This window comes from Python bivittatus, unplaced genomic scaffold (genome assembly GCF_059951505.1).
Source record: "Python bivittatus isolate LINGU-HERP-01145 unplaced genomic scaffold, Pbiv_v1 ctg000440_np1212, whole genome shotgun sequence".
In the NCBI taxonomy this organism is placed as follows: Eukaryota; Metazoa; Chordata; class Lepidosauria; order Squamata; family Pythonidae; genus Python; species Python bivittatus.
In genome coordinates, this window is record NW_028277063.1 from 8,943,042 (window position 1) to 9,087,220 (window position 144,179).

The following is a 144,179-nucleotide window of genomic DNA, read 5'->3' on the forward strand; positions in this document are numbered from 1 at the left end:
CCGTTTGGGAAACGACAATCCAAACCTTACCTTTTGGCTTTATAGAAACTATTTCCATTTCAGGTAAACGCAACAACCATCTTAAATTTAAAAGATAATTATCATTGATTATGACAGCATTGGCTTTGCTGTTAATAAAAAGATGAAAGGTTTCAACAAGCCATTTCAAATTATCAAAAAAATTGGTGATATAAACTGGTCTGAATTGTTCCAAGAAGGCAATGCAGATACCATGGAGAGAAAACTTGGAAAAGATTAGGTGCTCAAATTTTCCGCCAAACCCTTTCACGAGTACCCCAACCCAAGTCCACCTGAAGTGCATAAGTAGTTGAATAATCCCCCTGTAATGAAGTTCTTCACCTGGAACCATGTGGTAGTAGAAAGGGCTTTTATTTGAAGAAGAACCAGTTGGGAACTATGGAAATAAAAATTAGATAGGTAAATATGAAGACCAATCAGAAAACCATGATTGACTAAAAAAGTATGTCCTCTCTAAATTAAGAGTTCTGAAATATCTCAGCATATGGCTTCACCTAATTTCTGTGCACAAGATATTTATGAGACTCTGGTTGGACTGGATGATCTTTTTGTTCCCTTCCAAATCTACAATTCTATGATTACCTGAATTCCTGTCCCTCGAATTGCCTTCCATAAAGTCCCTGACTTCTGAATCCCTCTTGTGGCTTATTATTTATTCATGTATTTATTTACTTACTTAGAGTATTTTTACCTTGCTCCAGGTACAAAGGACTCTGGGCAGCATACTAGTTGGAAAAATGAAATAAAACATAAGAACAATGAAATAATAAATAAATAATACAATCTCAACAAAGAAGAAGCAATTACAAAGTTTCATGAGAAGTTTGTATACATATAGTGAAGTATTTATTAAGAAACTACCCTCTCCTAATTCCTTTACTCTAAGTTTTAAATATGTTATCCATCTGCTTACCTAAAAAGAGAACCAGTTTAATCTAGTGGTCAAGCCCCAGGCTAGAAAGCAGGAGACTGTGAGTTCCTGTCCCGCCTTAGGCATGAAAGCTGGCTTAGTGAATTTGGGCCAGTCACTCTTTCAGCCCAACTCACATCACAGGGTTGTTGTTGTGGGAAAATAAGAGGAGGAAATTGTGTTAGCTATGTTTTTTCACTTTGACTTATTTAGAAACATAATAAAGGCAGGATAAAAAAAAATAAAAAGATTCAAATTTACTTTTTGATTTACACTATTTCAGACATTTATGAACTGCTACTGCTTATGTACTTCTTGGTTTAAAATGTTAAATTGGGCAGCTGTTATACTACATCTCCAAGGATAGTCCTGTCAATTCCACTTCAAGTATCTGTTCTTCTCAAGTTATGATGAGATACTGGGGGAAAGGGACAAACCATCCAGGAGGACTTATTAGGGACAGGAAGGATTTTTCTGCCGCACTGTAAATGGTAACTGGAAGCATCTGATTCTGCTTTCATTGCATCTGCTTTAATGATTCAGTATGTTTCTAAATTCAGGGATATCCTTTCCTTTTACAGAAATCTATTCTTCACTAAGATTTAGTGTTTGAATACCTTTCCAGTATGGATTCTTTCCTTGTTCATATCTCAAAACAATCTTTTCCATGATTCACAGGCATAATTTTATTAAATTCCATCATTTTATTTTATGATATGTTAAATACGTTTTCTTAAATATGCTCCAGAGAGAAGCGTACTTGAAAGTTAATTATTTATTAAGGTCTTACAATCCCCTATATCTGCAAAGAGAAAGCCAACCCATCTTACCTGTGGAATTTTGTAAGCATCTAAAACATCTGCCATACCAAAAGTCATTCCAGGATCAATTGTCCCAACAACCGATATGAGTTTGTTCAGGATGCCACACTTGAAATTGGGAACAAATCTGTTCTGACCGGAGAAAAGTTCCATTGCAGCATGATATGCACTTGCATAGCTGTCATAGATTCTGAAGCCCAAGGTGATGTTAGGTAAGAGCTGGAGGTCTTCATTGATCTTCTTCACAGCAAATAACATGGTCAAGATATGCTGATAATACTTTGTCAGGACTCTGCAAAGGGAATCACATGCTGTATCAAATGAAATTCTGCACCTAAAACAGGCAGTGAAACTAAACTCTATGAAAAAAAAGTCACAAAAACCAATAATCATGCTTTCATGTTAGTTGATTAATAGATAGGCTCCATCAAAATAATGACTTAGACAGTAATAGTCACTGTTTCATGTTAATTGATTTATATATTATCATTCAGTATAAATATTGTGGAATTATTTTTGAGGGGAATAATCACAGGGTTTTTTGCTTTTTTTTAAACACTTTGCTATTTTTAAGCAATTCCAAATACGTGAAGCTGAAAAGTATCTTTACCAAGCATGTAACATGAACATTAGCATTGTACAGCTGGGAAATAAAATTGGATTGTTAAATTTTTCTTACACTAGAGATGGTTTCATTTAATTTAAGTGACTGCAAAATGGCAAAAATGGCATGCATTTAGAATTTAGTGTGGCTCCAACACATTTGGTCTAGTGGTTAATGCTCCAGACTAGAAACCAGGAGAGTTTGAGTTCTAGTCCTGACTCAGGCATGAAAATCAGCTGGGTGACTTTGGACCAGAGACTCTCTCTTAGCCCCCAACGTCATGCTTGGATGACAAGCCAGTGGATCAATTCCTATTGTAGCCAATCGATCAACATTTGGTTGATTTGAAAAAAAGCAGACCCTGCACCTGCAGGAAAAATGCTATGACAGAAAAAACAATTTTATGCAGACTGATGTAGACTATAGAAAGAGAATAATGTCTTACAGTGATTCACCAAAAAGAGAATGATGGGGATCTTCCTTAAAGCTTTCTACATCTCTAGTTATGAAGATGAAAGAAGTAATGCCGCCAATGATCAGGTCACCTGGTTGGAAATATTTGTGAACAATTGGGATAGGATCTCGGATGCTGCATTTTATTGCTTGAGTCCTGCAAGCTGTATATGGCAATAGCAGTAGGAGAAGAATCAATAACACCATAATAAATATCAATCCCATTTTGACAAGGTTTGTCTCATTTCTATATAATGTGTAAGAATCCCAAAATTGGACTAGCCTGAACAGAATCTCAATCTGTTCTTTATATGACCTCCATTCTGTTCTGAGTCTCAGAATAGAAATTGTTCTGAAAGATCATTCTGATAATGATCTTACCTGCCCCTAAACTCTAAAGTATTTAAAATGTCCATCAGCACTTTGTCCTCATTCTTCCAAGTATACTAATTTGTCAATCAGGGATTTGAGGTACAGCAAAGTTAATAATAGTCTTTTTCACAATTATAAGGGGAGGAGGAAATTGCAACCTTTAAATTTCAGTGTCCAGCCTTTTAATGAAATAGTAAGGGTGGAATGAGTCAAAAAGGCATCATATAATGAAGGAAAAGTTATTGAGATGAGGGGAAGTTAGAAGTGGCAAAAATGGAGAAATTCATTCTACATTCTAAATTCTAATTGTTTTAGCCAAAAACAAAAAAAGTTCCAGGAAATCTGAGGGCATAACCATAGCCCATTACAAAGAATGAAAATGCAAATATTGTCACCAGTTGCTCATAGATAGAGCAGTAACCTGAGATTCAAGGTCTAGGCAGACCAATCTGAGCACAGCTCGGATTGACTACAGGAAAGCCTATGACTCAGTGCCACACTTATGGATCTGTGAATGCCTGGTGCTATACAAAGTCAACAGGACACTAAGGATCCTCCTCAAGAACTAGATGGGACTATGGAAGACCACACTGGAAGTGAACTCAAGACAGTTTGCACAAATAGCAATCAAGTGCGGCACACACCAAGGTGGTTCATTCACTGCTGTTCTGCCTATGCTTGAAGCCCCTCAGCCAGATAATCACAAGGACTGGATGCAGATACAAGTTCAAGAGTGAAACTACAATCAACCAACTCCTCTAAATGGATGACATCAACCTGTATGCTCAGAGTGAAGGAGACATTTATTTGCAGATCAAACTGACATGGATTTAGGTGAGGACACTGAGATCACATTCAGACTGGAGAAGTGTAGCCAGATGGTAGTAAAGAGAGGGCAGGTAGTTTAGACTGAAGGGAGGAACTACCAGCAGGCCACACAGCAGACATATAAATCAGCTACAAATATCTTCGTATTCCACAGACACATGGGAACCACAATGAGGAGGCAAGGAAGACAGCAACATCGAGGTACCACCAAAGGATAAGACAGGTCCTGAAGAGCCAGCTCAATGGGAAGAACAAGATCCATGCCATCAACATGTACACCCCGCCAGTCATCAGATACTCCCTCACAATATATGGAGGTTTCCACCTGAAATCCAAAACCCAGAAATCATACACCCTCTGGAAAGAAGGTGGGTGGAGTCTGGTGAACGTCAAAGCCACTGTCCTGAATGAAACCCAGAGCACCCAGGAATACATCAGTAAGATGGCACCCAAAGATGAGCTGCTGAGAGAATGCCTGAGGCAGCAGCAGACATGGGAGGAACCTCAAGCAGTGGAAGTGCCATGGCAAGACAAGACCCTGCATGGGATGTACCATCAACAGATACCTGAGGTGTCTGACAATGGGAAATCCTACCAGAGACTGGAAAGGGTTGGACTAAAAGACAGCACTGAGGCACTGATCATAGCAGCACAAGAACAGGCACGAAGCACCAGATCCATAATTGCAGGGTCAACCACACTAGATGGGACCCGGTGCAGACTTTGCAGTGAAGCCTCAGAGACAGTCCAACGCATAGTGACACGGTGCAAGATGCAGGCAGGAACAGTATAATCTGAATGGCACAACCAAGTAGCTGGCATTGTGTACAGGAACATCTGTACAGTGTATAGGCTAGACCCTCCCAGGTCCAGATGGGAGATTCCACAGAAAGCCATGAAGTATAACAGGGCTAAGATCCTATGGGACTTCCAGATCCAGACAGACAGGCAGTTACTGACCAATCAACCAGACATTGTGATAGTAAATAAGGACCAGAAAGCAGTGGTGGTGATAGATGTAGCATTGCCAAGTGACAGCAACATCAGGAAGGAGGAGTATGAGAAGTTGAAGAAGTACCAGAGCCTGAAGGAGGAGCTAAAGAGGATCTGGAAAGAAAAGGCCAACGTGGTCCCAGTGGGGGTAGGAGCATTCAGGGCTGTGACTCCTAAGCTGGGAAAGTGGCTCCAACAGATCCCAGGAACAACATCAGAGCTCTCTGTCCAGAAGAGTGCAGTGCTAGGAACAGCTAAGCCTGCATAGAACCCTTAAACTACAATGCTTCTGGTAGAGGACCTGAGATTGAGGAGGACACATACCACCCATGGGGGTGAGAGGAGATTTTTTTTTATACATATATATCACTGTAGTATATCTGCTTACACATTATAATGCAGTGTGGTAGAAACTTTCCTTTTCTTAAAATTGCTCCTCAGTCCTTACACATGTTCACCATATCATGAATTTTGCTTGTCTCCACTTTTATTTTTTCAATTTTAACATTTTAAATAGTGAAATTATATAATGTATTTAACTTTAAATATCAGGATAGTATATTGATCTACATTAAATCAATTTCTACTACTATTTCTCTGTAATTCCCTAATATATACATAAACATCTAGCCCAATCTAGTCAACTTCCATTTTCAGGAGCTTGGCTAACATGAATTTAAAGATCTTTTCAAACCTGTTTCTTGACATTCTCGATGGATGTGATGAACTTGCAATTTACAAATCATTTTGGGGGAAATATTCAATATTATTAGTAACATATGATAATGTATGAATCTATTCTATGATCACATGAGGTTGTAGAAGCAGATGTATTATGTTGATAGATTATTCTTAACAATTGTTACAGAAAGACAGCTTTAAGTAGAACATATATTCAGCTCTGGTGGACCATATATCCATCAATATATCTGTTGTAGTTATTTGTCATGGCCACCTTCTAGGATTTATTTTTATTTAATTTCCCCAGGACCCCTCCATTAGGAGTGTCATGTACATGACCCAAGAAATTACCTTTCTATCTTACAGCTCCACTTCTTTGGAACAGCTTACTATCTGTGATCAAACTAGCTCCACCATGTTTAGGACAGCCATTAAAACCGCCTGTTTTCAGAAAGCCCTAGGGGGGCATCTACTGAAGTTGAAACCTCCACCCTGGACTATGGTTAGTTCTTCTGTTCTTGGTGCCCTTAGTTTCTTCTTCAGTATGAGGCTTGAATGAAAAGAAATACCTCCACAACTTTAGTTTAAATGGGGATATATTAATAAATGAAACAAAACAGTAATCCTTGAAATGAGCTCTTTTCTTACCTGTATTTACTTCTCCACATGGTCACTGCCATTCCTTAAATAATTCTGCCAACAATGGACAAATTTATAAAAAACCATCACAAAATAATAGCACCCTTTGTCTCTTCTTCATCCAGGTTGTGACAGTCCCTTCCACCTCTTATTTTAAGCCAAACAGATGCCCATTAAAGCATTTCTTCAGTTTTGGAAAAAAAAGTAAAAGTCACGTGATACCAAGTCTGCACTGTATGAGAGCTGGGTAAGGTGGTGCGATATAACTTTGCAATTCTCTCTTGGATGGCACCAGAAGTATGAAACCTAACATTGTAATGTTGCAGCAAAATTTCCTTCTTTCTGAACCTGCTTAATTGTTCTTTCCAAGTTTTGAGTGTTGCAATGTAATAGCCAGGTAAATGTTGCTATATTGTCAAGCTCATAACATATTTTTTTATAAATTTTATTGCTTTTTAATCAATAACAAAAAGGGGAAAAATAATATTATTTGAAAACAGGATCCATGTCCAGGCATCTTCATATCTCCCCAGTATAGACTAGGAACATACTTTTCTTTTTTTCTGAGATTGAATTTTGGTGCTTTAAGCAACTTGAATGCATTCAATCCTTCCTTACAATCTGAGCTGCATCTTTCAATAGACTCATGCCCTCTTCACTTCTCAGATTTTTAATTTTAATTGAACAAGGGCTGATTTGAGTAGGCTTTGCTCATATACCAAAAAACATTCCTAAGAATTTCTGCCCCCTCCCCCCCAAAAAAGTGATATAAAGTGTGGAGACTTAAAAGAAGAGATACTGAAAGAGAGAAATAACAAAAAAGAGGAACTTGATTTGTATATTATTAACTCTTTCTCTTTATTAATTGTTCCCTGTTGTTTAGCTCTGGCCTAACAATAATTATGTAACATTTGGGGAAATATATGCAACTTAGCAACCCAGCGCTAGAGGCCAAAATGGAGAAAACCTCCACAGCCACCATGTATTTCCCTTTCGTGCTCAGGTAAGATGGAACAAAGGAGAGCCACACACTGCAAAAGATCAGCATGCTGAAGGTGAGACATTTGGCCTCGTTGAAACTGCTGGGGAGCTTCCTGGAGAAAAAAGCTACTGTGAAACTGGCAGCTGCCAGAAGGCCCATGTAGCCCAGCACACAGTAGAACATAGTAGCTGATCCTTCATTGCACTGCAGGATGATTTCCTCAGTTTCTGAATGGGTGTCAGTGTTGGGGAATGGTGGAAATGTGAAGAGCCATACTGTGCAGATGCCTGCTTGAATCAGGGAACAAGGAAAAACAATGGAGGTGGCCAATCCTCTTCCCACCCATTTCCTTATCCTGGATCCTGGCTTGGTGGCCATGAAGGCCAGAACCACAGTGATGGTTTTTGCCAGCACAGAAGACACAGCCACTGAGAAGATGATGCCAAAAGTAATTTGTTGGAGGAGGCATATTATATTGCCAGGTGCAACGAGGAACTGCAGTGAGCAAAGGAAGCAGAGGAGGAGAGAGATGAGTAGAGCATAGGTGAGATTTCTGTTATTTGCCTTGACGATGGGAGTATGGTGATTGTTCAGAAATGTTGCCAGCACCCCAAGTGTGCAGAGGGAAAAGAAAACTACCAGAGTAACTAAACTAATTCCCATTGGTTCTTCATAGGACAAGAAAGAGATTTTCTTGGGAATGCATGAATCTTGGTCCTTATTTGGATATTGATCTTCTGGGCATTTCAAACAGTCATCCATGTCTGGAATTTAAAGATAGATATTTATATAGATTTGTTCTATAGTCATAGTATTATTAGTATCATTATATAGGGTTTTTTTCCCCCCCTAGAAGTAAGACTGGCCCTGACATTATCTATCTGACTTTCTCCTGGTGTATTGTGAAACACAGGAGAACATGGGAATTCTATGCTAGGGAAGAGAATGCTATTAACTCTTAATTTCATTTCATGTTGCGTATTTATTTCTTGTGTTTCAAATTGTGTCTCTCTCTGTATGTATTTAGCTATATTGCTATATCAGTTTTCAACAAGGCCTTCTGGAGAGCATTTTTGAAAATAATATAAATAAAAAATAAATATAATAGGAATGTCTTCTTATCAGATAATTAATGTTGAATAGTCTTCAAATTTTATGTTTCTGTATGATAAATTAAAATTAATGCTCACATCCATAAATGTAAGGTTTTGGTTTTGGTTTTTGTTTTGCTGGAGGTAAAGGAGGAAAAGTGTTCCCTATTCTCCTTATATGAAAAATTTCTGAAGCTTTCTGAATGAAGTGGAACAGATTTTGTGAAAATTAGAGTGATATATTGTTGAAGAAAGGGGACCATGGTCCCAATGTAAGAGAAACGGAATACTTTTCAGGAAGTCCTCATTTAGTGACTGCTGCAGACAGTGGCTTTCACAGTTACAAGGGTATAAGTAACTTTGTGACCAATACCTACATTTGCACTTTAGCATTCTCTCCCTCCCTCTCTCTCTCTCTCTCTCTCTTAATCATGTGTTTGCCGTTACAGTCAGGCAGTACATATTGTCCTGTGGCTGGCCCAATTTTTCTTCCTTCCTCCAAAGTGCAGAGAGATTGCCTAAAAAAGTAATCACTTCCTGATCTGCTTTTTTCCAGAGCACAGCAATTCCCTAAAAAGTTCTAACCCCAAGTTAACAACTTCAGCTCTGTGACCTTAATTAGTTGATTAGAACCCTCCAGCTGACTCAGCTGCTGATACTGACAAGACCCTAATCAATTTAACACTAAAGGCTTTTGTTTGCCTCCTAAGTGGTTCACAGCTGGCAGCCACCAATGTGCCAGGGAAACAGCCGGCACTAGTATCTTCTTTCAATATGTATTCCCATTGTGTGCCTGCTTACTCTCTTGTAATCCCTTCATCTACAATGAATGTCAATACAAACATCAATTCTCTTCTTGCTAATTAACCCAGCACCAGGATGAGCATTCCAAAAGGCAGGGGAGTGGGAAAAAGGGCTACAGGTAGTCTTCATTTACTGACTGCCTTGTTTAGCAACCATTCACAATTATGACAGGAGTGAAAAAATATTTGTGACCAATCCTCACATTTAAGACCTTTGCAATTCTGTACAGAAAAGAAAAGCTAAAGTAGTATCATAAGCAGAGTTGCAGGTTCACTTAGCAACTGCTTCACTTAATAACCAAGTGGGTGGTCCCAGTTGTGGCCACTGAATGATAGCAACTTTTTTTTTTTTAATCAATTCTGATACAGTAACTGCTTGGGGTTTTGTGAGCCACATCAATATTTTTTTAATGGGAAATAGTATACAAAAGTTTTAGATAAATCCAGAAATAAGTAAATGTGTCCTTTTAAATGCTTAACTCTGCCTGAAGTCTTCCTTTGTAAGGTCTGGGGAATCCCTCTTTATGTAAAGGGAAAATCTGCTTATAGACAAAGAAAATGATTTAGCTCCTATACTGTCAGCCTCACCAGGTAGATAAGACATGAAACATGACCAGATATACTAATTCTACTTTATTGTAAAGCTAGGTTAACAGCATCTTTCAAGTCTGAAAGTACAGTTCTCCTGCCTTCACCTTTAAAGCCAAAGAACTTAGGAAGGGTCCCTTCTGAGCCACTTGCTCTACCCACTAAGCAGCTGTGGGCTATGCTGTCTCTTATCTTCCTGTTCCCTAGGCAGCATCTCTTCCCTCCATCTCCCAAGGTCTTTCCCACATAGCATTACACATACTTATATGTTTATGGTTCTGCCTGGGCAGACCTGCAGAACCATAAGGCAACTTGGTTCACAATGCCTCTTACCCTTCTGGCTTGACATTTTCTCTTTGGGACATGGAAGGCAATCATAGCAGCAAAATGGCTTCCCCTCCTGCTTTCTTTTGAAATAACCAGGGAGACAGCTCTCTGTACACACTGAAACAGGTAGAGTCTGCCCAATCAGTGAAATAAGAAGGAAAATGTTAGCATTCAATCCCATACTTGGGGGGAAAAACCCTGGAAAATCATGGTTGACCAATATTATGCAAATAATGCTAATTGTAAGGATTTGGGTTTTTTTCATCAATGTCATCATCAAAACTACTCAAGAGATCATTCTTTTCTCAGTTCTACCTATTATATAGGTAATCTTGTTTCTTCTAAACTGAGAAATATGTTAGGTTCAGACCATTCCCCAGTGCTGAAATTATTTCAGTGGGACTCATCAACACTGAAGTCTTTTTTCAAATATCCATTCTTACTGATGGATAGTACAGAAAATTTAAATAACATTAAAGAGAAGTAAACGTTTTCCAGAGTTATTTAAATAACACGGAATCTAACGCAGAATACAAGCATTTGAAAGAGGTCCTTTAGAAGGTGATGATTCTAGAGCTAAAAGAAGGCATACTTAAGAGACATCACAAATGTTGAATGAAACTTCAGATATGGAGAGTGACAACAGTCAATATCACCCCAATCATTTAAACAAAATCAGCTACATTCAGAACCTACTTGGCTGAAAGTGCCGGGCCAGGTGATGGCTTGCTCATGAATGGTGAATATTTTGGCTTCACCAGCCCAGGGATCCAGCTTCCCAACTTTCACTCGATGGAAGGATTGGTTTGGGAATGTGACCCAGTTCTCAATATCCAGTCCTGTAACCAATTCTCCATTCTCGTCAAAGGAAATTTCATCCCCAACACTATTGTTAAATGAGACTCTTTTTAAAAAGAAATGCAGCTGAATATGGGGAAAAAAAGCAAAATAATGCATGCTTAATGTATAGAACTATGTGATTCCATATACATCTTTTAATCTTAAAAAAAAATTACATATCTAGAAGACTTTTCCTACTCTAATGTGCTAGTGTTCCTCTCAAGGATGTTTATCTGTGGTCCTTAAGCAAAAATCACTCCCTTACAGTCCACTAAATTTCAATAATTAAAAATAATCCAGCCCAAGAAACCCATGCATAGTTCACTATGCAAAAATATAACTCACTGGGAAAATTTGTTATTTATTTAACAATAAATATAATCAATTCCCTTATTTTTCCAAGAACTTTAAGAAGCTTCTCCCCTTGCTACTATTAGAGACAAACTGATCAGGGAAGATCACATCACTTTAATATCTAAAGTAACTTTTAAAATTAATCAGCTACAGAAATGAATGGCAAGGGTTGGACTTGCTTTTCAAAAGGTCAACATTATTTTTTTCTAATACTAAAAAGTCTGCTATCGATACATTTTGACTCAGCAAATAATGAAATATATAAAAATGAATGTGTCCATTTTTATTGCTTCAATAAGAAGCCATGATGGGAAAGGGAGGATAAAGGACCGTGTTGCTGATAGATTTCCTCTCCAGTGAGAATGATCCTTACAATCAGGTTATTAAATCATACAGGGATGTGTAGGATGATTAGGAGGGGAGGTGGAGGGAGGCAAAAATAAATTGCAAGCAGTTTAAATCAGATTGAGAGCATACAGGAGAACATAGATCATGGAAAATTCTGCAGATGTGGTCTGAGCAACTGATTGCTCTGATCTTCAAACCAAGAGACTGGAAATAGTGAGATTGCCAATTGCCAATCTATTTTGTTTTTTCCCCTTCCTCTTTCTCAATGAATGTCTCCCTCCTTTTGCCTTTCAACACCAAGAGCCATTTGGTTGAGCTGCACATAGTTGCCTTCTGAGTCTTTTTGCTAAATTGCTTTATTTCTGAATAGCCTCTAGATCTTATGCACAATCTGTCTGTGTCACACACTTAAAAATTTCTGGTTAATGCATACTTTGTGCTTCTCTGGCCTTATTCTCTGCAATGTCCAATTCAAACAGTCCATTATCTTTAGTCTGCTGTTCACTACATATTATTGGTTTTCATTCTATTTTCTGACTGTCATTTCTTGTATGCAGAGGAGAAATACAGTTTGGATCCAGGCTGGTTAGTTTCTCTACCAAAGTCTTCTGAGGAGAATGAGCAAGATCTGTTCCATCTCTCATTTCCACTGCATGAAATAAAGCCTCAGGACTTTCTGGTAGTCACTTTAGAAGCAGAAGAATTAATATTTCTGTTTATATACTTCTATCCTGCCTTTCAAGATGCCTTCTTATTTCTTGCATATCATTCACTTGCTAATTCAGTTCATCTTCTCTTATCCTCTCATTTCATAGCCTCCTAAAAAGACTTCTTTTTGAAAGAATGGTTCTTTTCTCATACAGTGATATATTGTTGAAGAAAGGGGACCATGGTCCCAATGTAAGAGAAACAGAATACTTTTCAGGAAGTCCTCATTTAGTGACTGCTGCAGACAGTGGCTTTCACAGTTACAAGGGTATAAGTAACTTTGTGACCAATACCTACATTTGCACTTTAGCATTCTCTCCCTCCCTCCCTCTCTCTCTCTCTCTCTCTCTCTTAATCATGTGTTTGCCGTTACAGTCAGGCAGTACATATTGTCCTGTGGCTGGCCCAATTTTTCTTCCTTCCTCCAAAGTGCAGAGAGATTGCCTAAAAAAGTAATCACTTCCTGATCTGCTTTTTTCCAGAGCACAGCAATTCCCTAAAAAGTTCTAACCCCAAGTTAACAACTTCAGCTCTGTGACCTTAATTAGTTGATTAGAACCCTCCAGCTGACTCAGCTGCTGATACTGACAAGACCCTAATCAATTTAACACTAAAGGCTTTTGTTTGCCTCCTAAGTGGTTCACAGCTGGCAGCCACCAATGTGCCAGGGAAACAGCCGGCACTAGTATCTTCTTTCAATATGTATTCCCATTGTGTGCCTGCTTACTCTCTTGTAATCCCTTCATCTACAATGAATGTCAATACAAACATCAATTCTCTTCTTGCTAATTAACCCAGCACCAGGATGAGCATTCCAAAAGGCAGGGGAGTGGGAAAAAGGGCTACAGGTAGTCTTCATTTACTGACTGCCTTGTTTAGCAACCATTCACAATTATGACAGGAGTGAAAAAATATTTGTGACCAATCCTCACATTTAAGACCTTTGCAATTCTGTACAGAAAAGAAAAGCTAAAGTAGTATCATAAGCAGAGTTGCAGGTTCACTTAGCAACTGCTTCACTTAATAACCAAGTGGGTGGTCCCAGTTGTGGCCACTGAATTTCATAGCCTCCTAAAAAGACTTCTTTTTGAAAGAATGGTTCTTTTCTCATACAGTGCAAAAGGGATTTCCAACTATGCCTGGACTGATCTAAATCTTATAGATGAATAAAGATCAAATCATGCCCCCCCCCAAGGCACAACATTCCTGCTACTCTGTCATCTGTAGTGTCTGAGGTTATTTGATCCCACTCTGAATTCATGGGCCTTTCTTTGTCTAGCACAAAGGCAGTGCTTTGTGGCCTCAGAAGTATTTTCATCTTGAAAGACCAATACAAACTTGCAGTTCTTCCAGCTTAAACAAACATTAAATCTTTCCCGTTGCCATTCTGTCTCCTTTTTTGTTCTAATCTTTTCTTCAGCTGCCAGAATAAGCTCTCTCTCACAGAGAACAAGCATATTCACTAAGGCCCATACCCCTATTGACTAAAATGCATCTGAGTGTGTTTCTCAAAAAGGGGAGTTAACTTGAGCCAGCAGCTCTTGCAACTCAACAGAAATAAAGCTTGTTACAAGAAAGAGTTCCCGTATCTGTGGGAGGGTGGGGTGGAGGGATAGACAAAGCAAATATCTCAACTAGCTACAGCCTATCAGGAAGAGAGCTAGAGAGTAAGTGAGCTGGGAAGTTCAAAGCACAAAGAAAGTACATTGAGATTACCAATTACACAAAATTAGAGAAAGATACAGTATATACCAGGATAAAAGAACACGAAAGACACTGCAGACTACAGCAACCAGAAAAATCTGCAGTAGCTGAACATGCTCTCAAGCACACTGGACACAAAATCCTATTTGAAAACACAGAGATACTGGACAACACCAACAGCCACTATACCAGGCTATACCGGGGAAGCCATTAAGATTCACAAACACCAGCACAGTTTCAATAAAAAAAAAAAGAAAAGAAAAGAGGAGAGTCTAAAAATCAACAAAACCTGGCTACCAATCCTGAAAAATACAGCCCGCAAAAGGTCAACGAACTCAGCTCAACCACCAGGACATGTGAACAGTTCACACAATGAACTTACTAATCACCCCCAGCAGCCCCTCGTTAACAATTCAGTAGAAGAAAAAAACCTGCCTAATCCCCAGGAAAATACACACAGATGCTGACTCCAAAACAAGCAGCCACTCAGTAACCCAACCCCACCCACACCCCACACCCCAGATCTCTATAAATACCCACAGAAGGGTCACTTCACCCTGGGCACAGAGAGAACTGCTCCTGTCTGTGCTCCTGAACTCTGAAGATGCCGGTCACAGGTACTGGCGAAATGTTAGGAAACAAGACTTCAAGACCACGGCCACACAGCCCGGAAGACCCACACCAGCCATCGTATGCTGGCCGTGAAAGCCTTCGACAATACATTAAACCTAGAAGACATTCACGCCTTTCCATCCACATCTCACTGCTCTTTGGGATCAGGAGGTTGTGAGATGCGTGAGATTCACTGCAATTCAAATCCCATTTCTAACATATTAGATTATTCATAAAATTACCTGCCATGGCTGGGCATCCTGAAGATTGAGTTTTCCGCCATTCAATTTTCCCCTGTGCTGTTGTTGGCCCAACTTCATGGCACGTAAAGCATGTGCCACAGCATACACTCCATTGTATATGCTGTAACTATGACTGCTCATCTTCATTTCAAAGAAAGCCCCAGGAAGGCTCTCCAGTTTCTCCTCCCCAGTGCACACATCCTCCGTTTCCTCATTCCCAGATGGATTTGGAAATACACAGCCAAATGCATGCTCCCAAACTGTTTTGAGGAAACCATCCTCTTTCGATGAGAAATGGTTTCTTGTCTGGAGAAAATGTTGGAATCCTGCAACTTCATTGGAGGAAGCTGCAAAGGTCAGAGCACCATGGAGGACTTGGATATCCCAGCTCTTCTGATAGAAGAATGATGCAAGACCCTTTTGAGAAGGCACAATCCAAACCTTACCTTTTGGCTTTATAGAAACTATTTCCATTTCAGGTAGATGTAACAACCATCTTAAATTTAAAAGATAATTATCATTGATTATGACAGCATTGGCTTTGCTGTTAATAAAAAGATGAAAGGTATCAACAAGCCATTTCAAACTATCAAAAAAATTGGTGATATAAACTGGTCTGAATTGTTCCAAGACGGCAATGCAGATCCCATGGAAAGAAAACATGGAAAAGACTAGGTGCTCAAATTCTCCTCCAAGTTCTCCAAATTCTCTTTCACAAGTACCCCAACCCAAGTCCACCTGAAGTGCACAAGTAGTTGAATAATCCCCCTGTGTTGGAATAAAATGCTTGCTTATCAGAAACTTGATTCAGGCTTCTGCAGTGTGGCCAGGCCAGTGGCCGGCACACGAACCAGAAACCTAGGATGAGGGAAGGTACCAGATAATAAAAGCACCTAAAAGCACGATAAGGCGATCACTGCTTGAGAAATACCTGATGCTACGTAAGCAAGTAGGGAAACGTATAACCATGACAGGCTATACAGGAAACATAGAATAAACCAATAGTGTTGCTTAAAGCTGTTGCATGACTATAAAAGGCTATATGCCCCCACAACCTGCCCCCACCACCTGCTTCCTGACTTGTAATACCCAATAAAAGAGTAGTTCAGAACACGCTCTGGGCTCACTCACCTCGAGGAAAACCTGCGTGTTTGTCTTCACTCTCGCCTGTCGAGACCCCATGAGTGGCCCACCCTGATGCGGACAGCAAAACCGCATTGTGGTGACCCCGACGTGATCGCGTGAGTTCACGAGGTGTGTCTCGGACCGTCCTTACTTATTCGCTCGAGGGGAGCTGTGCACTCATCTCGTCTGAAACACGGCTGGATATTCGTAAGTATGGGCGGAAAATTCTCTCAACAACAGACAGCGCATCTGAAGGAATTGAGGGAATTAACCGAATCTTCCTCTAAAATTTCTTCAAACGGAGGCAAAACCCTCCCCCGTTTGAAAAACAAATAATTAATTGGCCTTTTGTCTTACATTTGGCAACAATGTCCATCATACCCTGAAAAAGGGTCACTGAAAATATCCACATGGACAAAATTGGGGGAATACTTCCACGCGGCCCCTAGGGCCCCGGTCCAAATTCTGACCTCATGGCGTGTGGTCATGGAATGCTTAATGATTCACCATAAATTCGACAACCAAATGCCGGCAGAACCCATACCACCCCCGTATGATTCTGTTAAAAATTCTCCGGCCACTTTACTTCCCATGTCAGCAGGTTCTGGGTGCCTTGATCCAGCCAATGGTCCCACGGCTCCCATGGCTCCAAGCTCCCCCCTGACTATAAAACCTCAAAGGGGGGGTCACATAATCAGAGCTATGCAGACTGCTCAGCAGTCAGGTCAACTCTCTGCTGAGGATCTTGAAGCGTGTGCAATGTTTCCGGTGACCTGGGTGGTGCCCGCCGGAGCTGCTGCGGGCGCTCCCGGCCAGCCGGTGCATACGCACATAGATTACAAACAAATCAAAGAGATTAAAAGTGCTGTTAGAGATTATGGCCTGCAGTCGCGTTATGTTATGGGCTTGCTTACTTCGCTTTCTACTGCTGCTGTGGAAATGCTGCTTGCAGATTGGCAGTCGCTTTTTGGCATGATTTTAACCCCTGCTCAATATGTAATTTGGAATTCGGAGTACGGCAAACAGGCTGCCGTTGCCATAAATGCTGGACTCCCTCAAAATGTTACTGCTGACGATGTCCTGGGGACTAGCACCATCAGCACTATTGCACAACAGCAAAACTCCGATAGAGCTGCTTTTCCTATTATTAAAAATTGTGCCTTAGCAGCCTTACGAAAGGTTGATGACAATCAGGGCAAACCTTTGCAAACCTTTTCTAAAATAATTCAATCGCCTACAGAAGACTATTCTTCCTTTATTAGTCGCCTTCAAGTTGCATTAGAACGCCAAATTGACAACGTAGATGCTAGAGGTGAACTGTGTATGAAATTGGCTTATGAAAACGCTAATTCGGACTGTCAAAAGGTGCTCCAGCCCATAGCTAACAAACCTGGCATCACCCTGGCTGATTTTCTCCAAGCATGTCGTATTGTTGGAACCACCAGCCACAAAATGGCTGCGCTGGCCTCCGCCATTACCACAACCTTGCTTCCGCCTTCTTCTTCCTCCCTCGCGCCACAAGACGCACTTCCTGTGTCACGCCCTGCCGGAAATTGCTTCAATTGCGGGAAACCTGGTCATTTCAAATCTCAGTGCAGGGCACCAGGAGGGGGCGCACATCGCAGTTTCTCCCAACAGGCAGTCAAACCTAAGACCGTTTGTCCAAAATGCAAAAAAGGATTTCATTGGGCCAACCAATGCAGGTCCTTTAATCAAAGTCAGCAGAATTCGGGAAACTGATTGTGGGGCATGCAGCCAGCCCCACCCCCAAGGCTGAATTACCCAATGAGGACCCGTCCCCTCACTCTGTAGAGATGACTGCGGACGAGACCGTGACCTATTCTTTACCCGCTCATGTTTATCATCTTTTTATATCGCCTCGCTTGCCTTTGACATTACCCCCCGAAATGCCGGTGCTTGTTTTCCCTAACTTGGACCTTACCGCTCAAGGAGTCATAGCTGCCCCCTTTTTGCGCAGTGCTGACTCCTTTTCTGATTTCGCCTTGGCAATTATGGTTAATTCTCTGGTAACCATCAAACAGGGAGATGTGGTGGCGACAATGATCCCCCTTGAGACTTTTTCTGACTGTATGACTATAGAGCAAAACGTCAACTCCAAAAGGCCAGTAGCCAAGTTTAAACTCAATGGACGTTCTTTTTCCGGTCTTCTAGATACCGGTGCCGACGTCTCGGTCATCTGCTCAGCTGAATGGCCTGCCGATTGGCCTACTGACCCTGCCCCATCCGTCAGAGGGGTAGGAGGGATCCAGACGGCTCAGATCAGCTGCAATTGGATCTCAGTCACGTCAGCCACAAGCCCTGTTACCGCTTTCATTAAGCCTGTAGTTTTACCTTTACATACTAACTTGTGGGGACGAGATTTGATGTCCCAATTCCAAACCAAGCTTATTTTGCAATAATGGCTGTTTCAGCTGTTTTGCGGCTGGAATTGCAATCTCAAACTCCAGTCTGGATAGATCAATGGCCGCTCACAGTGGAAAAACTCACTGTATTAAAACAATTGGTCAATGAACAATTGGACAATGGGCACCTTGAGCCCTCTTTAAGCCCTTATAACACTCCAGTCTTTGTAATTAAAAAGAAATCCGGTAAATGGAGATTTCTTCATGACCTTAGGGCGGTGAATGCAATTATCAAACCAATGGGGGCGCTGCAATGCGGCCTCCCAAATCCAAATTTGATTCCTCAAAATTACGATATGATGATCATTGATCTTAAAGATTGCTTTTTCTCTATACCCTTGCATCCTAAAGATAAACATATCTTTGCCTTTACTGTACCTGCGCTCAATAATTCTCAACCAACTTCTCGCTATCAATGGAAAGTTTTGCCACAGGGAATGCTGAACAGCCCCACCATGTGTCAATACTTTGTATCGCAGGTTTTACAACCCTATAGGGATAAATACTCGTCATTTTTAGTTTATCATTACATGGATGACATTCTGGTTGCTGCACCAGGACCCAAAGGTACTGTCTTAAAAACATTGCCTCACCTACAACACATATTGCAACAAGGAGGATTACATATTGCACCAGACAAAGTACAACTTTCATCACCTTTTCATTATTTGGGACACAAGGTGCTTGAATCACACGCTAACCCCTGTTTGCCGAACATTCAATTGCCACCTGCGCCTACCTTGCTACAATTACAGCAATATTTGGGATCCATCAACTGGATCCGCCCCTACATAGGTCTTTCCACCATTCAACTTTCTCCCTTATTCACGGCACTAACTAAAGGAAAGCAACCTGCAGATGTCATCCCTTTGCAAAAGGAACAATTGGACGCTGTAAAATTAATTAATCAGGCCCTACGTACCAAATGGGTGGATCGCATGAAAGACAACTTGCCTTTCTCTTTGCTCCTACTGAACACGCTGACACTGCCAACCACTGCGGTGGTTCAGGTGACACCTTCATTGCTAATCCTTGAATGGATCCACCTGTCTCACATGCCTCGTGCAACGCTTACTACTAAACCCGCTCAATTTGCTTCCCTTATTATCAAAGGTCGGCTGCGGTCTAAGGCCCTAGCTGGTGTTGAACCCTCTGTCATTTATGTTCCTTGTTCTCTCTCCACATGGGAGTCACTGCTAGCGGTCAGCGACCACCTTCAGTTTGCCCTCGCTGACTGGCCTGGCACTGTCTCTTGCCATCCACCACCAGACCCTCGGGTACAACTTCTCAGAACCACTCCCTTTATTTGGCAAACTCCTATGTCTCCTTTCCCCATTCATGATGCAGTCACTGTCTTTGCCGACGGCAGCAAAAAATTTGGTGCCTGCGCTTGGCAGATTGACGGCCAATGGCACACAAAAACCACCCCTTCACAATCCTCCGCCCAACGGGCAGAGCTTTATGCTTCCATCCTTGCTTTTGAGGCCTTTCCTCATCAATCTTTTAACCTTATTCTTGACAGTCTTTATGTTTCCCAAATTATTTCCTCCATTTATCAAGCCTACTTATCCCCCTCTATCGAACCAACTCTTCTATCTTTGTTTCTGTCCTTACAACACCTCATTTCTAAAAGGACTCATTCTTTCCATGTTGCACACATTCGTAGCCACCAACCGTTCCCTGGTATCCTCCAGGAAGGAAATAGCGTGGCCGACGCTGCGGCTGCGGCTGCATCCTCCTCCCCACTCATTTTTGCCTTTTCCTCTCCCACTCCGTGGGAAAGTCATTCCTATTTCCACCAGAATAAAAAGGCGCTCATTAAGCAGTTCAAAATTTCTGCTACAGAGGCCACTGCAATTTTACAGCAATGCCCCACCTGTAGCAAACAAGCGCACTCTGTGCCCATGGGAGTTAACCCCAGGGGGACAGAGTGCAACCAAATTTGGCAAATGGATGTTACCCAATATGCTTCTTTTTCCCCATGGAAGTACTTACACGTTTCCATTGACACTTACTCGGGGTTCATCATGGCCACCCCTCAAAGGGGCGAAGCCTCTAAACACATTATTAATCATTGTATTCGAACCTTTGCAACGCTGGGATGCCCAAAAGAACTTAAAACAGACAATGGGCCTGGCTATACAGGCAGTGCTTTTGCCGCCTTTTGCCAGAAATGGGGAATCACACACAAATTCGGCATACCGTACAACAGCAAAGGTCAAGCCATAATTGAAAGAGCAAATCAGACCTTAAAACATGCTCTTGACAGATATATAGAAACAAAGGGGAAAGGGCCCCCTAGCCTCCCAGCGGTGCAAGACATTCTCAACCTTTGCCTTTATACTCTTAACTTTCTCAACTTGACCGGACTACCTGCCACTTCTGCTGCTTGTCGTCACTTTGCCTCACAACCTGCCGCTGACCACCAACGACCACTTGTCTACTATCGTTGCCTGCCAGACCCCGCCTGGAGAGGGCCTGCACAACTCATCACCTGGGGTCGAGGTTACGCGGCCATTCAGCTTCCCGATAAGGTTCTGTGGGTCCCTGGTCGCTGCGTCCGTCCTTGTCATCTCCCGCTTTCGCCGGACGCCCAAGACGCCCCTCCTCCTCCCCACATAAGAGGCCTTACTGGTGTCACTCCGGAAGCTGACCCTCAACGTACGGCCGAGGAAGAGGACAGCAGGGACAACAGAAGGTAGACCAAGGGAAGGGCCCCAGTCAAAATGTCACATCTGCCTCAATTGGGAAGAATACTGTGGTTCCCGGTTGCCCTTCAGCTACTGAGCGTTGCCCTCTGCGCACCTAACTATGCGCAGCACAATCCCCATCAACCCCAGAACCTAACGTGGGCGGTATTGGACGCACACGCAGACATCCTGAACTCCACTTCATCTATGGCGGTGCCGGGGTCCTGGTTTCCTGACCTGTACTTTGACTTTGGTGTGATGATGGACACCACCACTTCTCCCAACAGACCGGGTATGGTTAGCCACAGATGGATCAAGCAATGGCCCCTTTATGTCTGCCCCGGCCATGTCAGGGCAACAACATACCGGAAGAAGTGTGGTGGGGAAAACGATTACTTTTGTGCGGACTGGAGCTGCGTCTCCACGGGAGAAATAACATGGAACCCCCCTTTCAGAGGTGATCTTATTACGCTCAGACGGACTGGTGAGAACGTACGATGTGAGCAAAACCAATTTGGAACATATGTTAATTGTAATCCGGTTAAAATCTCTTTCACCGCTGAGGGAAAACGACACACGGGGTGGCAGTCAGGGGTCACTTGGGGAGGCCGGATTCATGATAAAACCGGGGAGCCGGGGAATATTTTTACTATACGCCTAACACAAACCCCCATAGAACTCCCAGTACCGGTGGGCCCCAAGACAATACCAGCCAACCGCAGGGAGCCACCCCCACAACCCACCCCCACTCCCGGGAAAAGTTCGCCTACTTCCATCGGTTATTCTTTTTCCCCTTCACAGAGCCGCCCTGGGAACCCTCTTTGGGACATCGTCACAGCCACCTATCACATGGTCAATGACACCAATCCCAACCTTACTACAGCCTGCTGGTTTTGCTACGATGTTCGACCCCCATATTATGAGGCTGTAGGGCTTGTTTCTCCATACAACACTTCCTCGAATGACAAGGCATGCAGATGGTAACATGGCTCACAAACATTGCAGTCAATCTCAGGCAAGGGAACCTGCCTTGGACAGGTTCCCACATAGTATAAACAATACTGCAACACAACACATAGTGAGGTTGATACAACGCTCTTTTACATACCACCCACAGATGGATGGTGGGCTTGCTCTACAGGCCTCACGGCCTGTGCCCATGGTCATGTAATAAGCACCAAAGGTTTTTGCATCCTTGTCCAGGTCATGCCACGCATATACTACCACACAGAAGAAGAAGTTTACAACATTCACTCAGGGTCAGAACTCACAAGACACAAGCGTGAACCCATTTCCACCCTCACAGTAGCTCTCTTGGTAGGACTTGGCCTAACAGGAGCAGGAACTGGGATAGCATCCTTTGCAAATCAGTATGTCCAATACCACCACCTTAGGGCAGCCATCGATGAAGACTTAGAGAGAATAGAAACTTCGATCTCTCACTTACAAAAATCCCTAACCTCCCTCTCAGAAATGGTCTTGCAGAACAGAAGAGGCCTTGATTTACTTTTTCTAAAAGAGGGGTTTATGTGTGGCTTTAAGAGAAGAATGTTGCTTCTATGCAGATCACTCTGGCATAGTGCAGGACTCCATGACCAAACTCAGGGAGGGCCTGGATAAACGTAAAAAGGAGAGGGAGGGTCAGCAAGGATGGTCTCAATCCTGGTTCAACTTTTCCCCATGGTTGACCACCCTGATAGGTACCATAGCAGGACCACTGATATTGCTACTCCTTGCATGTACATTTGGCCCCTGCATTCTACCTCGCCTAACAAAATTTGTGGAAACTAAAATAGGTGCCTTGGAAAATATGGTACTGGAACGCCACCATTACCAACCAATACGGTCTGGAGAAAATATGGAAAAAGCATCCCTCCGCATATTAGACTCTGACGAAGAGTTGGAATCCACCAGTTTTACTTTTAAAACAAAAACGGAGGAGATGTTGGAATAAAATGCTTGCTTATCAGAAACTTGATTCAGGCTTCTGCAGTGTGGCCAGGCCAGTGGCCGGCACATGAACCAGAAACCTAGGATGAGGGAAGGTACCAGATAATAAAAGCACCTAAAAGCACGATAAGGCGATCACTGCTTGAGAAATACCTGATGCTACGTAAGCAAGTAGGGAAACGTATAACCATGACAGGCTATACAGGAAACATAGAATAAACCAATAGTGTTGCTTAAAGCTGTTGCATGACTATAAAAGGCTATATGCCCCCACAACCTGCCCCCACCACCTGCTTCCTGACTTGTAATACCCAATAAAAGAGTAGTTCAGAACACGTTCTGGGCTCACTCACCTCGAGGAAAACCTGCGTGTTTGTCTTCACTCTCGCCTGTCGAGACCCCATGAGTGGCCCACCCTGATGCGGACAGCAAAACCGCACCCCTGTAATGAAGTTCTTCACCTGGAACCATGTGGTAGTAGAAAGGGCTTTCATTTGAAGAAGAGCCAGTTGGGAACTATGGAAATAAAAATTAGGTAGGTAAATATAAAGAACAGAGAGGAGAAAAGCATGATTGAACACACACACACACACACACGCCCCACAACAAGTGTCCTCTCTAAATTAAGAGTTCTGAAATATCTCAGCATGTGCTTTCACATAATTTCTGTGCACAAGGTACTTATGAGAGTATGGTTGGACTGGATAATCTTTGTGTTCCCTTCCAAGTCTACAATTCTATGATTACCTGAATTCCTGTCCCTCAAATTGCCTTCCATAAAGATCCTGACATCTCAATCTCTGCTGTGGTTTATTATTTATACGTATACTAACATGTATTTATTGTCTCTCAGTAATTATTTTTACATTCCCTCAGGTTCAAAGGACTCTGGGCAGCATACTACTTGGAAAAATGAAATACAGCATAAGAACAATGAAATAATAAATAAGTAATACAATCTCAAATAAGAAGAAGCAACTTCAAAGTTTCATGAGAAGTTTATATACATATATCGAAGTATATATTAAGAAATTACCCTCTGTTAGTTATTTTATTGAAGGTTTTAAACATGTTTTCCAACTGCCTTCCTAAGCATTTTTAAAATTTAAATTTTGTTTTACACTATTTTAGGCTTTTATGAACTGTTACTGTTTATGTGCTTCTTTGTTTAGAATGTTAAATTGGGCAGCTGTTACACTGCATCTCCAAGGATAGTCCTGTCAATTCCTCTTCAAGTATCTATTTTTCTGAAGTGGAGATTTTGGGGAAAGGGACAAAACATTCAGGAGGACTTATTAGAGACAGGAAGGATTTTTCTGCTTCATTGTAAATGGTAATGAGGCTTCTGATTCTGCTCACATTGCATCTGCTGTAATGATTCAGTATGACTCTGAATTCAACAATATCTTTTCCTTTTACGAAAATATGTTCTTTATCAAGATTTAGTGCCTGAATATGTTTTTAGTATAGATTCTTTCCTTTTTCATATTGCCAAACAATCTTCTCCTGATTGACATGACACTTTTCATTAACTTCCATCATGATGACCCTGCTTCAAAGCAGTATTATGAATAAGCTCTGGATGAAGAGTAAGAAGACCGTGGTGCAAGTCCTCAACCATGATTGTTCACTGGATAACTTTGGAACAGTCCCACTTTCTTAACCCAAACTACCTAATCTGATAGTTGTAGAGAAATATACAGGTAGTCCTCGCTTACCAATTGCCTCATTTAGTGACAGTTTGAAGTTATAACAGTTGGGGGGAAAAAACAGTTTTGCAACCAATCCTTGCATTTATAACTGTCGCAGCATCCTGCAGTCATGTGATTGCCGATAAGGTGCTTTGCAACCTGCATGCATTTACAACCTTTGCAGCATCCCAAGGTCATGTGATCACCATTTCACAGGCTTCACAACTGGTCTTCAACAAGCAGAATGAATGGAGAATGCAGAAGTGAAATCACAAGTCATGGTAAATGCTGTCTTGCTTAATGACTACAATGATTCGCTTAATGATGGAAGTGGAAGTAAGGTTGTAAGTCTGGCACAGTCACATGATGCTTCAATTAGCGACAGTGGCATTTAGTGATGGAGTTGCCAGTCACAATTATGGTTGGTAAGTGAGGACTACCTGTGGGAGGAGGAAGCATTACCTATGCTTCCTTGAGCACCTGAATGAAAAGCAGGATATAAATGTAATAAAATAAATAAATAAAATACAGAACCATTATATAGTTTTTTTTCTCATCACATTAGCAAGTTACATGAGAAGACTAGAAATCCAAAGATTCTGCCTAATAGGTAATTTTTAATTATCATCAATGGTTAATATTTGAAACTCAATAATAGTCACACCAATTTGATGTGACCACCAGTTTCAATTGAAACTGAATTTATTTTATGATTTATTAAATACAACTTCTTAAATATGTTCCATAGAACATAGAACAGTACTATGCAAAAGTTTTAGGCAGGTGTGAAAAAATGCTGTAAAGTAAGAATGCTTTCAAAAATATATTGTAATTGTTTATGTTTATCAATTTATAAAATGCACAGTGAGCGAACAGAAAAAAAAATCTAAATCAAATCAATATTTGGTGTGACTACCCTTTGGCTTCAAACCAGCATCAATTCTTACACTTGCACACTTTGTACATTTGCACAAAGTCAGGGATCTTGTAGCATTAGAGTCAGGTGTCTGATTAACCAATTATACCTAGCAGGTGCTAATGATTATCAATTTCATATGTAGGTTGAAACACAGTCATTAACTGAAACAGAAATAGCTGTGTAGGAGGCTTAAAACTGGGTGAGGAACAGCCAAATTCTGCTACTAAGGTTAGGTTGTGGAAAACAGTTTCATGTCACAGGTCATACACCATGGAAAGACTGAGCACAGCAACAAGACACAAGGTAGTTATGCTGCATCAGCAAGGTCTCTCCCAGGCAAAAGTTTCAAAGCAGACTGAGGTTTCAAGATGTGCTGTTTAAGCTCTTTTGAAGAAGCACAAAGAAATGGGCAACACTGAGGACTGTAGATGCAGTGGTCGACCAAGGAAACTTAATGCAGCAGATGAAAGACACATCATGCTTACTTCCCTTTGACATTGGAAGATGTCCAGCAGTGCCATCAGCACAGAACTGGTGGAAACCAGTGGGACCCAGGTATACCCATCTACTGTCTGGAGAAGTCTGACCAAAAGTAGTTTTCATGGAAGAATTGCAGCCAAAAAGCCATACCTCCAATGTGGAAACAAGGCTAAGTGACTCAACTATGCACAAAAACATAGGCACTGGGGTGCAGAAAAATGGCAGCAGGTGCTCTGGACTGATGAGTCAAAATTTGAAATATTTGGCTGTAGCAGGAGGCAGTTTGTTTGCGGAAGGGCTGGAGAGCGGTACAATAATGAGTGTCTGCAGGCAACAGTGAAGCATGTTGGAGGTTCCTTGCATGTTTGGGGCTGCATTTCTGCAAATGGAGTTGGAGATTTGGTCAGGATCAATAGTATCCTCAAAGCTGAGAAATACAGGCAGATACTTATCCATTATGCCATACCATCAGGGAGGCGTGTGATTGGCCCCAAATTTATTCTGCAGCAGGACAACGACCCCAAACATACAGCCAATGTCATTAAGAACTCTCTTCAGTGTAAAGAAAAACAAGGAGTCCTGGAAGTGATGGTTTGGCCCCCACAGAGCCCTGATCTCAACATTGAGTCTGTCTGGGATTACATGAAGAGACAGAATGATTTGAGGCAGCCTACATCCACAGGAGATCTGTGGTTAGTTCTCCAAGATGTTTGGAACAACCTACCTGCCGAGTTCCTTCAAAAACTGTGTACAAGTGTACCTAGAAGAATTGATACTGTTATGAAGGCAAAGGGTGGTCACACCAAATATTGATTTGATTTGAGTTTTTCTTCTGTTTGCTCACTTTGCATTTTGTAAATTGATAAACATAAACAATTACAATATATATTTTTGAAAGCATTCTTATTTACAGCATTTTTTCACACCTGCCTAAAACTTTTGCACAGTACTGTACATGAAAGTTAATTATATATTAAGGTCTGGCAATCCCCTACATCTGAAGAGACAAAGTCAATCCATCTTACCTGTGGAACTTTGTAACTGTCTAAAATATCTACCATATCATAAGCAATTCCAGGATCGATAGTCCCGACAACTGATATGAGCTTGTTCAGCGTGCCACACTTGTAATTGGGAACAAATCTGTTCTGACTGGAGAAAAGTTCCATTGTGGCATAATATGTCTGTGCCCCAGCATAGCTGTCATAGATTCTGAAGCCCAAGGTGATGTTAGGTAAGAGCTGGAGGTCTTCATTGATCTTCTTCACAGCAAATATCATGGTCAAGATATTCTGATAATACTTAGTCAGGACTCTGCAAAGGGAATTACATGCTGTGTCAAAAGAAATTTTGCACCTAAAACAGGCAGTGAAACTAACTCCATGAAAAAAATTTCTTAGAAACCAATAATCACTCTTTCATGTCAACTGATTAAGAGATTAATCTCCATCAAAATAATGATTTAGAATGTAATAGTCACTGTTTCATGTTAATTGATTTATATATTATTACTTAGTATAAATAGTGTGGAATTATTTTTGAGGGGAATAATCACAGGCTTTTTAAAAAATCTCTTCACTATTTTTAAGCAATTCTAATTATGCAAAGCTGATCATTACCAACCATGTAACATGGATATTAGTATTATACAGCTGGGAAGTAAAATTGAATTAATCACTTTTTTTACACTAGAGATGGTTTTATTTTAATTTAAGTGACTGCAAAAATGGCAAAAATATAGTAGCTTATATTTAGGATTTAGTCTGGCTGGGTGTTACAAGATGCAAAGAAAAGAGGAGGATTGGGTTTACCTGATCTGAAATTGGATTTTGCAGCTTGATGTTTAGTCTGGATGAAAGAGTGGGTGCTGCTAAGAAATAGAAGGCTCTTGGACAAGACCTGAGATTTGGGTGTCATGGATATTTGTGGTACAATAAGGTCAAGGTTAATGTGGATTTTAAAAATCATTAAGTTAGATGTGCCATATTTCAGCACAAAAACATTTTATAAACAAGAAATAATAGGCAAATGCAAATGGCTTATTTATTATGAGATACTAGAATTTTGTCAAGGGGAATGTAAACTAAAACCAGTTGAAAGACTGATGGAAGAGGGATATAGTTGTCAATGGTTCTCTTATTTACAATTATTAGAAAGGTTTAAAGTAGACAAAATGATTTATGGTTTTGAAAATAGTAAGACTGGGTTTGAAATAGAAATGTCTTGAAATGACGAACAAGTAATTGCTAAAATGTATAAACTTTGAAATTTGAAACAGAAGAAAATCAAGTGAAAGAATGTGTGATAAAGTGGGCTAAAATTGTTGGTTATAATATGCAAATGGAACAATGGGAAAATATGTGGTCGAAAGGATTGAAATTTACAGTATGTTATAATCTTAAAGAGAATTTTTATAAAATGATGTACTGTTGCTATATGTCACTAGAGAAATTGTCTAGAATGCATAAGGGCTCTTCAAATTTATGTTGGAAATGTTAAGAAGAAGGGACATTTTATCATGTTTGGTGGACATGTAAAAAAGCTAGAGAATTCTGGATTCAAATACATACACTGATTCTGAGGATTTTAAAGGTTAATATATAATTGAAACCAGTGGTTTGAGATTTATGGACAAACAGTTGGACAAATGTCAGAGAACTTGGTTTTTGTACATAACTGCAGTGAGATTACTGAATGCACAAAGATGGAAGGATTCTGCACTACCCACAATGGAGGAATGGTTGGTGAAGATGACAGAACTTGCTGAGATGGCTAAATTATCTGATAAAAGTCAACATCTATGTTTATTGCTGATTGAAAACCACTTATGGACTTTCTGTGTAAAAAAGAAAAAAAAATGAACTTATGATCTATGGTTTTGATGATTAGACAGGATAGGTTATAGCAAAAAGAAAGCTATGATGTAACCATAGAGTAAGAAATAAATTTATAATTTTACTTACCACTGGTGTAGAGAAGAAAGCTACTTCTTTGTATCTTTTTTCATTCTTTTCTTGTACTTTTAGCTTTCTCTTTGATTTCTTTCTTTTTTCTTAGTTTATATTAGTGTGTATTAGTTTTAAATCTTCCTTTTTTAAAATCTTTAAGAAAAACTGTCTGTGTGTGTGTGTGTGTGTGTGTGTGTGTATAAAGAAAATACATATATCTTTTTGAAGCCAGATATATATATATATATATATCTTCTTGAAGTACAAATAACAATGAGTTTTATAGCACCACAAACACTTCTTCAGTAACGCATAAACTGTAGATTTTTCTATTACGACAATAAACAATTCAAAACTCTCTCAATATTAGAAGCTCTACTACAACTTAACCAAAATACAAAGAATTTTTCTTCCCTAACAACATCTGTAAAAATCGGTGGCACTAATGTGATGTTTATGACCTTGATAAGCTTTCTTGTAAGAGCCTGTTGTAATGGAGAAATTGGGTGAAAAATAATTAAGGGGACTAAGAATGGCAGAATGAGGATTTTACCAATACAATAACACTGAGAGAATATGGTTCTCCTGTCTGCTCCTTCCCCCCCAAAAAAACAAAAATGTTCAGTTCATAAGAAAATTATTCCTGGAAAAAAACTGCATGTCTCATTTCCTGAGATAAAATATGATGTACCTCTGACTGAACAGTGTTGTTCCTATGGTTCAGTGCAATTTCACATCTTCTGCAGAGTCAGATTTAGAGGCTGATGCTGTAATTCCCATACCAAAGGAAGGGACTGAGTGGGGGGCAGGCATTCCTGTCTTGTCAGAATCTATTAGCCATGAGATATTGAATGATTAGTTTGACTTTAAAAAAAAAAATGATTTAAGGAACATAGGCTTTAGCTATTGGTTTCCTTTAGAAAGTACAATAAAATAATTTATCAGCTGAAAAATTAAACTTTAAACTTTAATTTACATCTCAATTAAACTTTAGCTGGGAAAGATTTTTTAATCGCTATAACTAATTATGACACATAGAATAGGTGTACTAAAGAATTTTATCTAGATTGATATAGACTATAGAAAGAAAATAATGTCTTACAGGGATTCACCAACAAGAGAATTATGGGGAATTTCCTCAAAGGTTTCTACGTCTCTGGTTATGAAGATGAAAGAAGTAATGCCGCCAATGATCAGGTCACCTGGTTGGAAATATTTGTGAACAATTGGGATAGGATCTCGGATGCTGCATTTTATTGCTTGAGTCCTGCAAGCTGTATATGGCAATAGCAGTAGGAGAAGAATCAATAACACCATAATAAATATCAATCCCATTTTGACAAGGTTTGTCTCATTTCTATATAATGTGTAAGAATCCCAAAATTGGACTAGCCTGAACAGAATCTCAATCTGTTCTTTATATGACCTCCATTCTGTTCTGAGTCTCAGAATAGAAATTGTTCTGAGAGATCATTCTGATAATGATCTTACCTACCCCTAAACTCTAAAGTATTTAAAATGTCCATCAGCACTTTGTCCTCATTCTTCCAAGTATACTAATTTGTCAACCAGGGATTTGAGGAACAGCAAAGTTAATAATAGTCTTTTTGACAATTCTAAGGGGAAGAGGAAATTGCAACCTTTAAATTTCAATGTCCAGCCTTTTAATGAAATAGTAAGGGTGGAATGAGTCAAAAAGGCATCATATAATGAAGGAAAAGTTTTTGAGATGAGAGGAAGTTAGATGTGGCAAAGATGGAGAAATTCATGCTACATTCTAAATTCTAATTGTTTTAGCCCCCCCCCACCAAAAAAAAGTTCCAGGAAATATGAGGGCATAAACATAGCCCATTACAAAGAATGAAAATGCAAAATATTTTCTCCAGATGTTCATAGATAGAGCAGTTGCATGAGACCCATGGTCTAGACAGACCAATCTGACCACAGCTTGGATTGACTACAGGAAAGCCTATGACTCAGTGCCTGTCAGGCCTAGCCCAAAGAACTCCTGGAGACCATGCAGGTTCAATCAGCAAGGTTTATTAGCCAGCGCCTGTTTACAGAAATCTTCTCAGACTGACCACTAGTTCCCAGGCACAGCTATTCACTATCTTCTGGAATGTTTAGGGATGCGCCAGCTTTCTCAGCTTATCTCCAGAGCGTTGCTCTGGAGACGAGAGCACCGTCTTCACCCCCCTTCCTCCATTCCAGTCCATCACAGTGCCACACTTATGGATCTGTGAATGCCTGGTGCTATACAAAGTCAACAGGACACTAAGGATCCTTCTAAAAACTGGATGGGACTGTGGAAGACCACACTGGAAGTGAACTCAAGACAGCTTGCACAAGTGGCCATCAAATGTGCCGTATACCAAGGTGATGCACTGTTCCCACTGCTGTTCTGCCTATGCTTCAACCCCCACAGGCAGATAACCACAAAGACTATATATGGATAGAAGTCCAAGAGTGGAATAACCATCAGCCACCTCCTCTAAATGGATGACATCAAGCTGTATGCTAAGAGTGAATAAGAGAACGACTTACTGATTAGTCTGATCTACAGTGAGGACATTGGGAAGTCATTCAGACTGGAGAAGTATGGCTGGATGGAAGTAAAGAGAGGGAAGGTAGCTAAGACCAATGGGAGGAACTACCAGTGGGCCACATAGCAGACATACAGTTCAGCTACAATACTTTGGTATCCCATAATCATATGGGAACCACAATGGGGAGGCAAGGAAGACAGCAACATCCAGGTACCACCAAAGGATAAGGCAGGTCCTGAAGAGCCAGCTCAATGGGAAGAACAAGATCCATGCCATCGACACGTATGCCCCTCCATACCCTGCTGATATAGTGATCTGGCCAAAGGAGGACATGGAGGCTGCCTACATGAAGACCTGGAAGGTTTTTCTCACAATGTATGGAGGTTTCCAACCCAGAGATTGTACACCATCCAGGAGGATGGGTGGGGTCTAGTGAGTGTCAAAGCCACTGTCCTGAATGAAACCCAGGGCATCCAGAAGTACCTCAGTAGGATGACACCCAAAAATGAGGTACCTCCAGGGCTTTCCCCACTAGTATGTAGAACTTGCTGTTGTGTTCAGTTAAACAGAAATGGACCAACTTCCTCTACACTGGACATAAGATTTAATTTAGTTCCTGGTGCCAAGATTCTAGTGGGCAACACCTATCCACTTTCAGAGCCAGAGTTAACTGCTCTCCAAGACTTCATTGACAAGAATGAGAAGGAGTTTCATGAGACCCTCTTCATCACCCACGTTCAAGCCTGTCCTGTTTGTCAAGAAGAAATTGGCTGAACTGAAATTATGTAATGATTACAAAAGGCTAAACCAGATCACCATCAGAAATTACACCCTGGCACTCATTCCAAAGCTTTTAGATCCAACTGTTCCCCAAGCTTGACCTGGTGCATATCCAGAGAGGAGACAAAAGGAAGAATAGGTTTCATATCTGATACAGTCATTCTGAATGCATGGTTATGTCATTCAGCCTATGTTTTCATTTCAATATTTTATAAATGATGTTTCAGAGGACCAGCAGGTCATAATTTATCTGGATGACTTACTCTTCTTCTTCCTGTCCTACTCCAAACATGAAAAACATGTCCACGCTGCATTACAATGCCTCTGTGAGAATCATCTCTTTGCCAGACATGAGAAATGCAGCCATAGATTTCAGGCCACCACATCTTCTCTGCTGGTATTACCCTGGATCCTGACAAGAAGAAAGCCCTCCTGATGTGGAAACCTCCACACAGGACCAAGAACACTGAACACCTGCTTTGTTTGGCAGAAATAGAAATTTCACACAAAGCTTTAGGCAGCTCATTAAGACATTGACTTACCTGCTATGTAGGAAGAGAGCATTTATTTGGGATGAGGCTGCCCAAAGGGCGTTCAAAGCTCTGAAAACTGCCTTTGCATTCAAATGTCATCCAACCATTTGTAGTGGAGATGGATGCTTCCAATGTAGCAATTAGGGAAGAGTTACTCAGGCCGGCTCATCTTGTTTCCATGTGTGCCTTTTGAAATGTATTGCTATCTTCCAGAAGGTACGCTATACCCTGTCAGAGTCCACCAGAATTTAGAACACCTCCAGACTGCTCAAAAACCAAACTAGCAGTAGATCCTGTGGTCATTATCCGTAGCCCACTTACACTTTAAAATTAATAATTGGTCACCATTCTCTGCACAATGATCCAGCACAAAGTGAACACATCATACTCCTAGAGATGGTTTGCTGCCACCCAGGATCCCGAGGATCTCCTACAACAGATACAGGAGCAACTGAGCCAACTGAGTCTCCCATGCCTACTTAAGCCCTTCAAATGCACCTACTAACCAGCCAAGTGCTTGGACCAGAGAACAAGTGTCCCTGCAGAACCATTATGCAGTACAGCTCTATGCTTCATTGCATCAATACAATTCAAGTCCTTTCTGGTCAGTCTGGATAACGTTGTGTTATCCTTCATCTCTGCTATCTGTATTTAAAACAGGTACATGAGGAATATTAAAAATACTTTTTTTTCACCAAAATTCTCTCAATCTAAGACCTGACAAAGTTAATATTGTCTCAATAATTTATCACTGTTGCTATGTTGCTAATTTCATCACACCATAATAATAAAGCATGTCAGGCATTTGGGTGCTTTCACATCACAGGCTGTGATTTATTTGTTTAATAGGTATTTATTCATATACTGAATCTCTTCAGTATATCAGTAAGTAAAATCACAGCGCTCTTGAAACCAACCTGAGTAGTGGCTTATTGATGGACACTTACTCCACTTCTTTTAAGCTATAACACTTCCAAGGATTTTCTCTTCAACATGTACATCAGAAAAGAATCCATAAATATCAAGGATGAAGATAATGGAAATTTAAAACAATGAGTTCTACATGAGAGAAATAATGGAATTATGAGTCTTTGCGTATATACTATTAATATCTTTTTTCTTTGTTTCTTAAGAGTTCCTTGCTGTTTAGCTCTGGCCTAAACAATAGCATTCTAAAACGTGATGTATATCCAGGCATTCTCATGCCTCCCCATTACAAACTAGGAACTTTTTTTTCTTCTGAGACTGAATCTTGATTCCTCAAGCAACTTGAATCAATTCAATTTTTCTTTGAAATCTGAGCTGCAACCTTAAATAGAACCATGCCCTCTTCGTTTCTCAGATTTTTAATATTAATTAAAATAGGGATAATTTGGCCAGGTTTGCTCATATACCAAGAATCACTCTGACAAATTTCTGCCTCCCATCCCCAAAGAAAGTGATTTAAAGTGTGCAGACCTAAAAGAAGAGATACTGAAAGAGAGAAATAAGAAAAAGAGGAGTTTGGTTTGTATATTATTAATTGTTTCTCTTTATTAATTGTTCCCTGTTGTTTAGCTCTGGCCTAACAAGGATTATGTAACATTTGGGGACATATATGCAGCCCAGCAACCCAGCACTAGAGGCCAAAATGGAGAAAACCTCCACAGCCACCATGTATTTGCCTTTGGTGCTCAGGTAGGACGGAACAAAGGAGAGCCACACACTGCAGAAGATCAGCATGCTGAAGGTGAGACATTTGGCCTCATTGAAACTGCTGGGGAGCTTCCTGGAGAAAAAAGCTACTGTGAAACTGGCAGCTGCCAGAAAGCCCATGTAGCCCAGAACACAGTAGAACATGGTAGCTGAGCCTTCATTGCACTGCAGTACGATCTCCTCAATTTCTGAATGGGTGTCAATATCAGGGAATGGTGGAAATGTGAACAACCACACCATGCAGATGGCTGCTTGAATCAGAGAACAAGAGAGAACAATGGAGGTTGTCAGTCGTCTTCCCACCCATTTCCTCATCCTGGATCCTGGCTTGGTAGCCATGAAAGCCACAACTACAGTGATGGTTTTTCCCAGCACAGAAGACACAGCCACTGAGAAGATGATGCCAAAACTAATTTGTCGGAGGAGGCATATTATATTGCCAGGTGCAGTGAGGAACTGCAGTGAGCAAGAGAAGCAGAGGAGTAGAGAGATGAGTAGAACATAGGTGAGATTTCTGTTATTGGCCTTGACGATGGGAGTATTGTGATACTTCAAAAATGTTGCCAGCACCCCAATTGTGCAGAGGGAAAAGAAAAGTACTAGAGTAATTAAACTAATACCCATTGGTTCTTCATAGGTCAAGAAAGAGATTTTCTTGGGAATACATGAATCTTGGTCCTTATTTGGATATTGATCTTCTGGACATTTTGAACAGTCACCCATGTCTAGAATTTAAATACATAAATTTATATATATTTGTTCTATACGTGTACTATTATTAATATCATTACAAAGGATTTTTTTTTTTTTTTGGAAGCAACACTGGCCCTGGCATTATCCATCTGACTTTCCAGTCCTGTATTTGGGATGTAAGCAAACACAGGATAACATGGGAGTTCATTTTCTATATTCTTCAATTTGTATATTTCTGTATAAGAAAATAAAATAAATGCTTATATCCATAAATGCAAGCTTTGCTGAAGAAAAAGGAAGACATGTATTCCCTATTCTCCTTACATGAAAATTTTCTGAAGCTTTCTGAATCAAGTGGAACAGATTTTGTGAAAATCAGAGTGATATATTGTTAAAAAAAAAAAAGGAGACCATAATCCAGTGTTAGAGAAACTGAATGCTTTACAGGTCGTCCTCATTTAGCAACTGCTTTGGACAGTGACCGTTGACAGTTATGACAGTGATGAAAAAGGAAGTTTGTGACCAATGCCCACATTTACATCCTTAGCAGTGTCTTAACTCTGTCTGAAATCTTCCTTTCAAAGGGTTGGGGAATCCTTTTTATGGGCAGGGCAAAATCTCCTAATAGACAAAGAATATAATTCAGCTGCAGAACCATTAAGTCAACTTGGTTAACAATGCCTCTTACCCTTCTGGCTTGACATTTTCTCTTTGGGACATGGAAGGCAATCATAGCAGCAAAACGGCTTCCCCTCCTGCCTTCTCCTGAAATAACCAGGGAGACAGCTCTCTGTACACACCGAAACAGGTAGGGTCTGCCCAATGAATGAAACAAGGAAAATGTTAACATTCAATCACGTACTTCAAAAAAAAACTTGGAAAATCATGGTTGACCAACATTGTGCTAATAACACTAATTTTAAGGATCTGGGGTTTTTTTCGTCGACCTCATCATCAAAACTACTGAAGATTGAATTCTTTTTTTCAGTAGTGCTGATTATTTAGGTAACCTTGTTTCTCTTAAACTGGGATATATGTTAGGCTCACACCATTCTCCAGTGCTGAAATCATTTCAGAGGGATTCATCAACAATGAAATCACAAAGTTCATTTTTCCAACTGTTTGCCCATAAATCCCAAAAGAAAAACCTCAGGTTTCAATTGTATTTTAATCTTTAAAATCCTCTGAATCAGTGTATGTATTTGAATTCAGAATTTTCTAGCTTTTTTACACATCCACCACACATGGTAAAATGTCCCTCCTTGTTGTTCAGATTTCCAACATAAATTTGAAATGCCTTTATAAATTTTAGACAATTTCTCTGGTGACCCATACCAATGCTACATCATTTTATAAAAATTGTCTTTAAGATTACAACATAGCCACATGTGTCCCATTGTTCCATCTGTATATTATAACCAAAATTTTAGCCCACTTTATCATTCGTTCTTTCACTTCTTCTTCTTCTGTTTCGAATTTCAAGAAAAGTTTATACGTTTCAGCAATTACATGTTAATCATATGTACACAATTTTATTTCAAACTTACAATGTTCAAAATCATTAATTCTTTTGCCTACTTTAAATCTTTCTAATAACTGTAAGTAAGAAAACCATTGATAACTTTACAGCAACATATGCTTGGAAAACCAATATTAATTTATGTAATTGATTTGATATCCCTGCTTATCAGAAATTTTGAATTCTTACCTTACTTACAATTCCTCCCAGCATTTGATATTCTTTTTATGTTAAATGAAATACAGCTACTCTTTTGATATCACCCCAATCATTTAAACAAAATCACCTGTATTCAGAACCTACCTCATTGAAGGTGCTGGGCCAGGTGATGGCTTCCTCATGAATGGTGAACATTTTGTCTTCACCAGCCCAGGGATCTAGCTTCCCAACTTTCACTCGATGGAAAGACTGGTTTGCAAATGTGACCCAGTTCTCAATATCCAGCCCTGTAATTAGTTCTCCATTCCTATCAAAGGCAATTTCACCCCCAACACTGTTGTTAAATGAGACTCTTTTTAAAAAGAAGTGAAGCTGAATATTAAAAAATATGCAAAATGAAAGCATGGTTAATGTATAGAACGATGTGATTCCATATAAATCTTTTAACTTGAACTATTTTACATATACAACAGACTGTTCCTACTCTAATTTGCTAGTGTTCCTCTCAAGAATGGTTATCTGTGGTCCTTGATCAAAAATTACTCTTACAGTCAACTAATTTTCAATAATTAAAAGTAATTCAGCCCAAGAAAATAATACAAATTTTAATATGCCAAAATATAACTTATTGGGAAAACGTGTTATTTGACAAATAAATATAATAAAGCTTGCCTTGTTTTTGCAAGAACTTTAAGAAGCTTCTCCCCTGTTTTTATTTCAGACAAACCGATCAGGGAAGACCAGGTCACTTTAAATCTAAAAAGTAGCTTTTAAAATTAATCAGCCACAGAAAGGAATAGGCAAGGGTTGGACTTGCTTTCCAAAAGGTCAATATTACCTTTGTCTAATGCTAAAAAGTCTGCCATTGATGCATTTTGACTCTGTAAATAACGATATCCATAAAAATGAACATGTCCATTTTTATTGCTTCTATAAAAAACCATGATGGGAAAGGGAAGACAAAGATTGTGTTACTAATAGAATTCTTCTCCAGTGAAAATGATACTGATAATCAGGTTATTAAATCATACAGGGGTGTTGGGATGATTAGGAGGGGAAGTGGAGGGAGGCAAAAATAATTTCCAAGCAGTTGAAATCAGATTGAGAGCAGATGAAAATGCTGCAGATGTCGTATGATAAATGGGTTCCTGTGTACTTCAAACAGAGAGATTGAAAAATAAAGAGATTGCCAGTTGCTAACCTGTTTCTCTCTCTCTCTCTCTCTCTCTCTCAATGAGGAGAATGAGCAAGATCTGTTCTATCTCTTATTTCCACTGCATGCACTAGAGTCTCAGGACTTTCTGGTAGTGAGTTTAGAAACAGAAGAATTACTATTTCTGTTTATATACTTCTATCTTGACCTTCATGATGCCCTCTCATTTCTTGCACTTTATCCACTTGCTAATTCAGTCCATCATCTCTTAGTCTCTCATTTCATAGCCTCCTAAAAACTAATCATTTTGAAAGCATGGTCCTTTTCTCATGGAGTGTGAACATGATTTCCTAATATGCTTGGACTGATTTCAATCTCATAGTGGAATAAAGATTGAGGGATGCACCCCCAGGAAGAACATTCCTGCTGCTCTGTCTTTTGCCATGTCCAAGGTTATTTGATCCCACTCTCCATGCATCTTTCTTTACCTAGTACAGAGGCACTGCCTTCTGGCCTTTAATAGAAATAAACCTTGTTAAAGGATATAGTTTCCATGTATATTTGGTGGAGGGGAGCATAGGCAAGGCATATGCCACAACTAGCTACACCCTATCAGGAAGAGAGCTAGTCAGTAAGTGAGCTGGGAAATTCAAAGCACAAAGAAAATACACTGATAATACCAATTCCACAAAAGGAGAGAAACAGATAAGGAAAAAACCTGGAAGACATTCCTGCCTTTCCATCCACATCTCACTGCTCGTTGGGATCAGGAGGTTGTGAGAGTCAGTGCAATTCAAATCCCATTCCCAACATATTAGATTATTCATAAAATTACCTGCCATGGCTGGGGATCCTGAAGATTGAGTTTTCTGACATTCAGTTTTCCCTTGTGCTGCAGTTGGCCCAACTTCATGGCACGTAAAGCATGTGCCACAGCATACACTGCATTGTATATGCTGTAACTATGACTGCTCATCTTCATTTCAAAGAAAGCCCCAGGAAGGCTCTCCAGTTTCTCCTCCCCAGTGCAGACATCCTCTGTTTCCTCATTCCCAGATGGATTTGGAAATACACAGCCAAATGCATGCTCCCAAACCGTTTTGAGGAAACCATCCTCTTTCGATGAGAAATGGTTTCTTGTCTGGAGAAAATGTTGGAATCCTGCAACTTCATTGGAGGAAGCTGCAAAGGTTAGAGCACCATGGAGGACTTGGATATCCCAGCTCTTCTGATAAAAGAATGATGCAAGACCCATTTGGGAAATGACAATCCAAACCTTACCTTTTGGCTTAATAGAAACTATTTCCATTTCAGGTAGATGTAACAACCATCTTAAATTTAAAAGATAATTATCATTGATTATGACAGCATTGGCTTTGCTGTTAACAAAAAGATGAAAGGTTTTGACAAGCCATTTCAAACTGTCAAAAAAATTGGTGATATAAACTGGTCTGAATTGTTCCAAGAAGGCAATGCAGATGCCATGGAGAGAAAACTTGGAAAAGATTAGGTGCTCAAATTTTCCTCCATTTCCTTTCGCAAGTACCCCAACCCAAGTCCACCTGAAGTGCACTAGTAGTTGAATAATCCCCCTGTAATGAAGTTCTTCACCTGGAACCATGTGGTAGTAGAAAGGGCTCTCATTTGGAGAAGAACCAGTTGGGAACTATGGAAATAAAAATTAGATAGGTAAGTAGAGAGAAGAGAGAGAGGAAAACCATGATTGACCAAAAAAAAAAAAAATCTGTATCCTCTCTAAATTAAGAGTTCTCAGCATATGGTTTCACATAATTTCTGTGCACAAGATATTATGAGACTGTGGTTGGACTGGATGATTGCTGTGTTCCCTTCCAAATCTACATATCTATGATTATCTGAATTCCAGTTCCCTGAATTGGCTTCCATAAAGTCCCTGACATCTGAATCCCTGCAGTGGCTTATTATGTATACATGCATTTACTGACATGTATATTTCTGACTCTAAGTTTCCCAGGGTTCAAAGGACTCTGGGCAGCATACTACTTGGAAAATTGAAATACATCATATTAACACTGAAATAATTTCAATCAAATTAGATCAGTCAAATTAGAAGCGACTACAAAGTTTTGTAAGTTTATTGAATTATATATATAAAGTATATACATATATTAAGAAACTACCCCCTCTTAATTCCTTTACTGTAAGTTTTAAATATATTTTCCAACTGCCTTCCTAAATATTTTTTAAATTTTTAAATTTGTTTTACACTTTTTTAGGCTTTTATGAACCACTATAGTTTAAGTGCTTTTTTTTAAGAATGTTCAGATGGGCAGCTCTTTTGCTGCCTTTCCAAGGATAGTTGTGTCAATTCCTCTTCAAGGATCTGTTCTTCTCAAGTTACAATGAGATATTGGGGGAAGGGGGCAAAACATGTGGTAGGGCAGGAAGGATTTTTCTGCTGCACTGTAAAAGGTAATGAGGCTTCTGACTCTGCTCACATTGCATCTGCTGTAATGATTCAGTATGGTTCTAAATTCAAGCATATCTTTTCCTTTTACTGAAATCTGTTCTTCACTTAGATTTAGTGTTTGAATACCTCTCCAGTATTCATTTTCTTTTACTGTATATAAAATAGGTTCTCTTAAATATGCTCCAGACAGAAATATACATGAAATGTACATTATTTATTAAGATCTGACAATCCCATATATATGCAAGGACAAAGCCCTTCCATCTTACCTGTGGAACTTTGTAAGCATCTAAAATATCTATCATCCCAAAAGTGATTCCAGGATCAATCGTCCCAACAACTGATATGAGTTTGTTCAGCGTGCCACACTTGTAATTGGGAACAAATCTGTTCTGACTGGAGAAAAGTTCCATTGTGGCATGATATGTCTGTGCCCCAGCATAGCTATCATAGATTCTGAAGCCCAAGGTGATGTTAGGTAAGAACTGGAGGTCTTCATTGATTTTCTTCACAGCAAATATCATGGTCAAGATATGCTGATAATACTTAGTCAGGACTCTGCAAAGGGAATTAGTTGCTGTATCACATCAAATTCTGCACCTAAAAAGTGGCAGTGAAACTAAGCTCCATGAAAAAAATGTCACAGAAACCAGTAATCATGCTTTCATGTTAAATGATTAATAGATTAAGTTCCATCAAAATAATGACTTACAAGGTAATAGTCACTCTTTTGTGTTAATTTATTTATATATTATCACTCAGTATAAATATTGTAGAATTATTTTTGAGGGGAATAATCACAGGGTTGGGTTTTTTTTAAAAAAAAGCACGTTGCTATTTTTAAGCAATTCCACTTATGTGAAGCTGACCAATATCTTTACCAAGCATGTGACGTGGACATTAGCATTGTACAGCTGGGAAATAAAATTGGATTGTTAAATTTTTCTTACACTAGAGATGGTTTCATTTTAATTTAAGTGATTGCAAAAATGGCAAAAATGGCATGCATTTAGAATTTAGTCTGGCTTCCACAAGTTTGGTCTAGTGGTTATGGCTCCAGACTACAAACTAGGAGACTTTCTGTTTTAGTCCCACCTTAGGCATGAAAACCAGCTGGGTGACTTTGGACCAGTGACTCTTTCTTAGCCACCGATGTCATGCTTGGATGACAAGCCAGTGGGTCAACTCCTATTGTAGCCAATGGATCAACATTTGGTTGATTTGAAAAAAACCAGACCCTGCACCTGCAGGAAAAATGCTACGACAGAAAAAACAATTTTATGCAGACTGATGTAGACTATAGAAAGAGAATAATGTCTTACAGTGATTCACCAACAAGAGAATTATGGGGAACGTCCTGAAAGCTTTCTACGTCTCTAGTTATGAAGACAAAAGAAGTAATCCCACCAATGATTATGTCACCTGGTTGGAAATATTTGTGAACAATCGGGATAGGATCTCGGATGCTGCATTTTATTGCTTGAGTCCTGCAAGCCATATATGGCAATAGCAATAGGAGAAGAATCAATTTCATCATAATAAATATTAATACCAGATTGACAAAGTTTGTCTCCTTTCTACATAATGCTTAAGAGTCCCAAAATTGGACTAGCTTGAACTGAATGTCAATCTGTTCCTCACATGACTTCCATTCTGTTCTAAGTCTCAGAATAGAAATTGTTCTGAGAGATCATTCTGATATTGATCTTACCTACCCCTAAACTCTAAAGTATTTAAAATGTCCATCAGCACTTTGTCCTCATTCTTCCAAGTATACTAATTTGTCAATCAGGGATCTGAGGAACAGCAAAGTTAATAATAGTCTTTTTGACAATTCTAAGGGGAAGAGGAAATTGCAACCTTTAAATTTCAATGTCCAGCCTTTTAATGAAATAGTAAGAGTGGAATGAGTCAAAAAGGCATCATATAATGAAGGAAAAGTTTTTGAGATGAGAGGAAGTTAGATGTGGCAAAGATGGAAAAAGTCATGCTGCGTTCTAAATTCTAATTGTTTTAGCCAGAAAGAAAGAAAAAAATGTTCCAGAGAAGATGAGGTCATAAATATAGCCCACTACTAAGAGTGAAAATGCAAAATATTGTCAATGTTTATGCAAACAGGACTTAAAGCAGGAACTGTAAATTGTGATTTCCATATTTCTTGAGTTCCAGATTGTCTTCTTTTAAATTGAAGAGGTGTTCTTGTTTGTTTAATCCTTGCCTCCATGAGACTATAATGTAATTAAAAACCACTTCTTAATCAGACCTAGTGGTGAGCCTTAGAGTGAACTTGAAATTTATTTTTAAGATTCTGAGCAGAATTCATTCATTCATTCATTCATTCATTCATTCATTCATTCATTCATTCATTCATTTTATATAGCCGCCCATCTCAGACCAGTGACTCTGGGTGACTAACAATAATAAAAACAATCAAACAATTAAAACAATGCAGAAAATTAAATATAAATACAGCCAAGAGAACTTTAAAAATCATTGGTGTCAGCACAACCATGAAACTTCACACACTTGGGGCCCCAGGCCTGGACATAAAGCCAGGTCTTCAAGGCCTTTTGAAAAGCCAAAAGGGTCAAGGCCATCCTAATCTCAGGAGGGAGGATGTTCCAGAGGGCAGGCGCCACAGCAGAAAAAGTAAGTCTCCTAGTCCCTGCCTGCCGACATTCCTTGGCTGACAGGACCCAGAGCATGCCCATCCTGCTGCACCAGATTGGACAGGTAGGAACAACTGGGAAAAGATGGTCCCTAAGGTAACCCAGTCCCAAGCCATGGTGCTTTAAAGGTAACAATCAGCACCTTGAATTGCACCCAGAAACACACCAGCAACCAATGCAGTTCCCGAAGCAGCGGTATTACACGTGCCGAGTAGCCGACACTATTTACAACCCGGGCACCTGCATTCTGTACCAGCTGAAGCTTCTGAATGCTCTTCAAGGGCTGCCCCATTCAGAAATGCTTCCTAAATGTCTTAGGGCACTCCACACTTAAATTTCCACCACTTAAACAAATTCAAACAAAGCAAACAGATTAAATTAACATTAATTATAATCAATATTAAAATGATCAAGAATTATTAAAAGGAATGAAAAGAAGGACTCTTTGGCTCTCTTGGAGGCCTCTAAAGAAGGTAGACTTCTGATAACCCATTCTATAAATTGAGGGAAATGATTGAGAAGACCTGGTCTCAAATCACTCCAAGATGATCTGGTAGCACCTGAAAATGCTGTCCTATCCTGACAGTCTAATGATACTTAGAAATTACCTGAGAAAATTCACTCAGAAAGCACCATTTAGGGTTGATACCATGTTTGGTTACAGTTTTAAAGATGATAACTGGCATTTTGTTTTTCCTCAGGAAGCCTTTGGTGGACAGCCAATGTAATTCTCTAAAAAAACAGCCAAAATGCTTTTTGGTCTCTGCAAAGGTTTGTATTGCTTGTCACTGTAAAAGAAATGGAACTTCTATAGAATGTTCTGAATTGTGGAGTCCTTGTGGTCTCTGAGCTTGGTTGTTTGTTTGCAGGCGTTTCATTAGCCAACTAGGTAACATCATCAGTGCAAGTGAGTGTGGAGTTTGCTCTCTGTACATATACAGTAGCTTGCCCTACCAATTTTGGTGGGGGTGTGGTTTTTCTCCTTGGTAGTTCCTTGATTAGTGTATTGTTTTCTGCTTGATTATCTGGTATTGATATCTGCTTATCTGATTGTTGGTTGCTGGGAAGGATGTGTTCTGGTCTCTTGTTTTTTTTCTTAGCTTTTTTATCCTCTCTTTTCAATGGTATGTAAATGTAGATAGCTGATTTTTCTGAATGCCAAGCTTCTAGGAATTAACAGGCCCAACACTCACATGCACTGATGATGTTACCTAGTTGGTTAATGAAATATCTGCAAACAAACAACCAAGCTCAGAGCGCACCAAGGACTCCACAGTTCAACTCTGAGCTACATATATTTTCTTTTATTAGAACGTTCTGAATGTACATTGTGGTGAATGTGTGGTCAGGCTGTGAAGTCTTCCCTGAAACTGTATTTGAATGTTCAACCCACTTTGCACCATTCTGGCACATTTAAAATTAAGCTATACTTTGTCTGTTGAATGATCATTTACACTGAGTTGGCCTATCAGGCAAGGCAAAATGTTTGGGTTTTTTGGTTTTGTTTGATAGTTACATAGTAAAAGACTTAACCTGTTGTATGGGGGCAAGGGGGGATGACTAAGGACTTTTTGAAGAGTTTGTATGGGAGAAACCGAAAGTGAATCATCTCCCTCTTCAAAACAAACTAAATAGTGGATGATTGGTGAAGACTTACTACACTTATTCTAAGCTAGAACACTTCTAAGAATTTTCTCTTCAACACATACATCACAAAATAACCCACAAGGTACAAATTTAAGGGATGAAAATAATGTAAATTAAAAAAAAAGAATGCTGCACAAGACAAATAATGGAAATAGGAGTGTTTGTGTGTGTACTATTAATATTTTCTCTTTCTTAATTGTTCCCTGTTGTTTATCTCAGGCTTAAACAACAGTACTCCAGAAACTGATCTATGTACAAGCATCTTCATGCCTCCCCATTATAAACTAAGAACAAACTTTTTTTTCCCCAAGACTGAAATTTGATTCTTTAACAGCTTGAATTCAATCAATTTTTCCTCAAAATCTGAGCTGCAACCTTAAATAGACCCATACCCTGTTTATATCTCAGAATTTCACTTTTAATTAAATGAGGGATTTGCTCCTATAGTTGAAAACACTTTAATAACTCCAGTGATTAAAATACTGGAGATTTAAAAGAAGGGCTGCTAAAAGAGAAAAAAAAGATGAAAAGAGGTGTGTTATGTCTACTGTATATTACTGATTTTTTCTCCTAATTAGTTTTTTCTCTATTGTTTAGGTCTGGCCTAACAATACTGAACAAGTCAGGCCATGGCTGTCAAACATCAAAAACACCTGCCAGGTTATGCCACCTCCGTATATGGACAAACACCATCTGAAATGGAATCACTGCTCAAAAATGTCCAAATATACAGCCAAGATATTGCAATGGAGTTTGGACTGGATAAATGTGCCACACTCAGGGGAAAAATAGTGAAAGCTGAAGAAATCAAGATGCCCAATGGAAATAACATCAACAGTCTGAATGAAGAAGATAACTACAAATACCTGGGCATCCTTCAGGCTGATAGCATCAAGCACCCTGAAGTCAAGTAGATGGTTATTAGTGAATACATCAGAAGAGTGAAAAAGTTCTCACAGTCCAAACTCAGTGGTGGAAATACCATCAAGGCAATTAACAACTGGGCAATTCCAATAATTAGATATACAGCTGGAATAGTGGAATGGACTTAAGCTGAACTAAAATAGGAAGACCAGAAAAATAATGACAATGAATTATGCTCTTCATCCACACAGCGATGTTGACAAACTCTACTTACCAAGAAGCATAGATAGGCATGGAATGTTGCAAGCACACCAGACAGTTGAAGAAGAAAAAAGGGCATTGGAAGAATATCTGAAGGACAGTGAAGAAGATACACTGAAGCTAGTACACCATGAAGACTTACTGAATACCAAAGAGACTAAATTGGCCTATAAGAAAGACCAAATGAAGAACAGAAAACAGACATGGGAAGGCAAAGTATTACATGGCCAGTACACAAAGAAAGTAGCAGGCAAAGCAGATAACAACAAGACCTGGCAGGAAAGTTGAAGAAAGACAGAGGGGCTAATTCTGGTTGCACAAACCAAGCCTTAAGAACAAATGCATATAAAACCAGAATTGAGAAGACGGCAACAAACAGCAAATGCTGCCTCTGCAGAGAGGCTAAAGAAACAGTGGACCACCTAGTTAGCTGCTGCAAGATCGCACAGACTGACTACAAACAATGGCATGGCAAAGTAGCAAGAATGGTGGATTGGAATATCTGCAAGAAATACCATTCGCTTGCAAGCAAGAACTGGTGGGACCACAAAACAGACAAAGTAATAGAAAATGAAGAAGCTAAAGTGGTCTGGGACTTTAGAATTCAGACAGACAAGCACCTGCCACATAACACCTCAGATTTAACAAATGTTGATAAGAAAGATTAAAAAAAAAAGTCTGGATAGTGGACATTGGAATACCTGGAGACAGCAGAATAGAAAAGAAAGAACTGGAGAAAAACACAAAACACAAAGACCCACAAAGAGAAATAGAATGACTGTGGCAAAAGAAAGCAAAGATAGTACCAATAGAAATAGGTGCCTTGGGTGCAATCCCAAAACATCTGGAGTACCACTTGAAGACCATTGGCACTGACAAAATCATAATCAGTCAATTGCAAAAGGCAGCTTTATTTGGAACAGCTTACATTTTCCGATGATACCTTTAACACCATGAAACAACATCTGCCTATTCCTGGTCCTTGGGAAGGACTCAATAGGTGGATAAAAATGCCAAATCCAGTCTAAATATCTGGCTGACTGTGCAACCAACAATAATTTATTAAATTTATATGTTGCCCAACTCCCAGCGACTCATAGCAGTTGCTATGATAATAAGAACATAATCCAGGTATAAATCCATTGGAATAATAAATCAAAAGACATTGATATAGATGAAGACATCTTTAATTCCAAATTTAAGTAATGATAACAAAATTTTGTTGTTCAGTCGTTAAGTCGTGTCCAACTCTTCGTGACCCCATGAACCATATTGCACCAGGCCTTCCTGTCCTTCACTGCCTCCCTGAGTTTGCTCAGTTTCATGCTCATTGCTTCAGTGATGCTATCTAACCATCTCATCCTCTGCCATCCTCTTCTCCTTTTGCCGTCAATCTTTCCCAGCATCAGGGTCTTCGCATTAGGTGACCAAAGTATCTGAGCTTGAGCTTCATTATCAGTCCTTCCAATGAGCAATCAGGGCTGATTTCCTTTAAGATTGACTGGTTTGACCTCCTAGCAGTCCAGGGGACTCTTAAGAGTCTTCTCCAGGACCACAGTTCAAAGGCATCAGTTCTTTGGCGCTCAGCCTTCTTTATGGTCCAGCTCTCACAGCCATACATTACTACTGGAGATAACAAAATACCAGCAACAATTATTATGGCACAGAATATTCAAGTGTTTACATCACTGTTCAATATGAATATAGAAACAAACTTTTATAACAATTTTTATACTATGATTTAATATCTTAGTATTGTGTTACGGTTTGAGGCTTGTGTTGGGCATGCAAAAAAAAAAAAAAAGTTTGAAAAGTGAAGCTTCCAGGAGAAAGCTGACTAGAAATACATGCTATGATCTTTGAAAGCCTTCACCTGCTTAGTTTGATAGTTGTTGATCTCCCAAAGATGGGGGTGATTAGTATGGTGCTTGGTGAATAAATCACTTTGGTTTCTCATGATTAATTGCTAGCATTTCAAATTGTTGGTAGGAAACTCAAGTCTGAAGATAGCATCACAACCCTGCTTGGGATACAGACAGGATTACAGCATTGTCAGCATATAGCAGACTGGAAGTTGGTTTACTATCCAGGAATTCAGCTTCATTAAGAACCTGAATAATATTGTTGATATAAAAATTAAATAATAAGGTGGGGGCAGGATATACCCCTGTTTTTATCCCTTAAAAGTTGGAATAGGCTCAGTCAATTCTCCATTGTATGAGCATTGCACCTGCATTGTAGTACTTTTAGGCAACATCATAATTAACTGCAGGAAGTAGTGATCAGTAGAGGAAGTTGACAATTTTTGCCACAGTCTGTCATGTGGGATTGAATCAAATGCTGCTTTCATACCTCTAAGAACAGTATACTGGGTACTTCCAGGAAGATTAGTATACTTTGCAGAGAGGTAGTGCAAAATGATCTATTGGTCAGCAATGGAATAGACTGATCTGAATCTGACTTTTTCTACTACTAGAATTTTTTCTTGAACCATCCAATCAGTTAGAATGCAGAGTCTCTTGCTAGTATAGGGCACAATGTTATGCTTATGAAGATACTCGCATATTGGAAGCTGTTCAGTCTAAATTCTTACGTCTATGCTTCAGATTCCCCATTCAGTAGCTTATATGTGCTTCTCTGGCTTGAGCACAACCACATTTCAGCTGCAGCTCGATTGTTACTCTGCTGGTTGAATTACCATCTAAAAAAAAATGGAGAGGGGATAGCAATCCCAACTACTTTTGACAGATAGATACTAGTCTCTGTGGAAGACACAAATAATGGACAATCTAGTTCATTGTGGGTTTATCTCCCAGTCTATATCTACATTAAGCTTAGATGAAGCCTGGACAGAACTCAAGCAAAGAATTTTAGTTCTTGATTTGCAAAGGAATAGAATTTCTCATCTCTGTTACAATGAGCTAATCCATCCTCCCTTCACTGTTCTCAAATATCTGTATCATTTATTAGTCCTGTCTCATAAGAAGGCCTTCACATTGGCATGTCTGAATGTGATACTGTCAGACAGATTCAATGATATTCCATATCAAGAACATTTATGTATCTTCTCAGACTTTGAAACTGAAACAGTAGCACATGTACTTCTGAGTTGCCCTGCCTACCATCCATGGAGGGCAGAATTAATTTCCCCTCTTATTACAAACTATTTAGATCCTTCTCATAAGCCAATTGTGCACTACCTACTAAACAACCAAAATCAGGAAGTTTCTAGAATTGTAGGCAAAGTTTGGGTTGTAGCAATGCCAAGTAGAAGTTTCTGGACTTGATCAATATCCTACTAAAGATGTTTTTAGCTCAGGCACAAAGAGGCTTTTAACAAACATCTGTGTTATGTTTTGTGGGCGTGTAATGATATGTGGGAAAGAACTTTGGAGACGCTGAGATGCTGCCAATGGAATGGTCAGATAAGAGACAGGATAACCTGCACCTGGATAGTGGGTGGGGCAAGGGAAGAGATCCTCCCTAGTTTCTCAGGCTGTAAAGGAGATTGGGGGGAAGAATTATACTTTTAGGCTTGCAATGTTCTGTCAATAAAGTAGAATTAGCTCATCTGGTTGTGATTCCTATCTGATTTACCCCATGAGGCTGATGGGGGGGAGGGGTTATTTATTTTAAAATTGTGTGTTTGGTATATCTTTGTAATAATAATTTTATAATAATAATAGATGTAATCCCATTAATTATGTGAGATTGGTGGTATTTGGTTGGTTGGTTGGTTTTAGTGACATATTTATCTTTCTTTCTGCCTCCTTCCTGACTATCATCACTGAGAAAACCCTGTGGGAGGAATTCTTTCATGGGATTTAACTGAAGTATGGAAAGGTTGTGTAATGAAAGAGAAAATGTGCACACGTCTCTCAACTGCCTTATAACTGAAATTAAAAGGCCCATATCCCTCCTATGAGAATGCTGACAAAATTTTCTTCTCTTTTAGAAAAAAAAAAAAGCAACAGTATTTGCAGAAAAATATTTTTTCAGATAACACACATACATACACATGCACACACACACAGACACATGCATTGAGGCAATACGAGGTCCATAGGATATCTGTTGCAAAATAATGTGTTAAAAATAATTCTATTGCACACCACACATGGTATGTGCAAATCTTACTTCTTAGATTTAATTCAAAATTATTTTAATCAAACTGACTTTCTGAACTGAACTGGAAAATCAGCTCTTTGAATAGGGTTCCTCAGACTAAAAAATAATAATAATTGACTTGCCCCAGTTAAGGAATTCAAACAGAAGTGTCAAATAAATTTAACAAATAATTATCAACTGAGATTGAATTAACAATTGAAACTGGATCAGAATCAATCCATATAACCCTAACACAAATCACAGTTATAAAAGGTACAGACACATTCAAATTATGTTATTCTTCTTACTAGCTGTTCTTTGTTATTTAATTGAGGTCTCAGTAAAATTATGAAGCATTTGGGGAAAAAGATACAACCCAACAATCCAACACTAGAGGCTAAGATTGAGAAGACCTCCACAGCCACTATGTATTTCCCCTTGGAACTTAGGTAAGCTGGAATAAAGGATAACCATACACTACAAAAAACCAACATGCTAAAAGTGATAAATTTGGCTTCATTGAAAGTATCTGGTAAGTTTCTGGCAAAGAAAGCCACAGTGAAACTTACAATGGCTAGGAAACCCATATAGCCTAGGACACAATAGAACATAATCAAGGAGCCTTCATTGCACTCCAGTATCATATATTCAGCCATTGACTGCATGTCAACATCTGGGAAGGGGGGAGAGATTACAGTCCATAAGGTACAAATGCCTGTTTGAATCAAGGAGCAGGAAAGAACAATGGAACTTCCCAGTCTTTTCCCCATCCATTTCCTCAGGTTGCTTCCTGGCTTGGTGGTCATGAAAGCTAGAACCACTGTGATGGTTTTTGCTAACATGCAAGAAACTGCCACTGAGAATATGATTCCAAAACCCATTTGTCGTAGGGGACATGTTACTTTTGTGGGTTGGCCAATAAACAGCAAAGCACAAAGAAAGCAAAGAAGGATGGAGATGAGGAGAGTATAGGTGAGATCTCGGTTGTTGGCTTTGACAATAGGTGTATTGTGATACTTCATAAAAATTCCAAGCACCAGAGCTGTGATGACAGCAAAAACAGTAACAGACAAAACTAAACTCATTCCCAAAGGGTCTTCATAAGATAGAAAAGTACTGACTTTGGGAAGACATAAATACTGCTCTTTGTTTGCATATTTGTCTTCTTGGCACTTAAAACAATAATCCATGTCTGAAAAAGATAGAATATAATTAGTTTATATGGCACCACCATCTGGGATTATTCATACTGTGTAAATTAAAGAATACAATATTTCAAACCTACTTAGTAAACCATTTATCTTCAAACTTACTTTCCCTTTCCTCCCCTCTGGGGAGTAAAGATCAAGCAATGTCCACGAAGTCTAATTTCTTGCTTTGGGAGGTTGATACCCATTAAGGTGAATCATTTTATAGATTTTTAAAAAGCTATAAAAAGCTCTGGTGTAATGGACTGTGGAGCAGGATGGCTTGGATTTATTTAAGTTGCTATATGAAGCAGCCTGGAATTCTTCCATTTTCTGTTTTTAACATTTAAAATACAACATATTCTCAGAACATATGGAGGCTTTTTTCATGTTCTCATATGAGGATGGCTCTTCAAAGAAAACTAACTTCCTTCCTTCCTTCCTTCCTTCCTTCCTTCCTTCCTTCCTTCCTTCCTTCCTTCCTTCCTTGTATGTACCTAGATCAAAATCAAAATTCAGATGACCCCTACAGTTAGAATGAGAGTTCTCTAAATCTTGATGCTGCTATCTAATGATCATCCAGATTTTTTCAACCCAGGTCTGGTATCCTTACACTAGCCTGAGATATTTTGCCTAGTGAGTGAGAGTAGCCCACTGCTGGAAGTAATATCCACTTTGCATGAGCCTATGTGACTGGTTATCCTTGCATCTTAAAGCTTGTCTGCCTGACAATAATTATTATTTGTTGACTGCATTTGGATCTTTGCTATCTTCTCTTTCTTATTTGTAACCTGAAGTTGGCTTCAGATAAATCTGTCATTTGACCTCTGGACCTACCAACTTACTAGCAAAGCCTTACGTCTCTCTCTGACACTAACTTTTGTTAAATAGCTATTCTGCTGTGTAACAATGTTTTTACAGTATCTAAACATTTGGAAAGATAGGCTACCCCTTTAGAAATTATACTTCGCTCACAGCATTTCCTAGAATAACAATGTGGCCACCAGACATCACTTCTGGCTGAGTTTTATACTGCTGTGGTTCTTCTGGGATGAAAAAAAAAAATCTTAAATTTAATTTAAGTAGGTTCTGTGAAGCAATTATTTTTAACTTCTAGTCCACTATAAACATGATTTTATCTTCATTCAGCATAAGAATATAAGTGCCATACCTTTCCTGTTGGAAATCTTCCCTTCAGGACATCGATTGCAATCATAGCAGCAAAATGGCTTTCCTTCAATACTCTTTCTGCTATAACCCATTTGACAATTGTTATTGCAAACTGAGAGGGGCAATGTCTATAGAAATGAAATACAAGAATATTGAATATTCTCCAGTGTTGGCTTGGGAAGAGGTGCTTTTGCAGCTCATCTACTAATAATCATATGAAATAATTTATATAGAACGGTGATCCCTGAATCCTATATTTACTTGGTACATTTATATCTGCCTTTCCTCCAAGGGTTCAAAGTGGTGATTGTTATACTCCCATCTCTATTTTTCCTGCAGCAACCCTCTAAGGTATGTTGGTGTGAGATATCATCACTGGCCCTAAATCACCTATTAAATTTCAAGGGGTGGACTTGAACATGGATATCCCAGATCCTAGTCTAACAGGTTAACCACTACAGCACATAAGGATGGGAAATGTATGACCTAAACTAGCCCATTGGGTCTTCTAATCCAGCCTTGTCCCTGAAACTACTCTTCATCTCCAAAACTCATCCTTCAGGTTCCCTTTCTCCGTGGGTAGATGGAATTCCTACTTCTTTCTCCAGTTCTAGACTATTAACCTTTAAGGGATGAATTTTGGAAGAGGGAGTTGCTTCAGGACAGATTTCTATCTGTAACATCATATAAATTACAATAAGTATTTAGTACAAGATTATGAAATATATTCAGTCAAAGGGATGGTTTTTGGTTGAGGAAACCAAAAGAGTGGTAGAGAAAAAATGGGGAATAGCCAAGTTATATTACTCTGTGCTAATCATGTTCACCCAAATAGTACAGCAATTTTGTTTCTTCACCCTAACTGTATACTTTCTGCTTTGTTTTGTTTGCTCTTTTTATTCCAGAACTAGCCATCCAAACTGTGTGATGCCACAGAGCATCAAACTGAATAACAGAATTGTTTATGGCTTGAACAGGAGTTGATCCAATTTGGGGAAAATTATTTCACTTATTTTGAAGTTAACCTACTATTAGATGATTACCAGAGCAGAAATAAACAATCTGGTTCCTCTCCTCCAGATATTCTGGACTTTTTGAATCCCACTATTCCCATGCGGCTAAGGACAAGAGACTATGCTAAGTTAAAATTGCTATTTTTCTAAAACCAAATGACTGCATTATTTTTTTTAAGGCATTTTAAAATTTGATAGTTAAGTTGTGAAATTTTAAATGCCCATATAATATTAGAGTATTACTTTTAGATATTTTATGGTGTTATATATTTTCTAGTTCTTATTCTCTTTTATATGTCAAATGCTTTGCAACCTGTCCAAATGATTCTTTTTTAAAAAATGTACAGCTAGAAAATGTTTCACGTTAAAAATATAAGACAAAATTATAGAAGTTGCAATTCCTCTGGAATGTGTCACGTTACCGGACTTTTAACTGCTATAGTTACAGTATAAAAAGCAGTAATTTCTGCACCTCTTCTCAGTGTTAAAATTGGATATTATCATGACCTACCTGGTTGAAAGTGTCATGCCAAGTGATTGCATGGCAATTAATGCTGAACTCTTGTTCTGATGTAGACCTGGGATTCATTTTTCCAACCTTCACTTTAAGAAATGATTGATTTGAAAATGTGATCCAATTGATAATGTCAAATCCAACTATTAATTCTCCATTGTGATCAAATGAAATTTTGTCTCCAGCACTGTTGTTGAATGAGAAACTTCTGAGCAAATGATGAAACTTAAAGGAAAAGGGAAATCTGCTATGTTATTTATTGAATCGTAGAATAGAAGAGCCCTTTTTGACTATCAAGCCCAGTCTCCAATGTGGAGCACAATTAATGTACTCTGCTTTAGTCACTAAGATCAATGTTTTTTGTCTTATTGTTTATGGACTGATAACCAAGAACTATTTTATAAAATATGTCCTTTTCAGGATCCTGAAATATAGAGATGACATTATTTGAAAGTCTGTCATAGGCACTGAAATTAAACCTGGCAATACTATTACATGGTGTTCTCTTCAGTAGAAAAAGTGCTATACCTATTTGTAAACATTTTCTAATGGTTCCAAAGGTACCAGGTAAATGTGTACCAGATTGCAATCTGAAATAGAGACCTCATGTGGCTTTTGCACTGATTGAATTCTACTCTTGCATTCACCCAACCTCATTTATCAGGCAGTCACCTGCCATGGTTGATCTTGAAGCTTCCATCTTTGTTCAATTGCCATTGAACCATATCTGGATTTGGATTTCTGCAGCCCATGGAGTACATGAGCCATAGCATAACCAGCATTGTAGATGCTGTAACTATGTCCCATCATGAACATTTCAGAAACTGTCCCAGGAAGGTCCTCAAGCTTCTCTTCTCCTGTGCAAATGCCCCCAGTTGTATGGGGATTTGAAAATTTACAGCTAAATGCTTGTTCCCAAAATGCCAGGAGAAAATTGTCTCCTTTTGAGTTGGACGGTTTTCTGCTTTGCCAAAAATGTTGGAACCCTGGAAACTTGCATGACTTAACAGTGAAAGATAGTGCTCCATTGATGACTTGGATGTCCCAATCCCTTTGATAAGAAAAGGAAAAGAGATCAGTCTGAGCTGACATAATCCACACCACACCTTTTATGTCAAATAGTTGAAACATCCATCTCCAATATATCATTGATCGAGTTTCTCCATAGAGAACTAGCACATTGGTTTTGCTCTTCTTAATTTTATCAACAATTCCAATCATTTCACCAACTGAAGTAATATAATCATCAAGGAAAGGAATATTGATTCTCTCTATGAAAGCAAAGCAGATACCATTCACGGGAAATCCTGCAAGTATTCTCTGCACAAACCTATCTCCATTGTCATCATTTATTGCCAGGATTCCAACCCACATCCATTTGAAATGCAGAAGTAACTGGACAATACCCTTATACTGCAAAATTTCATTTGGAACCATCCGAAAGAAAGGGAGTGATTCTCTTTGATTATTCCTCACTGCAGTAGAGCCATATGTGAACTATACAACAATAGAATATATTGAGGATGAGGAGGGGGAAGGAAGAAAAAAAGAGAAACGTGGGTTTAGAATATATATTTGCTAATTTACAGTGTGTCCATTTTAGGATTTGATTAAGATCGTCCATCAACAGCAACAGATTAAATTTACCTCTCATACTAGCTCTCTTCAATCATTCATCTGATTTTAATGAAGGTGTGAACACTGGTACATGCTAGTATTCCTCTCTAATTTCTTTGAACTTGTATTCAACCAGAAAATAAGAAGAAAAGTAATGTTTGAATATTAGGAACTTAATGGAAATAATGAATATTATCTAGAATGAGGATGCTGGGGAATTCTGGGAGTCTAAGTCCATACATCTGAAAGTTGCTGAGGTTGAAAAACACTGATCTAGTGGACAGGCCTTTTTCTTCTGGTGAAAGTAATTAGTTGGGATGAGGAAACTTCTTGGTGGCTGCGCTCAGATCATGAAAGTTTTTGCTTCGGTTTTTAAATCTTTGGTTGGCTCTGTCTAGACCTTACATAGTACTAGCTTCTTACATGGTTGCATTTATTATGGACTAACACATTAGGATAGTGTATTATTCTTTCTGAATAACATGAATGCACTTGAAGAGAAAGGTATTCATTCAGGTAGAACTTTTGTTTAATTGTTGATCAACTGCTGAGATAATTTTATACTCTGATATCAAGGAAAAATGTATACTGACAAATAATTGCATTCAGATCTCAGTAGCCTTGTTATTCATAATGCAGCTTTCATGATTGCATTGCTGCATTGCACTAAAAAGTTACAGCATATTCATAAAACTGAAGCAATTCTCTAGCATTTGTGACAAAACTTGTATAGCCATAGTTTGGTTAGCCAGGAAGGAGGTAACTTCCTTCTGAGAAACAGTCTGTTATACCTAGCCCTCATTAAAGAACTCAAATGAAGGAGAGGAAAAAGAAGTTAATTGAAAAGGGGGTCAGTTAAAACAATCAGAAGGAGAATTGTCAGAGACAACAGCCATGTTGTGATATTTTGCAAAGAAATAAAAGAATAAGCTATATTTAACAGTATATTTTTCAAAACAGCATTTCTCCAGTCCCCCTCCCCCCCCCAAATGTTACAAATAAAATGTTCCTTTTATATTGAGATATGTGGGATATACATCTTAGACATTGGGAAACTGAGAATTTGACCTGAAAATAAATCTCCTTTTTAAGCTTTGCTGAAGAGAAGTGTGTGAATAACTTAATCTCACTCCATTTGTGCATTACTAGAATAGTTGAAGAAAGGACTACAGCGTTATGTGATTTCTCCTGAAGACACACAATAAAAGGTAGAAACAAAAGCACTTTATTTTTGAGCAATGGCCGAGAAATAGAAATATTATAAACAAGAGCCCAGTTGATCAGAACCTAGAGCTTCTGACTCCTAGGAACATATTCCTGCAGCTAAGAATGAATCTCCTCTAAGATCTGGGGAATGAACTAATATAATTCTTTTTTAAAATATTATTTAGGAAACCAATTAAGCTGCCTATTTATCTCAAGTACACACTTTTTTGACTCCAAATCATTCAATCTAGAAAGATAAAAGAAATCATGACAAACATCCAACCCACCTGTGGAACCTTGTAGATACTCAACATTGTTGCTATAGGAAGTGAGATATCAATATCAATCCCTTCAATGATAGCTACCAGATTATTCTGGATGTCACACCTGTAGTTGGGAGTAAATCTTTTCTGTGTGGAGAGAAGTTCCATTGCACTGTGGTAGGTCCATTTCGCTTCATAATAACTATCATAAATGTTGAAGCCTAATGTGAAATTAGGTAAAATCTGTTGGTTTTCATTTATCTCGTTTACAGCAAATATCAAGGCCAGAGTTTGCTGGTAATTTTTAGTCAGTACACTGCAAATAACAGAGATACATCATGTCACATGGAAATCCTGCATAGTGGGTTGGGTTGGGCTTGCTCTGGTCAAAAGCAGTGGTTTTCAGAATATAGCCTTCAGTAAAATGCAGACTTAGAATAGGTGTTGTAACTATGGATGGATAAACCAAAGGATGTACAGAAGAATAAGCTAGAAGCCATTACAGTGGTGGACAAAATGCATAAAACAAAGTACTGGCAGGGAAGGGGATAACTAGTAAGGAGTAGTGTCTGTACAGAATTAAAGAAACAAGCTGTCTTTGTTCAAACCGATGTCTTGTACAATTCCCGGAGAAAGAAGCAAGGTAAAGATAACTATTATGATCAAGGGTAAAGTATTTCTGACACTAAATGAATCGTTGTTGTCGTTGTCGTTGTTGTTGTTTTCCTAATAAGGCAGGCAGGAGATATGTTAAATTGCTTACTTCCTTGAAAACCTTTGTCTTCTCCTATTGAGAACACCCTGAGGTCACAGTTCAATAAAATTACAAAGCACTCTTCAGCTATTTGCTTTTGTTGTCTTAAATTGGGATTAAGGAGAAGATTTTTCCTGCATTCCTAGCTACCAGATTATTCTGCATATCAGAATATATTGTTTGACTTTTTAACTAAATTAATGGGGATATTTATATTTTTAACTGTTTGGGGGTTTTACTCTAATTGTGAGCCGCTCAGAGTCACCCTCTGGGGGAGATGGGCAGCATATAAATTTAATAAATATATAAATAATATTTTTTCCAAAAGCGAAAGTTTTTAGAATATGGCCCTTGCAAGTACTTAGAATAGGCGTTATAATTCTGAAGTGTAACACCAAAGGATGCAGATAAAGGAGACAATTTGGTAGAATTATCTTGTTTCCATTTTTTAGCAAATGACAACAAAAGAGCAAAATATACTTATTCTGTTGCCCCAATAGAAAATTTTCATTCTACACAATATCTCTTTAGCGCTAACCATTGTTCTAAAAATGTTTTAAATTAAATAGGCTAATTCAGAAATAGAAAATTCAGGAAAAGAGAGCAAGGTGAATACTGGAGGTAGCATTTCCACCAGCAGACAAAGCTAAGCAAGTCATTTCAATCTGAGCAAACTCACTGTCCGCCCCCCCTCCATGTATTTAGAAAAAAAATGACAAAAGAGACAGCTAAAAGAAAAACACACTTCTAAAAGTGTGTTTAGAAATTCTATCATGTCAAAAATAATATTTATATTTCCTGTATTATATAGCTGAATTCTTAAAAGTACTTTTTATAGAGTTATCAGTAGTATAGTAGTAGGAATAAAAGAATCCTTTTAGTATTAATAAAACCAAAATAATAACAGCAACCCCAAAAAGATACATAATCAGAATTCAGTGTTACACAAATATTAACAAAGCATAGAGTCTTCATTGACAATGCATGGTATAAATACCATAAATAATATACAAGAAAAAGAAACATGCCTGAAAACGTATATTATGGGCAAAAGGATGCAAGAGAAGTTGGAGCCCTTTTGACAGACAGGTAAGAAAGAGAACTATTGAGCAAATAGCATAGAACAGCAATCCACTGTTGCAATTCAAATGTGGATTTGTTGCATTGTATTACATTGCATTGTTGTTGTTTTTGTTGTTAAAGGTAATCTACAATTAGATTCACAGTCAAAGACTGGTGAAAACTTAGTAAGTCAAGTCCTAGTCAAGGCCCTAAGAATTATTAAGGTAGTGTCTGAGGATATAGGCAGTTCCAAGCAGAGTATTTTTTTTTTTAATTTTTTGGTAAAATTAGGTTGTTTGTGTCTGATAAATTCAACATTTCCAGATATCGAGGGAGTCCTTTAGGTATTGCTCCAAGGGCTCCAGTCATGATTGGTATAACAGTGATTTCTTTTTCCACAAGCATTCAACTTCGATCTGCAAGTCCTGGTACTTTGTAAATGTTTTCAGATTGCTTTTCCTCAATCCTAGCAGCACCTGGTAGAGCAATATCAATGACCCAGACTTTCTTCTTTTCAATGACTGCTATATCAGGCATGTTATGAATAAGTTGCCTGTTTGGATTCTAAAGTCCCATAAATCCCATTAACCCCTCATTTTCCAAAACCTTCTCAACTTCCCAGTGGTTCTTGCTACATTCAAATCCAAGCCTCTGGAAAAGTTTCCAATAATTTTGGCAACTTGGTCATGATGCTGCTTATAGTCAGTTTGTGAAATTTTTCTGCAGCCACTGATGAAATGGTCAGTTATTTCATCCTTTTACTACAAAGGTGACATTTACTGCTATTTGTTACATGATGAATTTTTGCTTTCAGGCAATTAATTGGCAAAACGTGCTCTTGAACTGCTAAAATAAAGACTTCAATTTCTTTCTTTAACACTCCTGATTTTAACCAGCTCCGTGTGAGATTTTTATCAGCTTTTCCTTCTATATCCTTCAAGTACTGACCATGCATTGGCTTGTTCTTCCAGTTAACAAATTGGTTTTCAATTGTGTCTTTTCTATACTCAGACTTTACCTTTGTTGTTTTCAAAAGCTTTCCTTGATTGACTTCCCTCACTTCTTCTTCACTTTCTTAATATAGTCATTCAAGCCGTGTTTTTCTTCCTCCACAGTTTGTTTCACCTGTAGTAGTCCTCTGCCCCCTTTGGCTCTTGGCAAAATTATACATAAAACAACTGCCCAGATATTGATTGCTTTGATGATGTTTCCACCATTTAGCCTTGATTTCAAGATTTTTCGAACTTGTTTAATATATTTGGCAGAAGTGCTTTCTTTGACTTGGTTCTCTAATAAATCAGAAGCTTCCAAAATTCCCAAATATTTGTAGCCTTCTTCTGCTGCTACTGCCTTTTTCCAATCTTCATTGTCAAGCTGTATTCCATCATCTTCAACAATTTTGCCTGCCTTTATGGTTATAGTTGCTCCTATTATTATTATTATTATTATTATTATTATTTACATTGCATAAGAAATATTTTGGCTACCTGCCATGTGTAAAGTATGTACAGTTCTTGATTAATTCTAAATATTGATAATACATCCAAGGGTAACATATGCATCTTTGACAAGCAGTCATTGCTGAAGAGTCAGGTTGACACTGCTATGAATTTCAGGCCAAAATACTAGATACAAAATACTAGAACAAGCCAAAAGCATTATCTTCCAACTCCTGAACTCCATCACCAAGAGAAAGGCAATCATAACTAGTCTTTATAGAACATTCTTAGCAGTATTAAAAATATATGAAATAACATTTTCTGTTGCATTAACTACATTTAAAATCCAAAGAGAATACTTTTACTATTTTTAAAATGTGTTGTCTATGTTTTTCAAGAACAGGACATTTCAGCTTTTTACAAGAAAAGTTGTATAAATAATATTGGTTTCACTTATTTATCTTGACTTTTCATATAAACAAGTTACCAGTTTAGGAGCTACAGTATGTACTTCCAAGATATAGTAGCAATGGCATTGGGATAAAGAGTCCAAATAATATATGCTAAAGTTAAATAAACTGCTCAGAAACGTGCTGAAGTAAATCAAATTCAGCTTTAATTTCTACACATTTAAAAAACTGCTTTGTAAGAACTAACCTTGTCCAAGACGGCAATATAATGAGAAGTTCAATTTATTCCAGTAAAGGACTCACCAACTACATCCCATACTGAAAGCTTTTTATTGGTAAAGATTTAATAGATAAAGCAATTTGACAAAATATTGTACATATATGTTGCCGAATTAAGTGCAGGTACTAAAATTACTCCTCAGACAGTAAGAATGCCCATTCCTATCCAACATTTCAATGGGGTTAAACAATACCACTTGAGACCAATCAAGAGCTCACTTCTAAAAGTCCTTATTCTAACCAACAATTAAAAATAAAATAAATGACCAAGTGATGGCTTAAAAGTATGAAAATGAAATCTACCTTTTGCAGCAAACAATTGTAATTACAGAGTATTACTGGGACTCTTGAAGGATGACCCTGCCAAAAGAGGTTTTGTGGGTTTTTTTTAGGAAAGGAAAAGTATGGGATTCAATAGGTAGTGTACATAAATAATAATAAAGATTTTGCTTCCATGTATAACATATTTAGTCTTACTGTATTATGAGTTGGCTGTAAAGGGACTATGATCATGAAAGAAGATAATGTCACACCATGTCTGGAAGTTGAGTCATGGCAACTGGACTGCTTTTCTTTTTGAGTTAGAGATGTTTCGCTACTTGCCCAAACGTCTCTAACCCAAAAATAAAAGTCAGTTGCCATGACTCAACCTCCAGACAATTCCACCTGGATGACTGAGAATCTTCATAAACAATGTCATACCATGTCTCCCTATGCAACAGAGACAGAGTGTGGACTGCAACAGAAGCAAGATAATGAGGTCAACAAAATGTTTACATAGAAGGAATAATTTGATAAAGGTCTCTATTAGAATGACAACATTTCAAATGGATTATAGAAAAAATTAATCTATAAAATAGTGCAGAATATAAGGGGGAAAAAACACATGTGTAAACATTATATTATTGATAGTGACTTCACAGAGTCATATCCATTATCATGCTGGAATAAATTTTCCTATAAATTAGGTCTTCAGTTCCAGGATAAGAAAAAGCTCTAAATTCTTGAAGTTGTTTACTAGTAATATGACATTGTGTTTTTATATTAAATTTGAACTATAGTCCAGAAGAGCTATAATAGCCTCTTAATTCTGAATAAGCACACTATGGAATGAGGAGAAAACGTTCAGCAAATATATGATTCCTCATAATCCTGGTATATCCAGAGGAGATTATATTAAACAGGATATATGATGGGAAAAAATTCTAATTACTTACATTAGCTCATCAATCATTGCATGATGGGGATGGTCACTGAAGTCTATTGGATTATATGGCCTAAGGATCTGAGGAATAATACCACCAATGATGAAATCACCTGGCTGATAATACTTGTGCAGAATAGGAATCGGTTCACTAACAGTGCAGCTCTCTGCATTTGCTTTGCACAGTATATGAGACAGAAACACTAGAATTATCATGTTATTTGCAAATATTCCAACATTTGCCTGGATAGGCATTACTGATAATGCCTGAATATATTAAATTGTCTTAAAGAACGGATTACTCTTAACAGAAGGTAATTTGATGAGATGGAGCCCTACCTGGCAGGTATAGAATAATATTTATAACTCAGAATAATGCAAGGGATATTTACAGAAGATTTCTCTGTCTGCTTTAGTATGCTAAATATTAGACAATATTAGAGCTCCACAGGGATTTTGACAAGAACTGAATTAATCATGGTCATCTGATAAATACAGGAGGAGATAACTGCTAATCAGTGAATGATGTTTCTGCAAAATTGCTATGGAAAACATGTTAATTACATTTGGTTCAAATGTTTTTGAACATTGGAATCTGGCATAGGTGTTTGTAAGACGAGCAAGACCGGTTCAACAGGGAAATGAGAATTTGCATTTAAAGTAGAGATCTGAGAATAAAGCAAAGTCGCTAGAAGTTTTTCACTTCATCAGTTCTTCCATTTACATTTTTTTCTAGTATTTTTCTAGTTCACTGTAGCTACGGAAGTAGAAAATTTCCAGTGTTTTCAACTGATAATTAATTTAACGTGACATGTTAAATATGTTGGTTAAGTTCTGCTCCTGGCAAACTTCATGCCAGCCATAATTTGCAAAATGCCTCACCCTGAGCACCTTTACAGTATGATTACCAATGATAACTGCATAGTTATAGGCCATTGTCACATAGCAACTTATGACAATTTCATAGCATCACCCATCATCACTGGTAATGGTGATGGTTGCAATTGTAATTATAGTGGTGATAAGGCTTCCATCTTCTATTTACTTCCCCCCCCCCCAAGTATTCTCCATAGCTTGCCATTTCTATACAGCAAAAAAAAAAAAAAAACCTTTAGAATTACGTTTAATTTTTGTTAGTCTTTTTTTCACTCTCATGCATGGGTCAGGAAAAAGCGATTAAATCCATCCCACCTAATGCCAGACAGGATGCAACAAAAGAAACTAAGAGATGGAATGCCAAGTGGCTTTATTTCCAAGATGGATGTCATTATACACCAAAGCCATGTTATTAGAGAGCCAGTTTGGTGTAGTGGTTAAGATGCTGGACTAGAAATCAGAGACTGTGAGTTCTAGGCCTCCCTTAGCCGTGAAAGCAGGCTAGGTGACTGGGCAGCCATATAAATTGAATGAACAAACAAACAAATAAATAAATAATAACAAGTTTCTCATATGTATTTTCATGTGGTTGTTGTTTACTCGTTAAGTCGTGTCCGACTCTTCGTGACCCCATGAACCGTATTGCGCCAGGCCTTCCTGTCCTTCACTGCCTCCCTGTTTGCTCAGTTTCATGCTCATTTCATGTGGTGGCTGATGTGAAAAATATTTTCTCTTCTTAATTGACAGAAATTGTTGTGAGAATAGCATTTTAACCTAATGTAGAACACACATGTAATTTCACTGTAACCAAATAATTTAAAATTGTATTTAGCACTTAGTCTAAGTCTTCTTAATTATTGAATAGGTGATGCCCATTTCTCTCTGCAATGACATTTGCCATCCTGGTTACCAGAAGAAAAAGAAAGATGGGAATCCATTTTGCTGCTATGACTGTACTTCATGTCCAGATGGGAAGGTTTCTCAACAGAGAGATAGAACATAAATCATATAAAATATGTATACTAGGTTAACAGAGAATAACTAGTCAAGAATAGGTACATATGGTGAAAATATTATTTTTGCTGAATTGATTCATCAGGTGGTATTTCCCATTTTCATGGTAGTCTTCATGGAAACATTAGCATTTCCAGCACATTACAGAATGTGCAGCTGGGATATTCAAAAGAAAACATAGTGTGAGTTAGTTCATTTTTATTAATTTGAGAAATATATTAACGAATTTTAAAGCAAAAATACTGATTTCAAATTGCTCTTTTAAGTTTATTTTTAATACAGATTTATTTGCTCTTGAACACACTTTGAATTTAGTTGGCAGATCACCATGTCCTTCTGACAGTTAGCAATAGAGCAACATGTGAACATTGAGTGAGAACTGACTTGAGTTTCACAACTTTTAGATGTGCTGGCAAGTCTCCTGCTATATATATTTTTCATTCATTCAGATACTTGGGAGAGGGTTGCTGGCTGGGGGAAAACTATGGTCCCATGAGCTGTGTGTTGATGATTCAAAATAGGTGAGGCTAGGCCATAAATGTAGTTAAAATTGCGCTTTACCATTTTTCCTCAGGTTTTTTTTTTTTTAATTTTAAAGATGGCCAGAGATTTCCCCTTAAAAAAAACCTGAGTTAAGCAAATTCTTAAAGAATTTTGAAAGGTACTAACGATTACCAATAGAACAGATTAATGGTTCAGTGTTAGTCAGACCTGATAATGTGAAAATTTTCAAGGCCAAAGGGTTTCCTGAGGTCAGTCTGAGGTAGCTGCCACAGAGAACAGGTACTGCAGCAAGGGAAGATTAATAAAATAGCAGAGGAAAGAGCTGTAGGTTGCCATCAAACCTACAGTATTTTGCATCTTTTTATTTGCCTGATGTGCAGATGAATGTTGTCCTTGCATTTATAACTGAACTTTATTAAATTCACTCTTCACAGAATATCTGATTCTAAAGAATAGCTACATGTGTTGACCTGATGAAAAGATCTATGAAATAGGAATAGAGTTGTGTTTTGGTTTTGGTTTTTAATATTGTCCCTACTTCCAAACTCTCATAATTTTTCCTCCAACTTCATTATCATCAAAATCCTGCAAAAAGCAACTTATAGAAAGCAGAGGTATAACATTAACACACACGCACAAAAAAACCTGAAGCAGTGCTTAAATTGCCTCCCTATTCCCAAATCTACAACCTCTTGTTTAAGTTTAATATCACTCTGTTTCCTATAATTAAAACAATTCAGAAGAGAAGGAATAAGTATGTCAGGGGCTAGTAGTTGCCAACTGATTGGTATGAGTCTTTATGGAGTGCATGTGGACACTTACATAAACACAGATGAAATTATGATGGTGCAGACCAAATTTTTGAAGTATATTCTTTCTCTTCCTAGATGTGTACTCAATGCTGTATTTAGACTAGAGACTGGAAATCTAAAATAAAAGTGAAGGCTTGGAAACAGACAGTTGGTTATTGGACTCAGTTCCAGCTTTTTCTTTCAAGTTTAGTCCCATTAGTTTTGGCATATAAACATTTATCAAGGAAAAAAGTACATACTGAAAAGAAGTAACAGAGTTTGGCAGAGTTCCTTACCTCTCTAGGAAATGACCAGTTTAAACAGATTTTCTTGAAAGAATCAAAGACATAGAACACCAAAATGAAGATTAAAAATTCCACTTGAGAACCAGAAAGCTATTTAACCCTTCTACTCACCTTTACAAAGCTGCAAAGAGAGTGCTTTAAGAGTAGATATAATGTTTATCCACCTACATTTTTAAAAGGTAAATACTTTACAGTTTTCCTAGACAAGGTGAATCTGGGGAAATTGAAATAATAAATCACAACTGATTATACTGCTCTTTCTCTAAGGATTTGCATTTGAAATACAGTAGCCCTTCACTGCTGGATTACCTGAATAAATTTTATCTCATTCTGTTGCATTTGGATGTGAACTAAAACACCTGGAGTAACCAACTTCGGTGTAGTTGCTCTGGAAAGGCAGCAACAAATTATTCAAACTAATGCCTTGGGTGGGACAAGCTGTTGTTATTGCTGAACATTCTAACAATTTGTGTTTGAACTTTTATCATGAATAAAGAGGCTGCTGTTGAATGATTGATTTTTGTCGCCACAAGGAAAAGATGGCTGCAAGTGCCAATTAAAACACTTGAATTAACTCTGAAAATGTATTTCTATCCCTCTCTCTGTTTTTCTCCCCTCAGATATGGATTCCTGCAATAGCTGCCAAGAAGATCATTTTCCAAATAAGGAACAAAATCAGTGCATTCCAAAGATTATAACTTTTTTATCTTATGGAGAATCACTAGGATTCATCTTAGCCATTGTTGCTTTTTCCTTTTCTTTGCTAACAGCTTTGGTGCTGCAAATGTTTGTGAAGCATCAAGACCCCCATCGTCAAAGCCAACAACTGGATTCTCACCTATATTCTCCTAATCAACCTCCTGCTCTGTTTTCTTAGCACATTGCTATTCACTGGCCGCCCTCAGAAGATTATATGTCTTATCCATCAACCTGCATTCAGTATCATGTTCTCAGTGGCATTATCTTGTGTGCTAACAAAAACCATCACTATAGTTCTTGCTTTCATGGCCACCAAGCCAGGATCTTGGATGAGGAAATGGGTGGGGAAAGGCCTGACCAATTCAATTATTTTTATCTGTTCTTCTGTTCAAATAGGTATCTGTATTGGCTGGCTGGCTACTTCTCCACCTTTTCCAGATATTGATATGAAGTCAGTGGCTGATGAGATTATACTTGAATGTAATGAGGGATCTGTAGCAATGCTTTACAGTGTCCTAGGCTATATGGATTTCCTGGCTTTTGTGAACTTCATTGTGGCTTTCAAGGCTAGAAAATTACCAGACACTTTTAATGAAGCCAAATTCATCACTTTCAACATGCTGGTGTTTTGCTCTGTTTGGCTGTCCTTTTTTCCAATCTACCTGAGCACTAAGGGGAAATACCCCATTGCTGTGGAGATCTTCTCTATCTTAGCTTCCAGTGCTGGGCTCCTGAGTTGCATCTTATTCCCAAAATGTTACATAATTGTGTTGAGGCCAGAACTGAACAAAAAAGATCACCTAATAAAATGGAAAAATTAAAGATCTCCTCCCACTTTTTTTTTCCTTATGAAACTTCTGACTTCTATTCACACATTTTTATAAATGTCAAGAGTGGGGAGGTACGATAATAATTAACAGATGTGATGTAGACAAGATGTTTGAATGAGTGTTTTCAATATAAAAATAAAATGGAAATGAAACTCATCACATGGACTGTTAGATGTCAGAATAAAACACAGTGTTCAAAATGTGTGTGGGATGGAGGGGATGGGATAAGAAGGAAAAACATCTGTCCATTTTTCTGTACTAAAATTGCAGGTTCAGATTTTGAGAGACTGGCATTAGGTTTTGAAGATGACCACTGCCCAAGGTAGAATAACCTCCACCCCCTTTTTTGTGGGTACGTAGATACACACACAAAAATATTTGGAGTCCTGATAAGTTTCAGAGTCCATTAAGTTTATGAAGTAATTAATGGCTGAAAATATTTTCTCCTCCTAAGTTCTTGTCTTTGCAACTTTTTTTAAAGCATCTTTTCCAGATCAGTGTGTTGCCCTGTTCCAGAGTTGGCTCCAGACTTCTGTGCTCTCATGCTACATTGTATGTTTGGCAGTTGAGCTGATTTATTTCTCTCATTCCATTTTAGCAGTGAAGCTCTGCCTGCAGGCAGGAATTCTTCCCTCACTCCACTTTTCAGTTTGTGAACTCTGTTTAACATTCTTTAAAGTGAAATGTTGGTTAGGTGATTTTATGCCCCAATTGCTCAATGTAAGTATGTTTGTATGTAGCAGCATACTGCAACATTTCAGTATTTTGATTTTTGTTGTTATTATTGTTTTACAAAGAACCAGTAGGGGGGCATCACCTAGCTGACCTTAACTGATCTCAAAAAGGCTATATAATTACAGCTTGGATGGGAGACCACCAGGAAACCCCAACTCCATTACACTCCCATTGTTAAAGCCAATAACCAGCTCCTCACTTATAGATTCCTGACTTTTCTTCTGCTCTGTTTTCCTTGTGCTTTGTTGTTAATGGGCTGACCAGAGAAACTAAAGTGTCTCCTCCATCACATTATATTTGTGACAATTTTCTCAGAGGCTATTTCTTGTGCACTAGCAAAGACCATCATTGTAGTTCTAGCTTTCCTAGCCACCAAGCCAGAAAGCAACTTGAGAAAATGGGTGGGAAAAAGTGGCTAGCTCCATTGTTCTTCTCTGCTCTTCTGTCCAAGCAGGCATCTGCATGGTGTACCTCTCCCCCATTTCCTGATGTTGACATGGAGGCAGTCAATGAAAAAATAGTGCTGGAATGTAATGAGGGGTCATGATAATCTTTTACCATGTCCTGAATTACATGGGCTTCTTGGTTTTGTGAACTGCATTGTGGCTTTCCTTGCCTGAAAGTTGCCAGATAATTTTAATGAAGGCAACTTCATCACTTTCAGCATGCCAGTGTTCTGTAGGGTTTGTTTAAGTCCCCCCGCCCCATTTTGTATGTACATACAAAAGGGAAATACATAGCTGTAGAAGAGTTCTTCTCTATCTTAGCTTCCAGTGCTGGGTTGCATCTTCTTCCCCAAATGCTACATAATTAGTCTGAGGCCAGAACTGAATAAAAGAGATTATTTAATAAAGATAAAATGATCAAGGCATATAATTATTCCATTAACTCTTTTGTATCATTGACAGATATGTGAGATCATTAAATGATTTCCACTTAGCATATCAATATTGCAGCCTGAGGGGAAGAAGAATATGTTTATGAAGATGCTTGTCAGAAGAAATAAATGTTTCTCTGTTTAAATGGCTGTTAACATCCCTGTCTATCTAAATTAAATTTAAATCTAAATTAAAACTTATGGACTAAGCATCAGAGATCTTCCCATGGTATGACTCTTCTATCAGAAATAAAAAGGAAATATATTTCATTTACAGTGCTCAAATCTATTTTGAAATCAAGAAATAAATCATTTCTTGCCTTCTTAGAGAATTTTTATTATGATTAATTTTAAGACTGGTCCATCTGATTCTCAACTCTTACCCCAAATTTTACAAGGAAGGAAAATGGAGTTTGTCATTCAAAATCTGTCATTTTTCTGGAATCTACATCTGGGTGCCCCATTTGTCTAGTTTACAAATGTTTAATCTATTCTTTAGTACTGTAGAGGAATTTAATTTTTCAATTTTATAATTTGCCTTTATTTATTTCATTAAAAAAACAATAGAAAAAGAAAAGATAAAGAAACAAAGTTGAGAAACAATTACAACATTATAGGTAAAAGGGCTTAACATAATGTATATAAACTTTACATAACACTTTCAGTAAAAAATGACCATATTTTATCATAATCATCCATACATAATCCACATCTGTAAGCAACTTGCACATTATTTCTTTACTCCATCCATTTCTTTAATCCATTATTTCTTTAATCCAACATTAATCATTAATCCACTTTAATCCAAAAATCCAATTCTTCAATCCATTTCTTTAATTGAGTCCATACATTTGTAATTCCTAAAACATTAGTTCTTCAGTATTGAAAACACTTTGGAAACATGGACACAAAAATCCATTTCTATTCCATGCAATAGGTATGTAGTTCAAAAGAATATGGGTATCCCAAAATATTAAACTTCGTCCTACAGTCAAATTAATATATGCAATTACTTCCACCCAGAAGCAACAGTATTTGGACAAATGTAGTTTAATGAACCATTGTTCTTATTGCATTTCCAACAACAGAATGATTTACTCATTCCTTTTTTACTCAGGAATGGAGCTTCTAGAAAACTCCAGAACATTTATTCTCTGGATCACCTCAATCTAGCCATTCCAGTTGTGATTTGGAAGTTTTCTAGTTGTTAAACTTCCAAGTAAAATATGGTTCGTGGTGTTCAAAACATGATGCTATGGATGAAATAGGCCTGTTTATGGGTTAGGCCACATCCCAAACATCGTGGATTAATTAATTAATTGATTGATTATTAAATTTGTACGCCAACCATCTCCTCCAACAGGTGACTCTAGGTGGCTCACAATAATTATTTTCATATTTCTGTACTAGAAATAATTATTTCTAGTACAGAAGACTAAGTTCCAGAAAATTAGAAGATCTTCCCCAGAATGGCCAGTTTTGTATGATACAAACAGAAAGCCCTAGAGAAACAGAATGTTTCAGATAGTTGGGTTCAAAGAGAGGAGGTCAGACCAGCAACAATACAAACTTTTGAACATGTGTGTAAATCTCTGTCCCCCATCTTGCCCACTTGTCTCCCTCTGCTGGTTCCTAGAAAGAATTCACAGGATGAAGATGCGGATTTTTCAGCACAATAACATGATATTCCTCTCATCTGCCTTTCAAATAGAAATGGGTATGCCTAAAGTTCCTGGATGTGTTACAGAAAACTTTTCTGGAAGAACCTGCTCCCAATATTTTTTCAAAATGACATCTGTCCTGCCTTCACTGCGAAGATTTCCAGCATTAAAGAAAAATGGCACAAAACATGACTAGATGTTAAGGCAAATGCTATTGTTGTCCATGGAGAAACTACAATTGTGCTACTTTTGATGACTATACTGAACACTAGTGGATCTCATGATGAGAAACTGTTTGGTAAAATATAGTTTATGGCAGCATAGTTGGATTTGGAAAGATTGGCCTTTCATAAGGATTTGGACACTGAAATCTTGCAAGGTGCTTAACTCTCATACCCTATCCACATGAGGTGCCAGAAATTCCACATTTCTTTCTAAACTTAAAGCTCCATCTGGCTAAATAAGATTGCTTTGCCCAGATATTCTGAGAACAGATATTTGACTGCTTGTTTCCAAACAAGAGGGTTGATTGGGACATTCAGAAAGCTGCACTGGAGAAAAGAGGTTTGAAAGCCTTCCTGGGCCTTTCACTGAAATGAGTGTGGCTGAGAGAGTTGGCTTAGCATGTGCATAGTATGGCTGGTATCCTATCCCAATTCTCAGATGTTGGCATGTACTCGGTGGATGAAGAAATTGAGCTGGAGTGTACTGAGGGAGCTTTGACTCCTCCTAGATGAGCTTCCTGACTTTTGAGAGCTTCTTTGTGGTTAACCTTGCTAGAAAGCCACCAGATAGTTTTAATGATGCCAAGTTCAATGCGTTCAGCATCCTGGTGTTCTGTAAGATTTGGTTAAGCTAAATATGGCCACCATTGGAAAATACATGTGCCCAGTCTAAAAGCTTCCATCTTTGCCCTAAACAATTGGGGGGGGGGGGGCAGGGGTCTCTACTGTATCCCCAAGCTAAGCAATAAAAAGAATTCCTGAATTAAAAACAGGTACTTCCACATTAAACAAATAAAATCTTAACAAAGGACTTTTTTTCATTAAGTAGCTTTGCAACTGAAAATCAGGACACCTTTCCTACAATGTAATTAACTACTACTAGTAGTAGTAGTTTGTAGTAGGAGTATGTTTTTTCACTGTGATATATCCTAGGGAAAATGTCACTTAGGCCAAATTTCTAGGGAGGCACGAATCATATACCTTTTCATATTCCATTTATATCCCATAATTCCCACAAAAGTCCCTCAGGACCTTATGAATGACTCACCGTTCTCCCCCCGCCCTTCTCCATCCACTTTTCATCAATCCCTCATGAGGATGTGCTGAAACTGCAACATAATAATAAAGTTGCTAAAAATGTATTTAAAAGCCTTTGTCAATACTGAGAACTAGAATTCAGTCAGGATTCCTTCATTCCAATTCTTGATCATTTCCTTATTTTATTTTATTATTTTTTAGAGGGGAAGAGAGCATGGCAAGAGCTTAAAATATTACAAGAATTTGGTCAGATGCCTTTCAGGATGGACAAGCAGAACATCTGATATAATTGTAACTGCAAAGTCAGGAAGATGCACCTAGAAGGATCTAAAAAGCAAAATGTGGTGGCTGAAAATGTTACTCTTTTCTCTCTTGCAGATGCCATGCATTGAATTCCGGGAACATACTGTTGCTATATGTGCCACTCAGAACAGGATCTATATTCCTCATAAATTTTTCAGACCTGGTGACTTTGTGATTGGTGGGACCAGCTCTCAAATGATAGTATTTATAGATCAGTTTTCTTTTAATCAATATCCTACTCCTGATGTTGACTCCCCAATGTATGTATGTCTTATTTATATTTCTATATATTGAATTATCTCAATATATTTGTTAAAGCATTATAAATTATAAATGCTTTAACAATATAAATTGTTAAAGCATTCCTTTTGTTAAGCTGGGCAATAGCCATACACTTGTCAGTGACATATCTGCTTTTCCATGAAACTTCTTTGTTAACCGTGGTCTTGAAATAGTTTTTATTACTTGTTTGTTTCTTTCTCCCCATTTTCTTACAAGATAATAGGATTATCTGGACTAGTAATACTTTTGCTCCAGAACAGAAAACCCTTTTAAAATGAGAAAGAAAAACCCATCTCTCTGACTAGTTTGAGCTTGCTCTTGCTCTGCTGTTCTCTTCTTTTCATACTGACTTCCAGCTGAAGTCACTCAGAAAAAATCCAGAATTTGACAGCCAAGCCTAAGCTTTACCCCTCACTTGTCACCCTTTTTGCTCAACCCATAGAGAAAACTCTTTGTCCCTTCTGAAGCCACAACCCTTCCTCAATTGGAATTCACCCCAACCAGTGTCATCTTCATGGAGGCACTGACCTGTTAGGGTCCTCCACTGGTGGTATAGCCCCATGGAGTTAGGTGAGCCTTGCAGAAGCTGATCCAAAATCCTCCAGTGCATTGCCTTCTTAGAGTCGGCAAGTGCAGCCTCCCTGATTCCCTGAAGCAACAAGGCTCAATTGGGTTCCACAGCATGGAAGAGCTCTTTAACTCCCCCTGATCACATGGATTTAGAATCAGATCAGTGTTTATCCTTTGATCTGGACTCAGTCCCCAGCTCCAAGAGAACCTTGGTTCAGGAAGCAAAGGAACATGGTGACCAAACTCAGCTTTTCCAGCTACTAAAGGATCTCCCCAACACTCACTCTCAAGGACCAAAAGTCTATGCACAAGCTCTAAAAATTCAGAAAACCTTCTCTCTGTGTATTTCTCTAATACATGATGCCTGCACAGAAGATTGTTCCCCTTTAGCACATACGTATGTGAATACCACATCTTGTAAATCTCTCTCTGTGTCTCTCTCTCTCTGTCTCTCTGTTAAGAGAGGAAACCTCCAAAATTTCGGCTTTCTTCACAACAGCAAGAATCCCTATGTTTCTCCTTCTTCCTTCTCCTATAGATGAATATTGTTTAAAATGAATCAGTTATTTTTAGTATTATTTGCACAGTATTCCCCAAATCTTAGTTAATCAGTTGTTGGCTTATTAATTTAAAAGTTCAATTTTCCACTTTTAGAATGCATAAACCTGTTTAATCATGTATTCTGAAAGATACAATGAGTGCGCTCTCTCTCTCTCTCTCTTTCACTCTCTGTATGTATATGTCCATGTGTGTGCTGGCATGTGTATATATATTCATTAATTCTGTGGATCTGTTGGAATAGAAGCTTTCTGAACCAACAAATTTTACACAATAAAAAGATGAATTAATCTTTAAGAGTGGTAAATTCATTTTTATTTATACTCCCAGTCATGTAGTTGATCACTTAGATAGGTGATGGGCTTCACTGGATGTTTTCAAGTAGAGACTAGACATCTGTCTGTTGGACATCCTTTAATTTAGTCTCCTGGAGCCCTCTTCCATCACTAGAATTCTGTGATTCAGTCAATAAACATTAAAATTACATTCTGCATTGAATTTTAAATTTTCTTGATTTTTTCCTTTTTTGTTCTTACATTCTTCACTCCCTTCTCTTACTATTTGTAGCATTTCTTGTTCCATCCCCGTCTTTTTTCTAGTGTCATGTCTTTCGCTTGCAATATACATTACTACATTATAAACTCTCCATCAAAATAATACTCTTAATTGCAGTCGTATTTCTTTAGCTTCAGATTCTCATAGGATTACTTTATGTAGTATAGTTCCAACATATGGACTCTTTAACTTTTTAGTATAATAATGTCTCCAGAAGATTTCATTTCCCTTCCCACCTTCTTGGTAAATATCTTTCTTATCTGTATGGTCACTGGTGAAAGGTTTTACCTATTCATTTTATTTGAACTTATTATTTATATTCTGTTCTATTTCAAACATCTCATATATCATGTTTAAATCTTCTAGACATAATCAGTAGTATTACGTGCAGTGAATTAAGACAACTTGAAGATAAAAGACAGTTCATAGCACTATCCCATTTCGTTAATTGCTAATACTGGGAATTTCTTCCCTCCCTTCTCCTTTGCAGAGTTGTGACAAAGAATTACCAGCATGTTCTAGCCTTGGTATTTGCTGCAACTGAGATAAATGAAAATCAACAGTTCTTGCCTAATATCTCCTTGGGATTCCACATCTCAGAAAGCTATTTTAATGCAAGGAGATACTATCACATCGCCCTAGATTTTTTCTCAGCAGCGCATACATTAATTCCTAATTATAAGTGCAGTAATCAGAGCACCCTGATAGCAGTTATCGGGGGACTGGGCACAGATACCTCCTGCCATTTGGCTGCCATTTTGAACGTCTATAAGTTACCTCAGGTATAAAGGGAAAGTGGAATGTCAGTTTTTTAGATTTATCACCATGTTTTTCTTTTACTTGCCTTTCATAAAGTGGATTGAATGAAAGTTTCTTCATAAAAAATACGTTAACAAGCACTCATGTTTACATAAATAACAATAATAATAATAATATCCTAATTCATTACAAAAAATATAAAGCAATCTACTTTCCTTAGTCATTTCTCTATAAATTGTAATGGTAAGTTCAGATTCTGAGATAGATGTATATCCCATTCACCTGCACATTCCTCAGCTTTTATGGAAATGAATCTCCTTCTCACTGCTTCACAGAGAAGCCATGAGTAAAATTGTTGAAATGTTTCCAATTTAATAAGCTGATAGGTAAATTGGATTCCAAAGTGAAAGCAGTAGAGTTGCTGAAATTTCTGTAAACTTATTCCATTCCCTTTCAATAAATCTTGTGAAAGGAAATTGAAAAAAAAAAAAAAAAACATTTTTGGTAGAAATTGGCTGCCAAGAGCTTGAAATATATAGGCCTCACAAAAATGTGACAGGAGTGATAGTCAAAGCAATGTATAACAAATGCATATTTAAATAATCATAGAATCATATAGCAGCCGATTGATGAATTTGAATTATTTAAATAATTTCCTATAGTGATTCTCACATTGCAAGCTATACTTTTATTACATATTACTTATATGTGTGAGTAAATCATCTATGAAAACTTAACATATGTGTTTCAAGATCTTCTTGGGTACTTGAATAAGGAGAACTTAAATTATTTTGCAAACTTTACTGAGAAGGGAACCATTTAAAAAAGAAATCTTAAGGTTCCAAAATACAACAATATAGATATATCACCTGACTTTCTAATTTGTTCATAAAAGAGTTTCACTTTTTTCCTCAATCCCAGTTCAGCTATGGTGATTTTGCTCCCAGGATGAGGGATCAGTCCCAGTTTGTTTCTCTATACCAGCTGGTTCCAAATGAAATTCATCAGTACAAGGGAATTGTCCAGTTGCTTCTGCATTTCAGATGGAAATGGATATGCCTAATGATCTTTGATGATGATGGTGGAGAACTTTTTTTGAAGAACCTGCTCCCAATGCTTTCTCAAAATGGCATCTGTCCTGCCTTCATTGCAAGGATTTCCGTATTAGTTTTTTTCAAGGACTATGCAAATGCACAAATAAAATGGCATAAAATATTACTAGATATTTTAAAGAGTGAGGCTAATACTATTGTTGTCCATGGAGAAACTAGGACTATGTTATCTTTGATGATTGTGCTGAATGCAGGAGATTCTAAAAATGAAAAACTATTTGGTAAAGTATGGATTATGGCAGCACAGTTGGATTTTGCAGCACTGGTCTTACATAAGGATTTGGATATAGAAATCTTCCATGGTGCTTTAGCCTTCACACCCCACTCACATGAGATACCAGGATTCCAGCCTTTTCTTCAGAGCTTAAATCCTCACCTGGCTAAGAGAGATGGCTTCATCCAGACATTCTGGGAGCAGGCATTTGGCTGTTCCTTGCTAAACTCTGATACTGAGGGGAACATTCAGAGCAGCTGCACTGGGAAAGAGAGGTTAGAAAGCTTACCAGGGCCTTTCTTTGAAATAAGCATGACTGGTCACAGTTACAGTATTTACAATGCAGTCTATGCCTTGGCAAATTCTATACATATCATTGATTCCAGTGTTTCAGCACTCAGAAAAACATTTGCCGGAAGACGAATAGAAGATGGAATTCTACAGCCATGGCAGGTAATACCTGTTAAAAACCTATGAACAGGTCTAAATTAAGAAGCCATTACAGGTAATTGTCCTTGAAAGTTATTGTTAAGATGAGACTGCAAAGATTGTATGTTATCAGTGATATGTATCCTGTTTTAATATTCTGAAGAATGTATTGACATGCAATTCCTCCACAATAGTCTTCAGTGCTGTTCATTATTATTTTTATCTTGAACTTGTATACAAATAAATGTACTGTACAATGTTGGAAAATTAAAGTAGTCACCTTCAAAGTGAGCAGAAAAATACACACTTGACCTTAGGTAAATGGCCAAGAAGATTTTACCAGATTTAATTATATGCTCCTCAAGAACAAGAGCAGCATTATATTTACAGCTCTGTTTGAAAAGAATTATGGTGACAACTTGTTCTGTCTATATACCTATGGACAATGGGTATATATACCCAAGGACAGTGTACCCATGGACCCATATGTACCCATGGACAATGTAAATATGCCCATGGACAATACCCACAGACAATGTACTAAGTACATTGTAAATCAATGGGATTTTTCTTATTATTTTATTTATTTATTATTTATCATATTTATATAGCTGCCCATCTCACACAAGGTGACTCTGGGTGGCGTACAACAATTATTGCACTTTTGACACTCTCACTTGGATAATTAATATACAGAGAACACAAACAGAACTTCTAACCTTTACAAATTCCATTTTCCCAAGCAAAGTCCATATTATTGCCAAGAGAACCCATATCTCCATGTAGTCATCAGGACTTGCATTCAGCTCAAGAGAATCTAGACCATATATTTAAACAACTAGTTAATTCTTATAATCTAATAATATTGGATTTTTATTTATTTATTTATTATTAAATTAATATATCTTGTTTTAACCATTATGGAGCAGAGTGGCATGCAACCTTTAAATAAGCATGTCAAGAATTATGCTGTAAATAACTGAGCAATAAGTAAAAATCTGCTGAATATATTGGAGTTAGTATTCTAAAAAAGTCATCAATTTTGTCTTCTCACCTCCATCATATACTAAAGAACTTCTCATTTAACAACACTGTTGGAGAAATCATTCACTTGAATGAGCATGGAGAATTTACTGTTGGGTTTGATATTACAAATGTAATAACTTTTCCTAATAAATCCTTTGTTAGAAGAAAAGTTGGAAAAATGAATCCTTGGTTGGGTCAAGGCACAGAATTCAGTGTCAATGGGGATTCTATCATCTGGCCCAGCAACTTTAATCAGGTGGGAATTTCTTGCCATTTTTAGAATCAATCATTCATTTATAAAAGATTTTCCATTCTTTTTAAGGGGACCTTATTATACAATTCTTTGCATGTTTATCAGCTAACTAATCCTACCTAATGAAAATCACCAGGTTTGAGTAAGATTTATAGCAGCCATACAAATAGTGGATCCATTGGCAATTTAAATTAATATTGATTGTTTTACAAAATTCACAGAGTGTACTCTAAATTGCTACATGTAGCTGTGATGACTGTATTGGATACATAAGCTGATGGAAAGCACATTAGAAAACATAATGCCTCCAAAAATTCAATTCTTCTCAAATCCAAACAAACAACATTCAGAAAAGTGGTGTTTTCATATGATGAGATGCCATATTTATTTTCTTTAAAACCAAACATCAATAAATAAAAATTATTTATTTCTCAGTGGTATTATCTTCATCCCACTCATACAGGTAATGCCCCTTTCTCTCTGCAATCCCATCTGTCCTCCTGGTTGTCATAAGAAAAAAAAGGAAGAGAAGCCATTTTGCTGCTATGATTGTGTTCCATGTCCAGAAGGAAAGGTTTCTCCCCAGACAGGTATAATATTTATAGTCCATGGTATTATCAAGCCTTCTGCATACATCAGTTCTGATAAAAGAGAAATGAGAAAACAGTGACACTTTCCTTCATCCTTAAATTGTCTGTTTACACTGGCATATGTTTAAATAGTATCTGAACAATTCATTGAGAACTATCACATTCCATTGTTCTGAATATCATTCACTTTATTCTGGAATTTTGCTTCAGTACATTTTGCTGGGGTCTCTTAGAATTCTTATCTTAATTCTTAACTTCCCAATTGAAGGTATCACCAGATATCTAAGTGCTTTTAAAATATTCCCATTCCTCCAGGCTCTGTGGGCAAAGTAGTACTGTGAGCAACATTTGGAGGGGGAAACGGGGTATCATTAAATTTGTTATGGCTTCAACACACATGGATAATCATATCAGTTAAGAGTCTGATTCCCTCAAAGAGTATCAAGAACATACCTTGGCAGATAGTCTGCAGCTGAAAAATGGAACATGTAAATCTGTTCTGACAGTTCAATTATTCTTTCCTATAGACGTGGATTCCTGCAACACCTGCCAAGAAGATCATTATCCAAACAAGGAACAAAATCAATGCATTCCTAAGGTGTTTTCCTTCTTGTCTTATGAGGAGCCTTTGGGGATGGGCTTAGCTATTTCTGCATCTTTCTTTTTTTCCATCACAGTTTGGATATTATGGATTTTTATAAAGTATCGCAACACTCCTATTGTCAAAGCCAATAACAGGAGCCTCACTTACACCCTCCTTGTCTTCCTTCTGCTCTGCTTCCTGTCTTCATTGCTCTTCATTGGCCAACCTCAGAATTTGACTTGTCTTTTCCGGCAAATGGCTTTTGGAATCATCTTTTCTGTGGCTGTTTCATGTGTGCTGGCAAAAAATGTTACTGTGATTGTGGCTTTCCTGGCCACCCAACCAGGATCTGGAATGAGAAAGTGGATGGGGAAAAAACTAGCCAATGCTATAATTCTTTGCTGCTCTTCTATTCAAGCAGGGATATGTCTTATCTGGCTGGCTACTTCTCCCCCATTTCCTGATTTGGATATGCACTCAATGGCTGAGGAAATTGTGTTGGAGTGTAATGAAGGCTGGGCTGCTCTGTTCTATTGTGTCCTGGGCTACATGGGATTCCTGGCTTTTGTCAGCTTCCTTGTGGCTTTCCAGGCTAGGACATTACCTGACAGTTTTAATGAAGCCAAGTTCATCACCTTCAGCATGTTGGCCTTTTGCAGTGTTTGGTTATCCTTTATTCCTACATACCTGAGCACCAAGGGAAAATATATGGTAACTGTGGAGATCTTCTCTATCTTGGCTTCCAGCATTGGGCTGCTGGCTTGCATCTTTTTCCCCAAATGCTACATTATTTTGCTGAGGCCAGAACTGAACAAAAGAGATGAAATAATAAAAAGAAAAAGATAAACTCCTAAGTAGTTAAACAAGAAATCAAAGAGGGCTTCAATCATAGATCATAAATATAATAACAGTATAAGCTCCAATTTAATGATAGTTGAACCTTGTCAGAAGAAGAGAAAATCAACTGTTTGTCAAACTCAAATAACTGTTGATGCAAAGCAATCTTTATGCCCTTTAGTGCCAGAAGATCCAAACATGGTTAACCCCAAATGTGGTAAATGTAAGAATGTCATTACTGAGCTGTTTAATATACCCTGGAATCCTAACCCTGTGCCCAAAAAATTGGCCTTCAAAAATTACCCACAACCTAAATGAATATTATTTCAATTGGAATGGAAATTGCATTTTGTTCACTTGATCCAACACTTAATTCCATCAATTACTATAAATATGATTAGTAAGGTTGAGTACCTATTTTAACTATTTTAAAGCAAAATCAATTTTTACATTTAAAGCAATAGAAATGGCAGATAGTATATTCAGTCTCAAGGATTCCATATATTTAAAAAATCTGTCATAGTATCTTGTTTTTACAAAATACAGCCAAGTAAACATCAACCCTGCAAACATAAAGACCAGCCAATCAATTCATCAGGGAAAATAATAAACCAGGCAAATCAAGCAACAAAACCTAATAATGTAATGCTTGCCCCTGACATGGAAGCAAATGGTACAACAAGAGAAACAAAGTTGCAGAATAGATCTAATACCGAGTCTGATTCAAATTGGCAACAAATGAGATACATGGAGGACAATGAATTAGGTGGTAACCCAGACAATCCAGTGGCCTTCATAAGGTACCCCAAGTCCATCCAAAATTCACCAGTGTGTAATTCTAGAAGTAGGAATCATTGTGCTATTTTTGACAAGGAGGGAATATTAAATCACATTGATGTTGAAAATGGACTATTTCAGAATATAGCCCTAAACACTTCACTTTGAAAATAATTTCCTGGAATATTGCTGGTTAGGTTAATAAGTGTAATGATATTTCTTTCACTCAATATTTAAGTTATTTTGATATTATTCTGTTACAGGAAACTTGGGTGCACAATCATTTTTATCTTCAGGGCTTTATTCCATTTGTTGTAAAGGCTTCTAGAACTTCCAAAAAAGGGCATAACAATGCAGGCTTAGCAATCCTTTTCTCAAGTGCTTTAAAGCATAAACAACCTTAGTAGAGCTTTATGAAAAATATGCTATTACAATCCAATTAAAATTAAAGCATTTTGATTTAATAATTATAAATATTTATCTTTCACCAGTTGAAACACGATTCCAAATTAAACATATTTGGACAGAATTGGAACAATATATATACAATCTGGTCTTAAAATTCCCCATACACATTTTGTGATTCTGAGTGATTTAAACACCAGAATTGGTCCTAATAATGAAGCATTGGTAGCCAGGTTCCCTTATTTATCTGCCAAACCTTGGGGAAGTAGATTGTATGACAGACAGGCTAAAGATCAGAACATCAATTATGTTGGTTCTTGTTTAATCAGACTTTGTAATAACTTACATCTAATAATTTTAAATGGTATAATGGTACATGATCATCCTGGTGAATTCACGTTTACTTGTGGGTGGGAAGCAAGCGTGATAAATTATTGTTTAACATTGTCTAATTCAATTTCCTTGGTAAGATTATTTAATGTCAGCTTTAGATCAGAAAATAATCATCAACCTATAATTTTAAGTTTGTTAACTAATGATAAAGATGTTTGTCTGACATTATTTTCCGGATCTTCTTCAAGCAGGCAATTTATATTGCAGGATTTCTTGGGCAGAACATTTAAATAATTATTTAGTTACATTTTTAAATTACTCCACTTAAGATTTTAGATCATGTATAATAAAAGAAAAAAATAATTTTGTTTAATATTCTAACAGCTAAGAAAAAATTAAGAGCTCTATATTTAGCATTTAGAAAGTTTAATTTACCACAGCCTCCTTTAAGATATTATGAAATGAAGAAAAAATATAAAATATGCAAATAAACTATTTATGGATTTTCCTTAATAATTGGTATTTGTTTCTAATGTTGCAGATAATAAAACATGACACATTGCACCATTTCCTGAGAACATGACTTGGAACACTGTAATTATATCAAATGAATACATTTTACCCTTCCTCTGACAGTCCCGTGCACATTTTCTCAAGCCAGTGAATACCTTCAGTTGCAATATCTGAAAGTTTATATAAAATATTATGGTGCACTTAAAAGTAAAATAAATAAATAAATAAAGGCTAGAATACAAGCAAAATGAAGTCCATCTGATATATTACTTTATCAGAAAAATTGAGTATTGCTGTATCTGATGAGTAATTTGAGAATTTATCTTGATCTAAAATTTTGTAATCTAATTTGCTTTTTTCAGCCTAACATTTTGATAATAATCTGCTTATTTGGATGAAGCACCCTGACTTTTATATTGCAGTTCTGTGTTCAAAAAGCATAGCTATTGTATTGTATTGTATTGTATTGTATTGTATTGTGTTTTATGTTTTATGTTTTATGTTTTATGTTTTATGTTATTATTTTATTTTTTATTTTTTGAAATAATGCAACCATAATATGTATTTAGGGAGAATGCATACATTTAGAGACATCCAAAGAAAAATTCTTTTATTAAAAATGTGGATAGCCTAATGCAGATTGAACACTGGCAAAACAAGAAAAGTCAAGAAATAGACACAGCTCTGGACAGTGCCTTAAAACAATGCATGGCATGGAAAAGGTATTTCTGCTGCAGCTTTTCCTTTCACAACTGCCCCATCCTGTCCTTACTAAATTCAAAGCACAAAAAAATCTGCTGTATGAGTGACCCCTTCCGGTTCCCATATGAACACTGCAAAACAGGGGATATAATAATCAGAGGAATTGCTACACAGTTTGACTGCCTCAATGAAATCAGCTACTTCAATGAACATTCTGAAACAGAGGTTGTAGATGTAAGGACATTTTTTTCATCTAGAGGTGCCAGTGACTAGAAGTAGGGAGTTAAGTATCCAAGCCAAGAACTGTGACTATTCCAAATGATCTAGTTCAGAAAAAAGCCTGAAAAAGAGTTTTTGAAACTAAGTTTATTGTTAGTCTTACAGAATTAAATTTTAATTCACTTCCTTCTATATTATGTTTCTATATGGTGCCAAATTCTGTTTTTCTCTCTCTTGATCATTCATTATTCCACGATTTCATTATCCCACCATAATGATAAGAGTTACTGTGCACAACAATGCATTATGGCCTGATTTAAGTAACCAGAAAGCTATTCATTGTAATAGGGAAAATTTAATTTATTTGCTTCACCTTTTTGTTAGAAAAAAGTACTAAAGACCACAGGATGCATTTGTTTTCCCCAACCTCAAGAAAAAACAATGAACATTGGATCCCCACCCTTCCATGTTTGAGTCTATCTCCTTCCAGGGTTGGGAGGATCTACTACAGTAGGGAGCAGAGAGAGAAACCCTAACCCTAACTGGAATAGCTTAAATAGGTACGGCCAAAGTGGAGGAAGGCACTAAAATCAGGAAAACTGGTTTCATTTTCAACCAGTTTATGAATGGGAGTTAAGCCCTAAGTGAAGAAAGCATGGTCAGTTCTTAACTAGTTTCTATTTACTAAAAGGGTATGCTTTTAATAAGAGGAATGAAACAAGCTTTCTTAGAATGATTTTTATTTGCCATTGTTGATTATCTTACTGAAGCACATACTTGATTCATACTGATGTATATGAGTTTTGCTAATAATCAGCAATAATTTGTTACACTGATTTGATTTAAAAAAAAAATAAAGAAAAGAAGAATCACCAGAGCTTCAGAAACTTGACTTCATAAGTTGGAACTTCTGCCGATTTTATACTAAGCACTACAGTGCTGGTTGTGGTGACCTTTTGGGGGGGGGGGCATCTGAACTGCAACAGTCTTGAAGCTTCTTGCAATGTTTGTGAGGGCCTCCTTGTACTTCCTCCCTCTGGCTACAAATGAAAAGATGAGTTTTCAGAACATTTGAAAACTTCTATCCAGCTGGAAAAGGATTGTGCCAAAATTCAGTTGTAATAAACTAAATCATCCAATTGCTGTAAGTGGAGGACTTGATTGTGACCTTTCACTTCACATGGCTACTATCTTGGGAGTCTATAAACTTCCATGGGTAAAATAGGACTATGGGTTCTGACTATGGGCTCTTTATTGTTACTGTTGTTGTTCAGTCATTCATTTACTTCTAACTCTGTGCTCTAATGAGATCATTCCACCAGATTTTGTTTGTTTGTTTGTTTATCTGTGAGTAAGTAACTCACAGATAAATAAATAATCCTCCATACCAAACCATAAAACCAAAAACCTTCAGTGAGTACCATTTCAGAAACCATCAACTGCTTCTGGAAACATCTTCCAAAGTGTCACCTGAGATCCTGTCTGCTACTTCAGAATCTAAGTACAAACCCTGGGGGAAGACAAGTTGCATGTGCAATCCCATAGATATGTAAATTTAAATAACAATAGCAATAATAAATATAGCAATAGGTTGACTCAAAAAGAATAAAGCCAAAAAATCTAAGCTGTAAAAATCTGGATGACCAGTATGTGGAAACAAAAATTAGTTGCCATCTAATAATCATATAGATTTTTTTCATCCAAGATATAGTACACCTAAAAAAGACTTTTTAAACAGTTGCATTTGTGTTAGAGGCATTTGCTACATTTCTATGTCAATTTCTTTCTTGGTTGTGTAGTCACAGTCCAGGTATTTTTTGTTGTGTGCATGATGTACTCTGTATTTTAATGGATGATCAGGAATAACATAAAATCATTCCCTCAAATTGGTATTCCAGCTATGGCATGAATAAGGTTGACAAAGTACAAAATGGGCAAAATTAAAAAAAAAAAAAAGGTAAAATGAAGGGAAATTAGCAAGGAACCCTAGGTAGAAAACTACTTAATTGAACAATCTTTAGTTGCCCGTTCCAAAATATATATGATTTCCCAAAAAATTTCTACCAGTTTAGATGAAGACTAGTCTTATTTTTTATTTTTATTTTTATTAATTTTGGAACATGTTGGTGAACCAAACCCCAGGATTTTCTTGATATTCCAGATTTTCATTTTATTCTAGACACATTGTTCACCTTGGAGTATGTTCAGAGGTGGCATCTAAAGTAGAATAATATCTACTTGCTAATTATTCTGACCTTTCAGCAGGGCTCTGTCCTATTGACCACAGTATCATGAAAATTCTGGAACAAGTTGACTGAGTGTGCTGTCATCCATGTGTTAATGACACTTTGTTATTCCTTTTGAAATGAATAGGGAGGGTCTGCCCTGAATGATAATACATACTGTAAATCATGCTTTATGTGCTGAGTTACAAAACACCTTATTTCTTCTCTGCATATTGATCTAAACACCACAGAGATCCAGAGAAGCTCATATCATAACTCTTTTGAAGCTCAGAATGATAAACTAAAGTATCCTTCAGGTCCACATTTTCATCCATTTCAACAATTTTCTCAGCAGGTAAAAAAAAACAAAAAACCCTTCAGCCACTACCTCAAGGGTTAACCAAGTCCTTTTTACATTCTTTTCAGATTGTACTATCCTTTACAGAACTCAGCTAAGGATTATGTCATTAGGAGTGCATCAAAAATTGGAAAAAAGGTAGTGGTTTCTGTGCAGCAATAATACAATAATTTAATCTTATTCTAGATAATTACAAACTGACATTTCTGTTTAAATGTTTCTCTTTATCAACTGTTCTTTGACATTCAGTTCAGGCTTCAGGATAATGATGTAACACTTAGGGAAAAAGATACAGCTTAATAATCCAGCACCAGATGCCAAGATAGAGAAGATCTCCACAGCCACCATATATTCTCCATTAGTGCCCTGATAGGAAGGAATGAAGGACAGCCACACACTGCAAAACACCAGCATGCTGAAAGTGATGAACTTGGCTTCATTGAAACTATCTGGCAACTTCCTGGCTATGAAAGCCACAGTGAAGCTGACAATAGCCAAAAATCCCAAGTAGCCCAGGACACAATAAAACATACCAACTGATCCTTCATTGCATCGCACTAGAATTGCTCCAGGGAGGGAATGCATATCAAAATCTGGGAAAGGAGGAGCTGTACATAGCCATACAGCACAAAAACTAGCCTGAATGAAGGAGCAACCAAATAGGATGAGAGTGGCCAATCTTCTCCCAACCCATTTCCTCATCCTAGATCCTGGCTTGGTGGCCGTAAAGGCTAGGACCACAGTGATTGTTTTTGCTAATATACAAGAAACAGCCACTGTGAAGATGATAACAAAAGTAATTTGTCGTAAATAGCAAGACACTATTTGTGGCTGGCCAATAAATAGCAAGGAGCAGAGAAAACAAAGCAATAAGGAGATGAGCAGAGAATAGGTGAGGTCCCGATTGTTGGCTTTGACAATGGGAGTGTTCTGGTTCTTGATGAAAACTCCTAGTATCAGAATTGTGAGTAGAACAAAAAAGAGAGCCAGAAATGCTAAGGTAATCCCCAAAGGATGCAGGTAAGAGAGAAAATGTAATCTCTTGGCAATACATTGACTTTTGTTCTCTTTTGGAAATTGATCTTCTGGGCACTGGAAACAGTTGTCCATGTCTAAAAAATCAATAAACAAATAAATATAAGCAGATATATAATGTAATGGAGTGAATGGCCATTTCTGCCAAGTTTTACATAGATACTTTATTTCAAATCTGGACAAAAATTGACAAGAAACAGAAATTAAGTGTGAAATGATAGAATATTAAGCATAGCTGATTCTATCTTCATACTTTTTGACACATACTACACTGAAATCAAGAACCTATTTATGTGATCTGCTACTTCTATGCAATAAAACAGCCTTCTTAGAAATTATATAGACATATATAATTTCTAAGAAGGTTGTTTTATTGTATAGAACTGAACTAGTGGGACAATAATACCTATGACAGATTATTATTCTTCACCCCTAACTATAGGGTGGAGTAGACATTAAAGACCATTAAGTGTTCTGTGTTCTAAGCTTCCTGCAGTCCGAGTTTCACTAGCAACATTAGTGATTTCTAATTATGGGTTGTAATAATTTGTTGCATTGAAGCAAAACTCTAAATCAAAGGAAAAGATATGTGCTTAAAAAAGGGATACAAAGTTCCTTTCACAACGTAATGCAAACCAGCTATATTTTCTCAAAAGACACAACCACTCCCTATGGTATTTCATAAGTATTTTGATACTTATGTAGTGGGAAATGTTGTCATTGCCAAATCTGCAAATGTTATACAGAGAAAGAAGTAATCAAGACATCCTTGATATCAAAACTTTTGACACCTAAATACCTCTTTCTAAGTGATAGATATATTGGAGAAAGAGAAAGATACTGTCCTATGCAAATATAAGTAAATATATGTGGAAGAAGAAATTCTTAATTTCTGCCACTGAACTGGAATTATCTGGTCAATTAGCTATTAGGCCCAGGAAAGCATGTGCCAGGAGGGAAGGAAAGCTGTCTTTTTGTCTTAGGATATCTATCTATCTATCTATCTATCTATCTATCTATCTATCTATCTATCTATCTATCTATCTACCTACCTACCTACCTACCTACTTACTCATCTATCTATCTACCTACCTACTTACCTACCTCTTTACCTACCTACCTTCTCTGTGATGGTGGTGCCTTGTTTTGGAGATTTATCAACATACTCTGATATCTGATAAATATTTTCTTTTCTGCAGATTCTAGAGAATGAAGACATGTTTTAATTGCTGGTGTGAATTGCTTCAATTTGAAATTCATAATACTGAATCTTATGTCTCCTACCCTTCTGGTCTGAAATCTTCCCATCTGGACATGGAATGCAATTGTAGCAGCAGAATGGCTCCCCTTCTTTCTTTTTTCTTCTGTAGCCTGGTTGGCATTTCTCATTACACAGAGCAACAGGCAGGATCTGTCCATAGGACAAATAAATAAATAAGGAAGTCCTTGAAAACATAGTAGTCTACTTAATAGAGAAGCATTTTTTAATCTGGGGAACTTTTTTTTTTTGATAACTGAGTGGAAAGGATAAGCATCTAGGTGATTTTAGAAAATCAATGTTAGGTCAATGACTACAACTCCTGAATCAGATATTAATAACAGCTAATGGATTTCTCAACTCTTCAAGTCCCCAAATTATTAAGTCTTAAACTAAAGATATATCTATTAAAAAATAAAGAAAGCCTTCCAAATTCCCTCTTAGCCAACTCTTGACTATTCTGTATAAATGATGTAGCCCTCAGTCCGAACACTAAATATTATAAGCAGCCCTTGGCTATCAAAAGATTGAACACTCCTGTTCCAAATGAATCTGATATCATAATGCATCTCAAAATAAGTGAGAAAGAAATACATTTTATACATTCTAAGAGAATTTCATATTGTTGGGAAGGATTTAAAAAAAACACAAATCAACAGATTAGTGTTGTTGTTGTTTTTTAATTCTTTCCTCTTCCTTGCCAGTCTATAGCTGGGTTTGATTTAGAGTTAGAAGCTAGTTATTTTAAATGATAGCTTGTTAGTATAAGAAAATATTCACTGATTTACCTCTAAGCTGTACTGGCTAGAAATCATTCATTAATTACAAAGACTGGGGCACTTTCCCATTTAGCTTTTCATATTTGAAATTATTCATACTTCACCTGATTAAATGAACTGTGCCATGTGATGGCCTCTTCATGAATAGTTAATTTATGACCATGTAAAGCCTGTGGATCCAACCATCCAACTTTCACACGAAGAAGGGATTTGTTTGGGAAAGTGACCCAGTTGATAACATCAAATCCAGCTACCAATTCACCATTCTCATCAAAAGATATGGTGTCTCCAGCAGTGTTGTTAAATGAGATGGTCCTCAGAAAATGGTGAAGCTAAAGTGAAAGAGGCAAACCATTTTAAAATATCATAAGGAGAGAAGAAGTGTGTTTATAAAATTTACAAAATGGAAAAGCAGGACTTGTCCTCCAGCTTCATTTCAATAAGTACTTTCTCTCAATATTGTTAAATATGTGGAAAATAAGAATATAAAATAAGAATATAAAAAAGCTATACTATATGAATCCAAACTTCATCCCCCTAATAATTGGTCATTGACATCCAGAGAAGTAGGGCAAGGGGTACAAATGACAAAAATGTTTATGAGATCATAATGCAAACTCCTCCCCTTACACATTTGTATCCAACATCATGATGCAAGTATGAAAGGGTGGAAAATGCATCATGTCACAATGCCTGTTTCATCCTTTTGGCATCATTATGGCTAGCTACAGATGCCTTTATAATTACTACTGAGAAATCCAACAATCCATACTATTGTTATGACCAGCAGCCATTTGTGATATGTGTTTTTGTGTTAGAATGCAATTATGAGCTATAATGTATTTCATTTAATATTATTGTTCAATTAGTTTTCAAGGGTCCTTGAACATCTGGCCTTTGACAAAATAAGGGATAGAATACAATTCTACACCATCCCAGATATTGCATGAAGAACAGATTTAAGACAAGTTCAAATCTCAGATGAGAACCCAAGTTTATCATTTTGGTATGGTTGGTAGGATATTTATCAACCTTCCAAATGAACTTGGAACACATTATATTACTTCTGTCCAAATGAAGCCTGGTTATCCTTGATATGAAGTCTACTGGATACCTTAAATTCTGATCTTTCCCACTAGTTCAAAAGATGACAGTCAGGTCATTTTGTGTAGAAATGTAGGAAAGCTGAATATGAGAACATCCCTGGGACCAATTCTCTGGTTTCTATGTGATATTGAATAAAGCATGCAACTATGGTTTCAATAGTTGAAATGAAATAAAGATACTGTTTGCAACTGAAATAATAATTCAATTATCCCATTTACTGTTGCCTTTATTTTTCCCATTTCTTTCTTGTTTTTCCTGGACTAAATTTTACATTGTAAGCCCTTCAGAGCCAGAATTTATTTTCTTATATTCAATGATCAGGAAAATATGGTATAACTATTTCTAGGCTGAGAGTCATGTCTGACCTTTTTATGACATGCCAAGGTACATATTCCAGAAACTGGTGGATGAAGCCAAGACAAGAACTAAATGGGATTCCCTTCATTTGGACTATATCTAAAGTTAATTAAAATTTAGATGAATTAATATAATTATTCTCCTATTATATATATAATAATTCCCTCAACACAGTAACAATTATTATTTGAAAGTCTTGGGGGAGGGGCTACATCAAAGGCTTTTGGGGAGCCAAATGTGGGTCACAGGCTGATGTTGCACATCTCTGTTATACAGCACCATGCTTGCTCATTGACATTGTTATAATTCAAAGTTGGGCAATCTGTGGGCCCCAAGCTTCAGAAGTTGCTAAAAAAAAATTCATGAATTTTATCAGGCTGGAGTATCAAATTTTGGTGTCATGAATGTCAAAAATTGGCAGCCCGATTTCCTATTTTGAAGAGGGAAATGCACAAAAACCATTGTGAAAAATAAAATCCAACCACTCCTCCAAATCTGGATAAATTATATTTACAGCCTTTTCCATGTGAATGGAATTATCTTCCTAGCTATACTCTTGATGTAAATGGACCATCATTGTCATTTTCACTGTCTCGCTTAGGTGAATTTTGAGGCAGAAAGTTCACTGAGCACCACTTCTTCCTGTATTAATGAGAGGAGTGTACTTGAAATCTGTCTCTTCCTATACTGCTTTGATAATTTGAGAACCAAAGTTACTTTAAGAGCAACAAGGATTCAGTTTGCTCATGTCAGAACTGTCCCATGACAACAGTAACAAAATGTTCTGATAGAAAAGAATATGTGTAGCTCAGGGTTGAACTGTGGAGTGCTTGGGGTTCTCTGAGCTTAGTAGTTCTCTTGCAAACGTTTCATTACCCAGCTAGGTAACATCTTCAGTGCACTGAAGATGCTACCTAGCCGGGTAATGAAATGCTTGCAAGAAAACAAGCAAGTTCAGAGAACCCCAAGGACTCCACAAAATGTTCTGAAATATGTTTTTGTCCAACATTCCTGCAGAGGCTCAAAACAGAAACATGCTACAGTAAGTCCCATGTCAACTTCTCTTATTAATTCACAGAAATAGAAAACAAAGGTAAAGAACGTTTTAGCTTTCATCAAGAGACAAAAAATTAATGGCCCTTGCTAAAAGATTTAGACTATGATGCTAGTATGCTGCCCAGAGTTACTGAGAGTCAGGAGGCATACAACTTTAATTTATTATGGTCAGTCAGATGTTTAGACTGGATTTGGCATTTTTCAGGTCCTTCCCAAGGACCTGGCATAGGCAGATGTTGTTTGATGGTGTTAAAGATATTGTTGCAGGATGTAAGTTGTTGCAAAAAAAAGCTGCCTTTTGCAGTTGACTGATGGTGATTTTGTCAATGCCAATGGTGTTCAAGTGGTGCTCCGATTGTTTTGGGATTGCACCCAAGGCACCTATAACTATTGGTACTATCTTTGCTTTCTTTTGCCATAGTCATTCTACTTCTATTTGCGGCTCTTTATATTTTGTGATTTTCTCCAGTTCTTTCTCTTCTATTCTGTTGTCTCCAGATATTGCAATGTCCACTATCCAGACTTTTTTGTCTTTCTTATCAACAATTGGTAAGTCTGGAGTGTTGTGTGGCAGATTCTTGTCTGTTTAAATTCTAAGGTCCCAGAGCACTTTAGCATTTTCTATTACTTTGTCTGTTTTGTGGTCCCACCTGTTCTTGTTGTTATCATTGCTATTATTCATTTCCAGGTCTTCTTATTATGTGCTTTGCCTGCTAACTGTGTGCATGTGTGTTTGTACTGGCCATGTAATACTTTGCCTTGCTATGTCTCTTTTCTATTCTTCATCTGATCTTTCTTATAGGCCACTTTGGTCTCTTCGATATTCAGTAAACCTTCATTGTGTACTAGCTTCAGTGTATCTTCTTCACTCCCCTTCAGATATTCTTCCAATGCCCTTTTTTCCCTTCTTCAACTGTCTGGTGTACTTGCAACATCCCATGCCCACCTATGGTCCTTGGTAAGTAGAGTCTGTCAACATTGCTGCATAGATGAAGGGCATGATTCATTGTCATTATTTTTCTGGTCTTCCTATCCAGGGCTTTTAGTTCAGCTTGAAGCCAGTCCACTATTCCAACTGTATAACTAATTATTGGAATTGCCCAGGAGTTAATTGCTTTGATGGTATTTCCACCACTGAGTTTGGACTTTGAGAACTTTTTCTCTCTTCTGATGTATTCACTACTAACCTTCTACTTGACTTCAGTGTGCTTGATGCTGTCAGCCTGAAGGATGGCCAAGTATTTCTAGTGATCTTCTTCATCCAGACTCTTGATGTTATTTCCTTTGGGCATCCCGATTCCTTTGGTTTTCACTATTTTTCCCATGTTGATGGGAAGGGTGGCACATTTGTCCAGTCCAAACTCCATTGCAATATCTTGACTGTATATTTGGATAGTGTTGAACAGCAATTCCATTTCAGATGCTGTTTTTCCATACAGCTTCAGTTCATCCATGTATTGCAGATATGCATACCTGGTTAAAGATCTAATCAATCTGAGATGATAGATGTCATTGAGAGTTGGGTGGTATACAAATTTAATGATGATGATGATGGTGATGATGATGATGATGATTGCAAATATGCTGTATACCTAGTTAAAGATCTAATCATTATGACATGATAGAAATATATATAGGTAGGTAGGTAGGTAGGTAGGTAGGTAGGTAGGTAGGTAGGTAGATAAATTGATAGATATGATAGAGAAAGAGAAAGAGAAATATTGGATTAGTCCCATGAACCAGAACATAGCTTCATTGCTTCTATGTTGCCTGTGATGCCTGGGGGAGAAAGGTATCTATTTCACAAAAGGCAAGATGCAAAGTTTGAAAATAGAATGTTATAAAGAAATATAGCCTCTCAGAAGCAATAGCTATTACATATTGGATTAACCATAATAAAGAGAATTACCTATTTGAAAAACATTACCTGCCAAGGTAACAGATTTGGGGGATCTACCCTACTGGCGAAAGATGAAAGCATCTTATGGAAAGCATGTGCTATGGCATGAACTGCATTGTAGATGCTGTAGCTTTGACTAGTCATGGTCATTTCAAAGAGAGTTCCAGGCAGATTTTCCAAGTTCTCTTCACCAGTGCAAGAATTATCACTCTCTTTGTCCTCATTAGAATCAGGAAATAGACAGTTGAATGCTTGTTCCCAGAAGATCCTGATAAACCCATCTCCTTTTGACCAGATAGGATGTAGAAAATGCAAAAATTCTGTAAACCCCAGCACTTCATTTGAGTGACTTGCCAAAGACAGGGTGCCATGGAAAACATGTGTATCAAAATCCCGATGAAACGACTCTGATGAGAAATCCCACTGGGCTGTCATAACCCACACCTTGCCTATGGTTAGTTGTGTTGGGCTTTGTACGCTCCCATAAATGTATACCAACCATTTCAAGCATGACACAGCTTGGGAATCTGCATTTACAATATAGACTTTGACACTGGGTTTGGATAATGAAACAGCCATGGCAAGAAGGGGTTCAAATGACTCAAATTTCTCTAAAACACTAGATAGGGTTACTGTTCTTTGAATGATTGCTGCACAGATTCCATACCGGGAAAGCATGGGTAGCAATGCCTGCACAAATTTTTCTCCTGTATCATCATCCGGTGAAATAATTCCAATCCATTTCCATTGGAAATAAAGGAGCAGATGAATAATTCCCATGTACTGATTTGTTTCACTGGGGATCATCCGGTAGAAAAAAGGGAGCTGGGTTTTAATGTTCATCACTGGAGCAAACACACAGCAAGCAATCTAAGCAAAAAGATATTGAAAGAAAGAAAGAATAGAATTATAATAAATAGCCATGAATTATCTCTATTATCTCCTACGATGAAATCACATTTCTAAAGAAAATTGTCTTTTTTGCTAAAGCACTGATCCTAAGGTTCTGAAGCCTTTTTTGTTGCTACAATAGGAAAAAGGTTAGTTCTGAATAAGCAGCCTGATAAAAGATTTGTAGGCAAGAACCATATAGTTTGGAAACCACTGTCAAAAGAGCGGATTTGAGACTGCGTCTATTTGCAAATGTGAATCTGCCCCCATTATTTTACATTTGTTGAAAACTGAGTAACTAACCCTTTTCATGACTGAACTAAAGTGATATCCTCCTGGAGTTCCTGAAGTCTCTTTCTTCTTCCAGAAAACAGTAAAAGAGAAGGAAAGAAGAGGAATCCATTCCAAAATCTATTTGAGGACATAATTCTATTAGGACAACTCAAGAGTACATAATGGTGCAAAGGTTTTCAAAGTTTAAAAACTCTTCAAAGCTAAGTTGGTTTTTAAAAACCACAGAAATAAAATGGGTGAGAAATAAATGTGGCAGGTCATATCTACAACTTATAATCTTAGGCAGAATGTGAAGCTAGACAGGAGATCTGAAAACTGGCTTCCATTAGGCAAAGTGCTGTTCTTAAATTACATTACTGGACTATTTCAACTTTCCCTGTGATTATTGCTGAAAGACTTGTATAGAAGAATTGTAAATGTCATGGCCTACCTACACATACCTGTGGAATCTTATAGATGCCTAAGACAGTAGCCATATGAAGAGAGACTTTGGCATCAAGTCCCCCGATGACAGCTACCAAATTACTTTGCTTCTCACAGTTGTAATTTGGAATAGTCCTTCTCCGGGCAGACAGAAGTTTCAGGGTGTTCTGATAAGACAGCTTTGCATTACTGTAGCTATCGTAAATGTGGAACCCTATGCTGATATTTGATAATATTTTGGGGTTCTCATTGATCTGCTTCACAGCAAATATTAACGACAGGACATGCTGGTAATTTTTTAATATTGCCCTGTGGGAAGAGTTATATAATATATGAGATAACTATAACATATACTTTGAATGCACTTCACTGTGTCTGGAAGCAAAGTTAAGTATCTGAACTGTCAGAAATACATATTCTTATATATATATATGATTCTTCATATACATCATATAAATACTTTCTGACAAAGAGATTATTTCCTTGTTTTTGTGGATAAATTTCAAGTTTAAATTATATATTTTCCCAGCCATGTTGAATAAGAAAAGGACTCTCTCAGGTTGACTCCCAGTATTTGCAAGAACACACATGTAGTTTTCCCAGCAGCATTATGGAACTGAGTTCCATTCAGTGATTTTTCTCTTATTTCCCAGTTTAATCAACAGGCTTGGACTGATAGATTCCAATCCTAGTAACAAGCAGGTCTGACAATGCTTAGGATCAGCTAAGGATGGATAGGTGCCTAAATATTAACTGTAAAACCAAAAGCCAACCTAATTTATTTAACATAGAGCTTATTCAAGAGCAACAAAACATATGGATTATAGATTGTCTTTAAACATGCAAGAAATCTCAGCCAATCACAGTATGCACTGCCCAAAAGGGTTTCTAATCTATGCCAGCCCATCCTGGATATTTTCTTCTGTTCGTTTCAATAAAAGAGAATGCACTAAACATCTGGATATGTCATTCCTGCCTCTTTCCATCTTGTGAGACTAATGCCAGCTGTGTTTTCAAATTGACTGGATGTTCAGATATCAGAGCTGTCCTCAGTATTACATTTTAAACACCATGAGTACAAATATTTTTCCAGATTGCAAGGGGAAGTGTGTAAGCAGATCTCTGAAGAGATCCACGGCTTGGGCTTTGCAACCACAGAAGCACCCTCCATTAAAATCATCCAGGTTTTGTTTTGTTTTCTAAATAAAATGAATGGGCAAAAATTTGTCATAATTAATCACATGGCCAAAATATTTCTGCTGATACAATTATCAAAATCTCCAGTAGAAGGAATGCCCTGCTGGATTTTTGTAGGCAGGAAGGAAGAGATAGAGATGAGAGCTCTCTCTCGCTCTCGCTCTCGCTCTCGCTCTCGCTCTCGCTCTTGCTCTTGCTCTTTTTCTCACTGTCTGCTCTCAGCTATGGTACACCCTCCCAACACTAGAAACAGACTCAAAAAAGGATGTATCCAATTTTCACTTTTTTCTGAGGTTGTAGACCGCTCTCCCACTCAAGAGGGGAAAGCAAACGTATCCTATGAATTTTATTCTTTTTTCCCCCCTGACAGAATGGTGAAGAAATTAACTGATTCTTTTTCCCTTATTAAAATGAACGGGTTTTAAGGTGGCTTAAGTGAGGCTTTATTGCATCGTAGTGCACTGTAACTCTTATCAGTGTCATATCAGTAGAAAGCATGTAATCAGTGCAATGCTAATAGAACATGTAAAAGACATACAGTAGATATACAGAAACAGTTTCTTTTAAATAGATTAACAGATTAGCTGAACTCTAACAAAAAGTTCAATATAAATTTGAAATCTATATACATTTGAGCAATAAAACATGATAACACAATCTGTTGAAAAAAGGACAGTGAATTACAAGAGCTCAGAACAAAGAAAATAGAAATGCAACTGCGTTTGGTAGGAAAAGATGAAATCAGAAAGAAGTTGTGATAAGCACAAATATAATATTAGAGGAAGCGGTGGGATAACGAATGATCAAAGGATAGAAAAAGCAACCATTTGCACCATATAGAAATATAATGTAGAAGGAAGTGAATTAAAAATTAATTCTGTAAGACTACCAATAAAAAGCATTTTCAGAAACTCTTTTTCAGCCTTTTTTATGAACTACATCATTCAGAATAGTCCCAGTTCTTGACTTGGATACGTATCTTGCTACTTCCAGTCACTGGCACCTCCAGTTGAAAGATTTGCTTACATGAGTTCATCTACCACCTTTGTTTCAGGGTGTTCCTCAAAGGTGCTTATGTCCAACAGGCAGTCAAACTGGGCAGCAATCCCTCCAATTATTATATCCCCTGTTTTGCAATGCTCATATGGGAACTGGAAGGGCTCACTCACAGAGCAGATGGCATCATGTGCCTTGAATTTAGATAGCACAGGGTGGGGCGGTTGCCAAAGGAAAAGCTGCAGCAGAAATACCCTTTCCATGGCATGCATTGCTTTAAGACACTGTCCAGCGCTCGGTCTGTTTCTTGACTCTACCTGTCTGGCCAGTGTTCAGTCTGCATTAGGCTGTGAATTAAAAAGGGATGGATAAAATCATATTTCAGTCAACCCACATTTTTAATAAAAAAATGAATTGTTTCTTTGGATTTCTCTCTCAATGTATGCACCACCCCAACATACACATTTTATAAGCATTTCCCAAAAAATGCATAATTTCTCCTTATTCTTATATTTTAAAAATTTGCAATGCTTTTAGAGTGCAGAACTGCAACATAAATGTCAGAGTGCATGATCCAAATAATCAGATTATTATTAATATATTGGGCTGAAAAAGGAACTTAGATTAGCTCAATACAAAATTTTAGATCCAACCAAATTCTGAAGGTCCTTAGTCAACAGATAGAACAATACTCCATTCTTCTGATAAAGTGAAATATCAGATTGATTGGGTCCTGCCTATCTTCTGGACCTTATTTTTAGTTTCAAATGCACCACGATATTTTATATAAACTTGTATATGTTGTTACTGAAGGTGTTCACTGGCTTGAGAAAATGCAGATGGGATTGGTAGAGGAAGGATAAAATGTAATCATCTAACATAATTACAATGTCCCCAGACTTTTCCACAGGGAATGGTGTAGTGTGTTATATGTTACTGTGGTCAACTTTAGGGATAAAACAAAACAATTATTCTAGCTTTAATTGGGTATGTACCAGTTTCTGCATAGAGAAAGGGGATAGGAGTACCATTGGGTACATCTAAAACTGTTCTGAGGAGCTTGTTTGGAAAGAATTCCATATCACAGGAGGTAGAAATTCCCCATAACTCTACCGCATACAAAAAGTAGGGAATTAACTTGGTTTTTAAAAGAGTGAGGATTGGAGGAATTTGTCAACCACCATTGGTACACCAAAACTTTATTATTCCTATCGAAGCTTTCTCGGTTTTAATTTTTTGGGCCTGATAGTGAGAACTGCCTGAAGCATTAAAAAGGATGCCCAAGTGTCTGTAAGAGAGAATTTGCACTATATTATATTCTCCAATTCAACATTTGTGTCTTTTCCTTTTCTCTACAAATACCACCACCTTGGATTTTTCCCCATTCACAGTTAAACAATTTAAGAAGCAAACGCTATCCAAAGCTCTTAACTGCCTGCACTAGCCTATCTGAGAATAGGATATAAGCAATAAATCATCTGTATAAAGTAATACAGGCAAATTCCTATTTCCCATCTTTACTGTAAAAAAAATTTCTCCACTCAGAGCTGGAACAATATCATTAATAAATAGATTAAATAATAACCATGTGAGCACACATCCTTGTTTTACTCTTTTATAAGTCTTAATATTATCTGTCAGATGTCCTACTGGGGTGAACCTAACCCGAATTTGAGCATTTGTATATAAAGCCATGATCAAAATGAATAACCTTCTACCCACATTCAACTGATCTAGTTTAATCCATAGTTTGTTTCTATCAATGGAATCAAAAGCTGCAAGAATATCCACAAAGCCAACACAGTTTCCTGTGGGCATGTCTTACATACTTATTTATCAGATGATTCAATACAAAACCATGATCAATTGTTGAATAACCTGCTCTGAACCCTGCCTGCTCCTCTGCAAGGGTATAGTTATCGATGATCCAGTCCTCTAATTTATTAGGTAGTTGTTTTGTATAAATTTTAGCTATAAAAACTGATTGGTCTAGAGTTCTCTGGGTGGCTATGATCACCTTTTTTGTATATTGGGATCATTATGCTTGTAGTCCAACCTTGGGGAAGTTGGCCAGAGGAATTAATGTTATTAAAGAGTTTAGCCAAAATAGGCTTACACCAGACAATATTAGCTTTTAATAAATCACCAGGGGTATAGTCTTTTCCAGGGGCTTTGCCTGATGGCAACACCAGGATCAGATATTCAATTTCTTTTAAAGAGACAGGGGGCCAGGGTGTAGTGTCACAGAGTTTTAGATTAATTGGAGAATTAACTGAAGTGGGATGGGGAGCAAACACTCTAGTATAATGGTTCTCCCATTCCTCTTTGGACACTCTAGCCTCTAAGATGTTCTTATTTTCACCCAAACTGGCATTTACCATTTCCAGAATAATGTTGTGTCTTTAGAATCTATGGCAGTCAGAAGAAAGTGCCAAAGAGTTGTTCGCTATAGTATTTTTTAATTCTTTGCCCTCATGTGGTGATTGCACATTCCTCAATATGCTGGGGAGATGATTTTAAACATTGTAATTATCTCAGATTGCTAGAATCTTCTCTCTACTTTGCCAATCTAGCATGGTGACTAGAGTGTATGAGCTTAGATAAAATATTGTTATACAGTGGAACAATGAACTGTGGTCATGAAAGGCTGAAGGAGTCTGTTCTATGGCTTTATCAGAGAAATCAAATGCCACTGAAGAAAAGTATCTTGTACCCAAGTTCATTGTTGATCGATCATAAACATACATCTCTTTTAATGATCTACATGTAATATGGAAGCATTATCTTTTTCTAATATGATGCTCCTGTGGTTGGTGAATGTACTTCACATTGAATGCAAGGCACAAACTGCGATGTGCAGCATGAATAATCTTCTCCTGATTCCATACAAATATTGTACAGCAGGTGACATAATTATTGGAGAGATTGCTACCCAGTTTGATTGCCTATTTGATAAAATATATTTCAATGATCACCCCCAAACAATGCTTGTAAATGAACTTATGTAAGGATCTTTTTTTTTTCCAAGTATAACATGAACCAGTGCATGTTCATAATATCTGCAGAGAGATTGTATGAATGCATGCAGTATAATTAGATCATGGTCTATCAGCCTAATTTTTTCTGCTAAACCTTAAAATCCTCTGTCAACCTCATTCATGCCCTAGCTATAGTACTAAATTGGAAGGAAGGGGTCTCTGTTATTCCCATTATCCATTAAATTAGTGAGTACATCATCCGCAGCAACTTCATTATACATATAATAGAAATACGAGAATATTATTGATTGTATCAAGTTCCATTAAATTGTGGTTTTACTACACTAGAGGTAGATTTAGATCTATTTCATCATTTACAGCGAACAGATATTTGTTGGTAATGAAGATCCATTCAGGCCTGAGATTTTGTACTTTATTATTGTATTTTAAGTAACTGTGCCACTGCACTTAGGTACAGTCATCAGCTGTATTTAAAACAAGGTAAGATTAATTATCCCTAAATATATGTGTCCTGTTATATTGGTATCTGCAAAAAAAGAGGAAGAAAATAATTTACTATAGAGTTTCTGTGTTTCTGTACTTGGAATGAGCAGAATAATAGAAGCCCAGGTCCAATGTCAATGCTATTTCTAGCTTCTTTTTGAAAAGAGACACCATCTACAATTATTGTTGCATGATTTAAGGTATCTCTTTCCATTATTTATGCATCTCTATGCATAACTTATTTGGTGCAATGTGTTCTATAAGATTTCTCTCAGTGCAAATAGGCAAGTAGCCTGAATGTATAACTATTTATGTGTGTAATTTTCCTCTTTCAGCCAAATGTGCTAATAGGCTGTCTTCGTTGCTCAGCTTGAATCCTCTTTGACAACATCATTGCATTTCCTCTTTAGGGAAATCTGTAGCTCTTTTTAAAAAAATCCTCCTGTATTTTTGTATACTTGTTATCTATCATCTTACTCCATAAGCTTCATTCCAATCTACAGTATGTGCCAGTAATGTTATGCATAGTGACATACTCTTAAAAAGATCCTTTATTACATATAACCATAACCATAACTTTTTATTATCTATGTAATAAAACTATCTGTTAAACATATTGCATTTTTTTCCTATAGAACAACTCCCAAAAGTTACCAGCACGTCCTGTCCTTTGTATTTGCTGTAAAGGAGATCAATGAGAATTTGAAGGTCCTGCCCAACATCACTCTGGGTTTCCACATCTTTGACAGTTACTTGAGTGCCAGAATGACCCATCAAAACACTCTGCAACTTCTCTCTACCAGAGAAAGAATTGTCCCCAATTTCCATTGTGACAAGCAGAAGAAGCTGATGGCTGTCATTGGGTCCCTTGACTCTGAAATCTCACTTCAAATGGGAATTTTACTTCGTATCTACAAGATCCCACAGGTAGAATTGAGTATGTGGGCCATGAAATGTATTCAGCTGTGTTTTTAACAAGTGAGAATTTGAAAAGGGTTATCATTTCAGGATCACGTAAAATAAACTGAGACAAGGAAATTCTTAAGATCAATAAGAAACTTCCTCTACATTTTACATGTCTGTTACTTCCTATCTACCTACGTACCTTTGGTTGAGGGAGTAGTAGCTTAAATTCAGGGTACTCTCTCTCTCTCTCTCTCTCCCTTTGTATGTGTGTGTGTTAAATAATTCAATATATATTGAATTCTCCTTCCTTTTCAAATATGAGATTAGTTGAAATGTATTTGTCTTTACAGTGCGCAACTCAAACCCTTTATTCGACTCCCCTTTCCAGGATATTCTAAACTGCAGGGAAACAAATCAATGCCTTTAAGGTACTTATAACCTGAAAGAACTGAGAGTTAAATATGTATAGAATTTCTGAATGGATTAGAGTTAACAGAGGGGTGCCTTCTTATCCAATCCTAAATTTGCACCTCCAGGATATTCTAACATGTCCATTTACTTGATTAAGCTAAGTCTTTTAAACAAGTCTTACTCCTCCTCCTGCTGCTACTTCCGCTTCTTTTCCTTTCTCCTGCCTTCTAATTACCAAAAACACTCTTTAAAAGAAAAACTAAGTCCTACCAAGTACAACTTTTTAAAAAGCCTTTCCTGGTATCTGGCTGAAAAAAAAAAAATACATGACAGCTGTTGTTGTTATTGAAACATAATGGTCATCCAAGCAAATACCCAGTCATTGAGTGTCAGCCAGCATACAATAATTTAATAAATTGCTGCTGCTGCTGCTGCTGCTGCTGCTGCTGCTGCTGCTGCTGTGATGATGATGATGATGATGATGATGATGATGATGATGATGATGATGATGACAGCCCAGATAGAGTAGCTCTATTCTTTCTAATTTAACCTATGTGAAAGCATATGTGCCTTCTCTTCCTCCAGGGTTCATCCAAATAAATATTTAGAGTCTATCATAACAAACTGATGTGCATTCTGTGTCCCATTTTTTAAAAAATCCAATTTTTATTTGTTTAGATAGCATACTGCTCATTAGCACCAGGAATGAACATAAGAAACAGTCTCACTTCCTTCTACCGGATGGTGCCTAATGAAGAATTTCAGTATTGGGGGCTTGTCCAGCTCCTTCAACATTTTCAGTGGACATGGATCGGGATCATTACAGCCAATGATGACAAAGGAGAAAGCTTTGTGCAAAGATTGGTACCATTGCTTTATAGACATGACATCTGTACAGCCAACATTATAAAAACACCACACCTGTCTGATGTTTTAGAGACATTCCAGTCACTAGAACCCTTACTGAACCTGACTTTTTCATTAACCAATTCCAATGTCAACGTTTTTGTGGTGAATGCTGATTCTCAGACTGTCACATGTTTAAAATGGTTGTTATATTATGGAATACTTGAAGGCATGGCAGATGCATCCATCGGTAAAATGTGGATTATGACAGCCAACTGGGATTTCTCATCCCAGACAGTACAGAAAGATTTAGATATCCATATCTTCCATGGTATGCTTTCATTCACAATTCACACAAATGAACTGCTGGATTTTCAGCATTTTCTTCAGAACCTATATTTGAACTCATTGAAAGGAGATGGATTTATCAGAATCTTCTGGGAAGAGGCATTTGGTTGCTCATTGTCCAGTTCAAATGAACTTGAGAGCACAGATATATGCACTGGCTATGAGAAACTGGAGAAACTCCCTGGTGTTCTTTTTGAGATGAGGATGACTGGCCAAAGCTATAGCATCTATAATGCAGTCCATGCCATAGCACATGCTTTACATGAAATGCTTTCATTGAAATCAGCACCAAAATTGATCAAGAGTAAAGGTCGACTGGATCACCAAGATGTGCATCCATGGAAGGTAGTGTTTTAAATATGATTTTGTCATGGCTGTGCTACTATATGATAATTCTTGGTTCAGAAAAAAATGATCAAGAAATGGAACTTTGCTAGCTACATTACCTGACTCAATATCTATTGTTCCTATACTCAGAGAGATGCTCTTCTGAAGTTGTGGGTACAGTGATAGACCATTTCCGTTTGTTGCTTGCTAGTCTGCAAAGATGCTGTCTCTTCCAGGCCTCTTAATAGGGAGCAACAGCTTTTGATAAGTAAGATGACCCACAAATTCCTGATTGAGACTCTTCTGTCTTTTTCCTGGGTATCATGAGAATCCTTCTCATCAAACAGTCTTTTTGAATTTAGGAGCTGTATTTTAAAGTAAAGAGAATTAGGGGAAAATTGAAATATTCACTTCAAATGGTTGAAACAGTAAATTGCTTGCCATTTTAAAATACGAATATGAAAGGAGGCTGTCACATAATTTCATTTCCTAATTCCTCCTGATGCCACTTTCAAATTCCACAATATTTCTATAATTTAACTGCTGCAGGAGAGAAATGTTTCCATGAATTTGTTCTGCAAATAAATCAATTCATTTTAGGAACAGACAACGTCCTTAGACTATCAGTTTTATTTTGAGCACCACCCCATTCTCTGTTGACCAAAGTAGGCTCTTTCATAACACAGCTTGTTCTAATCTAGACTAACAATAAGCACATTATATGACAGCTTCCCCAACACAGATCCCTTCAAATATTCTGGACTACAGCTCCCCAAAATCCAAGATCATGAAAGCTGTTCTAAGTTCCAGCAAGCTTGAAAAAGATTAGTGAATAGTTCTTTTGCATATTCTTTCTTTGCAGTGGCTTCTTTTAAAAAAAAAAAAAGACAAACAAATCAACCATTTCCCTTTTTCCTCCTCTTCATTTTAGCTTCATTTTTTTCTGAGGAATATCTCATTTAACAACACTTCTGGAGACTTAGTGTCCTTTGATGAAAATAGAGAATTAGCAGCTGGATTTGATATTATCAACTGGGTCACTTTTCCAAATAAATCCTTCTTAAGAAAAAAAGTTGGTATGATTGATCCACAAGCTTTGCCAGGCCAGGAGTTCACAATCAATAGGGAGGCCATCACATGGCACGGCATATTTAATCAGGTGGGAACCAAATATAAGATAGAAAGATAGAAAATAAATAGGAATGTTCTATACAAAAACAAACTTCCATCACTTTTTCCAGGTCTTTCTCCATCAGTCCCAAAAGAAAGACCTCTGGTTTCAATTATTTATTAATATTTCAAATCCTCTGAATCAGTGTATTTGAATCCAAATTTTTCTACCTTTTATACACATCCACCAAGCATTATAAAATGTCCCTTCTTGTTCATATTTCCAACATAAATTTGAAGTGCCTTTATACATTCTAGACAATTTCTCTGGTGACATATTCCAACTATACATCATTTTATAAAAATTCTGTTTAAGATTATCACAATTACATGTTAATCATTTATACATCATTCTGTTTCAAACTCAGTCTTACAATGTTCAGAACCATAAACTCTTTTGGCTACTTTAAATCTTTGTAATAATGGTAAATAAGAAAACCATTGACAACTATATCTCTGCCACCAATTCTCCTCTTGATTTTATTTTACATTCCCCTTGACAAAATTGTAATATCTCACAATAAGTTAGCCATCTATGTTTGCCTATGATTTCTCATCTATAAAATGCTTCTTGTGCTGAGAGCCACAAAGGTGTTTTTGGGCACAGGCTGGGTTTTTATCTATTCCATATTCTTAATATGGCATGTCGAACATAATGATGTTTAAAATCCACATTAACCTTGATTTTATCATACCACAAATATCCATGCCACCCAAATCTCAGGTCATGTTCTTCTAACTCCAAAAGCCTTCTATTTCTCAGCAGCACCCACTCTTTCATCCAAACTAAACAGCAAGCTGCAAAATACAATTTCAAATCAGGTAGGCCCAATTCTCTCCTTCCTTGCACTTGTAACACCTAATATTTGACTCGTGGTTTCTTCCCCTGCCACACAAATTTAGATATATCCTTCTGCCTGCAGGTTGCTCTAGTGATCCTCTCCTCCCCTCTGCTATTTTTGCCCCTTTTCTGGAGGTTTCCATTACAATATTATAATCTGAAAATGAAAGCATTGCAAGCAAGGGAAAAAGAAAACCCAAACTACTGCTGCTGCTGCTTTCTTCTTCTTCTTCTTCTTCTTCTTCTTCTTCTTCTTCTTCTTCTTCTTCTTCTTCTTCTTCTTCTTCTTCTTCTTCTTCTTCTTCTTCTTCTTCTTCTTCTTCTTCTCTTTCTGTGCTCTTAATACTTTGTCTCAAATGACACTCTGTAGTTACAGTCAGCATCACAGTCTGTCTCATACTACCTTGTGTAAAATCCAGTTGTCTGCACTCTTTAATAGTAAACAAAAAACATTCCTATGACGTTCCAGGGTTCATTTGTCTATTTTAATTCCAATTTGTTCAAAAGCACTTTCACCAAAAAATAGTATTTCAAAATAACTATCCCATTCATCTGTTTCAATCCTTCTTATATCCACTCCTTGTTATGCTTTTTGCCAAAATTTTTTAAATCTTTAAAACCTTTTTTTCCCCCTTGTAATCCAGAAAGAATGTTGACCCAGCAAGTGGAATTTTCTTATCCTGCCACTCAGAAAATCTCTCTTTAGCTGTAAATTAATTACATCCAAAAGTGTTTAAGAAACAAGGATCATGTGAACCTTATAGGCTGTGTCCATATCAGCTGCATTACGGCTGTGAGCTTAATTGAAATCCCTGGTCTCCCAGCCACTCAGCTCACAAACTGACCACCAAAACCTCAGTTCCTGCAGTCTACTCATGAGGAGTAGCTGTCCAGAGTACAAGTGGGCAATCTCATGATCTCTCCTTTATCTGGAATGACTGCACCAGCCAGAGTTCACCATCTGGCCACCAATCTCTGGCACAATGCTATCCCCACTCTTTCAGGGACATTTGATTTGCCATTAATCCTCACTAGAAGTCCCCTTTCTCTGCTTCCCATAATAAATCATTTAAATAAATTGGGAAAAAAATCTTGAGAATAAGATGGAAAACTTCAAACCTTTACATGGGTGAAACAAACCTTTGAAAAATTGCTACACTGAGTTTGATACAGCCTAGCAATTAAATTTAAAAGAAATATTGTCCTTTCATATACATGTTGACTGTTTCCTGCTGTTATCACCAAAACGTTTTATGGTCTTATGATTTCATGATAGGAAGAGACATCAGGTTTTTTCTGTTTTTTAATGGATAGGTACCTCCTCAAGCTAGGTGTAATGATCATTGCCATCCAGGATACAGTCGAAAAAAGAAGGAGGGGAAGCCATTTTGTTGCTATGATTGTGTTCCATGTCCAAATGGGAAGGTTTCAAATCAGGAAGGTTAGAAATATAATGTTCATTGTTATATAACTATTTTATGTCTATCATTCCTTCTGAGTGAACTATGGTACTCTGTTTCCAGTTTCCTTAGCTTGGTTCCCAGAGGTACTAATGTCTTGTATACATTATCCATCTTTAACCTTGGATGGGGTTACACTTCCTCATTCAAGTGTGGTCTGCAGTCTGGGGGTCTTCTTGGACCCACAGTTCCTGTTCAATGAGCAGGGGCCAGCTGCGGCCAAACTTTCATACCTTCATGTGGTGTGCCAGTTGCAACCTTTTCTGGATTGGGAAGCCCTAGTCATTCATGCCCTAGTCACCTCACAGCTCAGCTACTGCAATGTGCTCTAAATGGGGCTACCTTTGAAGACCACTCAGAAGCTTCAAGTGGTCTAGAATGCAGCAATGTGGGCAGCGATGGATATCCCTCAGTATGTCCATGTGATACCTTTGCTCCCTGAGCTGTCCTGATTGCCAGTTTGCTTCTGGATGTAATTCAGGTTTGTACCAGCCAGGCAGACACCCTGGGAGAAAGGTGGTCCCTCAAATAACCAGGCCCCATAACATGTATATTTTATACATCATAGCCAGCAACTTGAATTACATTATTATATTCTCCAAAGAATGGCTTTTCATGTACAAATGTATTATATTTCACCGAGTTTTTTGAACATGGATAAATCCTTTTACACAATTCTAATGTATAAAGTTCTTTTGTGCATTCTGAAGTTCATACTCTTAACCAAGCAATACTTTCTGAAAACCACTCTTGACACAATGTGTCCACATTTTCCCAGTTATTGAATTAATGTGTCTTATTACTCAATCAGTAGCTTTTTACTAACAGTTTCCTAATCAGCTTAAGCATCTATTAAAAGCTTCCTACATATACCAATTCTGAAAGACAATAAATTCTACATTCTTAGAATTGCTATTTTCTCGAAAACAGTGCCAGTGTAACATCATGTAACAGCAACCAGAAACTGAAGCTGAATCTCACATATCAAGCATGAATTTCAGAATCAGGTCTTAATATATTCCTAGGGCAATGACACAGGTTTCGATCTCTCTACATTGAATGAATGAATGTCAAACTAATTATTACATGTTCTTGCCTAAACATATAGTATTTCTAAAATTAGAGGAGGGGGGCATGTGAAGACAATAATTGCTACTTTTCTATGCTAGTGTCTTTCACATTGTCCAGCTAATCTCTATGGTATTGTTACCTCACTGGGCAGCGTCCTTCTGTAGTTTCTACTAAGAAATACAGAGTATTGCCAACAAGCCATGTTTTTTGATACAGCTAAGCCCTGCCAATGAAGAAGGGAATCTTCCCAGGAGAGGCCAAGCTTACCAACCACCTCTGGGAGCCCTTCTTGCCCCTTAGAAACCCAGTACTCAGAGGCAGCAAACCGAACCACCTCACAAATGCTAGTCATTGGTTCTTCTTCAGTAAACAGAACTTACTTTCTACATTGTTTCTGAAAGCATTGGAGGAGGGCACTTTCTGTGTTAATTCATCATCCAGAGGCTCTTTTTTGGTGTGCTGCCTTTCTTCATCCCTGCTCCATCTGTCTTTAAACAGTGAAAGCCATTAAGCTATCAAGCCCTAACTTGTCAGGGTTAATATTCATTAGGGTTAATCATCCCTGCTTTTTTCATCATTCACACACACACACACACACACACACACACACACCCAAAAATGAAGAAAAACTGTAAGAATTTTCTTTCCCCCATATAATCAAAGGGAAAAAGCCATTTTTTAAATCAAATCTCAACTCAGATTAAATTTGCTTGCTTTCAAAACTTGAAGTGTAGGACTGAAAAAAAATCAAATGGGTTCATACAAAATCTTGTTGCTCCATAAATCCCTTAGTTGGCTTGACATGTCTTAATTTCTTTTTCAGAATTACCAACAGTGGGCCTTCACCATTAACCTTTGTTATTGTTGAAAGTATTCACTGTATTCAAGCTGAGTGATGACATAGCCAAAGACAGATTACATTAGGCTGAGCTAATAAGCTCAGCACTTCCCCCCCCCCCCAAAAAAAAACCTCACTATCCATCAACCCTGCTCTACTAATCACTAGTTCAGATCTTCTTAATCTCAGGCAATACTTGCAAGAACAGCAGAAAAACAGTGATTTGTGGGCACAGTAAAATATACTAGACATTATCTCACCACTCCATTATGTAAGCATGTAACGCAAGAAAGAAAATTATATATAGAATGAAAGATTGAAATTATATTTCTTCTGTTTTTCAGATATGAATGATTGTTTCAAGTGCCTAGAAAATCAGTATCCAAGCAAGAATAAAGAACAGTGCCTTCCCAAGGCCCTAATCTTCCTCTCTTTCACAGAACCTTTGGGGCTTAGTTTGGTTTTCCTGATATTTTTCTTTTCCACAAGCACTATTTTGGTACTTGCTATTTTCATTAAAAACCAGAACACCCCCATTGTTAAAGCAAACAATAGAGACCTGACCTACTGCCTACTGATCTCCTTATTGTTCTGCTTCCTTTCTTCCTTGTTATTCATTGGCCAGCCTCATACAGTGACCTGCTATCTACGACAATCTTCTTTTGGCATCATCTTCTCAGTAGCTATTTCTTGTGTTTTGGCAAAAACGGTAACTGTGGTCATAGCTTTTAAGATGACCAAGCCAGAATCCAGGATGAGGAAATGGTTGGGGAAGAGAATGACCAACTCTATTTTTCTTTGTTGCTTCCTTATTCAAGCTGGTATTTGTGCTGTATGGCTCTCTACTTCTCCTCCATTCCAGGATTTTGACATGCATTCTCTGCCTGAAGGAATCATAGTGGAATGCAATGAAGGCTCTATCTCCATGTTTTATTGTGTCCTGGGCTTCTTGGGATTTCTGACTATGGTCAGCTTCATAATGGCTTTCCTAGCCAGGAAGTTGCCAGATAGCTTCAATGAAGCAAAATTCATCACCTTCAGCATGTTAGTGTTTTGCAGTGTTTGGATATCTTTTGTTCCAGCTTATCTGAGCACCAAGGGAAAATACATGGTTGCTGTGGAGATTTTCTCAATCTTGGCCTCCAGTGCTGGATTACTTATTTGTATCTTTTCCCCAAAATGCTACATTATTATTTTGAAGCCTTCTTTAAACTGCAAGGATCAGCTAATAAGGAGAAAAACATAGGTTTACTTCTGTACTATTCTTGAACTATGGAGTTTCATGGTACTTGTGAAAAAGGATTATTATTTCTTCTTCTTCTTCTTCTTCTTCTTCTTCTTCTTCTTCTTCTTCTTCTTCTTCTTCTTCTTCTTCCTCCTCCTCCTCCTCCTCCTCCTCATCCTCCTCCTCCTCCTTTTTAGTTTTGGCAGACTGAAAAAATGACTATACAAATAAAATATGAGGGAACAAAGTAAATATTATGAATTCAATTTATTTTGTCAATTTTCAAATTGAAACAGTATTTTTAAGGGTAATTACAATTCCCCCAAAAAGTAGCCTATAATTTATTTGGTTATGCCAAATCCTGTTCTATAGCTTCCTAAAGGCTCTCAGTGGAAGTTAATGTTTGTTTGTTTGTTTGTTTGTTTATTTATTTAGCCGCCCAACTCCAATGGACTCTAGATGTTGCTAGAAGCCAGTCAAGATGGCATTGTTGTCAAGCATTGGCACACTCTAGCATTCTTGCAATTTTATTTATCAGAAAACTATTTAACTGCTACTACTAGAACCAAAAACCAAAGAATATGTTTTTGATGAGCTAAGTGTATTGGTCTGCAGGTTTGCATTGTAGAAACCAGAAACCCTTGCAAAAGGGCCCTGGCTAGAGTGAGTGAATTACAGGTAGTCTTCATTTAACTCCACAATTGGGACCAGCAACTCCATCACAAAGTGATCTGGTCATTAAGTGAGACATCATGTGACCGTGACTTGTGATTTTACTGCCAGCTTCTCCATTGACTCTCTTAGTCAAAATCCAGCTATGAAGCGCCCGAATCTCAATTATATGACCACGGGGACACTGCAATGGTCATAAGTGCAAGGACCAATCATAGGGTTACATTTTTAATGCTGTCATAACTTGAAATGGTCATTAAGGACTACCTGTATTTCCATCTCACGTCTTTCTCAGTGTCAGCCTCTTGAAAAGAAACTACTGATATAGGACATCCTTTCAAGAATTTAGTTTGGCGTTTTAGGAAAGGTTGGCATCTTTTGTACTGCCCATTTAATTGTAAGCCACTTGGAGTTTTTGGAAATGGAATAGCACATGAGCCAAAGTAATATAAATAAATAAATAAATTGAACATCTTAAGATAACTTCAATACATTTCAAAAATGAATACAATCAGGAAATTTGCATACAAAAAGCACATGTTTGTGTACACATCATTCTTAGGCAAAGATCAAATTCTGCTCTCCCTTGCAGTAAGTGAGGCCAGAACAAAGAAGGAGTTTAACTAGAAATAATTAAATGTAACTAAAATTATTTTTTGTAAAAATAAAATTAACATGTCATGCATTTAATAATTTCCACTTTGTCCACATTAAAAATTACAGTTTAGTGACAAAATGTGGAGAATCTTTATAAGCTATACCTAAAGCTTTGGGATAAATGTGGTCTTACAGGCTACAGGAAGTGTATCCCCATATTAGAGGAAAGTGATGTTTCCTGGACTGCACGCTAATAGTCCATTGGGTTTTCTTCTTCAGCCTCAGAGTCAAAGGAGTCCATAACTAGTTCCTCTTAGGGAAAGATGAATGGGTAATTTACTGCCTGGCCACTCTGTCCATTTCTCTTTGTATTTTTAAATTTAAATTGCTCAGATTTCCACAGTCCTCATTCCACATGACTGAGGCCTGATGTGGTGATTAGGCCATCATCTGGCCATGTTATCTGAAATTCTTTTTTGTCTGTTTATTCTGATGAATTGAATAGGGTGTTCTCTTGGTTGACACTAGCCACTTGTGGACTGGACCCGTGTCATTCCTGTCAATGTGTCACTTCAGGAGGGGATGTTGCTTAAGAGGACCTCCCTGAATCCATCTCTACATGACAACTTTGGCCTTTTTCTGGAAAGTCATTAATACTCTGGAAGAGGCAGAGCTAAGGAACACCCTACAGGAAGTAGGTTATCTCGACCCTTTCTAGTCAGAGTTCTTGTGGATGACCTTTATTAGGTCTTGGACAATGGTAGTGAACCGTTCCTAGTCCTTATCAGCCTCTCAGCAGTCTTTGATACCATTGCTGGAGATTGTTTTATAATAATTCCATTCCTTCCTTACTGGTTGGATCCACTCAGGGAGAGGGGAAGTGAGATCAGTCAGGTGATTGCTGCCTTGTGTAATGCCTCAGATTTCAGTGTCCCTCTTTTGCTAGCTATTTATTAATTAGACTTGTATGGCCACTATTTTAAAACACAACTCTGGGCAGCCATACAAACCCAACAATAAAAAACTGAATTATAAAAACCATAAAAACATAATACACAACCCAAACCCAGCACCCTTCAGATGCCCCAACAATGAACCCAAAACACAAAAAGAGCCAGCCCTTAATGGTCTTCTGGAAGGCTGAAAGGGTGGGGGCCTAACTTTTTACCATATAGATGAATTTATCAGTTTGTAGTATAGAACTATCCGTATAGTGGTAGTACCTATTGATACATCACTATGCAGGAGATGCTGTCAGTATCTTCTCCCAGTGTCTGGAGGCTACGAGGGCCTGTATGGGAGAATATGTCTCGGACATGGGGTCATCCTGGACTCATGCAACTGCTGTTTGGACAGGTAGAGGTTGTGGCCAGCCAACTTTTGGCCCAGCTCTGGCTGGTGAAGCACTTGTGGAAACATTTGGAGTGGGAGAATCTTGCAGTGTTGACTTATTCTTTTATCATCCCTTGCTTGGACTACTGCAATTCTTTACATGGGAGTGCCTTTGAAGACCACTCAGAAACTACAGTTGGTCCAGTATGTAGCAGACTGGTAAATGGCACCTTGAGTACATTACACCAGTGCTTCAGACCCCATGCTGGCTTCCTACTGACTTCTAGATATAATTGAAAGTGTTTATTTTGACTTGTCCTGTATGTCTTGGCACCAAATGATTTTCCAGGCTGTCTTCTCCAACCAGATTTGACCTATCCAATCCATGCATCCCAGGAGACACTGCTCTTAGTTTCCCATTTTTGAGAGTTAAACAGGGACTGGCGCTCTTAGGTGTAATTTCTCAGTGGGTATATCTGCAGTATGGAGTTTCAATTATCCCACATATTGCTGACCTTCCATAACCCTTTTAAAACTGAATTATTTCAAAGAGCTTTTGAAGGTTGAGATGATATTATTAAAATATATTGTTCTGAGGATGAACTTTTACAGCCTTTACAAAATACAATGAATTCTATTTTACAAGGAGGAAAGGTGCAGAGTTGGAAAGGGGCAAATAGAACATTAATAACTAAAGAGGGACGAGAATGAATATCTTCCACTGCAATAGAATATGAGAGGAAGGGAAATGAAGAAAAGGCTTTGGTCAGAGAGCCTCAGAAGCTTTGAGAAGAACATAGTGATGGGAATTTCCCTTGATAGATATGTCAAGTGAAGGAGAAGGGGGAAGAGATTACAAATGCACAGAACACAGATCTGTAGACTATATTGAGTCCCCAACAGGAGAACACAAGAGCTCTAAGGCTCTGAAATAGGGATAGGAAAGCAATATTACTGCAAGCCCTATGTTTATCACAGCCAACACAGTTACTAGGTCATCTAAGGTGTGTTTAGACCCACTAAGGAAGGGACCATTTTAGCAATTGGCCCAATCTATTATGCAAACCATTTTGTGCAAGAGCCCACATCTTCCTGACATTCCAAATGTGCCATTTCTATCTAGCTCCTCTTAGCTATACTTGCCACTGATGTCTCAAGCCAGAGGGAGATTGGACAAGGAGGAATGGATGTGTCTAAGGTGCCTAACAGAGGAGAGGAGAGGAGAGGAGAGGAGAGGAGAGGAGAGGAGAGGAGAGGAGAGGAGAGGAGAGGAGAGGAGAGGAGAGGAGAGGAGAGGGGAGGGGAGGGGAGGGGAGGGGAGGGGAGGGGAGGGGAGGGGAGGGGAGGGGAGGGGAGGGGAGAAATAGAAGCATATACATTCACATTTCTATAAATAAGGAAGAACTAATCTATTCATATCCAAACAGCAATAACCTGTGTCCCTCTAGATATTGCTGAACTTCACATGTCAACATTCTTCACTGTTAGCCATATGGACTAAGACTGCTAAAAGCTTTCATTCAACAATAATATAGTTTTTTCCCACACACACTGACCTAACACCAAAGAAATGGGTCAAAAAGTGAAGATTGTGTCTCTTTTTCATAATGTAACTCTGTTTTCAATCTGAAGCTGAAGAACTACCATCATGTCCTGATCATGGCATTTGCACAGAAGGTGATCAATGAGAATTCCCAAATCTCACCCTGGGGTTCCACATATATGACAGTTATTCCCATGTAAGGATGGCTAATTACAATACTTTGAAGTTTCTTTCCACTTGGAAAAGAACCATTCCTAATTATAGCTGTGAGAAGGCAAAAAAATTGATGGCCCTGGTTGGGGAATTAGACCCCTCTGTCTCCTTCTCTATGGCTACCCTCACAGGCCTCTACAAAATGCCACAGGTAGAAACAATGACTGCTTTACAAAGCTTATCCACTTCCTATATTTATTTTTGTAGAAGACATTGTTCAGGTCAGCTGTTTCATTTGACCTTTGAGTGGTTTGACAGGGTGTGCTCTCTACTTTTTAGTGAAGTAAAGTTAAAATTCACATTTATATAACTGACATTTAAATCAAATATATCAAATACAATCAATATGATGATGTCCTCATATGTTTAAACAATTTTCTATTCTCCCACATTAGCCATGGCTTCTTCCTAGCAAGTCTTCGAGGGCCACATGCAACCTTCCACCCACAAGTTGCTACTTCTCTCCTCTACTCCCAGATGTTACTGCCTACTGTTTTCATGGGAGAAATGTATGCCTGATATCAAAAACTGATGTCTTCTGAATAATTTCACTAAATATAAACAAATTTAAGTTCTTTGATCAATTCATCATACCATATCTTTTTGGCAGAGCGCAGAGACTGAAACTGATGAGAATACTAAACAAATGCTTCCACAAATGGACATCATTTCAAATATCTTGAAGTATCTCCACTCAAAGAAGATGAAGGATTTTCAAAAGTCATTTACAAACAACTTGGAGTGGTTAATTATGTCAAAATTATGCACAAAAGAAGGAATTAATTCATGACAAGTATTGGAGAAAATTCATGTTTCTCTCTCTCCTCTCTCTCTCTCTCTCTCTCTCTCTCTCTCTCTGTATTTGCTCCACTGATGAATGCAAGCACACATCTCCCTTTCTTGTATCGGATGATGCCAAGTGATGTAGTTCAGTACTCAGGAATTGTACAACTTCTTTGGCATTTCCAGTGGACATGGGTTGGGATCATTGCAACAGATGATGATGATGATGGAGAAAAATTTGTTCAGACCTTAACTCCACTGCTTTCTCAGCATGGCATCTGCCCAGCCATTACTGCAAATATACCAACTTTATCTCATTATTTAAACTACATGGACTTATTCATGAAGAAATCACCCAGATCCATTTTATTAACTTCATCTGAAGTTAATGTATTTATGTTATATGCAGAGTCCAGGACTATAGCATGCATTAAATGGTTAATATATATAGATAAGCTAATAGAAGGCAATGAAAATATATCAGTAAATAAAATCTGGATTATGACAGCCCACTGGGATTTCTCATCAGACATATTGCATAAGAATTTTGAAATCCAGTTCTTCCATGGTGCCTTATCTTTTGCAATTCACTCAGATGAAGTGCTGGGATTCACACGTTTTCTGCAGGTTGTAGATCCTCAATCAGATAACAATGACTGATTTATTCAGGTTTTCTGGGAACAGGCATTTGGCTGTTCGCTTTCTGGTAATAATGGAGAAGAATGCACTGGGCAAGAGAAGCTGGGCCATCTGCCAGGGGTTCTTTTTGAAATGAACATGACTTCCCACAGCTACAGAATTTACAATGCCATTTATGTCTTAGCACATGCTTTGCATAAGATCTACAAACCCAGGCCAGAAACAAGAGACAGAGGTCATCTGGCTTCTCTGAATCTGCAACCTTGGCAGGTAATGTTTTATTGTTATTTTGGTTTTGGTCTAATAGAGGATAACTGGCGTATTAAGCAGTAAATACCATCCTCTGTCCAAATAATATCACTTTATAAAAACACTGATGGTTTTATAAGTAGGCTGTTTGTTTTGTATCTCCAGTATTTGTTCCACATTTGCATGGCACATTTTTATTATATTCATTGCTCATGGCACATGGTAACATACTTTCATACTAAGACATGTCAATCTCTATTTGCAATTTCTATTTGCCCTGTGGCTTTTACCTTTTGAATCAGACAACATTTCAAGACTGTTGAATATATAAGTACCTCCTGAATCCACCCCTCCATATATAATATGGAATATTCCTTTCCCTTTACAAAATTGAATTCCAAATCTGATCCCTTGGAACAGGAACTTCCCTACTATTAGATGAAGTGATGAAACTGTTCCACAACTTATATTATAAAGGCAGAGAAGGAATGCTGAAAGAACGTTGATGAGAAATATAGTTGACATTAAGCTTAGCCTGTATGTGCTTAGAAGCTTATTATCTTCAGACAGCAATAGAAGATGCCAGTATCAAATTAAGATTCTACTTCTTGTCTGGTTGCCTCTTGTATATGAGATGGTGGAGATGACAATATTTTGTCCGTCACAGGTAGCAAAGTGTCTTCAGCTATCTCTGCCTTCCCAGGGAAATAGCTGAACACATTGGAAGTCTGTAAAACTGTAGATTTTAAACTTGCATGAATTAACCTTTCATCCCTAAGCAGGGATGAAAACAAGAATAATGTAGGAGAAAAGGTGATTAGAGAAATGTGCCTTTACCTCTGTAGATTCACCCCTTCTTGAGGAGCATCTCGTTCAATAATAGTGCTGGGGATATTGTGTCTTTCAATGAAAATGGTGAATTAACAGCTGGATATGAAATTCTAAACTGGATTACTTTCCCAAACCAATCCTTCTTAAGAGTAACTGTAGGAAAGATGGATCCATGAGACAAAGAACTCATCATTAAAACAGATGCCATCATATGGCATAGTTCATTTAATCAGATGAGATGCAATTTGGGTTCAAAAAATGTCAGGCTAGCTGAGAAATTCTCTTGCAATGACGCTTGACAACCTTGCCCTGTCTTGCTAGGATAATTCCATTCAATAGCACCTGAGAATGATTTATTGTCACCAGCGCTAAGTTTCTCAATCTTTTTACTTCACCAACTCTAAAACACATCAGATGAAAAGAATATTAATCCAAGAAGATAGTTTGGAAAGTTCTCTATCTATTTTGAAAGCATTCCATCCAAATCCTACCTGAAGCCCCTTTCATTTGCTCATACATTATTTCCATCTGTTCATGTCCAATTCCTTTATTTTAAAATGTTTATGCTCTACTTCAGGGAAGTACACATATCTGATAGTCAGGCATGAGCTCAGATGACATTGGGGAAAATTGCAGTGTCTGTGACATCTTTCAGAAAAAATAGAAGAGTTGTTCACATTCTTTCCTTGGTGGGCAGGTGCAACCCCTTTCTCTTTGCAATGAGAACCGCCATCCAGGTTACAGCAGAAGAAAGAAGGAAGGGAAGCCATTTTACTGCTATGATTGTGTTCCATGTGCAGATGGGAAGATTTCAGATCAGATGGGTAGGATGAAATATAATACCAATAATTTACAACTTGATTATCCCATAAAAAGACATCTCCTTGTGCCATTGTATATTCTTAATGCACGTACACACAATTGTTTACAGACATGGACAAGATAGAATAAGTTGGTGTGTCTCTGCATGAATAGAAGTGAAAAAAAGAGAATAATTACAACTAAAAGAAGGCTGAGCAAATGTGGCCTTTTGAAAATCTCTATCCCATTTATCGAATATGAAATATATGTGGCATGTGTTTTAGTGTGTGAAAGTATGTGTAGATAGTTAACTGAATATTGTCTAGGATGTGCATTAGTTCAAAAAAAGAAAATCAGATGGGAGACATGATATAATTTGATCTTCCCCCCAAGTTCCACTTCAGCATGCTATTATATATATTTTAGAACATATTCAAGGCTAGTTTATCTTTAGAAAACATGGAAATAACTGTGTGAAACAGAAAAAGTAATCATCACTAAAGCTTAAAACTAAAGCTTTTGTGGCGTGCAAAAATTCTTCTCTCCATTTTTTCAATTACAAGGTATTTTGTGATACGTGTGTCTTTTCTTGCACGTCAGAAATGTTTTGTACTTGGGGGACATTTATTTATGTATTATTTATTTCCTTGGCTTTCTATCAAAGATGAAGTACAGATTAAATCATGCTGAGGTCCATTCAGTGAAACAAATACAAAATAATTTAGATATACTTAAGAATAGCTTATTCTGGAACTTCTAGTCAACACTAGCATAATTATTGAATCATTCAGAGAAGAATGGAAAATCATCATCATCATCATCATCATCATCATCATCACCTGACTCTCAATGACTCTGGGTGGCTTACAACAATCAAACCAATTACAATAAAATCAATAAAATGTAAAATATGACAATAGAAGATGACAAGCGTGATGAAGTGAGGGGTCCCACTCTTCACCGCCCAAGGCCTGGGTAATGTGCCAGACTCTTCACAAGTCCAACAACAGCAGAGTATATTTGTATATTTCTTTGTATACCATTGTATATTTCTTAATGTATATACAGTACATGGAATTGTTTAGAGAAATTTATTTATTTTTATTTATTATATGTCACATTTATATAGCCGCCAATCTCACACAAAGCAAATGTGGGGACAAGATTGAAAATATTTGTTTGGTTCTGCATGAATAGAAGTGAAAAAAAGAGAATAATTACAACTAGAAGAAGGCTGAGCAAATGTGCCCTTTTGAAAATCTCTATCCCCTTTATCAAATATAAAATATATGTAGCATGTGTTTTAGTGTGTGAAAGTATGGGTAGATAGTTAATTGAATATTGTCTAGGATGTGCATTAGTTCAAAAAAAGAAAATCAGATGGGAGACATGATACTCACAATTTGATCTTCCCCCAAGTTCCACTTCAGCATGCTATTATATATATTTTAGAACATATTCAAGGGATGTTTATCTTTAAAAACATGGATATAACTGTGTGAAACAGAAAAAGTAATCATCACTAAAAGTCAAAACTAAATTAGTGGCATGCAAAAATTCTTCTCTCCACTTTTTCAGTTATTGTGTGTGTATGTGTGTGTACTTTCATGCATGGGTTGGAGAAGGAAAAGAGAAATAACAAACTCTGCTTTATGGTGTACAAAATCAACTGTTGAAAAAACACTTCAAAACATTCAGAATTCTTTTTTATTAAAAACAACCCCCCCCCCTGCAAAATAAGTTGATACTTGGGGATTTCAAAAAGACAGAAAAAATGCTACTTGCATGTGAGAAATGGTTTGCATTTGAAGGATGTTTATTTATTTATTTCCTTGGCTTTCTGCCAAAGATCATCACCATCAACACCCCAGACTTAATAAACAACATCCCAAAATAAACAATACCTCAGACTTAACAATTGTTGATAAGAAGGACAAAAATATCAAAATAGTGGGCATTGCAATACCTGGAGACAGCAGAATAAAAGACAAAGAACTGGAGAAAAATCACAGAATATAAAGACCTGCAAACAGAAGCAGAATGACTACAGTAAAATAAAGCAAAGATGGTATCGGTAGTAATAAATGATTTTTTTTTTTTCAATTCTCCCAGGCATGTTTTCTGTTCATCAACAATTGTATGGCTGTGAGAGCTGGACCATAAAGAAGGCTGAGCGCCAAAGAATTGATGCCTTTGAACTGTGGTGCTGGAGAAGACTCTTGAGAGTCCCCTGGACTGCTAGGAGGTCAAACCAGTCAATCTTAAAGGAAATCAACCCCGATTGCTCATTGGAAGGATCAATAATGAAGCTCAAGCTCGGATACTTTGGTCACCTAATGCGAAGAGAGATCTCTTTGAAAAAGACCCTGATGCTGGGAAAGATTGAAGGCAAAAGGAGAAGAGGACAGCAGAGGATGAGATGGTTAGATAGCATCACTGAAGCAATGAGCATGAAACTGAGCAAACTCCGGGAGGCAATGAAGGACCGGAAGGCCTGGCGCAATATGGTTCATGGGGTCACGAAGAGTTGGACACGACTTAACGACTAAACAACAAACAACAATGTTTTCTGTATCGCTGGAGACAAGGAGTTCAATCAAGGTCCTAGAGTTTTTCCCAGGTTCCTTAAAGGAAGACTAAAATGGAATGAAATATATTCATATAGTACTAACTGTAAGAAACTTTAGGAAGTAGAATGTTATAAAGATGATAAATGAATTGTGTATCAGACCAAACACAAAAAGAGTGTTACTTTTCTTTCCTTATTAAATGTTCCTTTTTGTTCATCTCAGGCCTCAGTAAAATGATATAGCATTTGGGGCAAAAGATACATCCCAGTAAGCCAGCACTGGAGGATAGGATAGAGAAGATCTCCACAGCTACCATGGATTTTCCTTTGGTGCTTAGGTAGGTTGGAACAAAGGACAGCCAAACACTGCAAAAGACCAACATGCTGAAAGTGATAAACTTGGCCTCGTTGAAACTGTTGGGCAACTTCCTGGCTTGGAAAGCCACATTAAAGCTGACACTAGCCAGGAAACCCATGTAACCTAGGACACAGTAAAACATGATCACTGAGCCCTCGTTGCATTCCATTATGATTTCCCCCTTCAGTGAGTGCAGGTCTGTATCTGGGAAAGGAGGAGATGTACTTAGCCACATTATGCAAATTCCCACCTGGATGAAGGAACCCAAAAGGACAATAGAATTGGCCAGTCCTTTCCCTACCCATTTCCTCATCCCAGAGCCTGGTTTGGTTGCCATGAAGGCCAGAATCACAGTCATGGTTTTTGCCAATACAGACGAAAGGGCCACTGAGAAGATGATGCCAAAAGTCATTTGCTGGAGAAGGCAGGTCATCTTTTCAGGCCTTCCGATAAAGAGGAAGGAGCAGAGGAAGCAGAAGAGAAGGGAGAGAAGGAGGATACAAGTGAGACTCTGGTTGTTGGCTTTGACAATTGGAGTCTCTCGATGCATCCAAAAGATTCCAAGCACAAAGGTTGTAATCACAGAGAAAACAATAGCCAAGATTATAAAGAGGATTCCTAAAGGCTCTTCATAAGAGAGATAGATCAATACTTTGGGAATACATTGATTGTGGATCTTGTTGGAATACTGATCTTCTGGACATTTCATACAGGCATCCATATCTGGAAAAAGAAAAAAAGTTCTTTTTAAATATATCAAAATTTATATCAGTCTATAGAACAGCCATTGGTACCCATTATGTATTTAGTGAAGATAGAATAGGAATTCTTCTTTTTCAATGAAAATAGATGTGGCAATCTCATCCTTTAAATTCAAAGCTGAGATATTCATTAGTGTGATAGGATTCCAATGTTATGGATATATATATAAGGTCTTTTGAAGAGATTTGTTTACATTTTCTCTGCCTCCGAAATCAGTGAGAATTTTGTGAAACTCATAGGAATCTAGTACAATTATAAAGTTATTCTATGCCTTTGAAAAATAGTAATGGTATATTCCATTAAAATCTACATTTTTGTTTTCTTTTGTTTTCTGTTCTTTTTGAGGGAGAATCAACAATAATGAATCCAATTTCTTGCATACAAGGTCTTATACATTCTGGTAGAAATGTATTTATAGACCTTGGGGGGAAGGAAAACAGAGGGTATTGACTGAAAATAAGAAGCAAAGGATAATCTCTAATTAGCTCAAGACATTTCTTTTACTTTTTCTCAAAGTATTTTCTCAAAAGTAAATTAAGTACACAGTGAAGGTGATGAATAGATTTAGGGGATTAGATATGGTAGACAGAGTGCCTGAAGAACTATGGATGGGGGTCCATAACACTGTACAGGAGGCAGCAACTAAAACCATCCCAGAGAAAAAGAAATGCAAGAGAGCAAAATGGCTCTCTGATGAGGCTTTACAAGAGCTGTGGAAAGAAGGAATGCAAAAATTAAGGGTGAAAGGGAAAGATATAACCAACTGAATGCAGATTTCCAGAGAATATCAAGGAGAGATAAGAAGGCCTTCTTAAATGAACAATGCAAAGAAATTGGGGAAAACAATGGAATGGGGAAGACTAGAGATCTCTTCAAGAAAAATGGAGATATCAAAGGAACGTTTAGTGCAAAGATGGGCATGATAAAGGACAAAAAAGGCAGGGACCTAACAGAAGCAGAAGAGATTAAGAAGAGGTGGCAAGAATACACAGAAGAACTATACAAGAAAGATCTTAATGTCCCTGATGTCCACGCTGGTGTGATCACTGACCTTGAGCCGGACATCCTAGAGAGTGAAATCAAGTGGGTCTTAGGAAGCATTACTAAGAACAAAGCTAGCAGAGATGACAGTATTCCAGCTGAGTTATTTAAAATATTAAAAGATGATGCTGTTAAAGTGCTGCACTCAATATGCCAGCAAGTTGGGAAAACACAACAGTGGCCACAGGATTGGAAAAGTTCGGTTTACATTCCAGTTCCAAAGAAGGGCAATGCCAAAGAATGCTCAAACTACTGCAAAATTGCGCTCATTTCACATGCTAGCAAGGCTATGCTCAAAATCCTACAAGCTAGGCTTCAGCAGTATTTGAACCGAGAACTACTGGATGTACAAACTTTTGAAGAGGCAGAGGAACTAGAGAGCAAATTGCCAAGATTCACTGGATCATGGAGAAAGCATGAGAGTTCCAGAAAAACATCTACTTCTGCTTCATTGACTATGCAAAAGCCTTTGATTGTGTGGATCACAACAAACTGTGGCAAATTCTTAAAGAGGTGGGGGTAACAGACCACCTTACCTGCCTCCTGAGAAATCTGTATGCAGGCCAAGAAGCAACACTTAGAACCGGTCATGGAACAACTGATTGGTTCAAAATAGGGAAAGGAGTAGAACAAGGCTGTATACTGTCACCCTGCTTATTTAACCTATATGCAGAGTACATCAAGCCAGAGTTAAGACTGCAGGGAGAAACATCAACAACCTCAGATATGCAGACGATACCACCCTAATGGCAGAAAGTGAAGAAGAACTAAAGAGCCTCTTGATGAGGGTGAAAGAGGAGAGTGCAAAAGCTGGCTTGAAACTCAACATTAAAAAAACTAAGATCACGGCATCTGGCCCCATCAATTCCTGGCAAATAGAAGGGGTAGAAATGGAAGCAGTAACAGACTTCATTTATTTGGGCTCCAAGATCACCGCAGATGGAGACTGCAGCCATGAAATTAAAAGACACTCGCTCCTTGGAAGGAAAGCTATGGCAAACCTAGACAGCATATTAAAAAGCGGAGACATCACCTTGCCGACAAAGATCCGCATAATCAAAGTTATGGTTTTTCCAGTAGTAATGTATGGCTGTGAGAGCTGGACCATAAAGAAGGTTGAGTGCCAAAGAATTGATGCCTTTGAACTGTGGTGGTGTAGAAGACTCTTAAGAGTCCCTTGGACTGCTAGGAGGTCAAACCAGTCAATCTGAAATGAAATCAACCCTGACTGCTCATTGGAAGGATTGATAATGAAGCTCAAGCTCAGATACTTTGGTCATCTAATACGAAGAGAGGAGTCTTTGAAAAAGACCCTGATGCTGGGAAAGATTGAAGGCAAAAGGAGAAGAGGACGGCAGAGGATGAGATGGTTAGATAGCATCACTGAAGCAATGAGCATGAAACTGAGCAAACTCAGGGAGGCAGTGAGGGACAGGAAGGCCTGGCGCAATATGGTTCATGGGGTCACGAAGAGTTAGACATGACTTAACGACTGAACAACAACAACAACAAAATAGTACTTTTCTCATGATATCACCAAACTCTCAGTAAAACATAGGTGTATCCCTAGGATCAACATGACATTAAATCAGAACAAGAATGTAATTGATATTACTGTTTTCTGTCCTGTTTGGTCATTTCAACAATGAGGTGTTTATTAATAGATTCTTTATATACCATCTCAGTTTGTACCAGCAGCATTTACTTATTCAGAGACATGGAAATTTTTAGAAATAAATATTATATCAATAGATCAATTTGATATGCAAATTTTTAAAAAATAGATGGGACGAATAATTGGAGAATCCTATTTTGGAATAGGAAAATGGAAAACAATCTTAACAACAGTATTAAAAAATTGAATGGATCAAAATGCATTTGTATTGAAAAAGAAAGATTAAGCCCTCCTGTTGTTGGACCTAAATATCCATTGCATGGGATCTGATAGCTGAACAATAGAAATAGATTACCCATCCTTTACTTTTTGCCTAGATACTACTCCTTGGACATTGGAAGGATAAATATATGGCCCAAATTGATCAGTGCATTGAAAACCTAGACCTATCTATGAATTCTGTTAAAATTCATTTATATAGGGGTGATTCCAATACAATAGGGTCATCATAAACAACTCTTCTTTATCACTTTACTTACATATATACATTTGTAAAAAGTGGATGGATGGATGGATGGATGGATGGATGGATGGATGGATGGATAGATAGATAGATGATACAGTAGATAGATAGCTATTCCTCTCTTTTCCCTCATTTTTCTTTTTCTTTATTTTTGCTGTTGTTCATGTTGTACTTAAATAACTAAGGGCACTGACCTGGAGTTTTGCTAGTCAGTTAGCCAAAATACTCACCTTTCTTTCTCCTACCTATTTTGTCAGAGATCTGCCCTTCTGGACATGGTGCACAATCATAGCAGCAAAACTTCTCCCCCTCCTTCTTCTTTCTGCTGTAGCCTGGATAGCAGTGGTCATTGCACACAGAGAGAGGCAGCACCTAGACAGAAACAGGTACGAGAGAAACAGGCAATAAAACACCTGCATCAATAGAGCTTTCCCAAGCAAGGAACCCAAACTGGGTTGAGTAAGCAGAAGATGTAAATGAGGAAAATGAAATTAATGGGAGGGAATTGAGATAGGCTTGTTTGGAGGTTCTAGCAGGACAGGGCATATGGTACACCCCTGACGAAAGATCAGAACACTCCTTATGTCTGAGATGGTCGTCCTCTCCCTCTGAGCATGCAGCTTCAGGAGGGACCCACATGGAGTGGTGGGAGGGGAAGGGGACACCTGCCTAGCCAGTCAGTTCAGCCAAATCAACCCTGGCAATCAATGGAGTGACAAGTATCATGGCCTCATATCATACCGTCATATCAGGGATGTATAACATAACTCAAGGATGGGCTGACTAATGTTAACAAACCAATCCTAGATGGGTTTCCCATGCACCTCAAGATGGACAGTTTGGAGACTCTTGAAATACACATTATTTGTTCAGTTAAGAATGGAAGTAATGCTTTTACAGGTTCTGATGTGTATTTGAATTATTCCTAATGTGTTCTTTGTGTTATGTTTTTTCCAAAAATGGGTTTAAAGCCGATTCAAACTTTGCCCTCCAGGTTCTTCTGGTGGGGCCAAATGTTTCAATTCATAGCATGAATATGACACTAGCTATGTTGGCAATCCGTATGTCCCAGGTACAATTGGAAGCATTAAACCTGCCAAGGACAGGTTCTTTTTAATACTCAATTGCTTATATAGAGAATATAATACCTCATCACCTGAAAGACTCCAGAAATGCCAAAGTACCACATTCTTCCATTATTGCCATGTATTTCAAAATTGTTCTGAAGGATGCTTTGCCTTCGGCTTTAGTTAAGAATTTGAAGCTTCCTCTCACCTGGTTAAAACTTCTGTGCCATACAGTTTGATTGTCATTAAGAGTTAATTCTCTGCCTGGTGGAGCCTGAGGTTCCAAAGTTCCAACCTTGACTCGAGCAAAGGAATTATTGGGGAAAGTGATCCAGTTAACAACATCAAAACCGGTCAATAATTCTCCGTTTTCATCAAAACTAATAGGGTCTCCCATACTGTTGTTAAATACGATGCTTTTCAAGAAAGAGTGAAACTATATTTTTTAAAAAATGAAAAAATAACAGCAAGGCTTTGAAGTCACAACAACTGCGTAAAACTATTTTAAAGTGGACTATCCTACATTGAAAAATACAAAAATAGGGTATCATAGATAATACATAGTTCAAAATCATATATCTCTCTCAGCTCATACAGATTGGATTCATACAGTAAATGAGCATTATTGCTATAGATTTAGAATATAGGTTTCACTCTACCACTCTTTAACATGTTAGTCCCTTTTCTCAAAATACTGAATGCAGGTATTATCTTCAAGAAGGAGATGTAATTCAGGTTTTGAACAAGGACCGCCTCAAAGCTCTTTTACAAAGAAGGGCCTTATCAGTTTATAGTGAAAATGAACAGTCATGTTGATCTTAATGCTTCTCCTTTGCAACCACTCCTTGTCCTTCATTAAGATGTGCAAAACCCAACCTATTCTTCCTTTTGTAAATGGAGAAAGACTCCACCCTCAGCTGCTACTCATCTGTCACTTGGAAAGCTGGAAAAGCTTAAAAGAAGAGATTAGAAACAACTGGGATACTTAAGGAAGGCAGTGCAGGCTATATCTACAAGCAAATCACGAGGTCTCTTTTGACTTAGTGAAGACAGTTGCATGAACATCATATGTACCAGCCAAAGGATTAACCTCCCAGCTTCTCTGCTTCAAGGTCAATCTCTACAAGCCATGTTGAGTAGATCATATACCAGTTATACTAAGTGTTGTGACAAATATCTGTTCCAAGAATTTTCAGGGGCATGAGGGAAATTGACTCACAAAGATTGGTCTAATTATGAGACCTGCAGCTTAAGGGCTGCATAGAATCTTAATGTACCCTACAATGGACACTCAGATAGTGTTGCTGAAATTTCAGGACAAAGTGACCAATATTGATTGGCATGGAAGAGGCATCTACAGTGGCTAACACATCTAGAACCATAGAAGACAAGGTTTTTCTTTTTCTGCATTCTGAACATCTAAAATAGCACCTAAATAAGGCTTTATATATTACTCCCTTCCACTTCCACAACAGAACTGCATTATCAGCCTGATTCTTTAGGGCTTTTGGAAGCCAACACAAATTAATATGAAAAAGTACAGTTCTTAACAAAATCAATATAGCTGACTTTGGATTAAGATTTCGCACCCAGTCAAATCTCTAAAATAAAGGACCACTTCCTGCTACACCACAGAAAAACTACACCATACATTAAAATACTTCTTATATTGTTTTATTTTATCTTCTTCCAATTGGTTAAGCAATGTCACTGCTAATTGCATTACAGTGTTATGTAGCATTATTTGTAATAGCATTCTCGATAGTCAGAATCACATTCACTGCCATATGAATGCACAAGGTTTCTCTATTAGAAATACAATAAAGTACCTGCCATGGCTTTAAATAATGAAATCCCAATCTCCCTGCACCCATTAATCTTCTACCTCTGGATCTGGACTTGAGTAAGACATGCAAGGAATGTGCAATGATATAGACTGCATTGTAGATGTTATAACTATGACCACTCATGTTCATTTCAAAAAATGTACTAGGCAGATTCTCTAACTTCTCATCCAGTGCACAATAATTGGTTATCTTCATTTACCCCAGAAATGTGTAATGGGCAGTCAAATGCCTGTTCCCAAAAATTCCCAATGAAATTGTCTTCTTTTGCCCAGGATGGCCTCAGATTGTGCACAAATTCTTGGAATCCAGGTGGTTCTTTTGAGCGAACTGCAAATGAAAGGGCACCATGTAAACTCTGTATATTCCAAAGCCTCTGAACGGACAATGAGTCAAAATTCCAATGGGATGTAACAATCCACACTTTACCCAGAGTGGGTAATGAAGTAAAACTTGCTATAAAGATTATAACTCTCAAATTTTTCATGGATGGAGGTGCTCCATATACAAAGCATACACGGACTTTTTGATCCATGAAAAGTTGTCCATGAAAAGTTGCCCTTTCCTCTAAAAGGAAGTGGATATATTCATCCATATAAGTCTTCTTTGGTGTCCTAAGTATGAAAGCATAACAAATGTTGTTTTGGGAAAGCAATGGTACAATTTTCTGTAAAAACATATCCCCATAATCATCATCCACAGCCAAGAGCCCAATCCATGTCCATCCAAAATGCTGAAGTAATCGGATAACTCCAGTATATTGATGGACTTCATTTGGTACCATCTGGTACAAAAATGGAAATACATTTTTGTCATCATGTACTGGGGAAAATGTTCCATAAGCAAGCTGAAAGGAAATATAGCAAATAATTAGAATCATTAAGAGAGAATACTAAATGATATCCATCTTCCTCATTACTTAAGGAGAATTTGAGCATTTAAGTGTTGCTGGAAATTATTCAGTGACCGCACTTCCCTGCAACATTATATCAGTTACCAAGGTTGACTGCATCTTTCTATTTGTTCATTTTAACTGATTGGGAAAACACTTGAAACAGAACACTAGATCCAAAGTCAGGCATTTATGATCTGGAAACGGGTCTTCTTCTTTGACCCCCTGAAGGGAGTCAAGCAGCAGGTAGAAGAAATAGAGCATTTTCTATGATGACCCAACCTGTTTTGAACTCAGTGCCAACAGATGTTTGAAAATCTTCAATTCTTTTTTCGTGACTGCAAAGAGTCCTCTGTTTTTAAATGTGTAATTATCCCTATAGTTATTCATATTATATTTATTGAATATACTGTAATCTTTAGTTCTAGACTGTCTCGTGTCAAAGTTTTAACTCTAAAAACTGGCCCAAAGTCCTTTAAGAGTGGAAGGATTAAAAGAAATTTGGGATTTCTAGGGATCCATCACAAGGGCCTACCTGTGGAATCTTGTAGTTGGCAAGAACAGTGGCCATGATGGATGAGGCTTCTGTGAAACGTCCTCCAATGGCAGCAATAAACATTTTCTTTGAATCACAGGTAAAGTTGGGAACAAACCTCTGGTGTGTAGAAAGTAGGCTCAAGGTCGCCTTATAGGTTATCCTTGCCATGAAGTAGTTGTTCAAAATGTGGAAACCCAATGTGATGTTTGGTAAGAGTTTGGGATCCTTGTTGATCTCTTTGGCAACAAACACCAAAGCAAGGATTTGCTGATAGTCCTTTAGCACAGATCTGCAATAAAAACTACCAACTTTATTAAATACGATAAAAAGTGCTTTTTTATACTCCTATCCTTTTTTACATCTAGGATACTCTAAGCTATAAAGCAGAAGGCCATGATGTTGAAAGGAGACCAAGGAACCAGCCTTACCATTCCCTGGGAGACTAGAACCTCCGACTGAAGCTGCTGAAAGCCAGAAGGTGTGAAGGAGACCCCAAAATATGCAATGTCCTCCACCCTCCAAATAGCCTATGGTCTTCAAAAGGGTTGCTACCTCTTGTCCCCTTGCTAGTGTTCGAGAAAAAGCTGAATGCCAGTTCAGATGGGTGTTTGAAGGGACTGGGAGAAAGCAAAGCTTGTTCCTGCCTTGAGGTGACAAAATAATGCGGACCAGTCCAAAGAGAAGGAAAGGTGGCTTTTTTTAATCTCTTGAATAACTTATCTTTGGAAAGAAACAGATTACGCTCCAAAACTGACATATCAATTAATTAATTTAAACAATATTAAATTCCTCTTAAAGAGGCAGACAGTGTGGTTTGAGTCTGTTTCCAAAGGTTGCTCTTCTTATGTAATATGTAGCGTTCTTTTAGAATCTTCTTTCCTTGCCTCAGAGAATATTAATTATTTGATAGTAATTTACTTCCCACATTGTGTTAAGATGTTGTATGCTTTAGCTATGATCTTCTCAGAGTCCTATAATTGGTAGATTGACAAATGTCAATCTTAAACTACAGGTCTTAACAGGCCTTAAACTATTACAAACGGTTTATGAATCCCAAAGACTGCTTTCAGAAAACATAGAAGTGAAAATTAGAGGAATCATATATGGATTTAGTGCAGTGTATTAAGCCACATGGAGTTTTCTACTCAATAGCCCTACTTGAAAGAGAGAGCAAACTAATTAACAGAAAATTCCCAATGACATTGGGGTTATGAAAATTTTTAGACTTATCACTTTCTGATCCTGTTGCTTAACTATTTTTCCCCAATTGTTTTGCATTCAGGGGTCTGAAGAGAGAAAAAAATAGAATTTCTTACACTACTTCATTGATCACCATCCGAGAAGGCTCTTCTGTGAAGGAAGGGCTGTTGTGAAAGAAGAAGGCTTGAGTGGCAATTGCCCCAATGATAACATTTCCTGGCTGAGCAAATTGATGGGGTATAGGAAGTGGGTCATCAGGTATGGAACAATTGATGGCATCTGTCTTGCCTATAATGTAGAACAGGAACACAAGGAGCATCACTGGTATCACTCCCATCCTATTTCTGACAATTCCCATCCAGAGTAAGACATTCCTATACAGAAAAATATCCTGTCTCCACAACATTAAACTGCAAGAAATCATTTTTGACTATCCTTACTGTATATATAGACTGTTGCCACAGTACTAGAATATGTTCTCCAAACAGATTCCAATTTTTTGACTGTTAGTTTTCATTCTCTTTGCATACATGTGTGGTTTGTCTCAGCTTTCAGCTGCTTTCAGTGTTTAATGTGCTATAAATGAATGCCATTAGTAAAAGAAAGATTTTATGTTTGAGTAGGTACTTTGAGATTCTCACTTCTTTGTTTGGAAGAGAAAAGTGGGATGATTTTTCTCATTGTCATTCAATTAAATTAATAAAACTCTGCCCTGATTGCCATGTTTTACTGTTAATAAATCTTCCATTTGTTCACATTCTCTTCTGTAATCTCTCCATGTGGTAAAGATAAATTCCTTTATTTAAAAGGGATCTAGGCAAAGAGCCCACAGAGAGGCAGCGTATTTCTTAGTGTGTGTCTTGCAAAGTACATCTTCCAATTTATCACAATGAGAATGAAAAATGTGAGAGGGGAAATAGGAAAAGAAAAAAAGAAAAGAAAAAAATTACAGAGACTATTGCAGAATGAACAGGAGATTAAAAGGCCTAAAATATCATATGAAGATTAGAATGGAAAGGCTTCAAATGACAGCTCTCTATTACACTGTATTCCAAATGGTATTTTAAAGATAGGTATAATCACTCCTATTAATAGTCTGACTTCTAAAAATTGATAGAGTGTAATATCATCTGTAATTCTTAAGAAACAACCTGTAATTTTGACAATGATTGGGAAAATAATCCAGTCCTCTCCAACTCTCAGTATTTGGCACATCTCTCCTGAGAAAAGGGCCTGAAGTGTGTATTTAATGACTGTGATTTCCTTTGACTTTTGATTTGATGAAAATGCCATAAGCCTTTTTTTCATCAAATTTCCTGACAAATATACAAGTCAGCCTTCAGACAGTAGAAACTAGTGATTAAAATTGAAATGTAATTACTACTGTAATATTATTTAACCAGTCATTCTCCTGACAATGAGACCAAACTATTCTTTTCATTGGCTCTAAAGTTACTTGGTTTTCCAATAATGGCACCATTGCGTTTGACTCAAGCTGAACTCCTGGTGACTAAATGGATGTCTTCCTGGAGCTTTACCCAAAGGATTGAGATTGGCTACCTCCAGGATTAATTTTATTTCCCAGTCTACCCTACAGCCCTATGATTCCTGGTGCTCTCCCATCTAACAACTAACATGGCCCAACCCTGATTAGCTTCCAAGTCCAGGCAAAAGTAGTCAGGACAATGGAATCTTCATATCTTTCTTCTTTATATGTGTTTCTCATAGACAAATTACATCATATTTCAATTTATTCAGATAGTGAAAAACTTTTTTTTCCTTTTCTGTGGAGTGTTTGCCCCATTTATATTCCATGTAACACACTTCAAAGCCATCTTTATGCAGATGATATTTGATAAATAAAAATTTGGGACAAGAATTTGTTTCAGCTAACTTGAAGCAATTAAACAGACTTGTTCTATATGTTAAAAATCACCTGAAACCACATTTGTTGTTAACAGATGATCATGGTAGATATGTAGTTGTTGAAGTGGAGATATATGGACTTAAAATAATTGTTGTGGAAATATATGCTCCAAACGATGACAAGAGCAATTTTTTTATGCAGCTTTTGAATGAATTGTCAGTTTCTCATACCAGAGTTGGTGTTTGATGGGAGATTGGAATGGAGTTGCCTCACCATTGATTGACAGGACATCTGAAAAGCAAATTAAAAGCAAGCAAGGAAAATTACCAAAGTCTTTTTTTGATTGAATGGATAATTTTGCATTGGTGGATTCATGGAAATATAAAAATGGACTGGCAAAAGATTTTACTTTTTATTCAGAGAGACATAAATTTTTTCCAAGAATTGATATGGGTTCCAATGGACTTGGCAAATAAAATTTCTGCACTGGATATTTTACCAAAGACTTTTTCTGATCATAATCCTGTAAGCATGATAATTAGAAAATTTACTAGGACTTTTGGGTGGAGATTGAATAAATCTATTTTGCAAAAAGAAAATGTTGTGGAGGACTGTAAAAGGTAATTAAAGGACTTTTTTGAGATTAATTTAGATAAAGATGTAGATTTAAAAACAGTGTGGGACACTAGTAAAGCAGTTATGAGGGGAAATTTCATTTATTATAATTGCATTCTTAAGAAAAAGTCTCAACAAAAATTACAAATGGTCTTAGATCAGATTAAACTGAAGGAGAAGGAGCTGAAGAAAAAACCATCTGATAGTAATACTGTCTGTCAACTTAAGTTTTTACACCAACAAGTTTCAATGTTGACTGTGAAAGAAATTGAAATAAAATTAAGATATGCTAAACAGAGGCATTTTGAATTTGCTAATAAACCAGGAAGATGGTTAGCATACAAATTAAAGAAAGAGAGAGAGAGAAGAAAATGATTTCTAAAATTCAGCAAGGAAATAGAATTAGAATTATTGGACAATGAAAAGATCAAAAAAGCATTTCATAACTTCTTTTCTAATTTATATAAAAAACAAGAAATTTCTTTGGAAAAGGTTGATGAATATCTGAATAAGCAAAATTTACCAAAACTTTCACAGTCACAGAAATTAATATTGAACAGTCCTATAACTACTTTTGAAATAGCTGAAGCTATAAAGAGAATGAAATTGGGAAAAGCACCAGGACCTGATGGACTACCCGCCATATATTATAAATGTTTTGAAGATGAGATTCTTTTACCTTTTAAAAGATTGATGAACTCTATTTTGCTAGGTGCGGTAATGCCTGATTCATGGAAGGAAGCCAACATTGCGCTTCTACCTAAAGAAGGACAGGATCCTCTTTTAATTAAGAACTATAGACCAATTTCACTGTTGAACAATGATTGAGATTGCTGGGTGACATAATCTGTCATCATGGGATGAGGTATCATCAGTATGCTAATGATACTCAATTATACATCTCCATCCCAGGTGAGGTAAGTGATCCTGTGACTGCCCTCTCGTGGTGCCTGGAGGCTGTAAGGGTCTGGATGGGGCATGACAGGCTTCAGCTGAACAGAGTGGCTGTGGGTTAATGGCTCCTCTGTATCCGGGACTTTGTCATCGGTGGTGCTGGATAGAGTAACATTGCCCCAGACAGACCCAGTGTATATCTGGGGGTCCTCGACTCACGGCTCCTGCTCAAAAAGCAGGTGACAGCCGTGGCCAGGAGGGCTTTTGCACAACTTCAGGTCGTGCACCAGTTACACCCTTTCCTGGATTGGGATACCCTTCGAACGGTCACTCATGCCCTTGTTATCTCCCAGATAGACCACTCTAATGCACTCTACATGGGGGCTACACTTGAAGAGTATCCGGAAGCTTCAGATGGTCCAGAATTTAGCCACGTGAGCTATTTTTGGGGCCCGAAGGACCCATATAAAAGCACTGCTTTGCAAGCTGCATTGGGTACCAGTTTGGTTCTGGGTCCAATTCAAGGTGTTGGTTATCACCTTTAAAGGCCTACATGGCATGGGACCAGGTTACCTGAGGGACCGCCTCTCCCCCATCCCACCCGATCACATAGAGAGGGCATGCTCTGGACCCCTTCACCAAAAGAACTCCGATTAGCGGGGTCCAGAAGACGGGCCTTCTCTGCTGTAGCCCCCGCCCTTTGGAATATCTTGCCCCTGGAGGTGAGATTGGCCCCCTCACTCCTGGCCTTTCGGAGGGATCTGAAGACCTGGCTCTGCCATCTGGCCTGGGGCGAGGAAGGGGATCATCAAGTGTGGTGTTGTCTAGTCCCTTAGTGGTCTGGTGTTGCTGCCTTGAACCATCGGCCTCCTGGATTTTTTCCCTTTTATTTTTGTGAATGTGAATTGTTATAGGTTTTAATTGTATATTTATTTATTGTTTTAATGTGTTGTGAGCTGCCTAGAGTCCCCCATTGGGGGGAGATTGGCAGGGGGCAAATTTAATTAATAAATAAATAAATTCTAAAATACTTGCTTCAGTGTTGGCAGAAAGGTTAAAAAAAATCTTGCAGTAATTTATTCACCATGACCAATGTGGATTTCTGCCTAAAAGACAATTAAGAGATAATGTCAGAGTTGTGCTGGACATTATAGAATATCTACAACACCATAATGAATGTCAGACGGCTCTTATTTTTTTGGATGCAGAGAAAGCTTTTGATAATTTGAATTGGATGTTTATGCTTAAAGTTTTGGAAAGTATGGACTTTGTTGAACATTTTGTACAGGGAATAAAGTCAATTTATACACCTCAGAAGACTAGAATTATTGTCAATGAAGAATTAACTGAATCATATCATATACAAAAAGGAACAAGACAAGGTTGCCCATTATCGCCTTTGCTCTTTATTTTAGTTTTTGAAGTTCTTAATAGAGACATTAGAAGGGAAGAACAAATAAAGAACTTAAAGATTAAACAAGAGGTTTTTAAACTGAGAGCTTTTGCTGATGATTTAGTTTTAATACTACAAGACCTCTGGAATTTGCTGAGCAGTCAATGAAAAAACTGAAGGAATTTGGCTCACTGGCAGGTTTTAAAGTAAATAAACAAAAAACAAAAATGTTAATTAAAAATATGACCCTGCCTAATCAAGATCTGTTGATGAGCAAGAGGGGTTTCAGGACTGAAAAAAAGATGAGATATCTGGGGGTGATTCTTTCAACTAAAAATGGTGTGTTGTTTCAAAGTAACTATGGTAAAATCTGGGATGAAGTGAAAAAAGATTTGGGAAGATGGGAAAAATTACAATTGTCTCTCATGGGGAGAATCTCTGTGATTAAAATGAATGTTTTGCCTAGGATGCTGTTTCTTTTCCAGACTATACTGGTCCTGACTACAGATTTTCCATTTACATAGTGGCAGAGAGATATATCTAAGTTCATTTGGCAAGGCAAAAAACCGAGAATTAAATATAAATTGTTACAAGATGCCAAAGAACAAGGAGGTTTGGGTCTGCCTAATTTAAAATTGTATTTTGATGCTTCTTGTTTGCTTTGGATGAAGGAGTGGATAACCTTGGAGAATAAAGAATTATTACAACTTGAAGGTCATGAATTAAGACTCGGGTGGCATACCTATTTGTGCTATGATAAAGTTAAAGTTAATAAGAATTTTAAAAACCATTATATTAGGAATGCCTTACTGTGGATTTGGAACAAATATAAGGTAAGACTGTCTCCTAATGTACCTTTGTGGTTGTCACCTCAGGAAGCATTTATTAGAAGAGAAAATATGGGAGAAAGGAAGTGGTTAAAATATAAACATTTGTTAAATTTTGAGGAGGGTGAACCAACTTTTAAAACAAGAGAACAGTTAGAATCAGAAGGCTTTATATGCCATTGGTTTACTTATATGCGATTGCTTGAATGTTTTAAGCTGGATAAAAAGAACTATAGATTTGTTAATGAAACTTCTTACCTTGAGACTCAACTTTGTACAAATGATGAACATGTTATTGCTAAGATGTATAAGATGTGGTTACAGATGAATTTAGAAGATGAACAAGTCAAGGAATGTATGATTAAATGGGCCAAAACCTTTGGATACAATGTCATGTTGGAACAATGGGAAAATATGTGGAACAATGGGAAAATATGTGGAAACAAAGGTTTTAAATTTATGTTGAATTATAATTTAAAAGAATTTTTTTATAAAATGATGTACCGCTGGTATTTAGCTCCTGATAAGTTATCAAAAATGTATACTGGTATAACAAATGTTTGTTCACTGGTGAAGGAACCTTTTATCATCTTTGATGGACCTGTGAAAAGGCTAAAAAAAAATGGGACCAGATATGTACTGCTATTCAAAAGATTCTTAAAGTGAGCATTCAAAAAAACACCAGAATTGTTCCTATTGGGTTTGATGGAGAAAGGACTGGAGACACAACATGGAACTTTGCTTCTATACATGATCACAGCTGCAAGACTGTTATACATGCAAAGATAGAAGAACTCACAAATACCTAGAGTGGAAGAATGGATTATTAAATTAATGGACTTGGCTCAAATGGCAAAGTTAACAGCGTTAATAAGAGACAATACTGTTTCCAAATTTGTCTCCTCATGGCAACGCTTCTTAGATTATGTGCTTGAGTGGGTTGGTTTGAGTGGGAGTCTTGAGTCTTTCTATCTATCCTCACTATCTTAGTTTTTGTCTTTTTTTTTAGTTCTTCTTTCTTTTCTATACTTTCTGATTTGTATTTTAACTGTGCTTTTTATATACAGTATCTTAATAAAAGTTTTATTTAAAAAAAAAAGTACAATGGAGTCTTCATTGCTCAAAAGTGAGCAGAGCTAAGGCATGGTAGTAGATACTGCTTAAGTGGGAGAGTGCATATAACACCTTCACATCAAGCAGCAGCTCCCTTAGCCCCGTAGCTCTATATTCACCTGCCTACACAATGAGCTTCAAAAAATAGGGGAAAAGAAAAATTTTGTGGACAAAATGCAACTCCTGATTACCACAGCTTAGAGTAACTGAGATCTAAAAAATGGTAGGAGTATTACACAAGAAGGATTTATTAAAAGAGGAATTGCAAATGTAATGATCCAGAATTGCAGTGGGGAATTAAAGGTATTAATTTAAAGACTGACAAGAAGGTGTTATTCTTAAAAAGGAGAACAGTGACAAATACATTTAGGAAACTTTGTGCATTTATATTTTCAAAAATTCATTTTTTTTTCCTTATCCACAATCTTTTTGCTGTATTGTCACAGAGTCTTTCCCAGATTCCTTGAAGAGAAGATAATATACAGTGAAATATTTTCATATAGGAGCAACACTAAGAAACATTAGAAAGAGGAGTGATCAAAAGATGCTAAATGAATTATGCATTAAAACAAAACACAAAAAGAACCTTATTTTTCTTTCCTTATTAAATGTTCCTTCTTGTTTGTTTCAGGCCTCAATAAAATGATATAGCATTTGGGGGAAAATATACATGCCAGTAAGCCAGCGCTGGAGGACAGGATGGAGAAGATCTCCACAGCTACCATGGATTTTCCTTTGGTGCTCAGGTAGGTTGGAACAAAGGACAGCCAAACGCTACAAAAGACCAACATGCTGAAAGTGATGAATTTGGCCTCATTGAAACTGTTGGGCAGCTTCCTGGCTTGGAAAGCTATATTAAAGCTGACGCTAGCCAGGAAACCCATGTAACCCAGGACACAGTAAAGCATGATCACTGAGCCCTCATTGCATTCCATTATGATTTCCCCCTTCAGTGAGTGCAGGTCTGTATCTGGGAAAGGAGGAGAGGTACTCAGCCACACTATGCAAATTCCCACCTGGATGAAGGAACCCAAAAGGACAATAGAATTGGCCAGTCCTTTCCCTACCCATTTCCTCATTCCAGAGCCTGGTTTGGTTGCCATGAAGGCCAGAATCACAGTCATGGTTTTTGCCAATATAGATGAAAGGGCCACTGAGAAGATTATGCCAAAAGTTGTTTGCCGCAGAAGGCACGTCACCTTTTCAGGCCTTCCGATGAAGAGGAAGGAGCAGAAGAAGCACAGAAGAAGGGAGAGGAGGAGGATACAAGTGAGACTCCGGTTGTTGGCTTTGACAATTGGAGTCTCTTGATGCATCCAAAAGATTCCAAGCACAACGATTGTGATCAAAGAGAAAATAATAGCCAATATAATAAAGACAATTCCTAAAGGATCCTCATAAGAGAGATAGTTCAATACTTTGGGAATACATTGATTGTGGATTTTGTTGGGATACTGATCTTCTGGACAGTTCATGCAGGCATCCATATCTGGAGAAAGAAAGAAGAAACCCTCTTTTTAATTAAATCAAAATGGGTATCAATCTGTAAGGCAACTACTGGCTTTGATACCTGTTACCTGTTCAATTAAGATAGGCTAGGAATTCTCCTTTTCTAACGTTACAGATACTTTAAATTCAAACCTGAAATATTCACTATTGTAAAAAGATTACAATGTTATAGATATCTATACGGTCTTTCTATGCCACCCAAAAATGTGAGAATTTTGTGAAATTCCTAGGAATTTATATGAATTATAAATTTGATCTAAGCTTTTTTTAAAAAAAACCAGTTGGTGTATTGCATTAAAATCTAAGTTTTTGGGTTTTTTTCTGTTCTTTTTTTGAGGGAGAATAAACAATAATAAATCTAATTTCTTCCATAAAAGCTCTTATTCATTCCTGCAGAAATTTCCTCATATACCTGGGTGAAGGGTAAACAGAGAGTATTGACTGAAAATAAGAAACAAAGGAAAATCTCTAATTAGCTCAAGATATTTTTTTTTACTTTTTCATATACCATCTAATTTTGGACAGGCAGCATTTACAGTTTCAAAGATATTTAAGTTTTTAGAAATAATATTATATCAATAGATCAACTTGATATTCAAATTTAAAGAATAGAAGGAACAAGAAATTTGAGGAGCCTGTTTTGTCTAAACAATGGAAAAGAATCTTAACAACAGTATTAAATGTTTTAATGTATCATAAAGTACTTTTGTTAGATACAATTGCATTTCTATTAAAAAAGAAAGATTAAACTCCCCTGTTGCTAGAAATACATACCCCATTACATGGGATCTGATATCCAAACAATAGAAATAGATTCCCCATGCTTTATTTTTTGCCTAGATACTCCTCCTTCGACATTGGAAGGATAGATATACAGCCAGATTGATCAGTGCATTGAAAACTTGATAAGACCTAGACCTACAGTATGTATTAATTCCTTTAAAATTCATTTATGTAAGAATGATTACAATACAATATGGTCATGATAACTCTTGCTTATAACTTTACTTACACATATACATGCTTAAGAAGCGGATGGATGGTTGGATGGATGGATGGATGGATGGATGGATGGATGGATGAATTTTATTTTCAGATTTTTTATTGCTTTGCTTTATATGTGCTGTTGTTTAAGTTGTACTTAAATAAAAAAAGGGCACCAGGCTGGATCTTTGCTAATTAGTTAGCCAAAGCACTCACATTTCTTTCTCCTACCTATTTTATCAGAGATCTGCTCTTCTGGACATGGCACGCAATCATAGCAGCAAAATTTCTCTCCCTCCTTCTTCCTCCTGCTGTAGCCTGGATAGCAGTGATCATTGCACATAGAGAGAGGCTGCACCTAAGAGAAATATGAATGAGAGAAACAGGGAATAAAACACCTGTATCAATAGAGCTTTTCCAAACAAGGAACCCGCAACTGGGATAGGAAGCAGAAGAAAATGAAATTGAGAAAAATTGAGATAATTGGAGGGAAATGGGATGGGGCTGTTTGGAGGTTCTAGCAGGAGAGGGAATACGCTATACGCTTGACCAAAGATCAGTACACTCCTTCTATATGGGATGGTTGTCCACTTCCACTGGGCATGCAGCTTCAGGATAGACCTATGAGGAGCACTGAGTGAGGAAGGGAACACCTGCCTCACCAGCCAGTTCAGGCAAATCAACCCTGGTGATCAATGGGGTGACAGATATCACAGCCAGATCGCCCTCATATCAGGGATGGATAACATGACTCAGGGATGGACAAAGTAATGTTAAAAAATTAATAATGGATAGGTTTCCCATTCTCCTCAAGATATACAGTTTAGAGACTCTTGAAATGCTTACTATCTAAACAAATAAGAATGGAAGTAAGTTATGCTATTTTCACGATCACACATACATTTGGGTTACTGCTAATGGGTTCCTTGTGTAATGCTCTTTCTGAAGATGTGTTTAGAGCAGATGCAAACTTTCTGAGCTGTCCAGGTTCTGGTGGGCCCAGAATGTTTCAATGCATAGCATGAACGTGGCACTAGCTATGTTGGCAATGCATAAGCCCAAGGTACAACTAGAAGCATTACTCTTAAAACCTGCCATGGACAGCTTTGTATTAATGTTCAATTGCATATAGAGAGGATGTTACACCTCATTATCTGGAAGGCTCCAGAACAGTCAAAATATCACTTCCTTCAATTACTGCCATGTATCTGACAATTGCTCCAAAGGAAGCTTTACCCTGATTTTTAGTTGAGAATTTGCAGCTTCTTCTCACCTCATTAAAGCTTCTGTGCCATACAATTTGATTGTCATTAAGAGTTAATTCTCTGCCTGGTGGAGCCTGAGTTTCCAAGGTTCCAACCTTGACTCGAGCAAAGGAATTATTGGCGAAAGTGATCCAGTTTACAACATCAAAACCCATGATTAATTCTCCGTTTTCATCAAAACTAAGAGTGTCTCCCACACTGTTGTTGAATACAATGCTTTTCAAGAAAGGGTGAAACTATATTTTTAAGAAATGAAAAAAAAGTTATAGCAAGGCTTTGAAATAGAGCAACTGCATAACACTATTTCGAATTGAACTATCTTGCTTTGAAAAATAGAGATGAAGATCTAGGATATCACAGATAATACATATTTTAAGATCACAGCCCCTCTCTTTCAGCTTGTACATATTGGATTCATGAACCACCATTATCCTCAGAGGTGTAGAGTGTAGGTTTCACTCAACCACTCATTAACATCTTAGCCCCTTTACTCAAAATACTTCTATGAATGAAGAAAAGCAGACATGCTGATTTTGCTGATTCTGCTTTGCAGTCATTCCTTGTCCTTCTCTAAATGTGCAAATGGAGAAATGCAATCACTCCTTGTCCTTCTCTATTCTTCCATTTGCAAATGGAGAAAGATTCCAAGCTCAACTGCTAGTCATCTGGCACTCGGAAAGCTGGGAAAAGCTTAAAGGAAGCAATTAGAAACAGTCAGGATACTAAAGAAAGTAGTTCCTCAAGCTAATGACATGACCTCTCTTGACTTAGTGAAGACAACTGCATGACCGTCAAACGTGTCAGCCAAAATATTAACTTCCGAGCTTCTCTGCCTCAAGGTCAATTTCCAGAAGTCATGTTGTCTATTTCCTATACCAATAATAATAAGTGTTATTACACATATCTCTTGCAAGAATTTTCAGGAGCATGAGGAAAATTAACTCACAAACTCTAAGGTCTAATTAGGCAAGCTGCAGTTTATGGGCTGTGTCGAATCTGAAAGCAACCCACAATGGACACTCAGCACTGCTGAAATTTCATAACAAAGTGACCAATATTTATTGGCATAGAAGGGTCATCTACAGTTGCTAACCTAAAATGAACCTTCGAAGACATGGTTTTTCTTTTTCTGCATTCTGAACATCCAAAATAGCACCTCAATAAGGCTTAATATATTATGCCCTCCCACTTTCACAACATCATTACATCATCAACCATGTTCTTTATGGCTTTTGGAAGCCATAACAAAATTAAAGACAAAAAGAACATTTCTTAGCAAAACCAACAAGGACTATCTTTGGATTAAGATTGTGGACTTAGTGAATTCTCTAGAATAGAGGTACGCTTCCTCCTACACCACAGAAAAGCTTTGCCACCATTGGAGATAGTCGTTATATTGTTTGATCTTATTTTCTGCTAACTAGGGAAGCAATGTCACTTCAAATAGCTTTACAGTGTTATGTAGCATCACTCCTAGTTGCATTCTTGGGAGTCAGAGAAACATGGTGGCCCTGTTAAAAACAACATGTTTGCGTATTGGAAATACAGTAACATACCTGCCATGGCTTTAAATAATGAACTCTCACTCTCTCTGTTTTCATTAATCTTCTATCTCTGGATCTGGACTTGAGTAAGACGTGCAAGGAATGTGCCATGATATAGACTGCATTGTAGATGTTATAGTTATGACCACTCATGTTCATTTCAAAAAATGTATTAGGCAGACTCTCTAACTTCTCATCCCCAGTACATAATAATTTGTTAACTTCATTTACATAGAAAACATGTAATGGGCAGTCAAATGCCTGCTCCCAGAAATTCTGAATGAAATTGTCTTCTTTTGCCCAGGATGGCCTCACAGTGTGAACAAATTCTTGGAATCCAGGTGGTTCTTTGGAGTGAACTGTGAATGAAAGGGCACCATGTAAACTCTGTATATCCCAAAGCCTCTGAATGGACAATGATTCAAAATTCCAATGGGTTGTAACAATCCACACTTTACCCAGAGTTGGTAATGAAGTAAAACTTGCTATAAAGATTATCATTCTCAGATTTTGCATAGCTGGTTTAGCTCCATATACAACACATACATGGACTTTTTGATCCATGAAAAGTTGCTCATGAAAAGTTGCCCTTTCCACTAAAAGTAAGCGTATATATTCATCCAAATAAGTCCTCTTTGGTGTTCTAAGTATGAAAGCATAGCAAATGTTGTTTTGGGAAAGCAACGGTACAATTTTCTGTAAAAAGAGGTCTCCATAGTCATCATCCACAGCCAAGAGCCCAATCCATGTCCAACCAAAATGCTGAAGTAACTGGATAACGCCAGTGTATTGATGGACTTCATTTGGGACCATTTGGTACAAGAATGGAAATATATTTTTGTCACCATGTACTGGTGTAAATGTTCCATAAGCAAGCTGAAAGGATATACGTAGCAAATAATCAGAAGCATTAAGAGAGAATACTAAACAACATCCATCTTCATCATAGCTAAGTGCACAATATGGGCACTCCAGTATTGCTAGAAATTCTGCAAACAGCTCACATGGGTTGCCTCTTTGTTTCTTCATGTTCATTTTAACTGATGGGAAAACACTTAAAACATAACACAAGATCCCAAGCCAGGCATTGATGATCTGTGAAAGAGTCTTCTTGCTTGACCACCTGAAGGGATTTAATCAGCAGGTAGAAGAGAGAGTATTTTCTGTAATGGCCGAATCTGTTTGGAACTCAATGCCAGTAAGTGTTTCACAATCTTCAGTAGTTTTGAGGGGACTGCAAAGAGCCCTCTATCTTTAAATATTTAATTATCCCTACAGTTTATTAATATTTATATTTTTAAAAATATACTCTACAGATTGTCCCCTCTAAAAGATTTAACTGTGAAAACTAGTCTTAAGGCATTTTAAAATGTAAGGATTTAAAGAAATTTGGGATTTCTAGGGATCCATCTCAAGGGCCTACCTGTGGAATCTTGTAGTTGGCTAGAATAGTGGCCATGATGGATGAGCCTTCTGTGAAACGTCCTCCAATGGCAGCAATAAACTTTTTCTTTGAATCACAGGTAAAGTTGGGAACAAATCTCTGGTGTGTAGAAAGTAGGCTCAAGGTTGCCTTATAGGTTATCCTTGCAGTGAAGTAGCTGTCCACAATGCGGAAACCCAATGTGATGTTCGATAAGAGTTTGGAATCCTTGTTGATCTCTTTGACCGCAAACACCAAAGCAAGGATTTGCTGATACTCTTTTAGCATAGAACTGCAACAAAAAGTACCAACTTAATTAAATAACATGAAGTGTTTTTTTAATACTCCTACCCTTTTTTAGATCTAGGGTACTCTAAGTTATAAACTAGTAGGCCATGAACTACAAAGAAGACCAAAGGACCAGCCTTACCAATCCCTGATAGACAAGAACCTCAGGCTGCAGTTACTGAAAGCCAGGAGAAGTGGTGGAGGAGACCCCAAGAAACACAATGTCCTCCTCTCTTCAAATAACCTAACCTCTTGAAAAAGGTTGCTTCCTCTTGTCCCATTGCTAGTGTTCGGGAAAAATCTCAATCCCAGTTCAGATGAGTGTCTGAAGGGACTGGGAGAAAGCAACACTTGTTCCTGCCTTGAGCTGATAAAATAATGTGGACCAATCCAAAAGAAGGAAAGTTGACTTTTTTTTTTTAATTTCCTGGAATAACTTACCTTTGCAAAAAAACAGGTTATGCCTAAGAATGACATATCAATTAAGCAATTTAAACAATATTAAATTCCCCGTAAAGTGACAGATAGTGTGCTTTGCTTTCTTTTCCAGAAGTTACTCTTATCTAATATGTAGCCCTATTATAGAATCTACTTTCCTCTCTCAGAAAATATTAAGTATTTCACAGTAACTTACTTGTGTTAAGATGTGCTGTGC

General features: G+C 37.6%; 8 protein-coding genes across 8 annotated transcripts in view; 2 read left to right on the plus strand and 6 right to left on the minus strand.

The window, feature by feature from the left end:
* Positions 1-2,028, minus strand: part of LOC148215783 (extracellular calcium-sensing receptor-like) — a 6,795-nt gene extending 4,767 nt beyond the window's left edge. The window contains exons 1-3 of the mRNA XM_088142497.1: positions 1,780-2,028; positions 712-764; positions 1-80 (exon numbers count right to left, since the gene is read on the minus strand). The exon at positions 1-80 is cut by the window's left edge and continues 416 nt beyond it. Of these exons, the coding sequence (XP_087998623.1) occupies positions 1-80; positions 712-764; positions 1,780-2,028 (382 nt within the window). The remainder of the gene's footprint in view (positions 81-711; positions 765-1,779) is intronic.
* A 48,502-nt stretch (positions 2,029-50,530) lies between these two features.
* On the minus strand, positions 50,531-54,340 carry LOC103065623 (vomeronasal type-2 receptor 26-like). Its single transcript, XM_015891125.2, has 3 exons — positions 54,122-54,340; positions 52,599-52,725; positions 50,531-51,432 (listed from the first exon to the last, which is right to left on the minus strand). The coding sequence occupies exons 1-3, from the start codon at positions 54,197-54,199 to the stop codon at positions 50,531-50,533; spliced, it is 1,107 nt and encodes a 368-aa protein (XP_015746611.2). The 5' UTR covers positions 54,200-54,340.
* Positions 54,341-54,784: 444 nt separating this feature from the next.
* On the minus strand, positions 54,785-62,613 carry LOC148215784 (vomeronasal type-2 receptor 26-like). The gene is made up of 3 exons (XM_088142498.1): positions 62,372-62,613; positions 57,235-57,526; positions 54,785-55,621 (listed from the first exon to the last, which is right to left on the minus strand). Exons 1-3 carry the CDS (start codon positions 62,611-62,613, stop codon positions 54,785-54,787), a joined length of 1,371 nt encoding a protein of 456 aa, XP_087998624.1.
* A 13,274-nt stretch (positions 62,614-75,887) lies between these two features.
* Positions 75,888-79,992, plus strand: LOC103051610 (vomeronasal type-2 receptor 26-like). Its single transcript, XM_088142499.1, has 4 exons — positions 75,888-76,718; positions 77,728-77,976; positions 78,437-78,563; positions 79,091-79,992. Exons 1-4 carry the CDS (start codon positions 75,888-75,890, stop codon positions 79,990-79,992), a joined length of 2,109 nt encoding a protein of 702 aa, XP_087998625.1.
* A 5,733-nt stretch (positions 79,993-85,725) lies between these two features.
* Positions 85,726-99,189, minus strand: LOC103051840 (vomeronasal type-2 receptor 26-like). The gene is made up of 7 exons (XM_088142500.1): positions 98,865-99,189; positions 96,839-96,938; positions 94,633-94,924; positions 93,035-93,877; positions 88,692-88,919; positions 87,835-87,961; positions 85,726-86,627 (listed from the first exon to the last, which is right to left on the minus strand). Exons 1-7 carry the CDS (start codon positions 99,187-99,189, stop codon positions 85,726-85,728), a joined length of 2,817 nt encoding a protein of 938 aa, XP_087998626.1.
* A 471-nt stretch (positions 99,190-99,660) lies between these two features.
* Positions 99,661-109,754, plus strand: LOC103052073 (vomeronasal type-2 receptor 26-like). The gene is made up of 6 exons (XM_088142501.1): positions 99,661-99,812; positions 100,926-101,217; positions 102,286-103,146; positions 104,060-104,287; positions 106,454-106,580; positions 108,853-109,754. The coding sequence occupies exons 1-6, from the start codon at positions 99,661-99,663 to the stop codon at positions 109,752-109,754; spliced, it is 2,562 nt and encodes an 853-aa protein (XP_087998627.1).
* A 10,387-nt stretch (positions 109,755-120,141) lies between these two features.
* LOC148215785 (vomeronasal type-2 receptor 26-like) lies at positions 120,142-128,016 on the minus strand. The gene is made up of 4 exons (XM_088142546.1): positions 127,158-128,016; positions 125,537-125,764; positions 124,507-124,633; positions 120,142-121,043 (listed from the first exon to the last, which is right to left on the minus strand). The coding sequence occupies exons 1-4, from the start codon at positions 127,368-127,370 to the stop codon at positions 120,142-120,144; spliced, it is 1,470 nt and encodes a 489-aa protein (XP_087998672.1). The 5' UTR covers positions 127,371-128,016.
* Positions 128,017-137,098: 9,082 nt separating this feature from the next.
* The window catches only part of LOC148215786 (vomeronasal type-2 receptor 26-like), a 7,644-nt gene continuing 563 nt past the window's right edge, over positions 137,099-144,179 (minus strand). Inside the window, exons 2-6 of the mRNA XM_088142502.1 lie at positions 143,237-143,528; positions 141,826-142,689; positions 140,278-140,505; positions 139,236-139,362; positions 137,099-138,000 (exon numbers count right to left, since the gene is read on the minus strand). Of these exons, the coding sequence (XP_087998628.1) occupies positions 137,099-138,000; positions 139,236-139,362; positions 140,278-140,505; positions 141,826-142,689; positions 143,237-143,528 (2,413 nt within the window). The remainder of the gene's footprint in view (positions 138,001-139,235; positions 139,363-140,277; positions 140,506-141,825; positions 142,690-143,236; positions 143,529-144,179) is intronic.

Bases quoted from the DNA above. Each gene is read 5' to 3' on its own strand.
- LOC148215785 (XM_088142546.1), bottom strand. From the start codon at position 127,370: ATGAAGATAACCAATTATTGTGCACTGGATGAGAAGTTAGAGAATCTG. The intron at 125,765-127,157 runs GTACTTTATTGT...TAAAAAATATAG, and splicing joins ATTATTTAAAGCCATGGCAG to TTTCACTCTTTCTTGAAAAG. The intron at 124,634-125,536 runs GTGAGAGGAAGC...GTTTCTGTCTAG, and splicing joins GGCACAGAAGTTTTAACCAG to GTGCTGCCTCTCTCTGTGTG.
- LOC103051610 (XM_088142499.1), top strand. From the start codon at position 75,888: ATGAGGGATCAGTCCCAGTTTGTTTCTCTATACCAGCTGGTTCCAAAT. The intron at 76,719-77,727 runs GTAATACCTGTT...ATTCTAAAAAAG, and splicing joins GAATTCTACAGCCATGGCAG to TCATCAATTTTGTCTTCTCA. The intron at 78,564-79,090 runs GTATAATATTTA...TCTTTCCTATAG, and splicing joins AAAGGTTTCTCCCCAGACAG to ACGTGGATTCCTGCAACACC.
- LOC148215784 (XM_088142498.1), bottom strand. From the start codon at position 62,613: ATGCCTATCCAGGCAAATGTTGGAATATTTGCAAATAACATGATAATT. The intron at 57,527-62,371 runs GTAAGTAATTAG...TGTTATTTGCAG, and splicing joins GCAATGATTGATGAGCTAAT to TGTACTGACTAAAAATTACC. The intron at 55,622-57,234 runs GTGGGTTGGATG...ATTGTTGTATAG, and splicing joins GTATCTACAAGGTTCCACAG to TTCACATATGGCTCTACTGC.
- LOC103052073 (XM_088142501.1), top strand. From the start codon at position 99,661: ATGTGCAGCATGAATAATCTTCTCCTGATTCCATACAAATATTGTACA. The intron at 99,813-100,925 runs GTAAGGATCTTT...TTTTTCCTATAG, and splicing joins ATGCTTGTAAATGAACTTAT to AACAACTCCCAAAAGTTACC. The intron at 106,581-108,852 runs GTTAGAAATATA...TCTGTTTTTCAG, and splicing joins GAAGGTTTCAAATCAGGAAG to ATATGAATGATTGTTTCAAG.
- LOC103065623 (XM_015891125.2), bottom strand. From the start codon at position 54,199: ATGAATCCCAGGTCTACATCAGAACAAGAGTTCAGCATTAATTGCCAT. The intron at 52,726-54,121 runs GTAGGTCATGAT...TCATTTCTATAG, and splicing joins GGCATGACACTTTCAACCAG to ACATTGCCCCTCTCAGTTTG. The intron at 51,433-52,598 runs GTATGGCACTTA...TATCTTTTTCAG, and splicing joins GAAGATTTCCAACAGGAAAG to ACATGGATTATTGTTTTAAG.
- LOC103051840 (XM_088142500.1), bottom strand. From the start codon at position 99,189: ATGGTAAATGCCAGTTTGGGTGAAAATAAGAACATCTTAGAGGCTAGA. The intron at 88,920-93,034 runs GTAATGTTTTTC...CTTTCACTTTAG, and splicing joins CAAATCTGTTACCTTGGCAG to CTTCACCATTTTCTGAGGAC. The intron at 86,628-87,834 runs GTAGGAGACATA...TTGATTTTTTAG, and splicing joins GAAGATTTCAGACCAGAAGG to ACATGGACAACTGTTTCCAG.